The sequence below is a fragment of the Drosophila eugracilis genome, unplaced genomic scaffold (assembly GCF_018153835.1).
Source record: "Drosophila eugracilis isolate 14026-0451.02 unplaced genomic scaffold, ASM1815383v1 contig_2159, whole genome shotgun sequence".
Classification (NCBI taxonomy): domain Eukaryota; kingdom Metazoa; phylum Arthropoda; class Insecta; order Diptera; family Drosophilidae; genus Drosophila; species Drosophila eugracilis.
Window position 1 is genome coordinate 653,949 of NW_024573043.1, and position 125,908 is coordinate 779,856.

At 43.7% G+C, this 125,908-nt stretch overlaps 10 protein-coding genes across 11 annotated transcripts; 4 read left to right on the forward strand and 6 right to left on the reverse strand.

Moving 5' to 3' along the window:
• Nucleotides 1–6,833: 6,833 nt before the first annotated feature.
• LOC108115967 lies at nucleotides 6,834–7,293 on the reverse strand. The gene is made up of 2 exons (XM_017227603.2): nucleotides 7,158–7,293; nucleotides 6,834–7,093 (listed from the first exon to the last, which is right to left on the reverse strand). Exons 1-2 carry the CDS (start codon nucleotides 7,213–7,215, stop codon nucleotides 6,906–6,908), a joined length of 246 nt encoding a protein of 81 aa, XP_017083092.2. The 5' UTR covers nucleotides 7,216–7,293; the 3' UTR covers nucleotides 6,834–6,905.
• Nucleotides 7,294–25,970: 18,677 nt separating this feature from the next.
• Nucleotides 25,971–27,013, forward strand: LOC108115920. Its single transcript, XM_017227557.2, has 2 exons — nucleotides 25,971–26,226; nucleotides 26,294–27,013. Exons 1-2 carry the CDS (start codon nucleotides 25,971–25,973, stop codon nucleotides 26,899–26,901), a joined length of 864 nt encoding a protein of 287 aa, XP_017083046.2. The 3' UTR covers nucleotides 26,902–27,013.
• A 1,015-nt stretch (nucleotides 27,014–28,028) lies between these two features.
• Nucleotides 28,029–30,847, forward strand: LOC108115919. The gene is made up of 2 exons (XM_017227556.2): nucleotides 28,029–30,002; nucleotides 30,070–30,847. The coding sequence occupies exons 1-2, from the start codon at nucleotides 29,681–29,683 to the stop codon at nucleotides 30,699–30,701; spliced, it is 954 nt and encodes a 317-aa protein (XP_017083045.2). The 5' UTR covers nucleotides 28,029–29,680; the 3' UTR covers nucleotides 30,702–30,847.
• A 2,930-nt stretch (nucleotides 30,848–33,777) lies between these two features.
• On the forward strand, nucleotides 33,778–55,135 carry LOC108116010 (ABC transporter G family member 20). Its single transcript, XM_017227690.2, is given in 11 exon segments — nucleotides 33,778–34,254; nucleotides 49,339–49,545; nucleotides 51,447–51,963; nucleotides 52,028–52,176; nucleotides 52,343–52,484; nucleotides 52,544–52,825; nucleotides 53,103–53,228; nucleotides 53,230–53,552; nucleotides 53,627–53,687; nucleotides 53,747–54,078; nucleotides 54,139–55,135. Coding segments are annotated over 11 exon segments (2,421 nt in total). The 5' UTR covers nucleotides 33,778–34,147; the 3' UTR covers nucleotides 54,314–55,135.
• Nucleotides 55,136–55,505: 370 nt separating this feature from the next.
• LOC108116020 lies at nucleotides 55,506–94,304 on the forward strand. The gene is given in 31 exon segments (XM_017227707.2): nucleotides 55,506–55,670; nucleotides 55,936–56,193; nucleotides 56,248–56,464; nucleotides 56,526–56,655; nucleotides 59,736–60,404; nucleotides 60,816–61,406; nucleotides 65,048–65,362; nucleotides 65,419–66,095; nucleotides 66,097–66,345; nucleotides 67,996–68,790; nucleotides 69,775–70,362; nucleotides 70,481–70,664; nucleotides 73,457–73,728; nucleotides 74,157–74,657; nucleotides 75,111–75,268; nucleotides 75,364–75,985; nucleotides 77,983–78,675; nucleotides 79,320–79,487; nucleotides 79,601–79,890; nucleotides 80,269–80,350; nucleotides 80,491–81,375; nucleotides 81,456–81,643; nucleotides 83,521–83,769; nucleotides 84,715–85,060; nucleotides 85,305–85,442; nucleotides 85,561–85,823; nucleotides 87,131–87,305; nucleotides 88,441–88,687; nucleotides 92,026–92,294; nucleotides 93,121–93,557; nucleotides 93,621–94,304. Coding segments are annotated over 30 exon segments (10,698 nt in total). The 5' UTR covers nucleotides 55,506–55,596; the 3' UTR covers nucleotides 93,526–93,557; nucleotides 93,621–94,304.
• A 3,672-nt stretch (nucleotides 94,305–97,976) lies between these two features.
• LOC108115934 (allatostatin-A receptor) lies at nucleotides 97,977–105,761 on the reverse strand. 2 transcript variants are annotated; one of them, XM_017227570.2, is made up of 4 exons: nucleotides 104,427–105,761; nucleotides 101,701–101,979; nucleotides 101,444–101,602; nucleotides 97,977–98,604 (listed from the first exon to the last, which is right to left on the reverse strand). In XM_017227570.2, the coding sequence occupies exons 1-4, from the start codon at nucleotides 104,973–104,975 to the stop codon at nucleotides 98,509–98,511; spliced, it is 1,083 nt and encodes a 360-aa protein (XP_017083059.1). In that variant the 5' UTR covers nucleotides 104,976–105,761; the 3' UTR covers nucleotides 97,977–98,508. The 2 variants fall into 2 exon arrangements, with proteins under 2 accessions (XP_017083059.1, XP_017083060.1); XM_017227571.2 differs by lacking the exon at nucleotides 97,977–98,604 and adding an exon at nucleotides 99,404–99,573.
• A 4,234-nt stretch (nucleotides 105,762–109,995) lies between these two features.
• On the reverse strand, nucleotides 109,996–112,460 carry LOC108115954 (putative polypeptide N-acetylgalactosaminyltransferase 13). Its single transcript, XM_017227591.2, has 7 exons — nucleotides 112,301–112,460; nucleotides 112,092–112,237; nucleotides 111,861–112,036; nucleotides 111,342–111,805; nucleotides 111,049–111,218; nucleotides 110,716–110,895; nucleotides 109,996–110,540 (listed from the first exon to the last, which is right to left on the reverse strand). Exons 1-7 carry the CDS (start codon nucleotides 112,430–112,432, stop codon nucleotides 110,144–110,146), a joined length of 1,665 nt encoding a protein of 554 aa, XP_017083080.1. The 5' UTR covers nucleotides 112,433–112,460; the 3' UTR covers nucleotides 109,996–110,143.
• Nucleotides 112,461–116,330: 3,870 nt separating this feature from the next.
• Nucleotides 116,331–117,005, reverse strand: LOC108115918. Its single transcript, XM_017227555.2, has one exon. It carries the CDS (start codon nucleotides 117,003–117,005, stop codon nucleotides 116,331–116,333), a length of 675 nt encoding a protein of 224 aa, XP_017083044.2.
• A 601-nt stretch (nucleotides 117,006–117,606) lies between these two features.
• LOC108115966 (seminase-like) lies at nucleotides 117,607–118,473 on the reverse strand. The gene has a single exon (XM_017227602.2). It carries the CDS (start codon nucleotides 118,471–118,473, stop codon nucleotides 117,640–117,642), a length of 834 nt encoding a protein of 277 aa, XP_017083091.2. The 3' UTR covers nucleotides 117,607–117,639.
• A 184-nt stretch (nucleotides 118,474–118,657) lies between these two features.
• LOC108115917 (kallikrein 1-related peptidase b21) lies at nucleotides 118,658–119,758 on the reverse strand. The gene has a single exon (XM_017227553.2). The coding sequence runs from the start codon at nucleotides 119,756–119,758 to the stop codon at nucleotides 118,658–118,660; it is 1,101 nt and encodes a 366-aa protein (XP_017083042.1).
• Nucleotides 119,759–125,908: the final 6,150 nt, after the last annotated feature.

Sequence of the window (125,908 nt, forward strand, 5' to 3'; positions counted from 1 at the left end):
TGCCTAGAATGATTTGAAAATAATTCAGTTGGTTAGCATTTTTGCCTTTACATATTTTGCTCCTTTTTATCTGGAATTTCTGCACTCGAATTAATTTGATTCACTGGCGATAATCTTTGGCTTTAAAGTTGGCCATTAAATTTTCAATCATGATTTGGGCTCATAATAAGTCTTTGATAAATGCGGGGAATCCCTGGGGAAATGCTCCTTTTTGTCAGAAGGTGATGAAGACTAAAGTATTTGAACGCAGAAACTTCTCAAGGTTGCCTTTATAATCAATACTAGGAAAATACTTTAATAATTCTAGGAACTATTAATGGAAAACTATATTCAGCTTGACACATAAAACTATAGTCAAAGGGCTGCATTTCGGGGAAAACATTGCGACTTTTTGCCAAAAAAAAAGAAAATAAAAACGACAATTCCGACCCATTGTGCAGCTGTAAAACAATGCACGAATTTTCCTAGGAATTTTCTATGAGGTATTTGGGGATCAGGGTTGCTGCAAATTGTTGTGTGGCCAAAGAGCCGCATTTATTATCGTTTCGGACACATATATAAAACGTTTTAGCGCTTGTCGCTGCCACATGGCGCTTCCATTTCCTTGTTCATTTTCATTTGCAAATATTTATTTGTACATTTCCTTCTAGCACTATTTACCCACTTCCGTTGCACACACTGGCAAGCACACAGATACACAGACACACGGACACTGAGGGCTTTCATTTTCACTTGCCAGAAACTTGGCAAATTGCTGACCCAGAGACTCGAATACAGCTCTGCAGATGGGAGTGCAAAATGCGACGTTTTAGTTTTCATTTCGGTTTGGGCAAATGCCTCCCTGCATTTTGCTAAGACCTAGCCAAAATGCCAAGCCCTTCAGGCCATGTGGAAAAGGAGGCCAAAGCCAAAAAGCTGAACCGAAAGCGTTGGTTCTTATTAAATTCTTAAGAGGAGGCAACTGACTTTTGAATAACTTTTTATTGATGTCCCTCGTCTAAGAGGATCTGCCCGATGCGGCTGTCAGGAATCACCTGACTCGACGAGAGCTGCCAATTAAATGGAACTTAACGAGGCAATTGATTAATTGTCTTATGATTCTTAAGCCAGGCTGTTGAATTAAAGCAGCGGCGAAGCAGCCGGAAAGTCCTGCGGAGGTCAGGTCGCCAGGGAAATCAGCGGACAGTGTGTCCTGCGAATCCTGCCTGGAGCTGGAATCCCGACGCTGACATGCACATCATAAATGCTTAATGGCCGACACACACGCACTGCAACTGCAACTGCAAGTGCATCTGAATCTGAATCAGAATCAGAGTCTGCATCCTTCGCTGACATTCAACAGCAGTGCGATGCAAAAATTCGAATTGCTCGCAATCGGAGCGGATGTCAGGAATCGCATCGAGATAACTCCATGTGCATTGCGTGTCTGTTAAATTAATAAATAATTGCTCGTTCAATTTCCCGCTGGCTGTCCTCCATTTGCGCACTCCGTTCCGGCAGTTTGCCCGCCTGTCTGTCCGGCCTTCCTTTCTTCATCGGTGTCCGGCGAATTGCGAGATACAAGGCCGAGCCAATGGCTATGGCGTTTGCAATGGCAATGGGCCAATGGCTTTGCTTTTTCTATGCAGCTTTTTCGCGCACACCTGTCCGCAGTTGAGCCAGATTAATTGCCTATTTACCGCTCGCCGGACTCTCGTCTCTACCCGCCTCTATCCGCCCCTTGCCCTGAATAAAGTCCATCTGCTGCGTGGCTTTTCCTTTGTTTAATGATAAGCCGTGGCCGAAAATCTCTGACACTGACATGCTAATTAATAAATTATTTTGCAACAAATTAATTAGATCGTTGCGGCTGGTGAAAGTGATTGGTCATGTTGCGGCAAGTCGAAAAGAGCTGGAATTCGGAATTCGGAATTAATTGGAGCGACGGGGCGAAAGGTCTGCTGATTGATGGGTGTCTGAGGTGAGCTATTTTAAGTTTACATAGGATATTCGAAAGTAATTGATTCAATTATTGGAAATATGTAAATTTTATTTTGAAAGTATGAAGATTTCTTAACTCATTTAAAACTTAAAGATGGTAAGAAGCCCCATACACCTACTGATTTCTTATAATAGTTCAAGTTTGATGGCCTCGTTTCTCACTATTTTCGTGATTACCTGTTACCCATCCTTGGGCCTAGTTTTCTTGGCTTTTGTCCAGGCACGCACAGACCCCTGAGGCGTCGTCTGTCATCATTAAAATAATTTATCTTTCCTGAATCTAGTGCGTTGCTTTTTTGCTGACCCACATCTAATTTAATAATAAATATTTTAATTAAAGGAAAGTAATTATTGCCCAATGCTTTTATCGCATGCTCAAGCTTTTGAGTTAATTAAACTGTTTGTTGTTGATGTTTATACCCGTTACTCGTAGAGTAAAAGGGTATACTAGATTCGTTGAAAAGTATGTAACAGATAGAAGGAAGCGTTTCCGACCCTACAATAGCTCTATATATATTTTTGTGCTGCTAACGACCAATAATATCCACCCCTATCACTCGTTTTTCGATTTTGGGGAAACCAATTTTGGCCCAAATTTCGCATTTTTGATAAGGGGTACCATCATCAAAATTTTCAAAAATGGCCCAAAATTGAAGTTTCTCGGATTTGAATGCAAATCGATTGGGAATCATTGCAATCAAAATACGGGCCATACGAGGTATTGCATTCCATATTCGGACTATTTTTGGCTGTGCTATGGCTAAAAAACTGATTTTTTTTGTGTCCAAAATCACGTATACGTCTTTTAACAGCAGTGATTTCGGTTTTATTGCCGTTTGCTAGCTCTAACTTTGTCAAAACGAGCCGCATCGCCAAAACAATAACTGATTTATGCAGCTAACTACCGAAACTTAAGACCCCTATACTTGCTTTTACCATTATCATCAAAATTTTCAAAAATGGGCCAAAAATGAAGTTTCTCGGATTTGAATGCAAATCGATTGGAAATCATTGCAATCAAAATACGAGCCATACGAGGTATTGCATTCCATATTCGGACTATTTTTGGCTGTGCTATGGCTAAAAAACTGATTTTTTTGCGCCGAAAATCAAGTATACGTCTTTTAACAGCAGTGATTTCGGTTTTATTGCCGTTTGCTAGCTCTAACTTTGTCAAAACGAGCCGCATCGCCAAAACAATAACTGATTTATGCAGCTAACTACCGAAACTTAAGACCCCTATACTTGCTTTTACCATTATTGTTATGTTTTTTTGTTGCGAGCTCTGTTTTAAGGGCTAAAAAATTAGGAAACCGATTTTTAACAGAAATTTGCAATAGTATTTTCGGGTTTTTAGCTCTAGCTCGGTCAAAACAAGCCGCAGAGCCAAAAGAACGACTGTTTTGTACTGCTAACGACCAATACTAACCACCCCTATCACTCGTTTTTCGATTTTGGGGAAACCAATTTTGGCCCAAATTTCGCATTTTTGATAAGGGGTACCATCATCAAAATTTTCAAAAATGGGCCAAAAATGAAGTTTCTCGGATTTGAATGCAAATCGATTGGAAATCATTGCAATCAAAATACGAGCCATACGAGGTATTGCATTCCATATTCGGACTATTTTTGGCTGTGCTATGGCTAAAAAACTGATTTTTTTGCGCCGAAAATCAAGTATACGTCTTTTAACAGCAGTGATTTCGGTTTTATTGCCGTTTGCTAGCTCTAACTTTGTCAAAACGAGCCGCATCGCCAAAACAATAACTGATTTATGCAGCTAACTACCGAAACTTAAGACCCCTATACTTGCTTTTACCATTATTGTTATGTTTTTTTGGTGCGAGCTCTGTTTTAAGGGCTAAAAAATCAGGAAACTGGTTTTTAACAGAAATTTGCAATATTATCTTAGGGTTTTAAGCTCTAGATCGGTCAAAACAAGTCGTACAGCCAAAAGAACGACTGTTTTGTGCTGCTAACGACCAATACTAACCACCCCTATCACTCGTTTTTCGATTTTGGGGAAACCAATTTTGGCCCAAATTTCGCATTTTTGATAAGGGGTACCATCATCAAAATTTTCAAAAATGGCCCAAAAATGAAGTTTCTCGGATTTGAATGCAAATCGATTGGGAATCATTGCAATCAAAATACGAGCCATACGAGGTATTGCATTCCATATTCGGACTATTTTTGGCTGTGCTATGGCTAAAAAACTGATTTTTTGCGCCGAAAATCAAGTATACGTCTTTTAACAGCAGTGATTTCGGTTTTATTGCCGTTTGCTAGCTCTAACTTTGTCAAAACGAGCCGCATCGCCAAAACAATAACTGATTTATGCAGCTAACTACCGAAACTTAAGACCCCTATACTTGCTTTTACCATTATTGTTATGTTTTTTTGTTGCGAGCTCTGTTTTAAGGGCTAAAAAATTAGGAAACCGATTTTTAACAGAAATTTGCAATAGTATTTTCGGGTTTTTAGCTCTAGCTCGGTCAAAACAAGCCGCAGAGCCAAAAGAACGACTGTTTTTGTGCTGCTAACGACCAATACTAACCACCCCTATCACTCGTTTTTCGATTTTGGGAAACCAATTTTGGCCCAAATTTCGCATTTTTGATAAGGGTACCATCATCAAAATTTTCAAAAATGGGCCAAAAATGAAGTTTCTCGGATTTGAATGCAAATCGATTGGAAATCATTGCAATCAAAATACGAGCCATACGAGGTATTGCATTCCATATTCGGACTATTTTTGGCTGTGCTATGGCTAAAAAACTGATTTTTTTGCGCCGAAAATCAAGTATACTCGTATGTCTTTTAACAGCAGTGATTTCGGTTTTATTGTTTTTATTTTGTTTTTATTTGCTTTTGGTGAAATAGTTGTTAAAGTTTTATGACAGCCGCATAAAATATGAATTCCGTCTGCTTTCAATTACAAAAGCAGAGCAGAAAAAACAAAGCAATTTCTGTTTAAATATCGTTTATTACTTTGCGCTCAACCATTAATTAAGGGCAAATGCCGGGCGATTATTGCGTGCCAGGCGAGAGCAACCTGCCGCACCCGTGACCAAGCGACCGCCTGCCACCTGCCTCTTGGCCCTTTGCCCTCTGATCCTAGGATGCTTCCACCTTCCCCACCCCCTCCTCTTCGTATAAAAACCATCTGGCATCTTGGCGAAGGGCAAATGAATGCGGAGACAATTAATTGTTGCGCTGTGTGTTCAGTTCGCGCTTTCAACATTTCATCTGCAGTTGTCAGTTACTTTTGTCGTAAGCCTCAGTCCGTTCCTCTTCAGCGCCCTAACCCCTAACCCCTCTACCTCCACCCCGTCATCGTCATCATCATCATCCCACTGCAGCACGCTTATGATAAATGAGTTGTTTTCACAATGCGGTGGCAAAGTCCGCCGCCTTTGTGTGTGCAGCGAGCATTTAATCCTTTGGGCTTCAAGGCATTTCAAGCGGCCATTCATTTAGTTTCCATTCCCAATGCAGGAGCCACTTAGCGCGATACCCTCGGCTGTGGGCATAATGAGCACCCGGTCGCCAAAGCCCGTTTTCAGAAAGCATCCTGGACTGAAAGAAATTAGTAGGTTATAGCTTGTAAGGTTTGTCCTTCGATGGGATTATGGTATTGATATTTTATGTATTTAAATCAACGAAACTGACTGGAAACTAACAAACCTACAATTATTTTGGCATTCAATTAAGGAAGTAAATATATAAAGTAAGTTTATTTTTTTCCCATCATTTTATATTGATAAGAACAAATGTACATAAACTTAAGTTTTCCCTTTCGAACCAAGGTCTTACCTTTCTCAACCAGGCATAACTTTGGCCACAGCTTCTTCACTCAAACTTTAAACTACATATACATTTCTCCAAGTGTGGGTGGTTAGTCTGCCAGTGGCATAAATAGAGTCGCTTTAAAGCGATCCACAACCGAACAGGAAAAGTTTGCTCGGCCAAGTTCGCGCCCAATGCCCAAGTGGTGGGTGGCCGAATGGGAATGTTGCAACTAGCAAGTTGCATGTGCTGGCACATTCAGAGGAAAGTTTACCACTTCGGCTTTGGCCAGTTTGGAGCACACCTGGGTGCCGCATAAAGCACATGGCCATATATTTATTTAATACTGCAAATGCCAGCCCCTCAACTTTGCCGTGCACTTGGCCAATTAATGTGTCAAGGGCCTGCATACGATGATGATGGTCATGATCATGATGATGATGATGATGGGTGGGTTGGGAAAAGTGATTGGAACGATTCGAATATCCCACTGTGTGCATATTCGATTAACCAAATCCCGGCGGAAGCGCGTGCCACAACTTTTGTAATTTATTATTTTGCTTATTTTGTCAACAGAACTTACAAATCCCTGCCCCCGGACGAACAGAGTCCTGACAAGCCGCCGCAATGCGACCAAATCACATATAAATTATTGCGTCAAATTGAAGCTGCTGGCCGACCCGAAAGCCGATTTAAAACTTGACACACTGTGACAGATATACACATGTGTATTTATCGCACGCGGTCCAGGTCGAAATAGTATCGGAATCCAGCACATAAGCCGAGGGCATTAAATATTTTATTTTATTTTTTAACTCTGCTATGTTTTGCCCCCTCGAAAATCCTGAAAATAAGCTGGAAGTGTGTTCTCGCTCTCTATGGCATCCTGTCTATCGAATACGCATAGCAAATGTCTCCACAGGAGCCTTTTCAATCATAATGCTTGCTGAGTTGAGGCATGTTTTATGATAATTTTTGGAAAAGTTGCCTAGGATGATGGGAAAACAATGTTTTCAGCTGAAATCGAATTTAAAAATTCTAAAATTTGTCTTGCTTGCAGTTCCTTTTTTTTATTGATAAATTATTGAATTATAAGAGTTCCTGGATAATCGTAAATTTTGGGACATTACACACTACTACCAAGGAGGCAACAATTTAATGGGTGAAGGGGTACAGCCGCCAGCACGAGTCCAATGCACGACGAGTTCCGCATCGGTTTTCTGCTCGAGAAACTTCAATGGATTCTTCTTTGCAACAGGTTGCTCCCTTGGTTGTTGCTTGATGGCAACGCCACATTTACCTTTGGGATCCAATTTTGACTTGCCTACATGAAGTTTATATATATATTATTGTCTTTTTTCGTTGTTACAGTTTATAGAAGGACTTACGCAAACATGACTGCTTGGCTGGTTCAAATCCGTAGTTTTCAAGTACTCGACGAGGCATTTTGTTTAACCGAAATCAAGGCACATATACTTAACCAATATTTATACACTTTTACTACACAGTGCGTGTACTCAAAAGTGACACGTAAGTCGTAGCAAATCGTTTGCTGTGATACAAGCACGTGAATAATCCCTCAATTGTTGTGCGGATCATGACGCCTCTCTCCGTGGGCTGGGGATTGGGGATGTGGGTATACAACATATTACCCATCCGCAGTACTGTCATCGTTCCGCTGATAAATCTAAAGAGATTTGTTGCGCATCCATCAAAGTGAGCATTCTTATTATTCAAAGTACTTACACTTGCAAACGAACGTTTCGGGCAAGTGCGTGTCCTGGTGTCTTGGTGTCCTGGTGTCCTGTTTGCCTCCTGATTCTGATATGTTAAGGAGCAACAGTGGCAAAATCCAAGGAGCACAGATAAAAAGTAAGCGCCACAAATAGCACACTCACACACACAAAATCCATTAACTAAAGTGTCAATTTAGTGACAGAGATAAAACGTCACACGCACAAAGACTTGGACTTGGACACACGCACACATTGAAACACAAACAAACACACATATGTCCTTGTGGGGTGGCGAAGAAAAACTGAACGTAGGAGAATGAGAAAGACAGTGGGGGACAGGAGAATGTCAGTGGAACTGCCTTTCCAAGGCAAATAGCAGAGCACAATGAATGACAGCACTTTGTATTTTTCCACGTTTTTTTCCTCTGCACTTCCTTCCATTCGCCTTGCTCTGCTCCTTTGGCTGTTGCGTGCTTTCTTCTTTATTTGTTTGCTCATGTCAAAAGATCTTGGGATAAAGTTATCGTTATCGGTTTTTTTTTGGCATTGTCTGCATTTGCTTGGCTAGGTCAAATCACCTGTTACGTGTCACATTCTCTTGTCTCTTGGCTGCGTTACGCATACGCCGCATAGTCCGCCAGTCCCTTAATAAGCGATTGCAACTTCTGAATAGACAATGTCTTATCTGAGATGGCACAAAAAGTGGTAAGAAAATGTTGAAAAAAACATGACAGACACGGCGAATTGGATCCATTTTTTAATTCCCTATCTTAACTTCTAGTCTATATAGAGGCCTAGTTGAAAATGAAAATCCTTATAGGCAAAGCCAAACCCTATTTTGTGGAAAAGTGTATGTGGCCAAAGCCGATACACTCATGTTACAGGAAGCCGAAAAAGAGGTGCGAATACAGACCAAGACCGAAAAGTGAAATGCGCTCAAAGACAAACCACAAGTGAAAATTGTTTTTTGTTTTTATTTCTTTTTCTGGCACTGACGCGAGTCCTGGATCCTTTGGCGAATTGTCTTGCAGGCATTTCGTATGCGCCACGCAATACCGCAAAGCGGCACAAAGTGCAAGTCAATATAAGAGGCAGCGGATCGGGAAGGAGCTCTTCCTTTCAATCCATTGCCTGCCAATCGAGAGTGCGGTGCGTGCTCACAAAATTTCCAGAACTAAGCAAACGTCGGCACACACATAAGCAGGGCTCTGGAAATGTTTCGATGATGGCAAGGAGTGGCAAGCATTTGCTTTTATGCAAAGTACGGCAAATTGTATAAGCTGCATTGAAATTCAAGAGCAGACGCAGAACCACTGATAAATGACAAGCTCGTGCGAATGCAGCTTCATCTCGGCCACTCGAGCCATTTGCACCAGCAGGCAGCAAGGAGCTTGAATTGGAGACACCAGGAGTGCCATAACGATGCCACCATGCCTTGTGTGGCAGCAGAAATAGAAAAAGAAATACAACAGAAAAGAGATCAACGGCAACAGAGGCGTGTAAATTGAGAGGAATTGCCCGACACGTTTTAATTATTGGCCCGGCCGGGACAGCCCTTGGGGGGCGGAGCACTTCATTAGGCCTCTGGCGCGGCTCTAAGTAAGACATGCATATTTTTCATACTTTACAAAATCCACAAGCGGAGCGAGGCTCAATTATTCAAAACAGCTCCACAACCCGAACCCGAAAAAAAAGCTGAGAAAAAAAGTTAGGTAGTTAAGGACACGACTGAAAGATACCCTTTGAGGAAGTAAGGGTGCATATAATGATTAGTTTTAAATAAAATCTGTTTAATTTGTCTTTGTAAAATTATGTTTTATGGTTATGCAAATAGTGTGGTGTACACTGCCTTTGATATTTTTATATCTTCCGCCACAGTTAATACTAAATTATTAGTCTTACAAAGTTTAAGCCGCCTTACAGACCAGTTGGTATCTCTTTTATCTAAACTTAGCCGAATACAATACACCCTTTAGTCAACGATTAACGGGTATATAGAGTAGAGATAAGGGAGGTTGGGTGGCCTAGACACGGGTACTCCCTTACACGACATTGACTAATGTTGATATGTCGTCGTTTTTTGTTGTCGGTTTTTCCCAGCCTTGGCCTGATGGTTTATTTTTGATGTGTGTGCAGTTGAGCTTTGGCGACGTGCGTCTCCGGCGCTGAAGGACGCTCGGATGTTCGGATGCTGGAGTACCGGGGATACTGGGGATATTGGGGATACTCGGATTCTCGGATACGGGTATACTCGGGTGGTCGTCCCTTTTGTAGCAATTGCTGTCGTTGCTGCCAATTTGCTGCTGTGCGTTTTGTCCTGTGACAGGAAGCGTAGGCTTCTATTGCGCCTCTCCCTGTGTGGATGTGTCCTTCGAAAAGCAAAAGAGTGGGTGGGTGGGCACGTTCTGACGTGACACATGGTTGTAAAGGATTTTCTTTGATGATGTTATCGTTAATGGTGCATGGTCGCAGCTTAGCTCAACTCTTGGTTCAGTTCGGCTCGATTTCGCATCAGTTTCAGGCGAAGCTTCAGCTCCATCTTTGGCTCGACATTGGCAGATCGTTAGCGCTCCCAGTGAAGTTTTGGCAAACGTCTACTACATCTTGAATAATGATTCTGTTGATGTAACACACCGCCCATTTCAGATGGGAGAGCCAAGTCTTTAAAGGCGACCTAATTCATCCCACCGGATTGTATTCAAAACAAAACAACAAAGCAATACATTTTAATTAGCCACCCGGGCCCAAGGAGTCGGTGCTAATTCAACTGGCTGACCATTGCCAGGCAAATAAGCTTGGCGGCTTGTTGTTATGTCATGTTTTCGGTTGGCGGCGGCTTTGTCACAAGAGTGTCGTAGTTGTTATTGTTAATTACCTGGCGGTGGACGTGAGTGGGACCGGGATAAGAAGGCCTTGACGTTGCCTTCGTTGCCTGTTAACTCCTGTTGGCTCCCAGGAATGCTAATTAAAATTGAAGGGCCCAGACTGGGAGCAGCAGCAACAACAGTAGCAATTCTTGCCTGCTTATTTGCCCTGGCAAGTTATTTGGCTTAGCCCGAGATGGTCTTAATTCTCGAATAAACTGATTGCCAGCCCAACCAGATGGAACAGAATGCACTCAGCTTGGTCATAATGCAGCACTTAATGTCTTATTTAATTTAACCACACAACATAAATTCATCATGAAATGAGGCAGGAATTCAATTTCCGGCTGGAATGTGCACTCCGTGCCGGGCGTCTGCATTAAAATTCTTATTAAATGATATGCACTAGCCGCAGACATTTCCTTCTCCGGGGCCTTAACAACCATGTTTGGCCACAATAATGCAAAACACATGGCAACATAAATATCTTGGAACTGGTGGTGGTCCTGTCTCCTATCTCCTATCTCCTGCATTCGAGCTCCTAGCAGCTGGAAGCCACAAAAACCTATGTTGACCGCACATTAATTAACTTGAGGGGGGATTGGAGGCAAGGAGATATATTCGGCCAGAAGCTGGATGCCCAAAATATATAATACGTATACGCAACGTTTTCGTTTGGGGTGAGTTCGTGGGCATAAATCATTTTTGAATTGGCAGCAGCGCACCTCAAATTTGCAATGCAATCCATTACGAACTCTCGATAGGTGTAAACTTATTGGGTTGATGGCGTAATTTATATGCCCACCGTGGCACGCCCCTTCGCTGTTTTCCCAGCTAATTAGCCGAGGAAAAGCGAACGGGGGAAACAGTAGGTAAAAATAGGTTCGGCGAAAAACGGGTACAAAATTGTTACAACTGCAGTTTGGCTGTCTAGTCAATTAGCTCAAGCGTTCGGTTAATGTGAAACTTGGCTGGTTAAATGGAAATTGCAAGGCCTGTTCAGCAATTCGCAGTCGTGTTTAGCATTGCTGTCGTTGTAGTTGCTGTTGTTGTTGCTGTTGCAGTTGCATGTAGCCTAAACAAGCGGACTGCACAAATAACAATTTCGGTTTTACATTTTACATGCATGCATGAGGAAGGACCCCAGGGGGAGTTCCTTCATTATCCTTAGCGGGGAATATCGTAAGTGCAGCTCTTAAGGGTAGTTAAAGAGGTTTCTCTTTGCTGGTTTAGAACAGACGAAAGCTTTCTCTCTCTTATAAAAGAGAACTCCCTCGGATGGTTCGTATTTCGTGTCCTGTCGAACAAACCCGATTGCTAGGACAACGACAGTTCAGTTGCCTTTTGCCACTCAGCGGTTTGCTCTCGAGCGTTTACTAGGAAATTATGCCAGGACTTAATGCGTAAACTATGTAGTTTATTAGTTCGTCATGGCCCGTGGGCCAAGCGCAGATTCTGATTCAGATTCACCCTTGTGTAGTTTCAGCTGTTGCTAAACATCCATCTTGCCAGCTGCAGTTACACTTACAAACACACGCTCAGCTTCCCTGCTTGTAGATTCCCGAGATGAACTGATTTCATTCCGGACACGTGACAAAATGTTAGCACTAACCCCAATAGTTGCGCCACCCGCTGGCTGTTCGTTCTCTTGTTAAGTTTTATGATATTTTGCTTATAAATAATGAATGCATATCGCCGGGCTCCATGCTGGGACTCCTTTTTCGAGGACTCCCAGTAGTCGGTCGGTGTCTGCTGAGCAGGGGTCACGTTCATTGCAGACGTTTCACACCAATTACTCGCAATTTGCATACAACAGAACCGCATGCAAATGACACAATGCAAAGTTATCCACGTCCTGTTCCCGGTTACCAGTTCTCTGTTCCCTGTTCTTAGTTCCCTTCTCCCTGCCCTAGCCATTTGCATTGGCCATGCATCTCAAATGTAATCAACGAAAGCCGAAACCAAAGCAAACTTTGCTCCCTAACCGCCAACCAGGCAGCCAGTCAGTCTGACGTTGACTCTATTAAGTAATGAATTAAGATGCGAATCGAGATCAATTGTTCGAAAACGCCGCAGCGTCGAGTTTCGGGTGAGGATGGCTGCAAAAATGCATTCGGCAAATTGCAAAAGTTTCCACTTTTCATTGGTTTTGCATTGGAGTTTGAGAGACCGAGGTAAAGACAGAGAGAGAGAGAGAGAGGGAGAGTTCCGGTCGCACTTATAAATTAATGATTTCCCCCGAAAAACTTTCTGCCAGTGTCAGTTGTGTCGATTTGGCAGCAAAGGACTTTGACATAGCTCCTGGCAATCCACGCTGGCTTGCTGGATGGCCATGACAAGTAGTCAATGCCACAGTTCCTTGACTGCCGTCCAATGCTTAATGAGGTTTAATTGTGTCCCCGTTAGTCGCGTTTAATTAACAGCCGCATCATATGCACGGGGCGTATAAGTAACTTGTCTGGGGCCACCATGTCGTATGCGTGACGTGTCATTAGCCAACCTATAAATACCCATGGATGACATGGCCTAAAATTAATTTGTCGGGCTCCCACCGAACCGCCATGCCGCCATACCGGCGAATCGGTGTAAGTGGCGTTTCAATTTCACTTGAATTATTTATAAAGGCGAATCATTAATTGGCCAAGCCGGAACCATATGCGTGCAATGTCATAAGCCAAGGTTCAACAAGTGCCAAATGAAATTTGCCGACGATTTTGCTTGGCGTCGCCTTGTTTGCAAAATAAACATGCGAAAAAAATTGTTGTGCTGTAAACAAGCAGATAAGCCGTTGGTATAAAACCCCGCATACAACGCCAGTATATATAATTTAGAATGAAAATGGGAAATGGCATCGACAGGGGGATACTTATTAGGGAGGAGAGAGGAAGTTAGTCAGGTTGGGATTGGGCTTAAGAAGGGTAATCACAAGTAGTGTCTTGTAACTACAGCATACATTTATTTTATTTAATATTTTTCCTTTATTTTAGTAATGATACAAACCCAAACCAATCCCATATAACCCCCTATTGAACAGGGTATCTTTGGGGTCTCGGGATCATTTGCATACACGATATGGTGGAAAGGCTGGAAAAGAGGAGGAGCTGGTAGCTGGGTTGCTGTTTGCCGACGCAAAGTCGATTGTCGATATATACCAAATTGACGTTTAGTATAATAAATTGTATGCCATGCCTCACATTGTCCTCGTGACGCTTGTTTTGCTGGGGGATCCCGGGATCCCGGGCTGGATCTGGATGAGCTGAGAAGCAGTTGCCATTTCGTATTGTAAATTATATTAAATATGCAAGACAATGCTTTCATATAAATCCTCTAAATGAATTTCAAGCACGCAAACACACGCGCCACTGAGCACAGATACTCACACACACTGTGGCATGTGTATAAGTGGATACTCTTGTTGTGCCCCAACAAAAATACACAAAAAAAAAGAAGGAAAAAAAACAAGCAGATAGGGGACTGAGTCCTGAGACATTTGCCCCGCCGTTTTGCACGCGCGTCGCAAAAAACTTTCGAGCTGTTTATTGGAAATTAGTTAAAGCACCCCCCAGGATACAAGAAGTCCTGCGTGTCCCATTGCCCTGGGCTAGTTAAGCTGCTTCCGAGCTGCTCAGTGGCTTAATTTCTAGCGGGCTCGTAAATCTCGGCAAAATGCTGCAGACTGTTTAAAAATTACAAAACCCGATCACGTTCTGCAGCGAAGAAAGTTTCGACTTCCTATAAACACTTCAGATGCTTTGTATTGTGTCGTAAACGGAAACGGGAAACAATTGCATAAGCGCTTTTGGGTGAATAAAATGGAGGAGGAGGAGGAGGAGGAGAAGCTGTAGGGGATTCCTTGATGCCTCGATTGATGCGCTTAGCAGTTTGTGCGAAATGCACACGTCGCCAAGGTGAACCGCACTACACAAGGCGTATACTTAACCCCACCCGGCCCCCACTTAACCCCTTGGCTGGCACAGGCATTCCCATCGACTGGGCTTAACCCGACATGGCATGGCCCATTTGTTGCTGCTGCTCTTTGGCACGCTGTCGCTTTGAATGCTTTACGCTCGATTGAGTATTTATTTGATTTCTCATTTGTGTCTGCCAGTTGACTATTTTTTTTTTCATCTTCGCCTCTTCCCCCGAAGCATTTTCTCGACTTTTCTCTCCTTATTTCTTGGCTCCTTCGTGTCGCATTGCCTGGGGGCACAGACTCTTCCCTAACCCCGCCATGTTGTAATTCAAGTTCTGTGGCCAAAAGTTAGCCACAGTTGATTGGTTAGACAAGGCTTTTTGTTCCTGCGAACTTCGATGGCTGTTTCTGGCTTGTCTGGCGTATTTTTCAAGAATCGGACAGCAGCAGCAAGTTAATGAAACTTCTGCCATGTAGCCATGAAGCCCAGTAAACTGCATTAAAGGCACCGGGAATTGCAGAATCAGTGGGGTAAATTGTCGGTGGCATGTTTTCATTTTCCACCCGCAGTGCATTGTATTTTTTCCTCATATATTTTTCGTTCACGAAAGAGAGAGTGAGAATGGAATATATATGGCCTGCCATTTGTTGCTGTTGCCTGTGTTGTTCAATGCACTAAATATTTTTTCAGTTGATATAGTGAGCAATATTGCGCATACGCCACGTGGCCATAAAATACTCACCGAAAACGCCGACAAAACGCAGCTTCAGTTTCAGGTTCAGCTTCAGCACAGACAATGTAGCGCAGGCCAATCGATGTTGGTTAACAACTTTAGCATACTTTATGCTCCGCGGCAATATCGTTTAATCGGAACACGTGTCCCAACTGCCAATGGGAATGGCCATTGGGTAATTGCTATCGTCGCAAAAGAGAAAAGACCGCCATCAGATTATCTTGGCCATGGCCATCGCTCTTCATTCCGCGCTTCACTTTTCAGCTGAGTTTAATGTGCCTGTGCCGGCAGCTGAATTCAATTCACTTTGATTGGCAAGACGATTCCTTCTTCACTGCTCGACGATTTTAAGTGGCCCTAAAATCAGAAGATAGCGATAATTATGCCATGAAAGTTTGTCCCCATCTCGGCAGCTTATCTCTGTGAAAGTTCGCCCTGTTCCCGATCTGTCAACGGCTGAAGTTTGTCCACTAAAGCGATTGCTCCATCTCCCCCTCAGCCTGCACCAGCATGGCTTTTAATATTCTGGGGATCCGAGTCCGATCTGGCATATTAAAAAATGCCTTCTGCCAGGACAATGTGTCAGGATGGAAATGTGTGACAGTCAACATGCCACAACCTCCTGGCTCCTGTCATCTCCTGAGCGATGCTCACAGACGTGTCTACTGCGGCCAGCCATTGACGGTGATTTGCAGCAGTCACTCATCCGAAGGTTGAGTTAAAAGTCCATTTTATTTTGGGCCAGCCATGAGAAAAGGAATATGACCAACATTTCGGCTGCAAATTATAGATTCCGTTTTAAAAATGTTAATAAAAATGAAGCAGATTTTTTGTAAGCAATTAAAATGCCAGCATTTCAATTTGATAGAATTATAAAAGGCTTTCGGTTGCTGTTGCATTTTTTGCATCGTCCACAGAATAAAACATTTTTTCAGATTTAAAAATGCATTCGGCAGATTTACTGGTTGATTTCATCGAACCGGAATCTTTATTGCAAATATACAGCTGAGTTCAAAATAGTAGTATTTAGGTGACGATTAAGTGGATGTATCTTTTATCTTAACTTTAATAAGTTAGGTGATAAATTTACTTAGTAAAATAACTACTAACTTAAATAAGGCTTTTATTCTTTCCTTTACTCTCTACCCAACTTCCTCATACTACTTTTTACACATATGTAAATATATTTAACTCCTTTGACTGAGTTCATTGCCGATGTGTGTACAGCTGTTTCTGCTCATAGTTCTCATTAGACTAACATGGGTTTTTCGGCAAAGTTAGCGCTGGCAACGTAATCACACACAAAACCCCACAAATGTCAAACAAATCTGACAAATTACTCGAGGCGCAGCTGGATGGCACGCACAAATTTATATTTTACGTTTGACATGGAACTTGGGCGCCGAGTGCTGTGCCGAGGATCAGAAACGTTGTCATTTATTTGCGAGCAGCTTTCTTGCGGCAAACAATGCGAATGCAAATGAATGCTGGATGCAAATGAAATGCAATCAGTTTGTGTATTTTTCATATGCATATCTCGGCTTCTGCATCGACACTGAGCAAGCTAAATTACAAAAATTCCAGCCATTCCATTTGAGATTCCCAAGGAGCTTGGGCTCCGTCCAGTTCGAGCATTTGAATATTTAAATTCGATTAGAAGGAAGGCAGGCAGGTCTTCACTCCATTGTCGAATGTCCAAAGTCTGATGTCCTTGTGTCCAGTGTTTCTGGGAGATCCTTGTTCCTTGTGGCAGCTACACGTGTGTGCATTACCTTTTAGCATCGGCGCCTCTGGGGCATTGCTACGATTTGGTAATCTGCTTTCGAACTCAAGCTCCATCTTCCCGGATGCCAATCGACTTTTTGGGGTTGCCTTCTGCCTTTGCCATTGCTGTTGCTGTTGCTGTTGCTTTTGCTTTGAGTGAGCCCTGAATACAATAAAATGTTCGTTTACTGCGTACAATCAACAAATACTTTTCAATATTTAACTTGCACATTTGCGGATTTCCGCCCCAGAAAGGCGTGGCACACATCCATAGTCCCTGGATCGACTTGGCCTGCCGAGTTGTTTAACTTGTGTGCCGAAAAAGGAAAACCCTTTGAAACTCGGTTGAGTGGCTCTCATAAATTTCAGACCAGCCCCCGGAGTACGCCCCTTCTATTTACACTCGCCATATAATTTGGCTCCGGCTCCGAATTTATGCGCCATGTGCCACGAGTCGTTTTTCTTGGTGCTCCTAACTACCAATTTGTTGTCATAATTCATTGACGAAATTATTAGGAGACCGGCAATCGTTTTGAATTTAATTGGCACTCTCCGCAAAAGTGGTAAAACATTTGGTCAATCGCCCGATTTCAGTTATTCGGGCTCTTGTTAACTTTTTGCTTACATCAACAGCTGGCCCGAGGGTTACGTTACGTAAGCTTCATAAGTGGCCTTTATCTAGCTAGCAAGCTTTGGCAAAAAACAAAAAAAAGAACAGAGAGAAAGGAATATTGCTTGTTTAATCCGACAAACAGTTACCAAACTTTAGCATAGAAGTCGACGCCCTGAAGCAGTTTTCGAAAAATTTCCCCCATCTGTGGCTTTGCCCCTACCGAGTCCTCCTGCAGCTGTAGTTTTAAATGCTTTAGCAGTTTCGAGTCTCGTTCCAAATTCGGATCACAAAGACACAATGGAATACTTGGCTCAACTTTTTCGCGATAAGCATTTGCATCTATCTCTAGTCGTGCTTCAGTCCCACTTGCAGATGAAATTAGCTGCAGTTTGGCAGGGAAAACTTTCAATTTTTCATTCTGGCACAAAGCTTTGAGATCCGAGTAGCTCTTGCAGCTGAATATTTGAGCTATTAGCGAGCAGAGTGAGACAATGCCGGCCCGGCTAAACAATGTGCATCTATTTTTCCCTAGTTTTTCATAAATTATTCACGACAAAAGGACTTTCCAGCTACTGCAGCAATAAATGCAAAATAGTTGAGCATGTTTTATTGCATTCAGCTGAAAAGATGGCATGGCATGCAAAACAACGTGGGCCATAACAGACATTCGGCACAGGAAAGACTCGGATTCCTGTTGTTTTCACCAGTTTTTCTTTTGTCCATTCACAAATGCATCTTAAACTAGGTGAGTGGGTAATTTCTTAGACATTTCACCATGATAAAGAATTTGAATCTTTTAAAAAACATCTCATTATGGGATATAATGATGTTGATGTAATCATAAATATTTATCAAACTATAAAATAAAAATTCAAACTTTATAAAATTTATTTTTCCCATCGTACTTAGCAAGGAAATCATATCCAGTTGGCTTTACCCCCTAGAGTTTTCCGAGTGCGGTAATCCATTAACAGCAAATAGAAGCTCATTCTGGGCGCTTATCTCCCCAAATGAGTGCATTCATGGACTCACCCACAGGCAGGGCACACATGCTGCCAGTCTCACCTTTTCCAGGTGCATAATGACCGCAATAATGGATGCTGCGTCTCCGTTCAACCAGTTTGGGTCTTTTGGGTATGCACTTATGCTTGGCCCACTTTCCCCATTTCCCCCTTTGCGTTTTTTTTCTGTTGATTCTCGCTTTAGTTTCGTTGGCTTTGGTGTTTTTGCCACAAGTGGGTTAAGTGATTTTCAGCTCAATTAAAATGGCTGGAAAAGTCGAGCGGCCAATGGGGCGTATGAGCGCTCTTACCGCTGACCGGCAAACAAGGCTCTGTCATATTAACTCGACACTCCTGCCAGGACACAGAGCCAGGACAAGCTGACAGCCTGTCAACCGTAAAACACTAAAGGCCACTTGCGGGTCGTTGCTGCTGTTCAGTCGACTCTAGGCGACTCGACTCGACTCGAGTCTCTCTTTGCAAACTTGAGCGTGAATTGCTACTAAATTGCAACATCACAGTTAACTGCTCTAAACTTACGTGACATAATTATGCGTTTGACTAAGGAGTACCAACAACAGCAAGCTGGGCTAAAGGCGAGGGGAAGGAAAGAGAAGAGGGTATCCAGAGGCAGGGGGGCAGGCATATGGCCACCAAGGAGTGTCTGTGCTATAAGCGTGTGTGAGGTTGTTTACACAATTACTACGAAATGCATGCACCACGCAGAACGTGCAGACAGCAGACAAACACAGCAACATGCACGCAGAGAAAATAGTTTAAATATTAGTAAGAAATATAACTTTAATTATAGGGTAATCAGTCGCTTTTAGCTATGATTAAGCTTGCAAGAATTGTTGCATACTTTTTGGGATGTAATCTTAATGGTCTGGTTAATAATGTCAGGCTCAGTCAATTTTTGAGGTAAAATTCTTTAATATTTCATTATTTTTTTTCCATGTACAGGAAATAAACAGCAGTAGCGGCCCCTCAGTTCGTGCCTGGCTACATTTACATAAGAGTGCGCTTATGGCCCCCTAAAAACCCCCCTTTTCCGCACCAAACTCACACATTCACAGCTGTTTGCCAGCGGAAGATGCTTAATGAGCAGGCACACACTCGGCGCCATAAAACAGATTTTTATTGTGCTAGAATTAACTTTGCAGCACGCACACAACCAGACAGGCAGGCTCTCGTACTCGCTCAGAGGGACAGACAGCTGGCGATTTCAATGAAGTGGGCCAAAACATTTGGCTGGCCAAAAATCACTTCAAGGTCGCTAAATGGAATTCCCTGGCATGTCATAATGCCACTGATGTCTGTGTAAGCCATCTCATTGAATTAGTGTAGGTGTGTAGGCTGGGTGGCTGGCTTGTGGGTGCCACCGATTTGGGCATAGGTCGCATAGCTCCATGCCATGCCATGCCATTCCATTCCCCCCTAGAACCACCCAACCATTGACATTCGACACATACCAGGCATTAGGCTGCCAGTTGGCTGGATGTGGGATTCGGGATTCAGGATTTTGGCTGCTGAATGCTGGATTCGGGATACTTGTACTCGTACTTGGATTGGGCAGAGTCGAAAGCATTTTGATTAACGACATTGTGCACTAATGTCAAAAGTCATTCAATCAGCTCGTGCCGAGAGTAAAGCAAAGTCGACCCGAACCTAACTGAACTGAACTGAAGTGAAGGGAAAAAGAGAAAGGAGAAAGCTCGAATCCAGTTAGACGATGCTTCATTCATGGCTCCGTTGGCATTGTATTTTACGTTGACAGTATCGATTGATCATTGGCACGTGATTGAATTCAATTTGATGAAATACTTTAGCCAATATGTCGAGGCGTTGCGCAAATTTTTAACGATGTGGATTTTTATTTTGTTATTTTGTTATTTTGTCGCACTGAATGAGCCGGATGAACAGAGAAATAATAAAAACGTTCTAAATAGATGATGATGTTCGGTTTTAATGGTTGACACTTCCCAACCATGATGACATTATAATAAAGCCCTGACGTTGGATGACAAATGTGTTTGCGCAGCCCAATGGCTTATACGAGTACATATGCACCATCCCCTGCTCATCGAAAGTTATGCGGCACATTAGCATTCCTTCCGGCCGATCCATTCCAATTAGAGTTTGTTCTCGTTACGCATCGATGGGCGCATTCGATTTAATCATTGTCCTGGCCAGAACTCAACTTTTGGGGCTCTGTCTCATTTGGACTCAGCGCATTCGGCAAATCAGCGAAAATGTGCTGCCATTGCAAACTAAAAACCAATGGCCACATCCAGCCACCCATCAGCCACCAACCCACACCACCAAAAACCATCTGCCCATCTGAAATGTTCCATGCAAATCAATTAAAATGGACCAAGCGCTCGATTCTGACCAAAAGTTGACAGCCAGCAAAGCAAAATCCGCTTAAAATGTTGTTGCTTCTACTGCTGATGCTGATGCTGCTGCTGCTGCTGCTGTTGCTGTTGGAAACAACAAACAGCCAACAGCCAACAAACAGACAAATGGATATTATCTTTTTATCTCCTGGGTTTGCCATTATTGTAACTGTTGTTCTTCTTGCTTTTTAGTTGTTGTTGCAAATGGGGCAAAGCTTTTAGAGGAGCAACAGCCGATGGCTAAAAGTACGGATGCGGATGGTTTGGGAGCTCAACTCAGCTCTCAGTTTGAGTTGAGCTTCTCCGGGAGCTGTTAAAAATGCCTTAACTTGCGCAGACAGCGAAAGGGAAGTTTTATGTGAAAGCAACGTGGCGTATACGTAATGTGCTTAAGCCTCGAAATTTAATTTGATTTTCCAATTAAACCAGCGCCAGCTTCACGAGTCAAAATGTGTAAAAGTGTGTAAACCGGTGCAGTTTCGCGTCTACACACAAACACGCACACACCCACACCCACATACAACATAATGGCACACAAACACAGATATATACTTTATATATAAATGTGTACAAAAATATGCAATTCTTAATTGAAAATTGATTTCGCCTGGAAGGCAGGCAGCCTCAAGTGCAAATTGCTTCATTTGTATGCAATTTGCGGGTTTGCCTGTGCGTTTCGGCTTTTGGGTTGCTTCGGTTTGGTTTTTGGTCGTCAGTCGTTGGTTGTTGGCTGTTGGATGTTGGCTGCAACTGCATTTACGGTCTGTTTGTGTGGAACATTTTTCTCGGATCGGATGGGATCCGTGTGCCGTTGCCACAGAAGTTGCTCTTACCTGGCAGCTGTTTGCTTTGGAGTCTCGGCCATTTAATTTAATGCATTATTTAACGCAAACAATTTGGGCTCAGCAGACCGACATCGACACCGATGCCGATGCCGATACCGATACTGATGCCAATGCCGAAACCAATACTGATACCGATCCAATCCATCTGCCAAACTGGCCAAACTAATGCCCAACGACATGGCCTAATTCGTGACATGGCATGTGACCCTCGATTTGGCCATAATATCAATCATTGCATACATTAAGGCGCATCCGCTGATTGCACGCCAGGTTGTGGGCATTCGGTCTCCGAATTACGTATTATTATTATTGTTATTATGGCCAGTGACATGAGATGAGACCAGCAACCGCATGACAGGACCGTCCCAACCCACCCACCGGCCTTCTCCAATTTCCAACCTCCATCCATACTTGATAAGCAGTTAAATGAGCGATGGCTGTGCATATGGAATCAACCGAGGCTGTGTTGACGTGGGGATTAACATGTTGCGGCTTGTCGCATGTAATTTATTCAAGCAACATGTCGGGAGTTTACCAATGGACCCATGGACCACAAAATATGTTAATTAAGAAGCCAAAGTTAATCGATTTGCGGGCCAGCATGTTGATAGCTCCTGTGGCTGGCTTTAATGTTTGTTTTCGGGTTGGTTAAAACCAACTGTGGCCGATAGCATTGACTTGGCTTGTCCGCCAGATTCCATATTTGCTGGCACTGAAACGCGGCTTATCGCAGTCAAAGCAAACTCCGGCATTCCCCTTTGCTTTTGAGCAAAAAAAAAAAGAAAGAAGCAATGGAACACACAGATGCATCTATCCATCTATCTGTCCAGTAAAAACAGAAACTAAAACTGAGAGCACACAAATGACCAGTAGATAGATGAAGCATTTTCCCTTTGGCCTTTACAATTGTTGCAATGCAACCGAGATTGCAGAAATAGCAAAAAAGAAACAGAATTAAAAACATTTTTACCAGTTACAGTTGCTGCCACCGGAAATTCACTAATTCAAAGATGGAGTCCGTTGCTGCAAACTTTAACTTGCACTGTTTCCGTTTCCTCTGCTACTGACCCTGCTGCCTGGCTGCCAGCCCACTTGCCTGCCCTTCCTGCTACAGTTTTCCGCCTCCTCAGCTTTTTTCTGAGGGTGTAGGAGGGAAGTGGGGCATGGACCTTCTCAGCTGGATTTTCCTTTCTTTCGAGCGATTGCTGTGCCATTTCTTTCGTGCTACTTGGGGAGCTTTTAATGTTTTATGCCTGATTGAGTTCTGCTTTCGGGTTTTGGCAGACTTTTGTTCTGTTTGCCTTCGCTGGACATTTCTATGAGATTTCCGCCTTTGTGGCTTATGTTTTGAGCATTTCTGTTATTAAACTTACAGCCACTTCAACTGGCTTTGTGCTCCCGGCCGTTGCTAAGTAATGAGATCGATTCTCTTTATTTTTCATTATTTCTCCCGCCTCCCTTTGTTTTGTTTTCCCTCGCCCACTTTTTAATTGTTGTTCTACAGGGTTTGATGAATTGGAATTCATAGATGGTTGGCGTTGGGCTTTGGTTCGTTTGCATCGCAATGGTTATTGATTTCGGGGACTTTGGCCAATAGAATATAACAATTTGAGTGGGGTGGCCAGTTTATTATATTATGGGAAAAGAAATAACTTTAACGATAAAATGTATTAAATTACATTTGGATTGCATTTTTGCCTGCAACGAAATATGATTTTCCAACTTCATTTTCCTTGACCATGTTATGTCAGTGATTAATCCATTGTTTTGGCCGGACACAGCTGCCTTACGGGCTCAACATTCCTGTTTAAGGGCGCGTTGCATGTGAGCAAACCGTGTACTCAATTAGTCATTACTTTAGTCGGCTGCTATGTATCTAATTGATGTATTTGCCCGGCAACGTTTTGTTTCAGACCAGTCCCGACTTCCTTTCACCCAACTCCCTGCCCCATTCCTGGTCTACTCATTGTGCTGTGCTAAATAAATAAAGCAATTTGTAACTGAGTCACGTAAATTGTAATCTGGCAAATAAATTGATTTGTTTGTTAAAATCGCTGCAAGCCAGCACGAAACTGTACCGACTGTCAGGCTTTCCTGCTGCTTTGATGGAACCGGAACCGTAGCATCCAACATTCAACATCCAACCAGCCCACCTATCCCACCAACTATCTGAAAAATATCGATATCCATTACGGACTGGCTGTCAGCCTGTATTGTTTTGCCGTTTTGCTTAAAGAGGCCATGGCAAAGGAAACTGGAAAGGGGATCTCTGGGAAACCCGAAAAAGAAAACAAGCCACACAGAGCTCAATGGTGCTTTGTTTGTTGTCCTGGCTGAGGTCCTGGATCTGCCAGAGGCATGTTTTCCTAGCCCTTTCCCCAGCTGGCAGATTGAATTGTATGCCTTTCGACACCTGAGACACTTTGGCATGGGATCAAAGCCGGAATGGTGTCTAAATTATTAACCGGATTGCAATGCAATTAATTTAATTTATGACTGTTAATTCGTTGCATTCCATTTACAAGCGTTTATCTTATTATTACTGCTGATGTTACTTCAACATGTGGCTCCAGCATAAGGACGGTAAATTATTCAATGCAAAATGCCTCAGCCGGGCAAATATTTGTCTATCTGGGCCTGCCAAAATGAAATTTATCTCGAGGAATTTGATTTTAATATTAAACAGGTCTGGCTGCCAGGATGCCATGATGGTAGACACATAGACCCATACACTCGCCATCCCGGAGGCATATGCAAAGGCGGTCTGCCAGGTTGGCAAAGCCCAACTATTCGAGCTTACTTTCCGATGCGAACTTTTTGGTTTTGCACTGCTTGAACCAAGCCGTCTGTCTGCCTGTGGCTTGGACTCTGATTTACAAGCGTAAAATAGCAGTGGCATAAAATATTTAACTATTTTGTATCGACCGTCTGGTGGATCTCTGGCTCCTCCGTCGCTTCCGACTCCGAGTTCAGTTCACCGGACTGCCAGTTTGTTTTTGCGGCTGCTCTGAGGATGAGGCTTCATTTTTGCGGGGTCGGTGGCTTTTCCGCAGCATTCCCGCCTAATCCATTCCATCGTATGTGTGTGTGTGTGTTTATTTTCATTTTTAATGACTTGTTTTTGTTGGCAGTGTATTGAAATATTCGCCACTTAAAGCCACAACGCCATCATATAATTGCTTAAATATCCACGTTAACAATGCCGGGCAAAAAGTCCCTCTGTCCGACGCATTTATTAAATTTTCATTAAAATTTATAGTTGCCTCACTGTGGCTTGGGCGCCCATAAATCAGCAAATTAATATTAGGTTGCGGCAATGCCGACGGAAGGTCGGCTAGCCATTGTGCCTAACACGTGGATAAGCATAATTCATGTTTGCCATTGGGTGGGGATCCCGTCTCTCTCGTCCTTGTCCTCGTCCTCGTCCTCGTCCCTGTAAAATTTTGTGACACATTCGAAAATATTTCGTCCAAATATGCGGCACCCTGGCATGTGACAAATTGAATGTACAGCATTTTCCCCATACCATTTAAAGTCGAGAGTGCACTTTAAAGATGGGCCAGCTTCTCATCCATTAGGTCCTTTCTGCTAACGGTATCGGTTTGGTCATGGCTGCCGGCTGGCTTTTGATGACGGGTCCTTCGACCCATGTCCTCTGCCCAGAGACTCTGCACTCTGGCTGCCATGTAACGTGCAAATAACAAATAAATGGCCAACTAAAACCAACATCAATCAGGTCATGTTTATGCGGGCGTGCTGCGACGAGTTTGCCCGTTTCTCTGACTCGGAGCGGTGATGCAGTTGAAAGTGGCAGTAGAACGCAGTATACAGTAGCTAGTTTGGGTTAATGACAGAATGTAAGTCAGTAAGTAATAGCCAAGTGAAGATCAAATATTTGCCTCAAATGTATGAATCACCATTATTTTACGCGAGATGAGAACACAAAAGTTGCCTAAAAGATGAGTGAATCTATTTGAAAATAATAAAATTTTAATAAGGAACTTCTGATTGTGTCCCGAGCTAGTAGCTTAAATAAAATAAGCTAGAAAGATAACAATAATCGCAGTTAGTTTAATATCTTCCGTCGGTGCAGCGGATCTTATTTCTATCCGTTTTTCTTCGAAGCTTCAGTTCTTCTGTTTATATCAAACTGTGAAGATGTGGCCGATTATATTTTGGGCTTGCGTAGTTCTCGCGTCAACTCTCTATTATGTTACCCAAAGCGGTACAGTTTGTGGTTGTCCAGCAGGGAAAGGTGATCCCTTAAACAATCTCCTACTTGGCCAAATAGGGCATACACTCGAAAGTATTATAAGCCCCGATGAGGAAAGATTAATGCTCTGCGAGACCAATACGTTTAGGACCACTTGTCAGGAAGATGGCACATATTACCCACCGTTGCCTAGTTCCGCCTGTGTAGATAACCTTTCGCCGTTAGTTTGGACTACCGATGACCCCAGCTGTCCACATACTATGTACATTGTTGGGTATTTGGTGGATAATTTGAAAATAGAGCTCTATCGAAGTTGCTACGACGCAGCCACAATGACAGCTTATTTTTCCATAAACACGTATTACCCAATCAACTCGAGTAAGTTGACATCAGACACTTAATGCAAGTCAATATTTATTTAAGAATTTGGTATCCCAAAATACAGGAGCCGATCGACCGCTGACGGGTTTCTACCGCGATGGGCTGATCTCTTCTGAAGATGCAGCCTCCTTTGAGAGGGCCAATATTTATGATCGGTTTGAAGCTCTTTTGGGACCGGGACAGCAGTATATACCTTCGCCCCAAAGTTCTTCCTTCGACAGAGGACATCTGACACCCTCCGCAGACTTTGTCAGCGCTAGGGATATGCAGCAGACAAACAGGTACTTGAACGCGTTTCCCCAACACTTCCGCATCAATCGGGGCACTTGGAGGACAGTAGAAAACTGGGTTCGTCGATTGGACGATACCGTTAGAGTCCTCACCGGTGTCTTAGGTATTCTAGAACTGAACAACAGGTATCAACAGCCGACTCCAATTTACCTAGCACAGGGCAGAAATCCAGTTCCCAGGTGGGTCTACAAAATTGTTCACAGCGAAAAGCAGGAAATGACGTACGTGATTTTGACATCCAACAATGGATGGGAAACCGAAAGACCAGACCCATCATCGGTCTGCCAAGAGGTTCCCTGCCCTCCAACTTTAAATTTAAAAGGGTTCGGATTCACCTTCTGCTGTGAGCCACAGGACTTTATTTCAAGGATATTCAGATAAATTCTGAGAATGATCATGAAAATATTTAGTTTTGTTTTTTTGTTTTATTAACAAGGTTTTTGGATGAAAATGTGTAAAATATATGGAATATATGAGAAATCTATATACCTGATTTTCTTTCAGTCTTCTCCCATATTCTCTGCCCAGAGACACTTCACTCTGCGCAGTTTGCGCGCTTCACTGACTCAGAGCTGAACTGCAGAATATAGTTAGTAAGCAATGCCCAAGTGGATGAAAAGAAGAGCGAGGATGAAATATTTGTCTATAAGTTAGCATGAGATAAGAACACAAACATTTGCGTCGTACAAAATTATACAAAATGGGAAAGATTTATATAGGGTTTTCTCTTGGACGGAGCGGTATATATAAAGACGGTTCTCTTCGTGTGCTCAGTTTTACTTTTTATTTCAAACTGTGAAGTTCTGATCTTGTTCGGCGTACGTATCTCTCTAGCTACCTATTGGGTAACCGTAATCCTTAAAGCTTATCCGTAGGCTGTTCAAAAATGAAAGGTGCATTTCCCCTGATTGCCCCCACCGGTGACAGTCGCGATCTGCTAAACATTCATGGAGATAGATCGTCCTCCTCCCAAGAAGATGTCATAATTTACCCACCGCTGCCCAATGACAACTGCATGGATTACTATTTGCCATTCTTGAAATCTGTCAATGATCCCAGTTGTCCAAAAACGATGTTTGTAGTTGGTTATAAAATGGGAAACTTAGAAGTAGAGCTCTATCGAACCTGCTACGACCCAGAAACAATGACAGCAGATTTCACCATTCACACTGTTAACCCAACTAGTTCGAGTAAGTTTACTGCCGTCATTGAGGGAAAATAAAGACTGATTTCGAAACATTAAATCCCCAAAATAAAGGATCCGATCGTCCACAGACGAGTTTCAACCGTGATGGGTTGATTTCTTCTCAAGATGCAGCCTCCTTTCAGCAGACCAATGTTTATGAACAGTTTGAAGCTCTTTTGGGACCGGGACAACAGTATATAGCTTCTCCGCAGAGTTCTTCCTTCGACAGAGGACACCTGACACCTTCGGCAGACTTCAGCAACCCTAGGAATAGGGAGCAGACAAACAGATACATAAACGTTTTTCCCTAACACTACCGCATCAATCGGAGCAATTGGAGAACCGTAGAAAATTGGGTTCGTCAATTAAACGACACCGTTAGAGTCCGAACAGGTGTATTAGGTATTCTGGAACTGAACAACAGGGATCAACAGCCAACGCAGATATATCTGGCGGAAGGTGGAATTCCAGTTCCCAGGTGGGTCTACAAAATTGTTCACAGTATCACAAAAAAAAAGATGTACGTGATTCTGACATCCAATAATGGATGGGAAACCGAAAGACCAGATCCATCATCGGTCTGTCGAGAGGTTGATTGCCCGGAAACCTTAAAGCTTAGAGGGTCAGGACATACCTTCTGCTGTGAAGCGAAAGACTTCATTGAAAGGAATATCGCAAGTCGGTATGATGAACTCTGAAAATGATCAACACGGAGATATTAATTAACATCGTTATGATGTATTAATATTTTTTGTAAAAGTTTTCTAATATTCTAATTAAGATTTTTGGTTCAACTAACAAAGTTTTTGGTTTGAAATATTATGAGCCAGCTGGATTTTAATAATGGGCCTCATGTCCTCTGTCCAGATACTCTAACTCTGGCTGCCATGTAACAAATAACAAACAAATGCCTAACAAAAATCAACATCAAACAGGTCATTTATATGCAGACGTGCTGTCCGATGCAGTTAAAAGTGACTGTAGAACGCAGTAGAGAGCAGCTAACGTGGGTTAGTGAGTGAGTAATACCCAAGTGAATGAAACGAAGAGTAAAGAGCAAATATTTGTCACAAAAGTGTAAAGATTATACTCCGCGAGGAGAGATGAGAGCAGTGCAATTTTAATTTTTGAGATGCTACGACTCTCTGGTAATGCGTTTTTCTCAGCACTTCAGTGAATTGATTAAACATTGATAGTACAATCAACATTTTTAAACAGTCGCATTATCACTGAGAGCAATACCTAAACAAAATACTGAGCTACATTTAATACACTTTAACGCTAATATTAATCACCTTACTATTAGTCATGGTGTGCGATAATTTTGCACGAGATAAGAAAATAACAAAGAAACGATATAGTCCAGTTCCTCGACTATAAGATACCCTTTTGTGGCTTATCTAATTTTCAAATAATCATTTTGCTAGAAAAAATCGAGTCAGTGAAAACATGAGGAAAACATGTTTAATAACTGATGATAAACCTCACAGTTTTCCGCGGCTATTGATCCTTTTCAAGAATATCAAACTTTATAGAGTCGGAAAAAATTCCTTCTACATTTCTACATACTTTCCAGCGAATACAATACACCCTTTTCCTCTAGGAGTAACGGGAATACAAATTTAAAAGGTCAGTTAACTAGAAATTAATAAAATTAAAGAACGAAAGTTGTATAAAGAATATATCGGAGAAGGGATGCTTCTTCCATATTTTCGCGACAGCACAGTCGTCACGTACGATCGTTTTGACTCATCAAGCTCAACTGACTACATCATTCCCTCTCTTGTGTTATATGTACTTACTCGTATGCCTCGGCTGCCGTGCTTTTCGCTCAATATCATCTACCAAAAGAAAAGAGTGTAATTCCCCGAATTCAGAATGCCACTGAAAATGTTCTCGCCGACGAATACTATAGAATACCTAAAGAGATAACAATTATCGCTATTATTCAGTGCTTTCTGTGCAGGCGAACTTATGTCTAGCCAGTTTTCTTCAATTCCTCAGTTCCACTGCTTGTATCAACCTGTGAAGATGTGGAGGAATATATTTTGGTTAGTCGTACTTGTCGCGCTGGATGCCACATTTTTCCTACAATCGCCTGATTCCACTTCCAAATGTGGGGGTGGCAGCACTACGCCATTCCTTAAGACTGTCGATGATCCAAATTGTCCGCATGTTATGTACATTGTTGGGTTAATAGTGGGTGACAAGGAAATTGAGATTTTTCGAAGCTGCTACGACCCGAAAACAATGACAGCTTATTACTCCATCAGTCCATATATCCCAACCAATTCAAGTAAGTTGACATTCGTCACTAAATGCAAGACAATACCTATTTAAGTACTTCATATCCCAAATCACAGGAGCCGATCGTCCTCAGACGGAGTTCTTCCGTGATGGGTTGATTTCCGCTGCAGATGCAGCCTCCTTCCAGCGGGCTAATATCTATAATCAGTTTGAAGCTCTTTTGGGGCCTGGTCAGCAGTATATACCTTCGCCCCAAAGCTCTTCATTCGACAGAGGACACCTGACACCCTCCGCAGACTTCTCCGACCCTAGGGTTATGGAGCAAACAAACAGGTACATAAACGCTTTTCCCCAACACTACCGCATCAATCGAAGCAATTGGAGGACCATAGAAAATTGGGTTCGTCAATTCGAAGATACCGTGAGCATCCTTACCGGTGTATTAGGTATTCTGGAACTGAACAATATGGATCAACAGCCGACTCCAATTTACCTAGCAGAGGGCAAAAATCCAGTTCCCAAATGGGTCTACAAAATTGTTCACAGCGAAAAACAGGAAATGACGTACGTGATTATGACATCCAATAATGGATGGGCAACCGAAAGACCAGACGCATCAGAGTTCTGTAAAGAGATTCCCTGCCCTCCATCTTTAATCCTAAAGGGGTTCGGATTCACCATCTGCTGTGAGCCACAGGACTTTATTGATAGGAATCTCCCAAACTATTCGGATAAATTCGAAAAATGATAATGATAATAGCAGTTGATGATAGCATTGGCTTTTTTGGTTAAACTCACTTGGTTTTGGGATATTGTGCCATATCGGAAGAATAATTGTTTTAAAGTTAAATGAAGATAGATTAAATGTATTTAAAAAAGTTGTACAGAATTAAATCATAAGCACTTTCCGTACATTTTTGAGAGAATTGTGTTTCTGTTATATTTTTTGTGATAACATAAGCATCACAAAGTATGCTATAATGTTTGGTACACCTTGTAGTTCTATTGACAGCCACATAGATGACGCTCATCTACTGATTTCAATTCTCAATAGAGGGCGGTAAGCGTAAGCTGGCGCCACCTATTTTGCAAGCGAGTACACTATATATTCGATAAAGAGAAACAGAAGAGGGCGACTGAATAAGCAATACAAGCAAGGTGAGACAAATATATATTGTGTGGGCGCGCTTTTCAAATAAGGGAAATTTATTTTTAAAGTGAAAAAAAAAACAAAAAACATTCAGAAAATGTGTATATATTTAGAAGTTTTCATAAATTTGAAAGTTAAATTTACAGCTTGGAGAGTCGCAAATGATAATAAAGTTTTGGAAATAAACTAAATTGGGATTTCACTAATTTGATAAATATAATAAAATATTTATTGGCTATGAAAAACAACAGTGGACACATAATTTCTTCGCACCTCATTCACACTTTAAGCCATTTGAAGTTGCTGACAAATAGGCATATTAACTTGGTTTTTAAGTGGTCGTAAACTATCGGATCGTTTAGATGAAACTTCCTGTCCATGGCCAACTACCACAATGGCTCCTGCTATTGGCCAATTTACTTATTGGCTTACTCTACATACTTCAGCGGTGGCTGGTTGCTGGTGCCCGTTGACCATGTTTGATATCTACACGCATTTTAGCCGTCTGTTGAAAATTTATTCAACTAATTTCATGCTCTTGGAAAAGCGATTTTCCCGTGGAACTATGTTTTCCCGACTTCCGTCAAGGCGGCTCCGCCAAGCCGGTCGCCCAGTCGACGAGTTGGCTTATGTAACTGAGTTTGCAAATTGCAGTTTTACTTCTTTGGCGGTTTGGCATTTGTTCGGCATCGCCATCGCCATAGTCATAGCCGCAGCCTACTCGTTGCTCATACGCCGTGTGTACGGTAGTCGATGGAAATCTAGTGTCGGCAGTGTTCGGCATTGTGCAACTTGTGACACAAATTCTTTGGCGCAGTCGGTGGCGGTTTTGTAATTTTGGTTATTTACCCGGCATCGACGGGAAAGGCAAGCCGACCGACCAACCGCCTTTATTGAATCACCGAGCTGGAGGTACTCTCGTAATTATCAAATGCAGTTTTACCCATTTACAGCCGCGGCTGCAAGCCAAAAAATAAACAAAAACAAATTCGAATTCAAAACCGCCAGCGAAACGATATCAAAAGGCAAGGGTAAAAAAGTGTGCTTTAAACTTTCTTTTTATGCGCCACTTTTAGCATTCATTTCTTTGGCCAAACATTCGTAGTTTCTTCGATTGTTAGCCGCTTCATTGATTTTTTTCATTCGTCGTACTTGTTGCAATTTAACGACGCCCGCCGATGAGGTAACCCATCCTCCGATACTTTCGGCGAGTGGAAGAGCACATGGCCAAGAGAGCAGCTCACCGGCTTCCATTTGCATTTTGGGAAATGCTATGACAGTTTTTCGGCCATTTGCATACCAATTGGGCCTATTGAAAACGGCCCTAAATATTTAGATAAGCTTTTATTTAAGTCGCGGCTATTTAGTCTGTGCTGCAATTTGCGCAAGGCTCTACCTCTACCGCTTTCACTGACCCCGCCGAACTAGCCGTAAACTCGGAAATCTCAAGTTCGACTTTTGATCAGGGAAATTGCTTTGTTTTGATTTGATTTTGATGCATTTGATTGGTTTTAGTGCCTGGCTAATGCAGCGTGAAATTCCATTGTGATTTTAAATGAAGATCTCAAAATATGGCCTCGACTAAAGTAAGCTATTTTCTAATTTGATCTCTGTCACGTTAAAGTGAAATGTGTGAATTATACAAGTTTTATGTAGAGAAGAAGTTTTCACCGACTCACCGCACCGACTCGCTTTAGTTTCGCTTTTTATTAGCGCTACTAATTAAATTTCGTTTTTATATGTAGTACAAAACTAAATGTATTTTTACTGCCATAAAGATACCTTTTCGTTGATGGGTAAATGGCCACAACTTTATAATCGTCTTTAAAGTTCATCACTCTGTGCTGTGTAGTTCATAGTTTTTGTGGCGCGTAACGCGACAGTAAGAGGTGGTTATTCGGGAGCCATAAGGCGCTTAGGGGGACTCTTAACGGCATCGTGTAATAACTTAATTAAGTCGCAAAAAGTGCCGTGAAAAATGGTTAAATGAAGCCCAGTGGGCGTAGCCGAAGTTACCAGAAAATATGCTTTTCGTATGGCTATAAATAAGCTTATTAGTAAGAGGTTTTCTAAGATTTGTTGATTAATGTCTTGGGAAATTTTCAAGGAGGAAGTATAGGTTGGTTTTCAGGGTAATAATCTAAAATTTTTTTGGTTTTATAAGGAAATGTCTGTTTGTTTAATACGCTTAGTATAGTATATAAAATTAAACAACTTATTTGGCCAATTACTCCTCTAATTGAACAGATTTACATTCCCTCTACAAGTTCGTTGGCTTGGAGTGTTCGATTTTTCGATTTTTGCTGCCCCATGTGCATGACCAAAACCATGCATGTTTATCTATAAAAAAAAACTATATTAGCGCCGAATAAAATACAATCTCTCTCGCTCACGATCGCAGGCCCCTCTCAGTCCAACCAACTCTCGTCAGCTCTCTTGTTTTGCAGCTTTTGTCGCATTTCGGCAGCTCTTGCGCCTGATGCGCGCGTCTTGAGGTTTCAGTTTCGTTCACGACTCCGGCGCGTTAGGCAGCAGCAAAAGTATCAGCAGGCAAAGCTAAAGCCACAGCTGTAGACACAAAAAACGATATCACTTTGTGCTCTTTTATTACGTGTACCTTTAAAAAAAAGAAGAGTTTAGTTATAAATCAAATTACGTGTTTTTGTAGCCCGTTGTTGTCGCCGCGCCCTCGCTTTTGTCGTTTGCGTCCACGTTGTAGACCAAAAACCAGAAAACAGCTGTTACAAGACAAAGCTAAGCTAAAAGGCAAGAAAACGATCGCTCGCTCGCGCCTAATATGAAGTCTTAGTTCGTTGCCTAAGTCTTTTGTTTTGTGCGGAGGCGCACGCGAATTTCTGTGTGAGAAACAGATCGGTGTTTGTGCATGTGCCTGTGTGTGTGTGTCTGTAAGCAGAAACAAATCGAAATAAACAAGACTATTTACTGGCATCTGCGGCAGGGAAACCAGTTGTGCAACTGCTATTCGCATAATCCATTGAACCATTGACCAGAGCCCAGTGCAACCCTTTCGGAAACCACAGAAAATGGCCCCGAAGAAAGAGGCAACCTTGAGCCAACAGCAGCCACAGCAGCCCATAATGGACCTGGAAAGGATAAAGCGTCACTTCAGCTGGTCGGACCCCAGTGCCATGTGAGTCACAGGCGTTACATCTGCCTTAACATTCGTCTTAATGGTCCATAAAGTAGTCGTTAATACGACGCCGAAACGGAACTATACTAATCATCATCTTAAGTTCGTTGCCGAAGTCTTTCGATCGTTGTCGGACTTCACATTTTCCCCAGGCCAAAACATAACAAGAAATAGTGTTTAATTTCGAGGCCGCAGCTCAAGAACTTTTGGTTTTCGATTCGATCGAATAGAGTTGTGTTTTATTGCTTTGTTTTAAGCTTCGATTTAGCACATTGCATAATAAACGCGCACGTGTTGTCTGTCATTTATTTCTGGAACAACGAATCGAAAAACATATTTATCAGCGAGATTTGCCGATCAATGAATAATTAAGTGAGCTAAAAGAAAGAGAAAGATGCCGCATACAATCGCATTCATTATTAAAGCAGCTCGAAGTTGAGCATTTGAAATCCGAACGTGAATGACACTTCGATAGGGACCCTCGACATATGGAGTTCGGTGCATTGCCCAAGGCTTACAAGATGGTGGCCGGGTGAAATGCAAATTTAGACAACTCATTGGGAGCTGATCATTATCTTAGGAGCCGGGGAATTCGTAAGCGCAGCTTGTCGCCGCCGTCGTGCAAATACCCAATTTTTTCAGTTCGTAATAGTCTGCGCAAATTCCACGTCATGCTTATTAAGCGCTGGGCTTTAATTGCATTTATTCACATGCTAAGCAACTTCAGCCTGAGCCCAGCTGCTGACGAGTGAAATTCGCAATTATATAAATACGTGGTAAAGTAACAAATTCATAACAAGTTATGCCATATAGCCAGCGATGAGCTAGTGAACGCTTTAGTGGAAGGCTTATAAATAGAACCCAGGGTCGCTGCCTATAGGGCAATGGTATATTATACTCGTAGAAGAAACTGCTTAGCCTCAGTCGTTAACGGCTGGCTGGCTTTCAGCACTTAGCATTTAATTCAACTAATTGCAAATTTCAATAATTTCCCTAACAAATCCGCACAATAAACGGCAAACAAATGAGTTTTCGTACAAATTAACGTTCATCATCGTCGGCAACTCGGTGATTTCTGCCAGCCGAGTGGTTTGTGGCACATCCGGCAATCGGTCGATTTCGCACGATGTGTGAAAAATTATTTTGCCATAATTCAATACAATTTCAGGTACAAGGGAGGTGTGTATCGGCTTTATGTAAATATCGTACAAAATTGGTCATTCATTTATGCTGAGTCTCTTCTTTCGTTTGAATTTGGAATGACATAATTTCGGCAAGACATGCGATGCTAAACAGAGGCGTACCTCGTGTTAAAGCCACACCCATTTTTAGCTAGTAAATAGATTGTATTGTGTACTAAGTCAAATGGGCAGATCAAATTGGTAGTTATTTTTCGATTTAAAAGAGCTGAAAAGAAGATTCTTCTTCCCTTAACAAACTTTTTAATTAACTTAGGAAACCCCGTAGCAAATGACGCCCCTGTATCGCTTATTATGTCAAAAATATAAACATATTATTAGCATCCAAATTCAGCTTTAGGTCGGGTCTATAACCGCTGTATCGATGGTCAAAATGAGTTTGTTTGTTGCTTTTAACGGTTTTTCTCTTTTGCTGGCCTTCATTATACAATATCCACCTTACGATCGGCTACGTCACTTCCGCATGAACTAGTTCAGTTGTGAGTGGCATCGAGGTATTGGGAAATCACTCCGGATTCGTTACTGTCAACATGTTTTAGTCATACCCGTCGCTCCTGGCGTGCCGTTAATTGTTGTTATTGACTACTGTGGGCGATGATTTGCAACCCAAGCACGCCCTCATAAAGAATACAGGCGACTGACCACACCGCTTAAAACAGTTTTAGCACGCGCTCAGCTTTAAATTCTAATTGCTGAAAATAAAATTGAAATTCTGAAACCCATAAGCCATAAACGAGAGCTATCTGTCCATCTGCGCAATTACTTTATGGTATAATAAAGAAAACGATTTGTTTCTGCTGCCTTTTAAGTCATAAAGAGGATGATCTATTCTACCTAAACTTGAGCTTACATAAATAAAAATAAGCAATTTATTTTCACTTTAAATTTAACAAAAAGCTTGGTAAACGAATCGAACTGTGTTGGCTAGTGTTAAAAGCTTTCCCTACAGCTTTCGGGTCTTTCATAGCTGGCAGGTTCATATAGCTTTGCTATTAACTTGGCTTATAAAAGTTAAAGCTTTTTATCCAATACACCATCAAAGCTAGCTGATATAAAACACAATTTCAAGCTTGTAAAAGCTTTTTGATAATTCAAAAAACCGTCAACGCGCTTATTAAGTGACATTAGCCAAGTCAAAAATAAACATAAGCTCAATAACCATTTGATTGCCCAGTCAGACGATTATAACTACTGAATCTGAGAATTTATAAGCTTGTTAATCTCCGGTAATAGGCTCCAAAGGTCGAAAAGCAAAATCATTATAATAGTTTGCCCCCCAAAACTATCTTTGCTAGAACATTAGTAAACATTTTCTTTATGTTCTGTAGGAAAATTTTGAGAGAGAACATCTATGTTGAACTTTAAGTCTAGCCATTAAGGTACATTATGCTTAATTTCTATCCCACTCAGAGACAGACGTTTGCCCTGGAAGGCCACAGATCTTAAAGGAAATCACCAAGTCATCTTAATTAAAAGATAAACGCCTGTCATAGGAACTGACAATTGAAGATTTATTTCCGCAGTGTGCAAGTGTCACTGGCTTTTGCTTTCCTGAGTAACCTACCACCTTTGCTTAACTAAAGAACTTACTTCTGAATTAAAAAAATGTGACTTAAATTTAAATGAATATCAGCCATATCACGTATTCTTAAGGTAATTGTTCTGAATAAAGTCTGTCACATAAATTTCCCTCAATTCTTAGGGCCTTTGTGTGGCATTCTCTTTTCTACGGAACAATGACGTCGTTTGGGCCCTGTTTTCTGTTGTCTGAACTTTTGTCAATAGCTGTGAGGTACTTTCACCCCTTTTGGCCGCGTTGCAAGAAGTCATATGCATTGTCTTAGAGCCACTATTTCAGCGTATTTGCTCATGGCATTAACAACATTTTGGCCAGCCTGCTAATTGGGCTCAAATGTGGCCGGACTGACGGACAGCAAAAATATTGCACAATGCGGCCAATCAACTTGGCAAAAATCTGACTCAAATGCCGTGCATTGTGTGCCAAAAGTTTTCCCCCGATAATTATAGACACATAGATACTTGTATATATCCAAAATGTTGAGCTAAGCCCAGTCCCAAATCGCCCGACCAGCTTTCGGTTTCCATTTGATTTGCCTTTATGTGGCTCGTTTCTTTTGCCCATTTGCCAGTTTACAAAAGACCTTGACACATTTGGGGCGTGTGTTTCTTTTTGATAGCTTTGACCAAAATCTTCAAAAGTTATTCAAGCAAAAGACGAGACGAGTCGAGCGAGATTCACTTTACTGACCAGCTTCTTGTTTTTGTGGCTGGAAGTGGATTACAAAGTCAATTACAGCCGAGGCTAAGAAAAACCAATGGACCATTTGCGTTTGCCATTTCGTAGATCTTTGTTTATGGTCCGGCCACAGCCTCTAATTGTAATTAATTAAGCTGTTGCATTAGAGCCTCTTTTGCATGTGGCCGCTCGAAAATAAAACAAAGTAGTCTCAAGTCTCAACTCCAAGTTGCAGGGATTGCATAATATTTGGCAAATCGCGAAAGAAACCACTTTTGAGTGCTGAAAAGCTTTGCGGCAGCTGGAGCTTTCCACTCCATTGCTCTGGCCTGCAGTGAGCGAAACTAGATGGTGGTTTTCAGGTTGAGAAAAATAAAGTAATCATTTGGTAATCATATATGTAAGGTGCTTAAAGACAGGAAGGTTGGCTTCATTTTGGTATTTTAATTAATTAATTGCTTAGTTTGGCTATTAAAATTATCTTCAGCTGCGCTGCGAAGGTAAAGAGCTTCTCTCTTGGACATCCGCATAACATTAGTGTTAATATTTAAGTTTTGTAAAGCAACTTTAAAAGTTGTAAAAGCGTATACCTATATAACTTACAGAATCTTTTTAGAATCCTATCCAATAAAGACATATTTTTAATCACATCTTCTTTAATTTAATCTCCTGTGAATCACTCTTCTTAAGCAGGGTATTAGGACACAGTCGATCTGAGCGAACGAGAAACGGGTTTCCAGCGAAAGGGAAATTTTATCGTTAAGTGCAATCCGTTTTATGAGCCCGAAATGGCCGCCGCCGTCGTCTCGTGGCTGGATGCAATTAATTTAAAGCCAGGCTGGAGCTTCTGCAGTCCGTCTGGAATTCAGCCTCTTCCCAAGCAAACTTCCTCCTCAGCGCAACGACGACCTTGTGCCCATTTTCACAGAAGCATAAAAAAAAGCAGAGAGATAAACCAAGAAGAGAGGGGAAGGAAAGAAGAAACTATAGCTGAAATGGACTGTGTGAATGGGGAACTAAGACTGGGAATGGAGGGCTATATAAACGCGATGAAGTAAACAATACGAAAATGTAGATTTGAAATGTGCACATCGCCAGACAAAAGGCCAAAATTGTAAGTGAAGCTGTCGAGAGTTATATTGATGCCATGGCAAAACGTTTGTCAACCAATTTCTTCAATAGTTTTATGGCCATTTTCGCAGTTACCATTTGTTGTTGTTCTCGTTTTTCCATGCCGAAGTCAACAAACTTGCCCAAGGTGTTGTTGTAGCTGGCGCAGCATGACTGGCCGAAATAAAAGTGAGACAAAACCATAAAACAAAGAAAGACACAAAATCAAGTTAGAAAATTGCAAGCTTAGTTTTGGATCTGAGATTTCGGTTTTATGGGTGGGCGTTACCCATTAGTTGAAACTAAAACAGCACTTACGAAATTTCCAGCTTACAAGAGCCAAGATATTGAAGGCTATTTACATGGCTTTAGAGGGCTTCAACTGCACAAATTAGTACACCATGACCTGGCAGTTTACTTATTATTAAATTAGCTGGAAACCAGATGACGATGATGAGCAGAGCAGGGCAGAGTGAATCATAAACGATATACGACTATTGCCACATACGATACCCACTTAATGATAAACGAGTAGCTGAACGAGGAGCTGAGGAACGGAGTTTTCAGGGCTCATTAGCACGTTGCCTGTCGTACGAGTTTGTATTCCTAAAACCATGTCAAGTGCGACAGCGACGCATTTCGTATGTTTATTTCTTGATATCCCCGTCGGAATTGCTTGTTTTTCAACTACAATTATGTCCATTGCACTGACAACGAGGATGTTTACAGGCCCATCACTCAGCTGCGAAATCGCTTTTATGCGATTCATTAAATCTCACTGCCCGCTCCACTTGGCGTATGAGTAATGTGCAAGGGAAAAAAATCATACCGCTTATTAAATACCGATTTGGGAGCTAGATAAGTCGTTGTTTTAGGTCTCGGGAATGCATGACGGGCAGATATTATAATGTATAGCAGGCGACCTTGTCAATTAATTGCCGTTTAATAGCAAAAGAAAAAAATGTAAAACGCCATACAGTCCCAAATCCAAGTTGCTATTGTCCGGCTGTCCATTGACCACATTGACCATTGACCACCTGCTTAAGATGTTCGAGCGCGATTTGTTACAACACCTGATTTGATGGCACTTTTGGCCAGAAACACCCACAGCGCTAAGTTGGCTGTGCATTTTCAATGTCAGCATTGCGCAAAACTGGACAGTTTGGTCTGTTTTGGATTTTTGTCTTTCTTGTGTGCTGGCTGCTTCGTTTTCTTCGTTTTTCCCAAATACACAAACGCCCTTAGTCACGCCCTTAACGCCGGCTTGTTAATTTTTTTTCTTCTATTTTTTTCTGTTTTTTCTTTCTTGGATGACATTGAAATTGTGCAATAGGCAAACAACGAATTTTTATTATAGACATGTTTATTGATTTTGCGGCTTGGGTGCCTGTCCATCACTCAGCTGCCCAAAAGCATTCTTTGGCATAGCAATTATAGTAATTAAGGCATTTAATTTCGCCTTGAGCAGCTGCAAAAAACTCTATTTCTCCCTGGCCCATTTGATCTATTAGCGCTGAACTTTGCTCCAGTTGGATTGTTGACGGTGGATTGCTAGTTACTTATGTAAAGAAAAAGCAGTGGCAATCCTAATTAAAAAGTGACCGGGAATTTTATTGGAATTGCGATTGCAATTACGGCCAAATGAAGCCATTAACCGATCTAAAAGAGAGCAGCAGTGAATGGGTGAGCGGCCCGGGCCGTTGGGCTTTTGCAATTCTGGCTGAGGAAGAAGATAGCGCCAAGGTCGATGGCGGATTGCATAAGCCGCCGTTTTTAAACCGCTTCAACGTCACAACGACGACGTAAAAAACCAAAAAAACCCCAAAAACCGGGGCCCTTTTCCAGACACTTTTTCCCTCCGCCGCGAAGGTGAACTGCCGCCAGGAGCGAAGCCAACAAACCTTGCCACTCGTTCACTTGTTTTGCTAGACGCGTCGCGCTCATTCGCGGCAAAGTTGCCAAGTTGCCACCAAACCGCTCAAAAGTGAGTGGCTTTTTGAGTGGGCATTTCGGCACAGGTGCTTTGCGGCTTGCTTTGACTTGGGCTGTTCAGTTGAGTTTCTGGCAGTCAGACAGTCGCAGGTCCATCGTCTAGACGCGTTTAAAGTCGCGCTTGAAACGCACGTGCAAAAGTGCAATCGCCGTCCGCTCGCTTACCGCTCTTGCTCTCCCTCTCTCTCTCTCTCTCTGTCGCTATATAGCTTCATTGCTCGTCCGCTGCCTCTATCTCTGTCTCTACCATTGACAAAGTGTAAAGTGCAAAGCCAGCAGCGGCGACGTCGACGTAGCGCCAGCGTCTCAGCATCAGCTCAGTTGAGCTCAGGCCGCCTTTTGGCCAACGACTCGAAGTCAGTCTTGGTCGAACCTTTCAACGCAACGCAAGTGCTCCGGTTATCCGCTCATTCGGTCCGCTCGTCGTTAACTGTGTGAACCCCCGTCCAACGTCGAACGTTGATCGGCGATCAAGATCCCCAGCGATCGCGTTCGTGTCCTAAGTCTTTCGTTTGGCGAGAAGTGGATTACAAAGCGAAACCAGCGAAACGACTGAAATTGTGTGCAAATATTATCGTATCGTATTTGCCCCCACCCCAACCCTCGAACTAGAACGGGCATTGTAAGTGTAAATTTGCTCATCAAACAAAATGGGACTTTTTTGGAATTTGCCGAGCTTGAATGGCCTGAGTTTGCCGACACATCGACACACGTTTCAGGAAATCGCCCAAAAGGCACACACCATGATATTTAAGCAAACAACAGCTTATTCTTTACAAAAACAAATGGCTGCTTTGCCGCTTTGTCGTCAATTACTTTGTTCGCGAACTGCCAGCACAGCCCCGCCCCGCACCGCACCATCATCATCATAATCATCATCATCGAGATCCACATCATCAATAACAAAGTGGAAGCCTCCGCCTCGCGTTTCCTTTACCCCCTTGCAAAATGTTCCAACGCGTGTGCTCCGCGCTTGGCATACAAATAATGGGCGGAGTGGGCTGACATCGTCGTCATCGTCCCCGCAAAACGTTGTTAGAATATACCCACTCCGGTATTACCAATCCGATCCAAAGGCGACTCGACTCCATCATGATATTGCTACACTTTTTGCCAGTGATGGATGTGAATTGCATAAAAAATATGTGGATAATGTGGCCATAATTTCGGTCATTAACTGCATTTCACATCGCCCCGATGTGTCATTCATGCAGCCATTGCACATGGATATTATCGCCATAGCACTTACCTTAATTTCCTTTTTTATTGATCGCTGGAATATTACCTGATTTTTCATTACGCCAGTCTGTGGAACTTTTTATCCATTCTAGACCCAGACTTCCAGCACTTTCCTTGGGTAGTAAAAAACACGTTTCTGACCTACGACTCCTATAACTATTAAGCTAAAAGCCCTGCGCTATTCTGCTTATCTGAGATCAGCACTTTCAGGTAGATCCGCCCTGTGGGAGCAAACAAAGTACCGACTTTAAGTGAACGCCCACCACCGAAACGCGAAGAGGTCAACAGCAATTGGAGAGCAGTTAGCCAGTTTTTTGTTGGTCGTACAGCTCAGTTTACTTTGGGCATTAGCAAATTGCAATTCGAGCAAAGTTCAGCGCAATTAAGTGCTGTGACTTTTTGCATTTTGCATTCTCATTGCACAAGCTGAAAAGCATCATAATAATAACAATTATATCTTACAATAAACTGCATTCATCGTCGTATTTTGTGCACCCAGAGACCTTCGGCGAAGGCCCTGAAATTAGTTGTCAAGGCTTTCAGCCCCTCTCGCCGCATGTGCATTTCCGAACTGTGCAGCATTTAAAGTTTAAACTTGAACTGGTATTTTGGACTTGGGTTTTTTGTTCGTTAATTTTTCCAGTATCCGTCTTTCTTTCTTTCGGTCTGTGTCTGTGAGCTTTTTTTTTGGGGCCTCTTATTCTCTGTGTTTATCACGTCGCGGCTATGCCTCGAGCAGAGTTCAAGGTGCCTCCAATCCAATCCACTCGGCAACAGAGCCACACTGCTGTATCTAGAGTTACTAGAGGTATAGGCATTATTAAGCCATAAAACGGTGCGACATTTAATTAATACCAAGGCAGTGGATAGAGGCTTATATAAATAGCCGCCAGAATACGAGAAAATTCGCTAGCAATCGGATCCGCTCCGATATGATTATGGGGATTGTTAAACTAATTGCGAACAATTTGCATTGCTCTAATCGATTTTAAACGAACGGGTAATGCTAACCCCTTAACCCACCTCTCGATGATTGCCCTAAGCTGCATAACCAATGGAATTAGTCTTAAACTATACTTAATTCTATGCTATGTCCGATGGCGCTGGTCACTTAATAACCGATCAGCAGACCCTAATTGCTCAATAAAGTCAGATGTTAAGATTGTTAACAGCCAGGCTAAAGATTTAATCACTTCGAAAGATCATCATATTGATTTCTCAATTGGCCTTAAAGTTTAAGACCTTTTCAGGAGAATTTATAATTCCGGCATTATAAATTCAAAAAGGTTAAAACATTCCATGACAAAGTCAACACTTGTCGGGGTTCACGTGACCCCGGTTGAACTCCTGGTTGTCTGGACTCGATTGTGCAACTGCGGTAAACACACACAACAATTGAGAAAATTAAATATTAATTACGGCAATCGGACATTCTCTTTCGGGTTTCGATTTTTCGCAGGAATCGGTCTCCAGACTGGTTTTAGTTTTAGTAGAGCAACAACAGCCAACCGATACACGCCAGCAGTGAATTGATTAGGTACGGCTTAGGTTAGTTTAACTTTGCCAGCCATCTGGATTATCTAACACCTTGGCTTGGTCAGTGCGAGGGTGAGTGCTCGACTATTTATTTTTGGGCACGAGCCGGAGGCTCAGCTCAGAAAAGTCTAAATACCTGTTGCAGAACCAGTTGCGAACTGCGACTACCGCTCGACTGGTTTGGTTTGCCATTTGCAGAAATGACCAACAGCCCGCCTCGAAGAAGTTGCAGAAGTGGCTGCCACAGTCACGAAACTGTGTCGCACACCGGTGCACCGAAAAGCCAACTAACAGACATACAAACGTGCCAGAAATTATGTCATCGGAAAAGCCAGTCGAAGAAAATGAAAACTGGCCACCAGAGATCGAAAGTGAAGAGTGGTGGCTAGCTACCCATCGGGGAGATATACCAAGGCAGTTCTTATTAGTTTCGAGGCCGAATTAATGCCCACTTGCTTAATGCCACACACGTATTCCGATTCCCATTCCCATTAAGCCTTAAGTTTTAATTATGGTTTTTCCTGTCTGCAGCTGCTGAAAAGTCGTTCAGCGGTTGCATTGAGATTGCCCCATTGAAATTTAAATTGTATATGAATAAATTCATCCAAGCATTGTCTGCAGCTGGCTAAATGCTTAAATGCTTTCATGCTCAACTGGCCAGCCGATTGGGCAACTTTTTTTGGGTTCTCACTTAGCACATTCGATGACGCAGTCGTTAGCGTTTAGATGAAACTTTCCACTGCACCGGAAATTCACGGAAAGATATTGCATGCCAGCTAGTTTTGACCTTGGCAATATGGCAACGCACTTGGCATGCAAACTAGGCATCAGCGAATCGGAATCGCAAATGTTATTAAGAACTCGCCTGTTGTTGTTTTGCTTTCAAAGCTAAAAACTAAAAACTTCAGTGCCTAACACATCTTGAAGTGGCTCCGAAAACAAATGAATTCCAATGTCAAATGCGTACATTGCTTTCGGGCTCTCAATTATTATTATTATTTTTATTACTACTTCAGTTGTTATTGCGGTGAACTAAACGGCTTTTGGCCCGTTCGCCTATCGCATATCGAATGGCCGCTCCGTTCAAGAAACATTCACAGTTGTACGTTGATAGTATAATGCTGCAGTCATAGGCAGTGACTCAGCAGTAAGTGCTGTGATCCCAACAACAGAGGTAAACACCGCAAGGTGTTGATTGTATAATCTCTCAAAACGGAGGAATTCGATTCACCGATTATTTTGATACTTTCCGAGTGATCTAGAAGCTGGCTTATTTGGCAATTCGCTTACAGGCTTTTCCCCTTTAAATTCTAAGCTTCTTATGGAGTAAAATCATTGATAAATTTCATCAGCCATCATCACCTGCCATGACTTGGCCAAATTCCTGCCAACGTGACGCATACGCAATGCTGGGAACTCAGGTGAAAGACACAAAAGCCGGCGAAGAGAAACAAAAAGACAAGCTCGGCAAAGTCCAGGTCTCCAGGCAGTGCATAAATCAAACAACAATTTACGCTCAAACATGATTATTATTTATACATTTCAGCAATGTGTGCCAGAAACACATAAAAAAAAGCACAGATACACAGCCTCTCAACCACTTGGGCATTGCAAAAGATTGGCCCGGCAGCCAAAGTAAAAGTAAACGCTTAACAAAGTAACTAGCATTTAGACAAAGGCAAATAAAAACAAGAAATAGGCAAAACCAACAAAACAACACCCACGAGCAGCGGCAACATAGCGGCAGCAGCAGCAGCAGCACCAAGTCCAGCCAAAAAACTAAAAACAATTCAAACAAAATGCTGATATCAACGTAAGTAAATTCGTGGGTAAACGTGCAGAGATTACGGCCATAAATTGCAATCAAGGCGCGAAACAAACGCAATCATTTCGGTTTATTTTCTCTGTTTTGACCCACTGATGTTGACCCACTTGTTGTGGTGGCAAGTCAATCGAACATCAGTCACTGGGCTTGCGAGCTGGGAGTTCGGCGGGGGCTTTGTCTTCCAGTTTCCTGCTGTCAACGCCCGATCTCGACTTCAACACTTGTCGATCCATTAACATTGCATAATCCGTGTTGCCTTTGATTTGACTTTTCCAGCGCTTCACCCTTTTTGTGTGTCGTTTTTTTCCCGCTTTTGGCCATATTTTTTTCTGTTGCTTTTTTTCGCCGCTTTTGCATATTTGCCAGAGCTAGGCTGGTGCGAAAAATGCGACCGCATTTCTCAGCGGGGCGAACAAGTTTGTAATTATGTCAAATACCAAAAGGCTCATTGCATAATCCCCAGCCATCGCGAATTCGTCTTCTTTTTGGCTTTAAATCCACTTCATGTGCAGATGAAACATTGTCTGGGTATCTCCCATCGATGATTTCAAGCACTCGCCGGCCTGTAAATCATGGGAGTTTCGCTGATTTATTTGGCAAATGACAGGTCTGTCATTTCAATGGCTTCCTCCTTGGCTCAAGAATAGAAGCACTTAATTAAATGCGCGACCAAAAAGAAAAACGAAGCGAATACAGCAAATGGCAATTACACGACATTTGCATCTTCCGCGTGTGGCAGCTACTTGTATGGAAATGGCTTGGCTAAGAGGTGTTTTGCCTGTCAATAATGCCCGGTCTGGCCAGGAATTCCCCATTCTGGTAGTCTGGAGAATCAAGAACCAATTGGGGATCGGCGTACTTAGCATTCAGCATTCGTTCAGCCGCCATCGATGCGTGACAGACTCCAGCTCAACGGAGCCAGGAACAATTTGAGACCACTTATCATGCCTCTCCCTTGGCTGATTACAGACCATTAGCCGGCTCGATCATCAATGAAATAGCAGCACAAATAACAGCCTCTTTCAGCTGTTATATAAGATAGCAGATTCTCTAGAAAGATGAATCCTCTTTCCTATTTAAATGTTCAATATGCATTTGCTGTGCTATTTAAAAATGTTATTAAAAAATCATAAAATTGATCGTCATAACTCTCTGTATATTTAGCAGAGCCCATCTTGGGATGACCTCACTGTCGTCTCGGTGGGAGTCACTCTGCCCTTTGCCTCTCCCTATACGGCTTTATTTCCAACTATTCGACACGATAATTACACATTCTAAAGTTCGCATTTAACACAGTGAGCAAAGGGCGGCTAGGAGAATGTGTCAGTTATGGCAGAGTAGGGCAGTTAAGATTATTGATGGTTTCTGGTTAAGGGGAAATGACGAGTGTTGGTTGGCCCACTGAAATGTGTTTTTCAAATAGCTTTTTTCCGCCTTTAACTCAATGTGTGTTGACTAACCCTACCCCATTCTCACGCTCCGTCATCGGAGGACAGGGCGCGTCTCTAAAGAGAAATCAACTCAAAAAAAGTCCCAAAAAATATATACATGTGGACCCGTGCTGGGCACATCGTTGCATGCATAAATAGCGCTCTAATAGTTAATTAAATTATCAATAAGCATTCACAAACACAAACACCATCGACGGGCCAAAATCTTCAAGCCATAAATGTCAAGCACAAAAGTGAAGAGAAGAGGAAAAAATGTCGGCTTGTTGTCATTATAAAAAACTACCTGGTCTGACCTTGTCCATTGTTGACTGCCGCGCACACACAGCGACGCACCGATTTACGCAACCTGCGAGTGTTGGTTGTTGTCTGTTGGCTATTGGCATTTTGGCTGTGACTAACTCCAATCCAACCACCGTACGCAAATCGAAAGACTCAGGCAACGAACTTGAAACACATTTCGTCAACCGGCCAGCTGAAATTGCAGCATGGCTTTTCTGAGTGCGTTTCATATTCGAATTCGTATTCAGAATTCGTGCGGCCCAGCCCCAAATGTTGTCAGCGCATTATGCTAATATTTGATAGGCCGCATAATATAGCCACTTAATTTGCCCTGTAAACTCTGGTATTCGAGGATGTTTGCTCGCCACTCCACTACCATTGGGCAACCCGATCCCAACCCATCTCACCATCTCGTGCCTTATAATAAATGCAAATATTTACGCCCGATCCAATATTTATATTAACGAGAAGTAACGCAATCGATTAGCAAAAACTTGAGACGGCCAAAAAACCGTAGCCAAATCGTTTTCGAAAGCGACACCAATGGAGGGGGGGCAAAGAAAAAACAAAACATCGTCAATCGAATGCGCTCAATCAGTGACCTTGAACTAGTTTCCCCCTCCAGCATGTTTTTATATATTTTTGGTCTGTTTGTCTCGCTTCTCGTTTGCTGGTATGACTTGCTCGTTTGCCGTCGCTAATGATATGAAAACCGAAAACCCAAAAAAAACACACACAAAATAAATAGCTCGCAGTCAAAATATGTTAAAAAGGTGCGAATGTGATTAATTGCAGGCAATTATGAACTTTCTTTTCCCGGCTAACAGTGCAGCTAAAGCTAACCTTGACCCAAAATTGGCAAAGCTTTCGACTGTTTACACGTTTTGCGAGCCATGCAGAAACTGCATGGGAAATTGCATAATGCATATGCGAATGCAAATGAAAACTGCAAAGTGCGGCTTGCATATTTGCTCAATGGCCGACCAACTTGGTACCTGATGGATGGCTGTTGGGCAATCGTGCAGACCTGAAACCAAAACCAGACTTGGCCAACGACTTCGCGCATTCACTTCGACTTCAGCTTTAACTTTGGCTTTAACTCTTAGCTTTAGCTGGACTCCAACTTTTCGGCCGACCAAGTGGCCAAAAACACGCGTTGCCTCAAGAGACTTCGTCGAGTGCTCCGAGTGCCCAACTATAAATATTGAAATGAAAAGTGTTGCCAAGCTTGTCCATTGTGTTTGCTGGCCCGCTCTGTTTTATGCTTTTTTGCAATGTGTGTGCCGCTGACATAGTTTCGATGCTGAGCCGAGCCATTGAAGCATGCCCCATACCCATACCCATACCCATACCCATAACACACATTCGAAAGCGGGTTCAGATGCAAATCGTTATGCAAATTGTTGTATGCGACAGCAGGAAGCTGCGAATGGCTGACAAATTAAAATAGTATAAAATATTCTATCATATAAACGGAACCAGTTTCGTCGTGTTAACGCTTTTTACAATGTATGATTAATTACTACACAGTTTTCCCTTTTAAATATGCGGTCTTTAGGGAGGAGTTGACAAAAATAGATTTTATAAGAATGTTAATGAAAAAATGTAAGCCATTATTAGGGCATTTAAAATTGTTTTAATAAATGAAATAATTATAAGGGGTTTCATTAACAAGCCACTTGCTTTATTTTAATTCCTAGAAAGGCTATAAAATTATTGTTAATTTCATGATTTATCTCAGTAGCACAAATAAACAAAGTGATCTGTATATTTTACTGCTCAATAACAGCCCGTATTTAAAATGCAGATTTTATATCCGATTTATTCACTGAAATTGCTGGCTCATTGCTTACTCTGAGGTAGCTCAGCCTTTTCTGTTATTTTATTCATTTCAAATATGCCAGACTTTATTGAATAAGTCAATTAAAAAGATTCTTAATAAGTCAGTTAATGATTTTATAGCCTTAATAACAGCTTTTTAGAAAGTAAATACCACTTTAAGTTTTACTGTTTTGGGTGGTTATTGATTTATTATAGGCTTTTAGAGTTAATTGACACTTTTATTCGATTTTTATATGACAGTTTTAAGCCTAATAAATCTTGTGATATTTTAATAATTTGATTTATTAATATAAATTATATATTTTAGCCATTCAAAAATCGTAAACTAACTTCTATTTCCTGATCTCCTTTCAGCATTTCCCCCGACTCCACGATGGCAACCACAAACAACGATGGCGGCACACAGTCCAATGCCGTGGCAGCATGGGGAGCTCCGGCCACTGGACCGAGGAACACACAGGCCGCCGTATCCGTGCGGCATGCCTTCAAAGCCTATGGCAAGAAGAAGAACGCCAACCAGGTGCTGAACAACCTGAACATGACCGTGCCCAAGGGAACAATGTGAGTGAGAGTGAATGCTGGGGAGTTTCAATCACAATCACAATCAATAAAAGTGAAATGTTGACAGCTCAATTTAGCGAGTTCATAAAAAATAGAAACGGCGAAAGTAATTAGCACCTAAAGCTAGATGAACTCGAATTCGAAACTAGCACTGCTGGGCAATGCTAAGCGATTTCCTTGTGTCGGCGATTTTATTGCCTGGCACCTATCCTATACGATCCGATTCGATCTCCGATCTCGTCTATATCAGAGGTCACTTGGTTACGCTTGCGTCTAATTGCTGCTATTATACGCGGACTAACCGGTTTAGTCTATTCGACTATCTTGCAATTGAAACGGCATTTTTGCATGATAATTCTAGACGGCTAACGAGGGTCGTTAGGAAAGTTTGCCGCAACTCGGATATGGGATATTAGATCTTGGAGGTGATCCCAATTAAGCCGCTTCCCTGACTGACGTCAATGACGCTAACGTAGCCACACGTCTTGGCCATTAATCCCGTAATCCATTCGTATGCCAGCCACTGAGGTTGTTTGCGTTATTCTCAAAATAAAACCAATATGCTCGGCTATATTGATCGATTATCGCTGGAAAAGATTGCAAATGGCTGGAAAACGATATTTATGTTTGTTTGGAGACCCCAACTCATCTATCTCCATCTCTGTCGCGGCACATGTGCTTAATTGCAAACCCCCTTGCCCCTCCGAAGACCCCTTGTCTGGCTCATGAAATTTTTGGCAAACATTTAGAGGCCATAAAAATCAAATCGTAAATAAATTTTTTTTTCTGCGCTGCCTTTGGCATTGGCTATGGCCTGAGCCGAGGTATTATTAAATTTTGTTTGTTTCTGTTTCTGGTTTTTTATTTTGGCATTCTGAGTGATTTATTCAGCGAATTAATGCTGTGTCGTAACGGATTTTTATTTTATTCTCCGCCGACTATGCAGCAGTCTTGACCCAGTTAACAGCTTGGTTCGTTCAGCTTTTTGACCTAGGTCAGGTCGCTTAGTTAGTCACTTTTTTTTGATTTGGTTTTTGAGGCGAGTCAACGAACTGCTTTTGGGCTCTCAAAGTCAGTGCATTAACGATTTAAGCCAATTAAAGGCTGGCCAACTTCCAGACAGACACTCCTCTATATCCCCAGAGGCCAAATTATCAGATTTTGTCTCGTTTAATTCGTTAAATGGCGCAGCGTGCTAATTATAATAATAGATCCAATAAGAGGCCAAAACGTGCGACCTACGTGCCGCAATATTTTGTCAAAGGCCGAAGACAAAAACGAAAACAGACGACAAGCTACCAAGTTCATCATGATTATGATGATTATGATGATGTTGATAATAATGGGAGACTGGCCCCTTCCAAAATGGGGCGGAGTCGCATTTTGATAGCCGCCTGCGAAGAGACTCGCTGGCATTTCTTACATTTCAAGGTGAACATTTCGAAATAATTCAACTTGAACTGCTGGAATTAACATTGACATCGCCACCGACATGCCATGTTTTTATGTGTTTACCCAGTTCAGTTACTATATATATATATATATACTCATATGAGGGGACAGTTTTTTGCTAACTTGGCCAAATGTTTTTCCCTCTTTCTGCTTGCTTTTCATTAAATTTCTACCTCTCTGTCATGGTTGGCTTCTTAACCTTTGTGACCCCCTGAAACGTTAAAAAAGAGAGAGAAAAGTAACATTGTTGTTAACCTACAATGTTAATCAAAGTTCTTACAAAGTTGACTAAAAATAATATTCTATATTTTGCAACTTTTTATATCTCTTTATATATCTTTCATTATCACAAGTTAAATAAGATTTATTAGAGATAAAAATATTAAAACTGAGCTCTCAAATAAATCCTTCAAAATTTCTAATAAATAACATTTTTATTCATTCCCCAGTTATGGTCTCCTCGGAGCCTCCGGCTGTGGCAAGACCACCCTGCTGTCCTGCATTGTGGGCCGTCGTTACATGGACGCCGGAGAGATCTTTGTGCTGGGCGGCAAGCCGGGCACTCGAGGATCGGGTGTTCCCGGAAAACGCGTGGGTTACATGCCACAGGAGATCGCCCTTTACGGAGAGTTCTCCATTCAAGAGACTATGATGTATTTCGGCTGGATCTTCGGCATGGAAACCAAGGAGATCTTGGAGCGTCTACAGTTCCTGCTCAACTTCCTAGATCTGCCGTCAGAAAAGCGTTTAGTTAAGAATCTTAGTGGTGGCCAGCAGCGCCGTGTGAGCTTTGCCGTCGCCCTGATGCACGATCCTGAATTGCTGATTCTGGATGAGCCTACAGTGGGAGTGGATCCCCTGCTGCGTCAGAGCATCTGGAATCATCTGGTGCACATCACCAAGGCAGGTCAAAAGACAGTCATCATTACCACACATTACATTGAAGAGGCGCGACAGGCGCATACGGTAAGGGATTCAGAATTTAATTTATTAAAATAATATTTAAAATTAATTCATTTAATACTTTTAGATTGGTCTAATGCGATCGGGTCACCTGCTGGCCGAGGAGTCTCCCAGCGTCCTGCTCTCCATTTACAAGTGCATCAGCCTAGAGGAGGTGTTCCTCAAGCTGTCCCGCATCCAGAGCCAAAAGGGTGATGTGACCCATGTGAACTTCAGGTAAGGATCTACGACTAGCATGCACCACGTGGCTAACCAGACGACAAACACTCTAATCAACACTCTGAACTCTCCACTCTCCACTCTGACTCTTCTCCATCCGACACTCGCATGCTCGCAATCTGTGTTCCACCCTCCATCTGTTTGTTGGTTTTTTCGGGATTAGTAACAACATCTCGTTGCACGCCATGGCCTTTGGCAGCAAGATGGACAAGCCTAGTTCCAGTCAGGAGGGCGGCGTTGTGGGCCTCAACTTCCACCAGAGCAAGGAGGTGCTCATCAACGACAGCAATGGCTCTATCTACACGGTTCGTTTTAATTTCCCCTTTATGATGTCCCAGCTTATTTACTATGTTTTTTTGGACAGCTCAATCAGGAACCGTATAGTCCGCCTCCGTCGAGGCGAAACAACAATCCCAATGACGAGGAGAGCTGCCAGGACTGCTATTCCAACCTGTGCAAGATCACCTCTAAGGGCAAGATCCGCGCCCTGCTCACCAAGAACATGCTGCGCATGTGGCGTAATGTGGGCGTGATGCTGTTCATCTTCGCCTTGCCTGTCATGCAGGTTATCCTTTTCTGTCTGGCCATCGGACGCGATCCTCAGGGCCTCAACCTGGCCATAGTCAATGGAGAGATGAACGACACGGTAAGGGTAAGACACACAATTATACACACTTTTACTTAGGAGCACTTTTGAAGAATGTTTCTAGTCCTTAGAATTTCTTTGATTAAATTAAAAGATAAACAAATTGTTATTTTCTTTCTTAATATCGTCATATCCGATTAAACCACTTTAAATTTGGGAAGTAAAAGCCATAAAACAAAGACTAAAAACTTAATTATGACTAAACATAATGGACAATCAAGCACAAATACTTACTATAACTTAAAATTAAGAGTAACTCACCTGTTATTACCTTTAGGAAAACTGCTATTGGGAAGACGGCTGCCACTTCAAGAACCTGGGATGTCGCTATCTAAGTCATTTGAATACGAGCGTGGTTAAAACATATTATGAGGACCTGGATGAAGCCAAAGAAGCCGTGAGAAAAGGGCACAGCCTGGGGAGCGGTGTACATCAGCGAGAACTTCACGGACGCCTTCATTGCCCGAGCCAATCTGGGACGTGATTCCGACGACGAAACCATCGACTCTTCCGAGGTTAAGGTCTGGCTGGACATGTCTAATCAGCAAATCGGCGTCATGCTCAATCGGGATATCCAGCTGGCCTTCAGGGACTTCGCCATGGGACTGCTAGGCCAGTGCGGCAGCAATCCGAAATTGGGCGACGTACCCATTCAGTTCAGGGATCCCATCTACGGCACCATGAATCCATCGTTCACCGATTTCGTGGCACCTGGCGTGATCTTGACGTAGGTTTCAAAGCCATTTATTTTATGGGAGTGTCATTAATGTTGTTTTGTTTTTTTCGTTATATTTTTAATAGCATTGTATTCTTCTTGGCTGTCGCTTTGACGTCATCGGCCCTGATCATTGAGCGTACTGAGGTAAGTCACGGAATCATAACTCAATTTCGGAATATTTAATAGCAAACACTTCCTTTCAGGGCTTACTGGATCGCTCCTGGGTGGCTGGCGTCTCACCTTTCGAGATCCTCTTCTCGCACGTTATCACCCAGTTTGTGGTGATGTGTGGACAGACTACCCTGGTGCTCATCTTCATGTTGGTGGTATTCGGAGTTACCAATAATGGCGATCTCTTCTGGGTGATCGTATTGACCCTGCTGCAGGGAATGTGCGGAATGTGCTTTGGCTTCCTCATCTCATCGGTGTGCGAGCTGGAGAGGAATGCTATCCAGCTGGCGCTGGGCTCCTTCTATCCCACCCTGCTGCTGTCTGGCGTGATCTGGCCAATTGAGGGCATGCCCGTGGTCCTGAGGTGAGTTCTTGAGGGGATAATCTATGTAGAAATGAAAATAATAATTTGCATATCCCTCAGATACATATCACTGTGCCTGCCATTAACGCTGGCCACCTCTTCACTGCGCTCCATCCTCACACGTGGCTGGGCGATACTGGAGTCCGATGTGTACATCGGCTATGTAAGCACTCTGTCCTGGATCGTGGGATTCCTGGTGCTGACGCTTCTCGTGCTGCGGGCCAAACGCGGCTAGGACCTTCAGATATTACGCTATTTTTAGATGCCTACTTTAGATCACGATTAGTCGTCCTAGTTAGATTACCCCCTACTTCGGCTCTAATTCGTACCCGCTTCCAAGTCTCACTTCTCCCTCGTATCTGCCCAAAATGTCATAAATTATTTAAGCACATTCGCAGCTTTCCTTAGCTTTCTACTCTGCACTCGTTTTTCCCTAGGCTAAGTTTTGCACATTTCGTAGTTTAAAGCGTAAGGTTTAGGTACACCTAAATGAATTGTTGTAAATATTTTGTGTCACGAATTCAGTGATCTGTTGCTCTAGATGTCCATTATTTGCAACCTCTGTACGCTGTACTCTGTACTCGACCTTTTCTCCATTCCGAAACGGGCAATTTATTACGCATACAAACAACAAATAACTAATTTTATATATTTTTCAATGGACTGTGATTGTTTTTTCTACATAATTCACGCGAATACACGTAGGGCAAGCCTAAACAAAAAAAAAAAAAAAAAAAAGAAAAGAAAACACAATGAAAAGCGAACAAAAACAATGGTGGGTTTTGTTAATAACATTAAGTAGCTTAAAGCATTTTTTGTATGGGTTTAAGTTTTTTAAGGTAAAACATAATTAAATACAATAATGTACACTACCCTAAAGAGTATGTGAAGAAATATATTTCAGGAAATATTATGCGCTGAGCATAAGTATTTCGCAACGAACAAAGCAAAAGACAATGAACAACGAACAAGTGAAGAAACGTTCTTATTTAAGTAAATCATTAACTATGTGAACGCAGTTATGTATAAATAAAAATAAAACGTAAATAAAAATAAACTCTTGCTGTTTTAATTGAATAGAAATATTTCTCTCTTAATTTGAATGAATTAAAATGTTTGATATCGATAACATTTGCGCCAAGATTAACTGTTACTGTTAGCTAACATCAGCATAACATTGCAGAAAAACAGGTGATTTTTGTAATAGAGATGCACAAATCTGTGATTTGAAATCTCTCAGAGGCCGAAAAAAGCATTTAACAATTTTTCGCAGATTATTTATTTTATATTTTAGAACTAATTTTAATGGTTTTAAACGTACAAAATCACGGTTCGTTAAATTGTTTTGATAGTCTTAGTCTGATAATATTATTTTTATCGTTATCGATGGTACGTTTCAGCACCTTCACCCTCTGGTAACACTGGTGTTGCAGCTGATAAAAATAATAACAAAAGTGCAATGTTTTCCTGTGCTTTTGTTTTCAAATAGCGTTTATTGTCGTTATTTTAGACATAAAAATGGACAAATCCAGGTCCAGTGTCAACGACAAGTTTGTCGGCTTTGTAGAACAACTGCGGAATACGGAATGCAGGTGGGAATAAACCTTTATTTGTTTGTTTTCGGTTGCATCGAATGTTTTGGGGAGGGGACCGGCAACAGTTTGTTGCTCATTACGGAACAATAATGATTCAAATCGAATGTAAAGGTGATATCTGCAGAGTTCAATACCCTGCAGGTGATATACCCAAAAGATGAAGTTCTTAAACCCATGCATTTAACATTAAACAATAAGCGCATCCGTTATGACGTCATGCCACATACCTATACTTATTATTAATTACCTGAAATTCCCTTAGTCAAAAGCAGAAAATCAACTGCTTCCAGCAGATTGCCGAGTGCATCATGTCGCCTTCGCTGGCGGGGCACATAAACTATGCAGCACACTGTGGCACAGCCACGAATGTCCTGCTGCTCTTCTGCGAGGATGTGGATTCCGTGGTCAGGATGAGTGCGGAGGAGAACCTCAACAAGATCCTGCGGGCACTGGAAAAAACTCGGGTTAGCCGTATACTTATGGACTTGTACGGTGAGATCAAACGGAATGGTAATCAAAGGTAAGCTATCAAGTATTCTGAAATTCTATATCCTAAAACATTTTTCCTTTATAGATCCTTGAGGATTTGTTTGAATCTGTTCTCGTACTATGCCCCACAAGTAAAGGAGAAACACATTAAGTGGTACGCCGTAAGATTGCTGCAATGCATTACCACTATTTCCCAGCGCAAGGAGACACTGCTTCAGGAAACTCTCTGCGACTTTGTCAAACACTTTGGTCGGTACATACAACAGGGCCTTAGCGACAGTGAATCTTGCAAACTCTTCGAGGTATTAACAATCCTTATTATGCATTACATGGACTTACTAAGTTCCTTGTTGGGTTTTGCAGACTTTTCTAGACAATATTAGCTCCGATTGTGCCGTGAAGCGTCGCTGCTCAGCCCAAAATTGCATCAGTCTGATTGAGCATGCACGAAATAGGAGCCTCATGGCCAGACATGGAGTCAGCAAAGTGATGGGTAAGCACCAGCATAGAACGGAAATGAAGCGCCTGATGGGAATGCGAAAATTGTATTTGTTAGAGAGCAGCATCTGTAATGGATAGCCGAGCTCCTTAATTGTTCGTGAATATCAGGGATACATAGAAATAAGATGCCAAAGTAGTACGTGATCAGCAACAGATTTATATATTGACTGTGAGAGAACTTTATTTAATACTGTTGAAAGTTTTTTTGTTTATGTTTAGCCATTATTTTAAAAAGATAAAACTAGTTTTTCAAATATTTTTTAAAGTTATACCCACTAAAGATTTCTCAAACAGGCCAAACAAAAACTGTGAAACACAATTATTCTTTCAAAAAATGTTACCAGTTGAACCTCCTTTAATCTGAAACATCGCGTGCACTCATAAAAGCCGTTATTGTTCGTCCAGATTTGCGTAAACTAATCCACAATTCGGTGTTATTGCTGTTAGTTATTTAACGCATTTTCACTGCGAGCACGTCCAGCAGAACGCTCTTTATATTCTCATCAATAATGAAAGTGGTGTTTAAAAAGCGTGTAACGGCCAAATAGTAAGCCTCGCATAGATCTGCATATATATTGTTGGGCTCGTTGCTCGCGCTCGCCCTCGTTCCGTTAGTAAAAAATATTTTTAATATTCTAAAAAGCCGCAAATCCATGAAAAATACCTTACCAAAATATAAAGCCATCGAACTGCGAGGTACGTGAGCGGGGGAAAGATGGTTTTTCGGGTTTTATTCAAACTCGCATTGTGAATGCAATCACAGCCATGGGTTTGTTTGTCTGTGGTAATGGGTGGTGGGTGAGGGTGATGGTGGCACAATAAAAGTAACTAGACAGTTGATATAAATTATATTTCTACATTGCTGTTGGTTACCTCGCGCAATCGATGGACGAGCCATCGAATATATATAGTATATGTATGGTTTTTTGAGATTTGTTTTGATTTTAGACAACGATAGCGGGCAGTTTTTATTTTAGCATTTGCTGACTGGCGGACTGCAGCAATAACTGCAGCGGCAAAAACAAAAGTCATGGCAACGTGAGCCATGTGAAAATGCTTAAAAATTGCAAGCACAAATCATTTTTTATTGAATTTTCATGAAAATATTATTGGCAAACGTCGACCAAGAGGTAAATGCACCTTAGTTACAGTTTCCATTGCTTTTTTATGAGCCCTGCACTGCCCTGTACTGCAAAATGCATTAAATCGACGCCCAACAAAGTTTTTAAATAAACCTCAGCTCAGGGCTTTTGCAAACAATTAAAGTGAGATGCCTGGCTAGAAAAACTAATTCATTTTCTCGGATTACTTTTTGCGATTCATCATATATGGCAGTCTAAATTTTGACCTTACCTAAGTTCATATAAATTAAGCTTCGACTTGACTTTACCTTTGCTCTTTTCTTGTCCAAATGTTTACCTTCAAATCAACTCCTTCAGCTCCTGGGCCCTGCTGCTGGCCCGACTGCTCCTTCCCCTGCCGCACACTGGTCTTCTATTCCTGTGTCAACTTTATGCCACTTCTCGGCAAAGGCACAATGCCAGGCAACTCTTCAGCGCATCCTTATACAGTCTGGCGCCTCTTTTTATGGGCACCCATCATAGCGGCAGTACTTGGGCTGCCTGTTTCCAGGCATCCTACTGGCATCCTCCTGGCATGCCCCAACAAACAGACACAAAGTACGGCCCTAGTCCTTAGTCTCCTCAGACCTCAGAGCTCAGAGCTGGGTTCCTAGACCTCAGGCCCGCCCTCGCCATCTCCGTTTGTTTGTCTCCGCCCGTAGACGAAATGAAATTTATGCACTTGGACACTTCCATGCAATAATTCATGCGAAATTGAATCAGATATTCATTCCTGTGCAGCTTTAAAGCGGATAATCAACGTTGTAAACAAATGCCAGCCGAACGAGGCCAGCAAAGCCAACAGCTGCAAAGGGCGCATGCAAAATTTATGATGCCAAGCTAAACAAAAAGTGAAAATTATTTTTCATGTCAACTGTGGCAGCATAACAATCCAAATGACCAATTCATTCTCTCAAATAGCTGCTGATCTCTTTGAAAGTGCCGTCTAAGGGTCCAGCTGGTTGAGTATATCTAAGAAATCATTTTCACTTTGACTTCATGTTGGATTTGAACAAAATTAATTCTGACTTTCATTAATAATTATTATTCTAGTTAAATGTTTAACTTAAAGTATACCATGTAGTTCTTGAACAATGAACTCACAAGGACAAGCCTTTCTGTTGCAAATGCTAGGGATTCAGAGTTCAAGATTATTTTGTGACATTCTCTCGAGTCTCCAATAAGTAGACCTCAAACTGAACACCTTTCGTGAGGCTATTAATTGCAGTCTTTAAACGTGCCCAGCATGAAGCCGCCCTCTCGCCCATTTCGGCCTCGCCAATTTCGCAGAAAGTTCTTGCGGCTTCTGCCGCAATTAATTGATACACATGGAAACAGGCCGCAAGTTGCGCTCGGCAAAGTCACTTGGCTGCCATGAGGGCCATGTAAAAAGTTTCTCCGGCGAGAAGTGTTTTCAATTTTGCGCCCCAAAGGAAGAAAATGAAAACTAATTGAGTAACAAACTTCCAACATGGCGTTTTGTGATTGGTGGCGTATACGTAATGAAACGACAAATAAGCAGAGACAACAAGAGCAAGAACTGCGGGAGGTCGAGCATTCGCAGTCTCCAGCCCAGTCTCAGTGGGTGGGTGCATGTGTGCGAAGTCTATAAATATCAGATGGAAAGTTTTCAACGAGATAAATTTAATTGGAGGCAATTTGTTGCAAAACATATGAGGGAAAAGTTGCCAAGAACACGAAAGAAGTATGAACTGCAATTGGCCGGCCAAACGCAAAAGGAAATGGAAGTGGGTAAAGGTATAGCAATGGGTATCCCGATATTGCTATCGGTTTCTGGTGCTCGCTTATTGCTTATTGAGCAAATTGGAATTGCCAGCGCACGCTGCGCAAAAAGTTTGAAGAGCGTTTTTAATTTGTATCAACAGCGGCCATAAGTTTCTCTCCATTAACTAACTTATCCTTGTGTTTTTTTCTCATACTCTTCCTGCAGAACTCTTGCTGACGGATCAGCAAGCGAGCAGCGTGCTGGGAGCCCTGGGGCTGTTGCGCCTCCTATTGCCGCAACTCATACGCGGCTACAGCGCCGATAGCCACGAGGATTCCGAGTCCTTGGCCGGCAAGAAACAGCAACAGCAGCAGACAACGACCTCCGACTGCCGGCAAATTATTGAAATTTATGATTATTGTTTGCACCTGCTGAGCACGCAGCACACCGCGAATCACGCCATCATAAATGCCACCCTGGAGGTCATCAACGGCATACTCCAGGCCCTGGACACCCCATCCGATGGCCAATGTAGCCAGAGTCTGGGCCAAAGTTTGCGCCAACTGTTGTGCAATCAACAACTGCAGCACAATGAGTATTTGCGGCGAAGGAAATCATTAAAGAATCAAATATTCCAATTGAAAAATTACGAAGTGGCGACAAGTCAACAGCAGCGCGAGGATGAGGATGACGATAAACTGGCGGTTGGGGCCAGTGCAATGCAAATGAAAAAGAATTCAAATGCAAAACTGCAGCAGGCGAAGTGTCAACAGCAGCAACATCAGCAGCAGCAGCGGCAGCAACAACAGCAACTCGAGGTTGACAACAGCTCGCTGGGAATTAATGCCGGGGAAGATGCCACGACCGAGGCTCCAAGTTCCGTCGCTGATGAAGGTATGGCAAATAAGGCAGAATGCAAGTCGAGATGGTTTGCGGGTTTGGGTGTGTGTTTGCGGGCAGTCATGTGGAAATGTGACATGCTGACAGAGGATCAGAGGTACTCGGGGGGCAGTAGGAAGGACGGGCTGACAGGCAAACGGGCAGACAGACGAACGGAACCAACAGACAGACCATGCCGAAATCAAGAAAATTGAGCAATTGCACAGGCTGATGGAGACACCCACACACAATGCACATATGAAAATTATTAGTGCATGCTTTTAGGCGGCGGCACATGCAGGAACGAGGTCAGGCCAAATTTGCATTTGCATTTGCCGCCAGCGGAATCCAGCACAAATATTTACACAAATTGTAAGGCTAACCCACACTCATGCCCACACTCATTCCCCTTTTTGTACTTTCCAGGGGGAAACGCAACGAAGCAGCGCTGCCACATTAGGAATGCCGCACGCAGCATCAGCGAATGCGTTGCCTCGGATGAGGACAGGCAGGGGCAAGGACACCAGCAGCGGCAGGGCGAGGATGACGATGGCATGGGGGATGGGGAGGAGGATGATGATGACGACATGGAGCTGCTGAGTGCCGAGTGTGATGACTTTACAACCCTGTCGCAACTAAATGAACAACAACAGACGCTGTCAGCGGCATTGCAATTGCCCGCAACAACAGCAGCAACAGCAACAGCAGCATCGCAGGACGATAAACTGATTGATGCTGATGCCGATGTCGGGGGGCTGCCTAAACCGCAGCATCAGTCATCTCTCCAGAATCTGCTCGCCGGCAGCGATGACAAATCCCAGCATTTGAGTGACATCGACAATGAATCTTTCAACAGCATCGATTTCGAAGCCGAAATCACAATTGCCGGCAGCAAAGAGCAGCAGCAGCAGCAACAACAGCAACAACAACATCCTCCGGCGGATGATTCGGTGGAATCCGGCGATGCAACAGCTATTGGCACATTCTTCAACAATCTGCTGTCGCATTCCAATGCAGGTAAGCCCGCCATAACTATGACTATTTCCCGTACAAATATTTCATTAGCAAAGTTCAAAGTCAGCGAAGCAAGTTCAAAACTATTTCCATTCGATGTTATTGCATTTCACGGTCTACCGCAGTCCCCACCAAATTCTATTTTCCTCACTCTTTTGATTTTTGTTTTCTCACGCCAAACAATTCCGCATTTATTTGCTATATTTGGGCGAAATTCGATGGCATTATTTGCATAATTGCGGCAGCATTGCAGACGTGACTCGCAGGCAACTCGTCCTCGATTGCCAATTGCACTTGCGATTTAATGAAGCGTAATTGTTGCCGCTGCATCTCGCAACTCTCCACGGCAGTCAAGCGCAGTAGGCAGTTCGTGCACAAGATTCGTCCTCTGAGGATGGGAATTACCATTTGTCCTTATAGCTAAACATTTTGATCTTAAAAGATCATTTAATTCATTTGAAAGACTGTCATTGAATTCATTTGAAAGATTTTAAATGCAAGATTTCCTTATCACAGTCTTATTCTTAATATTCCAATCTCAGAGGTTTAGTTTTTAGTTTTTTCCCGTGCACCTAAGATGCATCTTTTCGTTAGCTTTTGTCTTCTCAACTAACATGACTGCGAAGGCATGGGCGAACAAAGTTTTTTTAATGCTGTTTGCTGACATTTCATTGCGTATTGATTGCCCTGTCCTTGATATAATTTATTTTAATATTTAAATTGCTCGAATGCTCAACTTGCTGAAATCGACTCACAGTAACGAGCGCAAGCCAAGTGCATATAAGTGTGCCACACTTTTCCCCTGACCTATAAACGTAAAGGAGAAGAAGAAAGAGTGGCAGAGTGGCAGAGTGGCAGACATGATGCCAGACCCATGTCCTGTCGTTAGTTAGTGCGCGGGGGTGGAGGCTAGTAATAAACAAAGGAAATGTACTGCACTGAGCCGGAAGTACTAATTAAGCGAATGAGTTGTGGGCGGAGCAGAGTGGTACTGGAAAGGGAGGAATAAAGACAACTGCTTGGGCGGAGGAGCAGAAGGGGTGCGTATAAAAACCCACATCTACTTGACGTAAATGTTAGGCTTAAATCCGGCATTTCTTGTGCGCCAGTTTGTACATACATATGTATGTGTAAGTTTTGTGCGAGGGATGCGGATTAAGCTTGAAACATGGCAATGCATTTGCGCTGTGCGATGGCCCCAAAACTCTCCGCCTGCCAACCTCATTGCTGGTTTTCTTGTGCCGCCACTGCCACTTGGCCAAAGCATCACACTGCAAGTTGGCAACAAAGTGGTTAAGACAAATGGGTTACGTGATAAAATGCGGTTACTCAAATTGCATGTATGCAAGCTTACATGTTGTGTCACAGTATACGTGTGTGTTGTACAATGTGTGTGTTTTTGGCGGGGGTGTGCATGTGTGTAGAGTGTGTGTGTTGTGTGTACGGGTTTATTTAGCATTGCCAGGAACAGTCAGCCAAAACGAGAGGAGCCAGCCATCAGTTGCTGCACTTTGCCTGCTCCGCGTTTAGCTGTTTTTATTTTCGTCCTTTCCATCGCCTGCTGTTGCTGTTGTTGTTGTTGTTGTTATTCCTGAGCCGTATTAGTTGTTTTTGCTTTTGTGCACTTATGCGCTATCAGCCTTTTTGCGCTGCCTTGCTCGTCCGTCCGTCCGCGGTAGTTATTGCCGGTTGTTTGTTTTTTCTTTTTTTTATAAATATGTACATACTCGTATATCTGGGGCTTTATATATGGTGTATGGATATGTGTTGCCACAGCCACAGCCACAGCCGCTCGTCTTTATCTGCATCAGAGCCCCGACGATTAGTATACTCTGGCAAGGACTCCAGGGACAAACTCTTGTCACTTGATCTATTCATAGGAATTAAGTGTTTTCCTAAAAGTAATTAAGGGAAATTCATAACTTTTACATATTATTGGTATGTGATGGTAGGGTACTAAAAGTATTTAAAAAAAAATGTATATATATATTATCTTGTAAAACGAATGTTAACAAATTTATAGTTAAAACCTAGTAAGTATTTCAATAATTAAACATTTTTCAACAGGAAAAAATTGGGAATTAATTCCTTATAGTATCTCCGGCTAAGTTTAGACCCGACATCTTACCCTATTTTCATAAAAAATTTTTTACGACTGTTGGTCTTGCCTGTCCTTTGTTTTTCTCAGAACCTCTCGTTGCATCCACATATGTAACTTGAGCTGTAAAAAACATTTACATGTGTGCTGGCAAGGAGAGAGAGAGTTTGCCCGTCTGGAGGATGGTGGGGGCATAAAGTAGCAGCCATGAGACCCTCTCCCCGCGGTTTTCCCGACCAGAGCCCGCGTTTCCTACGCGGTTTTCATTGTCGCCTAGTTTGGGGTTTTGTTCCCTTCTTTGCTTATACGCTTCAAAGTTTTATTTGCCATTTTTGTGTGTTGTTCCTTTTTTTCCATTGCTGTTTGCATTTTCAACGTGATTTTATAATAAAAAAGAAAACACTCGACCGAAGTTGCGCGGAGCTGCTGTCGTTTTCACTTTTATGGAGGCGAAACTATTAAAGCATAAAATGGCAGCCAAACCTCCGGCACAACCCCAAACATAATTACTGGCGAGTGTATGAGCATGAAAGTTCCATAAAAACTGCATGCAGGGCTCCCTGATTTCGGGGCACTTTTATGAGCAACCAGCTTTCGCTAATTTGAGGGAATGCCAATGTAATTCAGATGGTAAAGCGGGTTCGGATTATAGGATTACTTGTTAATTTAAGGATGTAACTTAGCTTTTTAAATATTTTAAAATAGAGGACATCAAGATTAAATCTCAGACTAGCATTTGCTGGATACCAAATTCATATTTTATGAAAGATCGCAAAGGATCTGCTTTTGGTTATCTAATTTAGCTGCTACCCTAGACTTTTCGTTGGTTAAATTTAAAAGAAGTAAACTTTTTTGAATACTTGCAACCAATTTGTGGGACTACCACTACCAGTTCAAGGATAAACTAGTAAAACACTGATCAGCCTTCCTATGTACTCTTAGTTTATCTCCCCCGAACAATACATGCGAGCACTTGGACCATAAAGTGCTCTGCTGCTTCTGTTGGCCGCAGTCGTGGATTCGTGGTTGCTCTAATTTTTACAGCACTTGCATGCGGCCGGAACATCCATTAGAACAATAACAAAAAACAACAACTGGGAAAGCCACAACAAGTGCATCTAAAAGATGCAGCCATTTTTAACCCACTTAAGTGGTCAGTGGGGGGAAGCGAGTGGCTGCACTATACTCGTACTTTCCATGAAATTGAAGTTTTCAATTAATTTTCAATACAAGATGGAGAGCCGGCAAGTTTTTCCCGCGGCGGCAAGCTAATAGAACAACATAAAAAGTAGCTAAAGAAAATAGTTTTAGCGGTTTTACCCACACAGACACACACATACTTACATAGAAAACCACCACCCGGATCCTTGCATTTTCCTTTGGCCTCATGGCTCACAAAGTTTGCCACGATAGACGAATGTGCCGGGTAATTGGCCGTCTGGAGTGGCCGCAAATTAGCCAACGCCATTGCTGGCATTAGTGTCAAACCAAGTTATCTGCTAGACCTTCGACGGGGCGCACTAACTCGGGGCTTTTGTGCTTCCAGCTTCGGAGTCGGTCAGTAAGCTGTTTCGTCAATCAAGCGGCTCTAAATCCACGCCCTCCAAGTCGGCTCCCGCCGACAAATCGGATGCCATCTCGACGGCCTCGCTCACGCTTTCACTCAGCTCCTTGGCCAGCAGCAGCAACATGGAGCCGCCAGAACGCCAGCCCTCGATTGCGGAGACGCCCACGCCCGTGGAGGACTCTTGCTCTATCACCGCCTCCCACACGGCATCCACAGCCCTCATGATGGATGCCCCGGCCGTGGAAGTGGCAGCCTCTAAGCCCGAAACACCGCAGTTACGAAGCACGCCCAACGGTAAGTCGCTGGCTGTCGCACCTAGGAGACACTAATTAGAAGCTTTATCTCCGCAGCTAATCCCTTTCTAGTGGAGAACTCGCCGCTCCGGCAGACAGTTGTCGGTCGTGCCCTGATCACCGTGAAAATTGGCAGCATCATGGAGCAGTCTTTGGTGTACTACACAGCTCGTTTGGTGGCAGCTAGGTTCCTGCTCAGTGGACAGGCGGCGGGATTACAGTCGGATAGCATAAGCAGAGTTTCCATCAAGAGTCTATCCCTGGCTGTGATTTCCCAATGTGTCCGATTGGCACCAAGAGTTCTCCAACTCAGCCTGGAGATCAGCGATCAGGAACTGCAGCTGCTGGAGGAGGCCAACTCACAGGTTGTCAGTGGCGACAGTACTCAGGTGTCCAGTCCCCAGAGCAGCGACAATTCTCAGGTGGGTGGAGAGAAGCCTTCGATGGACAGTAGCCTTATTCAGCCGGAGCTGGAGGACAACCTGCTACTGCTGGACATCAAGGATGATCACTTTGGCCCCAGCACCTGTCCGGCTTACTTGCAACAGCCGACACCAACTCTAAGTCGCAGTGCAGATGCTTCGATTCTGTTACTTGGAGGCACTTCATCATCGCAGGCTATCAAGAAATCAGCAAACGAAGAGAAACTCTCAAAATCCGATATCATTGGCAGTTCATTTCAGCCCACGGTGGCAAGTGAGGATGTGCCTCCTTTGAGTCTGCCACCTCGTCCACCCGAAGCGCACAAAATCTACACGCAGCCGTGCAGGTGTGGTTGGATCAACGCCTGCCTCTGGGAATCTCTCAGCTAAAGGATGTCAGGCCATTTCTGATGTCTTGCTTTTCCATGACCACTGCGATCCCATCTTGCGAGGTGGAGTCCAGCAGGTTGTGGGCTACTTCTTACAATCCAGCGGAGCTGGTCTGATTCTGGAACTGCAGCGTAATCTCGGTCTGCAACACTTGCTGGCCATTTTGTTGAAGGTAAGTGCGTCGCTAATCCAGAACACGATATTCGCACAAAGCGTTTCGTAGCCACAGGCACTACGATGAAAGTTCCTTTAATGGGTACCTCCCATCCCACGGTACCCAGTTAATGGTAAGCCACATTACATGTATGCTAACCCGCTTTGTATATCTGGCGCTATATCTTTGTCATAGAACGCCCACTTGCAGTCCCTCTCCTATTCTCCGTGTTACTCCATTTTCTTCCCCTGCGTTTGCATAACGAATACGCCACGTAGAACGACGACTATTTGTTTTACCCTGCGAGAGGTATAGAGAATTTGGTTAGAAGGTTCGTTTTGGCTTAAAGCTTTATTATGCTGTGCACTTTTGGTTAGGAAAACCTTAATTGAGAAAATAGAATTTTAAGTTTTTTTCTTCCTAATACATAGGAATTGTAGAATTTTACTGGGAAATTCTTTATTCCGAGAGCATTCCATCTTCGCCTGTGCTGGATTATTATGTGTCAGTGGCGTAGTTCACCCACTTTTTTTCCCCACTGCACAAACATTCTATATCTATAAATATGTGCCCCCACCTTTTCGCTGTACTTTTTTCTATGTTAAACCATCAAGCTAACATATTTTAACACATGCAGGCAAACACACACGGACACGGACACGTGTCCATATCAATGGCTGCTGCCTTTTGAATATTTTCCAGCTCCGGCCACCAACTCGAGCCAGTTGCAGTTGGAGCTTAGCCGGCGGCATTTTGTGTGGTTGGTTGTTTTTCATTTGAAAATAAGAAAGAAAATTCTTATCGTCTTCGCAATGTGCAAGTGCAAATGCCCCTAAAGGGAACAGCGCGCATCCGTTGCCATCTTACTTTCTACCCTCCCAACTCACGCCCTACCCTTCCGGTATGCAGAATGTGCGCATAAGTTGCACATTGATTTCTGTCTGGGGATTGGCCGTGGCAGTAAGTTGGGGTTCCGATGCGGGGCTGGTTTCTTATTGAATTCAATAATTTAGTGGCCAGCACCGAACATTTAAATTGCTGCTGGCTGCTGGCCTCCCCAAAAGTGCAATTTGATTATGCAATGTTGTTGCACCGAGATGCACGCGAAGATGGGGAAGGATGGGAAGTGGGAATGTAAATGAGAATGAGAATGGGACGCAGAACGTGCTAGCTGAAAATCACATTAGATGCCTGCTACATAATGGCTGCAAATCCGTCTCAATGGCACTTGCCAGCATACCAAAATTGAAGCCAAAACGAGATAGAGCTTGGGATTGGGACTGGGTCTGGGGCTGGGGCTGGGACTGAAAAGCGGGAAGATCTTCCCTGGAGCAGGCCATCCCCGGGCCAAAGGCAAAGCAACTTTGATAACAATAGCCCTTTGGCCGGGTCTGCAGCTAGGAAAAGCTTGTTAGAGATTCGTTAAAAATGCACACACTCTCAGATGGATGCCCGGATGGTGGGCAGGAGAGGGAAATGGGGAAGGAAAGGATGCCTGAGAGCTGGCCACTGTGTGATTGTGGAAAACTTTTTGCTTGTGCAAACAATAAAACACAAATTCGCTTAGCCAACGTCTCGTTTTGGCCGTGGCCGTCTTATGCCTGTTCTTGAGATCCTGTATAAAGAAATTTAGCCGAAAAACTTTTTGCTCTCCCCCACTTATTGCAGGGCTTTGAGGATGAGATCCACACAGTGGTTATACAAGCGTTGAATGCATTCGATAAGATATTTCCGCATGTGGTGTCCAAATATTTGACAGAGCCGCCATGTCATTATCATGCTCATCAGCAGCAGCAGGAGCAGAAGGAGCAGCAGCAACAGCAGGACCAGAACCTGGAGCTAGAGCAGGACCTGCAACGACATTCAAGTGGACAACAAAAGCGTCCGGGCCAGGCGCAAACATTTGGCCAACAAACTTTTGCAAAGGACCAGGATAATGCCTTAAGCAGTCAACGGCAGCAACAAAGGCGCCCTAACGATGCCGGGACATGTGCCAAGTCCTCGGCCACTGATAATGATGAGCTACTGGCTGCTCTTTTGAATGATTTCCAATTGCAATCGACTGGCATGCAGCAGCAGCAGCAGCAACAGCAGGACCAAAGGAGTAGCAGCCACGGTTGGCCAACTACTGGCCAGTTGGGTAATGAGACCGATCTCGATCCCAAACTGGAACCTTACTGTGTGTTTGCCATCTCACCCAAATTGCTCTTGAGCAAACTCCGGCTCTGCCATCACAATAAATATTGGCTGGTCCAGAATAAATACGCCGAAGTTATTTCGAATTTAAATTACGTGCTGCTGCGGTCGTACTACGCAAATTTTCGTTGTGGCATCGACAACAAAAACAGCGGCGCCAAGGAGCAGGACTCGAAGCGGCCGCCGAAGGATGGTCGTAGTAATGCCTGCTGCGATTCTGGACGGGATGCGGATGGAGAGGGCGAGGACATTGTCTGCACTTATGAGGTAAGCAGCTAAATCGTCTTATTACAGTCGGGCCCGCTGGCAGTCCACAATCCACCGCCGCTGCCGCTGCTCGCCAGCTTGTTTATTGTGCAGATTATTTTACGAGTGTGTTTTCGCCCAACTCTACGGAGCATCCAAGGCAATTCGAGTGCCGGGGTGCTCCTCTGACAACTCTTATTGAACATTTGTGCACTCAAGTGTGTGGCCGGGCTCTTTGTGCATTCTGCAGGAGACTGTGGAGCGCATCCTGCCGCATGCCGCATGCCGAATGCCGAATACCGAATGACGTACTAACGGACCGACTGACATCCTTACGAACTCACTGACTGACTGGCTGACAGGCGAAGCTCAGAGCTTCGGGGTTTTTGTGGCGCTCGCACATATATTTGTTTATTTATTATTTTGACAAAGCTAAGCAATTTACTAAATGGCACTGAGAGGGAAAACGTACATCAGCTCGAGAGTCGGCAAACAATTGAGCCAAAAGACGATTGACGGATCAAACTGAATACCAAGAAAATGTAATAGCATGAAAAGAGCTTAACTGGTGTGCCTATTCTGCCATCTATTGATGGTGCCTAGAATTTCGTATTCCAGTCGTAGTTGCAATTATGGTTGACTGTGTTTTCCCAAAGTTCAAAACTTGGAATCACGAATTTTTTGATGGCGGTTCACTTAGAAAAATTGCAACTATAAATTATAAATTGAGGGTTTAAAGGCAGATCATAAGATTTAAGGTTTGCTAAATCACGAAAAATACATTCTTTGGTGATTCCAACTTATCTTTATAAAAGGTAAAGATTAGTTTTAGATTCAATGACAGTTAAATATTCTTCAGTGTTGCACCTTTCGGGACAAATCGACTAGGCAAACCGCATCTGCACGGGCATTCGAAACTGCCAAACTGCATAATGAAAACTTGGCTCACTTTTTGATTTACAACGTGCCGTCAACTGACTCAAAAACACTTTGCTCCCCTTGCAGGCACAGTTTCTGGCTGAACTTTTACATCTGCTCGGCGACGATGATGCGCGGGTGCGGGAGCACGCCGCCTGCTGTCTTTGCCGCTTTATAATGCAAACGGCGCGCCAGGATCCGTCTTCTGAGAAGGATGAAGTCGTAGGAAGAGGAGGTGGAGGCAGCGAAATCGAAGGCAATGGAAATGGCAACGTCAACGTGGAAACTCAACAAACTAATTTCAATTTGCTGTGGGATTTTTTCGACTATCGCATATTTGGCAGCATGTCCGTGACGTTGCGTAATTTATTCCGGGCCAGTTCGACGATTGTGCCGCCTCTGGCTGAGTTGGATGCAATGGCCACCGCCGTCTCAGCCTGTCCGGACTCTGGCAGCTCCTCAGTATCGGCATCTGCCTCATCCGGATCCATAGCGACAGTCTCTGCGGCGTCGGCCTACTTCGAAGCAAGTTACGGCATCGGAATCGCCGAGGGGCATGTTTTTGCTCTGGCAACGGCATCGCAACGTCAAATCGCGCAGGAGGAAAAAGTTTTGGCCAAAGTTTTGTATCGCTTGACAAATAAATTGATGACGCTGAATGATAAAAATGTGCAGGTAAATATTTGTGTTTGCCAATCGAACTGAACCAAATCGAATAGCATCGATCTGGTAGACCAGACCAGACCAAACCACACCGAAACACATCCCGTCTCATCCTGTTTTCCCTTTACAGTTTGGCATAATTTACGCGTTGCGCCTCCTGCTGAGGCACTTCAATTTCGTGGACTATCAACAGGCCTGGCTGGAATTCAATTTCGTTGAAATTTGCATTAGCTATGCCTACTACAACAATGCAACAGCTGCGGACCTCAGCTGCCAGAACGATTTGATTGATGTGATGGGCAAATTAATGGCAGGTGAGTGGGCGCCCAGATCGGTGAAGGGGTTACTCGGTTATTTCCTTGCTGGTCCAAGCCACAGCCATGCCCATTTTAACAGAAATTCACATTCATATACCGCATTAATTCATGGCTGGCTGGCGTGGCTGATGATTTCTCTTGCTCGCTCGAATGCCTTCCCGATATTTCCGATATTTATTGGATTTATTCGAATGGGCCAGGGACGATGGTCGATGGTCGATGCTTTGTGGCTCGTTTGGCTAATTTAATTTAAATGGAATTACAAAAACAGTAATTTTTAGTCTCAGACTGCATATTTAATTGCATTATGCTGTAATGAATGCTGTGGCAACGTTTGCATAAATCATTTTAATTAATTGTTTGTCATTAAATAGATTTGCATAAATATTTTCATGCTGCGGTGTAAGTGACTGGGCGCAGTCTATTTTTTTAGCTGTTATTATTATTTTTAAATTTAATCAAGAAAAACGGGAAATTAGCATAAATGGTTTTAAATTTCCGTTGTACTAAAAGTATATTTAGCTACCAAAAAATATTACAACTAAAAAAGGGGCTATAACAGTTCCTAGATTGGTCGAATATAAAATACACTTTTAGGAATTTCATTACATGAATTAATTATTCAATTGATGAGGCAAATAATGTTCCCACAGGCTTGTGACAGGCAGCTTTATAGCCGCTGTAATAGACTTTTGTTCCAATAGTGAAAATAGGCGACAATTTAAATCACAAAACAAAAACTTCCGACTGGCTCACATTTTCCCACACTGCAGTAGCTGAGCGTTTTTAATTTAATAATTTGTGAACAGCATCATTAACAAAGTGCATCTAAAAAATACCAGCAACTGTGGCAACATCAACAACAGTAATGCAGATAGTGCACTAATAAACATTTCAATTCAATTTACGAAATGTTTACAGCACACAACAGCAACAGCAACAAAAAACAGCAAACAGAAAACCAAACTTCAACTCAATTTCATTAGTGCATTTCACAACCGCCAAACCCATCCACCGTTCAGCAGATCGGTCGACGTGCATTAGGATGCTATATATTTTAGGGACATTAAGGGATGAAGGGTGGGTGGTGCAGGCTCTATATTATTTATCATGCCAGCCGCGTATTTGCTACGCGCTAATGTAATCCACCATAATCAAAAAGTAATTAAATTATTAATAAACCATTAAATGTTAAACAATTTTTGTGTCAGTGGCGCCGGCTGCTTTTGTCCCTACAACCCCACCTATCTGGTTTGCACCTAAAATTTGCATTTGCATTTGTGCCGCTCACATAAATTGCACATTCAACAATTTAATATTTAAGCCGCGTGTACTTATGGTGTCCGTGTGTCCATGTGTCCGGTTGCCTATCTGGACATCGATTTGAAAACAGAATCGCCAAATGTTTTCCGACACTCTCCCGTGCGCTTCATGATAAGTTTTGACAGTTGCCAAAATGTATGCAAATAGTTTCCAATTCATGCCCGGAACCAAAACAAACAGCCAACGAAAATCCTTTAATTGTGGCCTATGTAAATTCACAGTTCACCGTTGGCTTAAAGCCACTGAACCACCTGATGTTGCGGGCAGATATGGAGGATATCTAGGTCGTGGTGCATAGATTCTTTCTGGTATTTTATTAAACCTTTACAAATATCTAATATTTGTCTATAGTTTGTAAACATATTTTCCTAGAAATATTTCATTCACATAACTTGTTCATCGAACAAGAAATTCAAAACCTTTCACCTCACTGACTGTAAGCCCCCAATGCATATTACATAAAGTAGCTTAATTCTCTAATTTCATATGAATTTTCAAAATGATTAAGTTAGATAAATGGCATGAGCGAATGAAATGTACTTGTCCATAAAGCAATTCTGAAGTTTTCACAAATAATAAATGAATTTTAAGAGCCTTAGGGAATCATTTATCACAATTGTCCGTGTACGAATGGAGTTGTTATATCGTGCGGTTTAATTCATCTACTTACCTATCGTGAGCAGTGAAAATGCACTCCAGCTTGCCGTGAAATAATCGAACATTGCCCTGGCGCCAAACGGTAAAATGGGAAAAAATAACTGAAATGTGCGATAAATAAATATAAATTGGTAACGGAAGAATGGCGGCGTCTCATTGCGATTGGGTGTGTGTGTGTGTGTGTGCAATTTTCAATTAATTAGTAAATGTAATGCAAACGGCGATCCGGGGCCGCCAGGCATAACCACTTGCCCATCGTCGTCCCCGAAGGGGTTCTTTAAATGGCTCCCTTAACACTTAATTTTTATAAATATTTATGCGCATACAATTTAATTTATTTGTAAATAATAATTTTTTGCATTTGCATTTCCTTTTGCGAGTACCAAATACAAATTTATATTGCTTATTGCCGCTGAATGCTGCATTGTTGACACATAAATTGAAATGTTGCATGCCTCGCACACACACACACACACGCATACTCGCACACATTAATTAACGCTGATAAATCATAGCATACTTTGAAGCGTTTTCCGCTTGTTACCTATGCAATTTTTGTTTTAATTTCACATTATTTTACCACCTTCAGTACATACATACAGTTGTACATATTAAGGTGGATATTGCCATGGCAATCCCATTGAATCGTGCATTTTTCAATTGCAAATCCATTAATGCGTTTTTCATTTTGTGAGCTGCAATTACGCCGCATTTGTATAATTTAAAGAGCTCGTTTGCATTTTAACACAATTAGCCCGGGCGGGATCACTTAATTTGCCATTAATAAGCCCCACAACCCATCATTGCAGGTGCCATGTTGAGCTCAGGTGTCCCAAATGCCGCCCACCTGGACTTTCTGCTGCGTCACAGTGTCAAGATGCTGAATATCTACTATCACCTGGTCACCAATCAACGCCCGCCCACTGCTGCCCATTCCGGCGGCAGCTCCAAGCCGCCGAAGAGTGAGCTTTTCACCCGCGAACCGCCAGCGGCATCCCTGCAGGCCCTGGGTTACTTTGCCGGCGATTACGTTTACATGAAACTTTACAACATTTTAAGAGGTGCTAATGACAGCTACAAGGTAAGTCAGGCCACGGACTCGCAGATTCAGAGCGAGCAACCGCCATTAAGTCGCTGGTGTGGCGCCGAAATGGCAAAAGTTGCGCGGCACGTGCACTGAGATTTTCCAGCATCGCAGCATTCAGCATCCCCAGATCTAGCACGAGATGGAGTTCTCCTCAAGATGCACGTACAGCGCAATGCGCCGTTTTATATGCAACACTTTCTACCGCTGCCACTGCCGCAGCAATGGCAATGAGTTGTAAAAATTCAACCCGCGACGAAATGCAACCAACGTAGCATCCTCACTTGACTTTTGCCACTCGCAGCTCAAACAGAAAACTTCTTCGCACGGAGTAACTTAATGTGCGGGTTGCATTAGGTTGCCACCATCTACTCCTCCCTCCCCCTGCTAAGCAACTCTTTTCTATCTGTTTTTTCACTCCCCAGATAACCATAAATCACGAGTCCGGCAGCTTATTAATTTGTCTCCTGAAAACCTGCCTCAACGCATTGAGCATTAGTCTGGAGGGCATGGCGACTACCTCGTCCCCGGAGCTTAAATTAATCGAAGAAATACTCCACTATTTGACCAAGCTCATAAATTATGCACCCGCCGAGTGCGTTGCATGTCTGCGGCAACTGTTGAAATATTTATTCGCCCAAAATTATGCCAGCCAAGTGGTACTGCAACCATCGGCCATCGGTGGAATTGGCCACCATGCCGCCTTCATACGTCCCTACTTTAGGGCCAAGGGCAGGGGTCACGGCGCCGGCTCCACATTGTTGCCAACAATAAATTCAAAACCAGAGGAGGCTACCATTGATACTGCCCCACTCCAGGCGCTGGGCATGCTCTTTGTGCAGGGCCTGCAGCCGGCCACTCCGCCGGCGGGTGACTGTGCCCGGCTTATAAAGCTATTCGAGCCGCTGGTCATATACTGTCTGACGGTGAGTACACTCAAAGAAACTTATTTTCTATATGTATTTAAGCGAAAAACCTAGTTAAATGCGAAAGTTTAGTGTTTAAAACAAAGAGAAAATAACATTTAAAGGCTATTATCAAAAACAGTTTGTACTCCAATTTAATTTCCTTACCTGGAATAAAAAATAACTTAAAATATATTCCAATTTTTCCCACTGTAGAAAAGCAAGGGTGGCCAGCAATGGCTAATTAATTTTAGTTGTAGCCAATTTGTTTGATTAAAAATGCACAGACACGAATAGCAACCATCCTGGGGAGCAGTCCTTAATCTGTTACGTGTGTGAGTGTGTGACTGTGCATGTGGGTGGGTTCAGAGTGCAACCATTGATATATTATTAATGGCAAAAATTTGCCGAGCACTAGTATTCCAGCAGGTACATGCTATACCCCATCTCTTGTTTTCCCCTACCCCCTTTCAGCTCTTCATGAAATCCAATGCCCTGATCCAGGCACCCATATTGAAGCTGCTCTCCCAACTGCTGGAGCTGAATGTTACCTACAGTATACTGGACTCCAAGAATGTTATCTTCGACCAGATTCTAAGCAACATGGATCTGATTGAAAGCGGGATTGATAGGTAAGTAGAGCTACAGAAAGAAATGTGAAAAGTTAAATAAATATAACAGTCTTATTACTTAATTTAAAACCTATAACTATTATCTATCCTTCCAGAAACGCTTTCATCATTGTCCCACCCATGTTAAGATTTCTGGTGCAGCTGACCCACAAGAGCGACCGGCAGCTGATCACCATACCCAAGATCATCAGCATCACCAACAATCTCCTAGCCAACGGATTAGTGCGCGATGTGGCTTTGCTGGCTCTGAAGACCCTCAGCTACGAGCTATTCTTTATGCACAGTCAGCTGGAGGAGGCGCTGGACACCGAGGGCCATAGCTCAGGTCGAACGGCGTGCCAGAGTCCTTTGAGTGCGGCGCCCACGCCGGAAACCAGAGAGGCCTTGCTGGCGCAACGACGCGAACTCGACACCCAACGGGAAGTGGTGCTGGGCATGCTGGAGAAATTCATCGAGGCACGACCGAGTCAACAGGTCCTGGCCCTCCTTTTACTTTTCGAGCGGAGTGTACAGCAACTGGACACGCCGCCGTATCGCAGTGCCCAGGATGCGGACGCGGTGTACGGGACACTGTGCCGTGGCCTATTTTCGCGCCAGTGGCGATTGAACTCCGTTGGAGATCTGCGGCTGCTGGAGAGCTGCTTCCGCAACAATGGCAACCATGTGCTGGCCGACAGCAAGGGATTCCTGCAGCTGCTGCAGCTTTTCATCGAGCAGGTGGGTTAAATATGCAGTGGCCTAAAACTTGACAAAGCACTCAGCCAATTCACAGCTGCCCGTCAGTGCCTCAATTACGGCGTACATTAAGACTCCGGCAGATCCACTGTCTGCCGTTTCCGTCCACTATCCGCAATTTCTCTCTCGATTGAACTCATAAATATGCGAAAAGCCTGCTTAAATATACAAGCCCACACACACTTGGAGGCGTCAGGAAATTTGTAATATTTATGAATGCAGACAGAAACTTAAAATCCGGTCCCGACATGCAAATGAACATTGAGCTGTCTATCAGCCGACGGTTTGGCAAGTTGCCAATGCAAATGACATATGAATGTCCTGAGTAGGTGTCATCGGGCGTGCCTGGCATCCACTTAATAATATAATTGAAGTAATGCCACAAATTACAACACTCTCAGTTTGGCAACGATGGCCGTGCGACTTAACTGGTACTTAGGGCCAACGCCTGCAATTGCATAAATTGAACTCGATGACATTAAATTGCCGTGCGGCAGATGTTCGATGTTCGATGTTCCTAAGATGACAGGCGATTGCTGGCGATGGCTCATCAGTTTATATTCACAACTCCTGCTTCCATCAAAGAATGTTTCGAATTTGAGTCTTCTTAAAGGCAATATATACCCTATATAGTTATATACAAAAGAGTTATCCAAACACCTGTAGGCCATTGGCGACCCTCAGAAGCTCATCAACGATTTGTCATTGCCGCTGCTGCCGGTCTGTCCGTTCAACCCTTGCCATTTACATACACACGAATGCACTTAGTTGCAGTTACGGGGCAATTTTTTATTTCGCTTTGGTGTTGCTGTTGCTGTTGCTGTTGCCACTACTGTTGCTGATCCATGTGGCGCTGTAGTTAATGTGCCACATGTCGTATACGTGACATTTTTAATACCTACGCTTCAACGCCGCACATTTTCAACTATTAATGCGCATTTAAGCTACACATGCATTAACTGTCGGGTCTGCCTGCCATGCAGCTTGTGCCTTTAGGGCCAGCCACGCCCCCCCCGGCAGCCACCCATGTCGCCCATACCAACCCTCCACCATAGACCAGTCAACCGTTATGCTACAGTTAAAACCAACTTAATTACACAGTCTCACTAGCACAGCTGGGCGTGTGTTGGTTCTACGGGTGCTCAGGGTACTCTCGGTACTCCGGGCTCTTCGGGTTCTCGGGGTATTCGAGTCGAGTACTTGTCGTAGGCAGTCAATTGCATGTGAAGACTCCACTCGACTCCCGTGCATCCACGTGTCTAATGGCTTTGACCGCCGGTCACCAACCAACTTTCGCCCATCCTCCTCAATCGCTTGTATTAATGGCGACCTGACACTTTACTGCCGACGGCGATTCAACTTCATTTACCTTGCAAGTTATGCGCACAGCTTAAAAACTTTAACTAATTATCGTTTATTTAATTTGGACATGTATAAGAGTTGAAAAAGATGAGTTGGGTAGGGAAATTAACAGAATTTAACGCAGTCTCTGCCGCTCAGGTGGCATGAGTAATTAAGTTTGGACTTCCCGCCTCTCCTATTTGCCAGGGTGTTTATATGTGGGATGCTGGCGATGGATGCTGGGATGCAGGTGACTAGTTTATGACGGCAGTATTTTAATTGAAATTGAAATTGCACCGCAACTTAAATAACATTCTGCGTGTAAACATTGACTCGAGAAGAAACGCGAGGTATTTCGAAAAAAAGCTCATTTAAAATGTTGTACGCCACAGCAAGCGGGTCCGGGTCCGAGTCGCAAATGGAATTGCATTCGCCACATGTGCAGGATGGGTCTACGTTCTAATTACTGCCGGAAAATATGTTGATGTTGGCACTGGCAACTTTGTCACACAAATTTATGCAAAGTTTCACACTTTACTGCACTGGCGGTCAACAACGAAAGGAGTCATCAGCCAACGAACTTACATCTTTTTTTACTTTTCCCCTTATTTATTTTTCTTTCCCCATTTTTGTTGCAGGGCGTCGGCAACTTTGGTGATTTAGCTCTGGCCATGGTTATGCTGGGCAACGTAATCCTTAAAACCGAGGAAATTTATCTAGTGAATCACATAAAACTTTATTTGAAAAATAATCCAATGGCCGAGCGTCGTCTGCAGGCCTTGCAGCCCAGCTGGGCATCGGCAGCTCCTCACTGGCAGGACGAGGCACCATCGACGTCTTCGGCAGCGGCAGCTGCCAGAGCGGCCGCCTCAGCCTCTTCCGCCGGACGATCGACCATCAGCGAAATTAACTATTTCGCCAAAGTTCTCAGCGAGAAGCTGCTCGCCTGTATGGATGTCCTCCTGGACTTGGATCCCGGCTCATCTTGCTCCTCCTCCGTGGGCCATGCCTACTGTAAGCTGGCCGGGCGTTTCGTGGACGCCCTGCACAACGTCTGCTGCCGCTCGCGTCACAAGGATGCACTTCAATCAGTTTTCCGTTTGGTTTTGGCCGAGTCTGAATTTCTCTGCAAATACTATGGCCTGCTGTTGATGAGTGCCGCAGGCCAAGGGGGATCCGGCTCACTGGATGCCGTGTTACTGGCCTGCCTGAGGTTGGTCCTGGCCATGCGGCTGGAGGAGCCGGTGGCCCTCATGGAACACGCCGCCCAGCTGCCGCTGAAACGAAACTTGCAGCGAGCCTTGCTACGGGAAGTTTGTCGTGCAAATGTGGTAAGTAAAGTGAAAGAAAAATCGATTTGAAAATTATAAATTATTAACTAGGTAATTATGTAATCAAAACCAATTTAGGGGCATTATTTTTTCAATCTTTTGACAAGTTACAGATACAAAATCTTTTAAGTTTCCAACTCAAAAACTTCAAGAACCTGGAAAGTTTTTTTTTACTAAGACGATTTATAAGTTCGCGAGTTTGTCTGTTTAGCCTGTTTGGCTATTTATTTTCCCAGTGTAGCTAAGTAAAGAGAGGACGGCGGAGTAATGGCAAATCAGACACATTAGTTTAATTTGAATTTGGCAGACGACAGCGTTGCCGGGCCGCCAGCCGCCTGCCTCCCAGGCCCCCGGATGCCCAAACCATATACGACAATGCGAATTTTTCCAGCTGACAGTTGTCGCACTCGCAATTTTGCGGTTCACCGCATCGGGTTTTTGGTTTCGGCTTTCGGTTCAGTGTCCCGCCGGCGTCAGTGAGCCTTTAAACGGTTGGCTTACTTTAAGCACAGTTCATTGGCGGGCATAATTTTAAATGATTGCCACTCGAACATGCGCCACTTGTTGGCTAATGGCAAAATCCCAATTCCCAATTCCCATTCTTGTGAACCCGTGAACAAATCACGATTGTCCACTAATTGCAGGGCTGCGATTGGAGTGCGCAACAAGTGCGCCGCTTGTTCGACGGAAGGTATCTGAATTTCCTAATTGCTGACCACTTGGAATTCCTCGGCGAGCTATGCCAAGAGCGTCCCGAGTGCGGCTCATTACTGCAGGTGGCCTTGTTCCGGAATGCCCATCGATTGAGTAGGGTAAGTTGCCAAAGACTTTTGCATAACAAAGCCCAGCTGCCTAGCTTTTGTGTAAGCGCGTAATTTCATCCGCCCTGTTGTCGTCCTCGTTCCCTTCTTTTACAACCCGCCAGCAATCCATTCGCATCGTCCTTCGACTATTGGGACGTCTTTGTGAGTCCGCTGAACGGCAGGCCTCTGGAGACGCTGGCAGCGATGGGGATCCCACACTGCAAGCCCTGCAACTCCTTAGCCGTCTGCATCAGTTGCACGAAGGACAACGTTCGCTGCAGCTGCCTATGGAACGGTTGGCCCGTCGACTGAGCGCTCAGAGCAGCCCAGCCGCCAGGAACGTCATCTACGAACGGCTGGTCGAGGGAGATCTGGCAGGCGGAGAGGACCAAGACGCCCTGCGAACCCTGCTGTAAGTAATACCCCTGCAATTATTTATCCGAGGCAATGGCAATTTATATTCAGTTGATTACATTGCTGCACATTGGGGTGGGTCAGTGACTATCAATTTCTGGTCTTTTAATAATAATATCAATAAAAAGTATCAGGAATAGAATCAAATAATGAAGAAAGTTAAGAAATCATTGAATTCCTTCAATGAAAACAATATAAAATTCCACCCTTGTCGGTATTTAACGAATTGAAAGTACGACCCACCCTCGCGAAGTGGTTTCCCTTCCTTGCCAACGAGTACACACTGAAAGCAAACCGAAGAGTACTCCAAGTTCGGATCAGCAGACTCTCATTATCCTTGATGCTTTTATTTATGTTTCATTGCTCCGCATCGCAGTCTGAAGGACTTGGAGTGCCGCCAGGACAATGAGACTGCAACGCCGTCGCGCATAATTGATGAGAGCTGGCTCTTTGCGCAGGTAAATGGGACAAGCACTCGGCCATTATGGCACTGCCACAGCTAATTTGTTGTTCTTTTCCTCCTCCTTCTTACTGCCACTTCACCCACCATCCTCTATCCCTTTGACAACATTTTTCCAACGCCATCACCCGCCCGCAGCTAATCAAATTCGCCACCCAACATGCGGATGCTCCGCAGCAGCAAAAGCAGCTTATGCTACTGCTCCTGGAGATCCAATCGGAGCCAAAGCTGCACCGCCTGCTCCGAAGTTTGGGACCAGAACAGGAGGCCAGGCTGTTGCGCCACGCCATCGCTGGTTCCCTGGCTGCCATGATGTCCTCCTTCCGGCAAAAGTGCATCCAACATGCACCACACATCAACTACATGCAACCGCCGCCGCTGGCTCGTGTATCCTGCTCCTTGCTCCTGGCAAAGGTGGCTTCCACTGAGGCCACACAACAGCAGTCACCACCGAGCGGAGAGCAATTGGATGTGGCCCGGGCGGTGGCCACGCTGATGGCCGGCATTCGGAATGTGGAGCAAACAGCACTCATCTATATCGATGCCCGGCTGATGGAGAAGTTCGTGGCTGAACACCTGCTGCGCCCCGAGCATCAGCCGCAGTTGCTGGCCTACCTTGGATGGCTGGCCGGTGCGGCCAAACAGATTTTGGTCAAGCCAACACGACAGGAGTCGGAACAAGACGCCTTGGGCGTGCTGCTGGCCACCGTTGATGCACTTTTGCAACAACCACGCATCTGGAGGGAGCTTAATGCCAGTTTGGATTCGGCTCTGCGATGTGAACTGCTCGATCTACTGGACTCGGTGGCCCGTTGCATTCTGCAGGACACCATTTTCTATCGCAAGCACCGCCCGGACAGAAACAAGGCCAAGGGACCGGCACCGCAGGCGATTTTCCTGGCCAAATTGATTGAAACGCAAATTGAAATCGAGTCCCTGGACAGCGGCAGGGTCTTGGCAGGCACAGAGGATGCCCGACTGCAGTTCGCAGGGCAGGAGCTGGCCCGGTTCCAAGTGGCATTGGTAAGTGACATTCGCCTGGTCATTTGTCAGTCCGACCCAGGAGCACTTTCCATTTTCTTTCCTCTTCTTTTCACCCCAAGTCGCTGGTTGCCTCCATTGGCATCTCGTTACTGCGAACGCACCAGTTTTATGCCTACGCGGTCACTCCCCACGAGCTCATCCAGCAGCCAGAGGAGCAGCAGCAGAAGCAACAGGCCGATGGCAAGTTGCCCTCCATTCCTGTGGACAGCCTGAGCGATGTGGATATCCTGCGCCAATTTGTCAAGAGGTGAGTGTGAGTCTGCCTGAAATATGGAGGGTGAAAATTTAAAAATAAGATAGCTCGTTTTCGGAAAGGATAAAGGGTAAGTAACGACAATTATTAACAAAATACCGAAACAGATTATAGGTCATTATTATAGGTTATCCCCTTATGATAGCTACCGTTTTAATATTGGCCAATATGGTATGAAATCAAGTGCTATGCAACCTGCTAATTAAATCCACTTTCGGATCTCACCTTAAGCCAGTCAAGTTGGTTGTCCGTCACCTGGGCCGTAGGCTCCATTGTCCGGCTGGTCAACTGTCGCTTCCCCTTATCAATCGGCCAGGCTCTGTTGCATTGTCCTGGCTGTTGGTGTGGCTATTGCTGTTGGTGTCGCTGCTGTCGTTGTCATTGTGTCGGACAACAACATCCAGATCCAGAGCGGTAGCAACAACAAAGTTGCTGACAATGCCCTGACAGCGTTGACGAGCGCATGGCAGCTACATGGAGCGATGATGAGGATGGCAACGACAACAACGACGACGGCTAAACCGCAACTGGAAACATCAACATCCTGTTGTTCTATTACAAACACAAGCACAAATCCAAATTCAAACATCCAAACATGCACACATATGTAGGAGTGCGGGCCGTAAGACTTCATTGTCATCGTCATTGTCCTTGGCTTGTTTGCCTCGTCCTTGTCACTTGACAGGCTCCCCAAGCCGTTATAGCTATTGCTCCATTGTTTCGATGGCAGTCGTCATCATTACGCTGTCAGCTGAAAGCCAAAAGCTGAATCGTCATCAGCCAGGAATTGGGCGGAATAATTGTACACGGCTAGATGTCTCTGGCAGTGGTTGTTGGCTGTTGGTTGTCCGGAGCCTAAAACTTGACTTCCTTCTGCGACCTCCCCCTAAAAAGCATGCATACTTGCACTCCGCTCGCACTTTGTCGCCCCAAAAACCGGCAAGCCAATCCAGTTCTGGCTGTTCTGGCTTTTGGCCGACCGACAAGAGCACAAACATCAAAACCACATCAGCAGGGGAAACTGGGGGGGGAAACAGCGGAGTCACTTCAGCGGCAGCGAGGAAAGCTGCGAGGATGATAACGACAAAATCCCCAAAGGGCTGACGGAGCGGAACATCAACAACTCTATTAGACGAAACTCTGCGCAGGATCAGTATGAGCATCAGCATCAGCATCACTAGCATAGACATGCATGCATTTTGGCCAGGAGTAGCAGAGGCAGGGTTGGGGGATAAAAGCTGGCTAAAAGACACAGCACAGCAGGAAGAGCCGCCGTCGAGGCAGCGAGCGATATAAACAAATTATGAGCAGCAAAGTGAGATAAATGCATGTGTGCGTGTTGCAGATGGCTGGCAACAAAAGGCACGTCATGCCAGGATGCGGATGCGGATGCGGACGGCTGCCTTTGCTCCAGAAACATTGTTGCTAATTGCACAGAAACCACCACGATGCACAGCAGCACCCCGGGCTCCATTACGAAAGGGATGTTGGCTGGTGGAATGAAGCTGCCACTGCCGCTTCACCGACTGCCTAAAGTAATCGAAGACTAATTGACATTTTAGGCCAGCTCACATTTTACTATATAATCGTATATATATATATATATATATAGTAGATGGAAAATATGTATATGCTCGCATGTACGAGGATATTGCATATTTTAAATATTTGAAGAGGCCAGGACTAATTGAATTAAAATTTCAAGCATTGGCTGAAAACATTTTATGCAGAAATTTCCAATTTTCAATTAATTACTTACAAACACACACACACACTCACAAATACTCCTATACAGACGCACAGCAGCCGGCTGTCGGTAATTAAATTGACACTCATAGCCACTCTGGATTCTTGATTTTCTCTGATTCCAGGCTCTCCATCTTTGGCTACACCACCCGCCAGCAATTCGAGGAGTACTTCATGACGTTCCTACTGCTGATCAATAAGGTGTACGATGAGCACATGGTCGATCAGCAGGAGCAGTTCCAGATCAAGCAGGTCTGCCTGCAGGCCATCCTCGAACTTTTAATGACGTACAAAACTTTTCCCATTGTGGGCCAGGCCAATGGACAGTTCCATCACACGACTCGCTGGCAGCGCATCACTTGTGACAGCATTAGGTGAGTTCCCGTTTGTTTCGCTCTTGGGTTCGGGCACAAATTTATGAAAATTAAAATTCACACACAGAGCACAGCAGTGGGTAAAGTTTTTAATGTGTAAATGGCAAAAAGTACAAATTAAATGCGAACGACACTGAACGGCAAAAGTTGAGTCTGTGAATGAGCGTGTACGTACGAGTATATCCTGATTTTTGTGCTATGGCACATTTTATATCGTTCCCCATTACGAAAAAATCCTTCAACTTTAAATGCACAACTAATTTGTTAACATGGGAGCGGCCAAAAACAATTTGGTAAACAAGTTTTCGGATGCTTTTACAATGTCTGCGTTTTTAATTAAAAGCGACAAAAAGTCTTTGTCGATGGGACCACGAATATTGCATATATATATATATATGTTATATGACTATATGGCATGGCGTGACGTGAGCACATGAATTATGAAAATAATTTTAAAAGTTAACGAGTGCCAAACTCTTTTTTCATGTCTCCTGGTCGTCGACGCGATTCAATTGCCTGGAACGGAACGTCCAAAAATCTGAAAAACTAGGGTTGAGAGCCAGCAAGCTGAAGCTGAAATATCAAAAACTCTGTTGACAACCCCCAGGAAATTTGGGAAATACATATTTTCCGTATTAGCTGGCCAGCAATGGCTCTTTTATACGAGTATCTGGCGAGATTAAATGTGTGTGTGTGCTGTTGGCTTTTCTGGGTAACACGAAACTCTGACAAATCCTTGTCGCCCGATGTTGACTTTATAAATTAGTTTTTAATTACAAGCAAATAGTTTTTACTTGCCATTCCGGCTGCTCTGTCAACAGTGCGTATGCGCCATTTAATCGATACAAGTTGGCAGCAATAACGTTTACTTTATCGCCACCGACAACCCGACATTTTCCCACACATCCATCAGTTTTAAAACCTACAAATATGTATACTTTTCAGCCTAAAGAAACTGCACAAGGTGCAATTGCTGGTGGATGCATGCAATGTCTTCTATCAGCCCAATCTAGAGCGGCAGCTGAACCACGACAATGTGATTGGCACACGCACCTTTGCGGCCAATCAGTATGATCTCAATTTCAGCTGGGCCCAAATGGAGGCCCAGGCTGCGGTGGGCGTGGGCCTATCCGGCGGGGAGCAGTCAAACGCGGCGGACATTAAGCAGTCCAGCGATGCGGATGTGCCCGACATGGCAATGCGCAACTATCGCCATTTTACGCAGCTGTCGGGAATTGACTTTCGCAGCAGCACGCAGCTGGTCTTTGACGTACTGCAGCAGATGATCGAGGTAAGTCCTGTCAAACTTTTGCGGCAGTCACGTCCTGTGCATTGCCAGCATTCGCACATAGCACATCGCATACTGGCCATTCGATGGGTTTTAATTTGATTATGCCAGCCGTTTTGCGGGCACTACAGTGCAGCAGGCTACTGCGATTTTAGGGCGATCCTTGGGGGTTCTGAGCTGGCAGTGATTTAATTTGCAGCTGCAACTTGCCATAACTCTTTTGCCATTTCGCTCCATACTCTGACAGCTGAATCACATCCTGGTGCTGCCCAATTTGGTAAAGTTTTGCGAGATCTGCGAGAGTCGGGACCACATCAAATGGATTAAGGAGCGATGTCTCAAGCTCCAAGAGCATGTGGCCATGGACGATACTATTTCGCATCAGGTGAGTCTGGATACACGTTAAGAAATAACTATAAGGTCACCTCTTTGTACCTGTTTCTCTTCAGTTTCCACCCTGGCATTCTATTGTTTTCACTGCTAATGTTCTTTGTACTTTGCAGCATATAATCTACTTACTGTGCCGCAGCCAGGCCCTCCTGATCCCCAGCCTGGGTGAGCTGCAAGTCCTGTGCTCCTTGATTGGCAACGTCTACTTGAAGAGCACGCACAGCTTCATACGCATCGCCACGTTGCAGGGGCTGCTCTGTCTGCTGGAATGCTGCAGCAAGACCAATACGACAATGGGACGGCTCAGCGAAGAGCTGGCATTGTTGCGAGCCCTAATTGTGGGCTACATCAATCGTCATGGCATCATTGATGAGAGGTGAGTCCGGGGTCTGTCCATGGAGGATATGGAAGTTGGAAAGTGGGAAGTGGGAAGTGGGAAGTAGGAAGCCGAAACCGGATTCTGTTCTCCATAATTTGCCTCTCTGCGCAATTAACAGCCCCTCTCATCCATCGGGTTCGTTGGTATTATCGGTCTGTTTGCACTACCCTCGGATTGAATTGAAAGTGGAACTTACTCGAAAGTCGAAAGCCATACCTAGTACCTGGTAGCATCTTGAATGGAAACTCATCAAATCGGTTGGTGGGGTTTCCCCATGACTCCAAACTCCTGCGGCTGCTCCTGGCATGTCTATATCTGTGCCACAGATCCACTCACTAATGGCAAAAGTTCTCATTTCGCATTAGTTACCTTGGCTCATCGGCATCTGGGCTCTGTGGTCTGATGTTCTGCTGTTGCTGCTTCTGCCTTTGCCACTGTTGAATCCACCTGGCCGCCACCCCTTTTTGTTTAGGGTGTTATCAAAAACTTTTCAAGGACTGCGCCGGAAGCATTCGAGCCCCTCCTCTCTGGGTAAAGGATATGCCGGCAGAGGAAGTTGCCATAACTCGACAACGTGCAGAACATCGATGAACCATGGCCATTGAAACTTTGCCGCTGCTCTCGATAGATTTTCCAAAGTCAAACCCAGCCTCTGATCAATGGAGGAGCCATGGTGTTGTTAGCGTTTACGTTGCATTTGCTTGTTTATGCTCGCCAGTAAGTTCTAATTATTGGCTGAGCAGCTGCCTCCTCGTTCGCGGCTTTTGATGGAATTTCATAGACTTCACCTCAACCGCGCTTAAGTTTGTTTTTGTCTTTTGACAAGTTTTGGGGAAGCTGCGCCAAAACTTAAGCTTTAACTAGGGCTGTGGCAACCTTGAAGGAAATAACTCGAATTTTACGTTTTGGCTTTGAAGTGCAAACAACTTTTATTGCGCATACGCAGCGTATGCGTAACCAATATGCCAAAACCTCAGCGAAAATTGCACCAACAGCAGCAGCAACACTGGTCATAAAATCAATGGATGGCCCTGGATTTGGGAGGCACGACCACGGCAACTAATCAGCGAGCAGCCGGAGCTCACACCACTGGCTCGCCCGAACTAATTATTTTGTAATTTTACGCGCGAAAAGCAATAAGGGAGTGGGAGCTGGCAGTTTTGGCCATTGGCCACGGGCCACGGGAATCGGCGGATGCAATTCTGCGGTCGTCAGACTTCTAATTAATTTAGATGGAAACATGCCGAGAACAGCAGCAGCTATCCTTTTTGCAATCACTAAACATTTCTGGGTTATCTTTACAGCCCGCTGCCATTTAGCGTGGAGCACACGAAGCTGGTCTGGACGCTCAATTACAGCCTGATCGAGTGGACATCGAAATTCGTGCCGCAATGTCATCTCTTGTCAAATACAATCATTGCGGCCAACAAATTCCTGAAGACGACCGCCAACGAGGAGCTGTATCTCTGCGTTCTGCATGTGAGTACGAGTACCAACTAGAAGTAAGAGATGGATAGGAGCAGCATGGAAGGACTTTAGCATGCCACTTAAATGGTTGTCAGCCTTGTCTAGCCGCCATCAGGCCACTTACTAACTGTCAGCCGACTAGCGGGCCAACAAATCTGACTGCCATTGACCGGGGTAAACGTTCCCCAGCCGGTCTGGTGTGGCTTAGCCGGGGCAGCCCACGTTTCGCTTAATTGGTTTTTTGATTGACAATTTTCAAACGGCAACGGAACTGTCAGGCGGCTAGCAGAGCCGGCGAACCTTGAACAGAAAAAGCTACGCGGACGAACCACAACCAGTGCTGTCATAACTGACGGAAGAGTAACCAACAAAACGAATGGCAAGAGGTGCAACAGCCAAATGTTTATTGGCTCGCTTGCGAATCACACATGGCCGGGAGGGAGTTGGTCTATTGGAGCCCGTTTCCAAATTGAGCGTAATGAAAAAGAGTAGAGCATTTTGTTTTAAACGGTGTGTCTGTCTGCTATATAAAGAAATTCCTCAGTTGGCGAACGTAATTTGCCACCATTTAATATAGAGTTGAGATTTTAATTGCAGTTTACGAGTATATGGCGAGCGGCAAGTAATTAAAAACTGTTTTTGCCCCGCATACTTCCGGGCGTCGTTCGGACGAAAATTAAATTCGACTTTTTAAGCAATTTATGAAATTTGCACGCAATTCAATTGTTTCATTTTGTTGCTTTTACTGTTGCTGTTGGTGCTGATGCTGATGTTGCTGTTGCTTTTGCCAGCAATGATGTCCTTGTTGTTGGCACTGCCTTTTGCTTTGATGGCCGCACTCGGGATCCGAATCGGCATCGGAATCAGCATCATCATCATCATGAGCGGCGGAGAAAGCGGGAGAAAGCGCAATGGCGCGCAGCGACAACAGCGGCCATAACAATAACAATTTGCCACTCAATTAGCGTGGCCATTACTGAAAAACCCACTTAAGTATGCAATGATAAAAATTCAAAAGCGAATCGAGAGCCGCCGCATTGCTATTTCTATGAGCTGTTGTTCGCCGCTCCTCCTTTTCTTTCCCTACATATATACTATAGATATATATTGCCTATTGTATTTATTTATCTTTTTTTGTCATTGCCAGGGCCTGGAGCGCATGGTGGTCAATGGCGGAGTGCCGTCTCCTGGTAGCCAGCCTATTGGAAAAGACTCCGCAGTCGGAGAACCCGGAACCGGAGTTGCAGGAGCAGGATCCGAGGCGGGAGCTGGTGCCGTGGTCACACCGCAGATGCGACATAAAATTGAAAAACTTGCACTCGAATTGCTGAAAATGGAAAATGAGAAATTTTCGATTCCGGCATTGAAATTGCTTTTGTCCTGCATGTATGTGGGTGAGTATTCGAGGGCTTGTGCTTGCTTTCCAAAAGGAAAATAACAAAATAACAAAAATAATACCAAGATCAAATAGGGGAGCAAATTGAGGGAAATCGAGTGGGGTGGCAGTGGTGGAAGGGGATGCAGAAATATTTTGTAATTTCATTTAATGCCGCATGGGCCGCGAACGGGTTTCTGTTGTTATAAGAAAATTGAACAAAGGGCAAGTGCGTTTTGGGTGAAGGGAAATGGCGAGCCGAAATTCCCAATTTCAAATAAGAGAGAACAGTGAACAATTTTAAAGGGGTGGCATTAGTCTGCAGGACACTCTGGCCAAGTGAACTTTATTCTCTTTACGCGCCCAATATCCTTTATTTGGCTGATGCCACGTCCGATTTCCTGTGTTCCATGTCCACTGTCCGATTTTAAATGCGCTCGCTGGAATGGCCATGGCGCACTTTGTGTGTTTGCGGGTCAACAGTTTGGCGCTGATCATTATGGCCATGAATGCATCGGTATTGGCCAGTGCCAGTGCCATAGCGAGTGTGTGTGCCCTTGCCAGGGAAAGGCTAATTGCTGTCGCCGGCCAACACTCCACCGACTGTTGCTCCTGATTCGGCTGCTGCTCGACGCGTATCTCTGCTGTCTCTGCTGGCCAACAATTATCCCTGTTGCTGTTATTAGCGCAATTCCAGGACAATTATTATCGTTTCAACTGTCGCACACACACACGCTCCTGTCATGCGCTCATTTGGCTTGTGCTAAAATGTTAGTTCAGTGGTTTTCGGGAGCACCAGTTCAGCTTTTCGCATAAATAGGTCCCTGTTTAAGCCAGAAAAGCCAAGACCATTTGCATAAGGTACTCATAACATCAATGTTTATCTGCAAGACTTCAAAAATCTCTAAAGAGCACTTCAATGTTTTAAAAAGGTCAAGAAATTAGATCTTACAAATGTTGAAAGTCGTTAGAAAATACGACACTTCATCTACGCTTCTGAATTGGAAAAAGTTTTGTAGGACACCTGAGAATATCCAAAGCTAAAACCCTTTACCAATAAAAGTTCAAGATTAGAATGCAGCTTATTCAACATGGGCTTTCATTCTTGTTTAGTTCATTAGCTGGCTCTCTTGTTTAAAGGTACATGGGTGACTATGGCCATGGAAATCGTTTCGATGCGGGTCAATCGTAATCCGCTCAGTCTCGTTTCATTTAACATCCGAAGCCAATCGATTCCCTTACTCCTCCAGCACCATCTCTTCTCGTACTCTAACGAGAAAAAATAACAGCCGTCAACCATTTTAAGGCTAGCAGCAAAAAAAAAGGAAGAAATATAGAACATTTGCTTAGGTTTTTTCATACGCTGGCTTTGGGTTGTGCTCTCTCCTCGAACTGATGCCCATTCAACCTGCTGTGCGTGGAAACTTAGCACAGCTTTCGACTGGGCCACTCCTGGCCAGAAATTATGCAAGTCGCTCCACAAATATGTCGAAGAATGCCAACGGCGGTATGCATATGTAGGTGGTAGATGGTAGATGGTTCTGGTAGTAGTGGTTGTGAAATTGGAAGCAGATCGTTGCGTATTTGCCTTGCACTTTGTCAGTGCGCAGGATTGCCGACTGCTGAGTCCCTTTTGCCATGGCCACAGCACGCAAATCCTTTGAGAAACGTCAATGTTTGTGTAGCAGCCCATTCGCGATGCTTACTTCTGCCGCTAAATGGCGGCGAATGCCTCGATTTTGGGTCCTGCCACCGCCCCCGCAACACAAACACACACAAACACAAATCTCGAATATGGCAGCCAGGCAGGATCCTGGCTTGGGACCCGGTACCGAAAGCATCCTAGCGGAAGTTGGCCATTGCTGGGCACGCTTTTTTGCCGCCTACACTTTTTCCGCCTGCTTGCTTGCTTTTTTAAAGCGTTGTGGAGTCCACGCGAAAAATAAACAAAAGACCGCGTCGCCGAAGATAATACAGGTTGCCCTGCCTCACACAAAAAAAAAGAGAACCGTGGAGAGTAAAGGCTTACAAAAAAGGAGCGGAACGGCAAAACAGGGAAAGTCGCAAAAAAACGTATATATATTTGCCCTCAAAGTTGCAAAACGCAATAATAAATATTTGCGGCAATATTGGTCACCCAGTTGGTGGAAAATTCTCGTAAGGGAAAACGACAGCAAACCCTTTGTATAGAGAACAGCCTTCAAATAGGATAAATATGATTATAAATGGTTGATTCTTTTCCATTTTGTTGGTTTACTTAAATGTTTTAAATGACAGAAAAACTGAGTTTTATATAATTTAAACTTAGCTAGATATTTAACCACAGATTAATGTCAGAATATGTAAATGGTTTGAAATTATTTGCATTATTAACCGCTTTTATTATAGATTTACCAAAGTTTCCCACTGGTTTCACTGTTGTTTTTATAGTAAATACATTTTTTTTTCGCAGCACGCCCTTGCTTAAACGAATTTTAGAGTTTGTTAGGTTTTTTCGTACGTTTTTTTCGTGCATTGCCTGCGGCATTCGTGGCGCGCATAATTGTGGCCAGGCGCCTGGCTCCTTGCCCCATAGACCGCTTGGCCGCCCCCACGGTCACTTGGCCATACTTCATCCCCGTTCAAAGCCTGCAACAACAATGCCTAAATTGGCAACAGCCAGCCAAACAAGCTGCCCGCAGGCCAACAGCCACGACCAACAATGTTAAGCTGCAAAACAAAGGCTAAAGCCAAAGTTGGCGGCGCGGCCAGAAGGCGGCGGATGAGTTGGGTTTGGGTTAAGGATGGCTCTGGGCGAGGAGGGCAAGGTGGCTAGGTGGATCAGGTACCGCTCCACCTCGCATTGTAAATAATTCGATGCCGCTAAACCACACTAAGCAGCACACAGGCTGTGGCTTTCAGCGGTCTCTGGCCGCCATCATTTTTCACCTGAAAGCTAAAGGAACGCACATTTATTTTTGGTGACCTTCCCCGGCTGCGGGCTTAATCGAACAACTCTAATCTATGGCTCTGTGTGTGGCCAGCCCTGCTGCTCAGCTTCTGGTTTCGCTTTTTGTTTAGTTTTCAATTTGATGCTTTGGTCAGGAGAGAAAGTTTTTGGCAAAAAGCGGAAGGTTTCTCAAAAAAAAATCCATAAAATTTAAATGCAAATTTATGGGTGTGTGTTCTGGGGAATCAAAGGGAATAGAGCGGCAAGGGGGCAGTGACAGCACTGGCGTGTGAAGGACCCCGGAGCATGTGAATAATGGCCATTGGCATTTGGCTTGAAGGCTGCTTTGTTAATTAGAAAGTTTCACTTTCTTTCCATTTTCTGCAGTCTGTGGGTGACTTACACTTTTGCCTTACTCTTTCTCTTAGGTTCGGCTACGCAGTTGGAGAACACAGAGCTGTCGAATGGCATTGTCCAGGATGACCCGGAGATAATCGCCCAGCAAAACGATAAAGTCGATATACTTTTGCATTGTATTAAATCATCGACTCGAGATGCCGCCTGGATTTATGGACAAGTGCTGTGCCAAATTATTCGTGATTTAGTGCCACCGAATGAAATATTGACGAAGGTCATAAAGGAGTTTCTGGCCATAAATCAACCGCACGGCGATGTTATTGCCATGATTGTATATCAGGTGAGTGTTGGCCAAAGATCTAGTAAAGGTAAAGACGCTGGCCATTCGTGCGTGGCACCTACTAGCCCACATACATATACACAGATTCCTTAGGGTTCATTTTACGAGTCCAGATCCAAGACCTCGTCCTTGCCTGGAGACCGGAACGGAATGGGGCCATTGCAGCGCTAATGTTTGCCCTGGCCACAAGTCGAAAGGGTAAAATACTCGCCGCCATCTGCCAACTTCCCACTCCTGGTCACTCCTCCCTCCCACACTTACACACATGTGTGTGTGCGTGTGCGTCTGTGGAATTTTTGGCAGCTTGAAAATTAATGGAATTCATGGCTACAGCTTGGCCCCTGTCCAGTGTTCAGTGGCCAGTGGGCAGGTGTGCGAGGACGAGTATGTGGGTCAATGCGAATAGCCTCCAACTGAGTCGACGACTGCGACTGCGACCACTGTGGTGCCATAAAATTTTTTCATTAGGTTCAAGGTTAGCCAGTGGGTGCGTGTGCATGGAAATTAATAAAAGCAAGCTCGGCACTCGCCATGGGAGTGGACCTGGGGATCCTTGGGATCCCGGAGCGGCACAATTTGCACTGTCATTTGCAGGGCCGGATTCCCAGGCTGCGGAATTTCATTAGCCAACTTTCTGCCACAAAGTATGCTGCTGCCGCTACTGCTGCTGCTGCTGCTGTCGACTTTTGTGGCCCCTGAGAAAGCACCTTTCGAGCAGCACAATAAAATTTAATTTCCGTATTGTCGGCTTGGCTTTTATTTAAGCATTTCGTTCCAGCTCTTAACCCGCTCTTCAATCTCCAATCTGCTTCTCTCTCTCCCGCAGGTATTTCGGTCTGCCATCGACTCGTCGTACCTGCAGATGCTTCAGGACTGGCTGATCTGCACCCTGCCAACGTTCCTGGCCCAGCCGGAGCAGCAGGGTGTCTGGGGTCTCAGCGTCATCTTTTTATCCGCCTCCATAAATCTGCATTTGATTAAACTATTTCCGCTGGTTCTCGGCATCGGTGCAACCAGCTCGGTGGCAGCGGCGACAGCGGCAACAACCGAGGCGCAGGCACAAGCTCCAGCGGCGGCCCGAAAATTGGGTCAACACGAAATTGCATTGTTCGTGACAGCTGCACAAGATTTCCATGCGAAATTGAGTGGCGAGCAGCGGCAGCGTTTCCGCGAGGCCTTTACCAGCTTCGAGCGGAGTCAAGTCTATGGCCGGATGTTGCAGAGCCTCTGAGGCAACGCCATGCTATAGGATACGATACCATGGTAATCATGGGTGTTCTGCCCTCGGGGTCCAGTTATTTATCTTTCGTTTAATTCCAATCGCAGTAAAGAAAAAATCCAACGGATACGGATTTGGCAGCGGCTAAACTTGCCCCAAAAGACAAGCGCAAGCGTGAATAACTAATTGCCCCGAGCCGCGGATAAAGTTTAAGCGGATGTCCCTCTTCTGCGCGTTTGTACTTCTTCGTCTTGAAGTTCCAGGCCCCAGCGAGTGGAAAGTTTTTTAATAGTTGGCGAATACAAAATTAATTTATGCTTTACATTATGTGTAACTAATATTTAAATTATTGCAAACGAATGTTCACCCCGGCACCTCTTGCACTTCCTAATCTGGCCAAAAGTTTAACGAGGCCACCAGCGAGCGACCCGCAATTAATTCCTGCGGCTTTCGACAAGGACCATGGACCAAGAACAAAACACCAAACACCAAGGACCCAACATCCAACAGCCAGGACACGGAAATTATGTTCTTGTCAGTTTTTGGGTAAAGTTTATCATTTATTTATTATGACGCTGCTTGCTCGGGCGAAGAAATAGAACCTGGCCAAAGGACGCTAGTGGGCATTAGTATGCGCCTTAACCAATTGCTGGCTAATTCCTAATCAAAATTACTTAAAAATTCCATTATGCAAGAGACCCTTTATCCCCTCCTTCTTTGCGTACTCCAATTGTAATCAAAATAATAATAACCATATTGTTTAACCAAATAAAATCACAAGTTGAAACGAGTTTGGAAGTTTGTCGTGATCTGGCGATCGGATGATCTAAGGGGGGGAAATGGAAATGGGATGTTTGATTTTTAAAATGCATAAAAGCTGAGCCAACTACTTTGCCAACTAACCGAGAAATTCGTTTTTTGGATTACTCAACTATATGCAAATCGGTTCGAACTTTTGCGCTTTTACCTGCTTGCTGGCACATGTAACGTGGCTCCTGAGCGTTTTCTTCGTTTTACCGTCTTAACAACGAAGCGCATTAAAGTTGACAAAATGTTTCTTCCACAAACTATCGTCGAAGTGCTGGACTGAAAAAAAAAAGTTTAACTAACCGGGGCTTACTTGAATTTGAGATGACCTGGAAAGGAGGTAAGACATGGGTTTCTTTTGCGTTATTAAAATATAAGTGCTTAGAATTTGCTAACTTTCGAACTCATTTTTGCTTAATTTGATTCTTATTAGGGATATATTCTTTATAGAGTCTTATTTGAGTCTACAACATCCAAGATCATCATACCCCACCTACAGGGTATAGAAATCCTCTCAGTGCGTTATCGTTTTGCCGCCTGCGTGTGTTTGTGTACCGAAATTGACAGATAAACTTTCGTTTCGACTGTGTGTGTGTGTTGGTGTCTGATTGTGCGTGCGACAAGGAAGGAAGATGGCTTTTGTGTTCATGCAAAGCTTGCCGGAAATTTGCCAGTTCAACGCGAAACGACAAAAAGCCGGTGAAAAATATAAAAAAAAAAAACGGAAAAGGAAAAGGAAGAGAAAGGAAGTTGCAGCACACACACCGAAATGAACTGCAAAGCTGTTCAAAGTTGTTTTTCTGTTTTGGCGCGACCGCATTATGCAATCGAGCACGCCCACCCTGCTACACACACACACACCACCACACAGCTAGTGCCATCTCGCTCTGGCACTCTGATTCAGTGTCAAGACAATGTGGCTATTGTCGCCATTATGCCGCACGCCAAGAGGCAATTTGGCCAATGCCTTGGCCATAAACTGCAACATTTGGGCTATCAGCATTTGGTTACGCTTCATTTGGCCAAAGAACCGTAGTGGCTAAGTCTTCCCTTCATCCCCTTTCCTGCTATCTACTAAACATTCCCCCTCTTTCCTCTTCCCAGCGGATTAGCAGCGTGTGACTGACCGGAAATCAGGTGGGCATGTTGAGTAGCCGACCCGTTGGCCGCCATGACCTACGCTCTAAAAGCCAGCGACTCGAATGCCTAAAAGCAGACTACGTGGGTGGTGTTCAACTTCCATTTGTTCCATTTCTCTCTTTGCTGCTGTTAACTTTTAATTCACCACGTTTCGGAGTCGCTCTCTTTGCCTGCATTCTCTTAGCTGACCTAAGCCGCTCTCTAACTTTCTCTTCTTCACAAGACTAGGTCAGTAGTGTAACAGTCTCGATTCCATTCCGTTCCCCAAACACACGCCCACAAGTAACGGTAACTGTTCGACATTCAGGATATACCGCAATTTCTTAATACCGAGATGGCTTTAAGCTGAAAGGGGGGAAGAGAGAGGGAGAGAGAGGCTGGCAGCGACAACTGTTACACTCACAGTTATGATTATTGTTATTATGATAATGTCAGCAGCATAAGCAGTCCACCCTGTTGTTGCTGTTGTTGTCATTCTATTCGGCTTTGGCGTTATTGTTTGGCTATTTTCTCGGTGGGGAAATGACTTATCCTTCAGGCTAAAGGCAGTTTTAGGAAAGCACTGGGAGAAAAAATTATACCACATAGGAAAAACAATTGTTTAAGAAATATATATTATTCTCGATTGCCTTAGCAGGATGTAATTTGACACAATACCCAAACCTTATCTTGGATATTCTTTGCTTAATATTTCTTTAAACCTGTAAGTTTTTTGTTCAGTGCACCAACAAGGAAACAAAAGTTTAGCCAGCGAAGCGTGCAAGTTTATGGCGCCAATAGTTGCCCAGCCCTATTTTGCCGACTTTCATCCATGAGCCTGGCCCCTCTTCTTCCGAATCGATCCATTGATTTTCCCGCCTCATTTGCAAGGACACCTGGGCCCGGTACTCCTTGTTGCTCATTTGAAATTTTGATTACGTCGGCAAGGCGCCGAAGAGGAACCTGTCAGCGACTGATACGCATTAATTACGTTACCTGGTGTAAAAAGCGACGCCTTCACGATAGACGGGGCCGCTTATTAAAATTGAATAAATTATGCAAAAGTGCGAGTGGCTCGGCAGCAGCACGGAAAACGGAGCCAATACTCGTACGCCTGTACGTAGTACATACAGATATATAAGCCTGGATCCACAAGATGGACACCGCATAATTAATTCCGGTCAGTCGCCAGCGGAGAGCGAAATGCAATCAGCATCTTAAGCTGCCAAAGTCAGGACCTCGCTTGCCTCACAGGACCTCCAAGAGGTGAGCACAGCTCATGTCATTTAGCGATGTCAGCCAGTGGCGCTCGCTGGATTTTATCAAGAGTTGAAGGTTATCAATAGTTTTTTTTTTATGAAAGTGCGGAACTCGAGACCTATTGGGTGGAAATCAAATCAAAATTATGATATTTGTCAAAAAATAATATTTTTTTTGAATTTTTGATGAAAAAAATTAAAAATTAAAAATTATGTTATAACTCAAAAGTAAGCCTATTGCAAAAACTTTAAATACCTATCTTTTTTAAACATTTTTCCAAAATAATTTTTTTTTTTCAAATTTCACATTTTTAATATCACTTCACATATTCTTGTAAAAATGGGTCAACAAATAAATTTATTAGGTTTGAATTGAATTTTATTAGAAATTTTACGGCGAGTTCAACGAGGTATGACATTCTATGTTATTCTATGTTATTTTATTCTATTTTCAGTTATGGAATAAATTTATTTATTTATATATTTTTTTAAAAAATGAGATGCATATAAATTATTTAATATTTTGTGTTGCCGACTTGCTAAAAATTCGCTGCTCATCATTATTTTTAGCTGTTAAATAAAAATTTAATTTTAAGCAAATTTTTGAATTTTTGATAACGTTTTTTTGCAAAAATTCGAAAAAACTTAAAGTTTTTAGGCTTGAATGCAGTTCAACTGGAAATTCAATTACGAGCTCAGCGACATATGACATTCCACATTCTGACAATATTTACAAAAAATATAAATAGATTTAGAGGTAAATTCAAGTATGTAAAGTATTTTCTATATTAACTATATTTGACGTAGGTACTTACTGCTGTTGATTGTATTAACCAAAAAAGGATAACATTTTTACAGACCATTCTTTATCTGTTTCACTATTTATGACATCACTGGCTGTCTTGGGCTTTTGCGTGCCATTCAGAAGTCAAAAGCCAGTACATCAAGCGCTCGACAACCAAAACCTACTTCCGGTGGATGGGGCCCAAGAATAAATGAATGCCTGAGTGGCTGTGCAAATGAATACGATTTCGAGTGATTGCACAAATGCAGCAGACAGCCACCGCGGATGATATCGATGGCATCGCGAATATTCGAGAAGTATTTCAATTTCATGTTTCACGCACCACTAAATGCCCATTTAAATGCCAGCAGCCGAATTTGCATACATTTCTGCGTTTGGCAATAGTTCGGGCAATTGCCCCATGAGCCCCGAGCTGACAACTGACTATTTTGTTAACTCCATTCAGGGCAAATCAAATAGGCAAAGTGATGTGCTGCTTGTTTGTTAATTTTTTAATGGTTTACACAAATAACAAACTGTGATAACATCGTCAACAATATGGCTTACACCAAGGGGAGCTTGTAAAGCATTATATTCCGATAAGCATTATCTATATAACAATTACAATGATACTCTTTTAAAACTGCGTTAACACTGGCAAACAATTTGGCTTACAGCAAGGGAATTTGTAATAGGTATAATCCTTAGTCCTCTTAAAATCATTTTATTACGATAAGTATTATCATTACTATAATAATCTCTATGTACTATTATATAGCAAAGTAATAGACAATCATTAATGACTAGTTTATAGTTCTATATTCTATTTTATGTACAAAGTTCTTATATTTAAATCTAGCCATTCGAAGAACATCACTTCAGTCCTTTGGTCCATTGGTCATGTGATTCCCTGTCAAGAACATTTGCATTTGTCCTTTCTGTCTACTCTCGGAGATTCGCTCGTAATGAAGGTTAATCATATGGCTCTGCCTTCGAAATTCCTCGCTTCCTTTTAGTAAATTATCCTTAGAGCCCTGTGGTGGAGGTCCTGGCACAGGACGTCTTCCGTGGCGGCGGCAAATCAGATGTGTAGTTCTGATATCGAGACGAGCAGTTAATGGCCTGCAGGAACAGAAGGAGAGAGGAAGTGATGGAAAATTGGCAGAATTTAACGCTAAAAATACATAAAGTACTGATGGCCCAGTGAATTCACAGTTCGGCCACAATATTTGATTAATGATGTGTTTTGATGCAGAGTCACTTCTGTGGCATTTCGGACGACGGGGATGTCGATGGGTGGCAATGGTTGGCTTTGGGAAATGGGGCGAAAGCTATTCCCTTGTCAAGGCCTCTGGCTGCGATTGTTGCCGTCGCTTTGCATTTGAATGATTAGATTTGATTCAATATTCAATTATTAAAGTGGTTTGAGGTGTTGAAATGCCGGCAGACAAGCAGCGAATGGCCCAGTTGCCTGGCAACCAACCGACTGAACTGTGAGCTGGGAGCTGGGACTAGATTGGATCCCAATCCCGATTTTAGGAGTGAGAGTTTGCATATAAATGATTTATGAATTTGCGCTTTGATTGAACTGCCTGAAATTGTTGATTAGTGCCTCGTCACAGAGCAACTCCATCCGTAGGCATCCATACTCTGGGGAAATAAATTACGGCCTTTGAACCGCCGGCAGTTACGGTCTTTGGCTTCCTAGGTGCGCTGTGCACTCACATTGTCTGTGTTCTCCTCATTATTCGATTATGTCAAATGGACAACAGCAGAAAGCTTTTAAAGCAGGTATTTAGCTATGCCTTTGCCACTTATATATTCACAAAACAATGTTTAATTAAAAGTGTAGTAATATTCAGAAGGATTTGAAGAAACATGCATAAGTTTTTGTTGTTGAAAAAAATTAAAAAATTAAAAAAAAGTGTGCCAAGCAGTTCTTAGTGCTGAAGGAGATTATTATTATTTTTAAAATTAAGAATATAAACCAAGATTTACTCCTCCTTACTATGATTTTTAATAGGTAGTTTTCTCAGAACTCACATCCTGATGCGACGTTGTCCACATGTTAAGCCTCTTGGATGGCAAGCTCTTTGGGCAAGATGAGGATTCATGAGATCAGGGTTAAGGCGTGAAATGGGAGAAAGCAATAGAGAAATCGACGAAATCAGCACGTGAATAAATGCTGGCCTAATACAAGGGCCAATCAGATGGCCAATTAATCAGATTGACATATTCCCAACCACGTGGTATCCGGAAATTAAAAAACAAAGGCATTCCAAACACGCTCGGGCCGAAAACGGAAACAATAGCGTAAAAACCAAACAAACAACGGGCACAGCAATTTAATTAACGTAATTAATCTAATTTAATGACTTGACAAACACATCAATTAGCGAAAGGCAAAACCAAGACAGAGAGAGACCAGCTTCGGCATCAGCATCAGTTTAAGTCCAGGAACACAATTTATATGCAAAGTGCCAAAAGCTTGGCCCAAAACACCGAGGAGGACCCACGCACCGCAACGGGAAAACAAATTAAAATATTAAAATTAAGCCACAAAATGATTGAAAGGAAATGTACGGTGAAAGCAGGACTCCTCGCCGATCGATGAGTACAAAGTCTTTGGCTGCTTTTCTCCTGCTGTTTTTCCTTGAGCCGTTTGTGTCTGTTTGTCCCTAAAGTAATTAAAAGTAAGTAAAGCAAAATCACCCCCGCTGCGAGGGCGGTCAGCGGTGGGCGTGGCTGTCCAGTGATTTGCGTCCCGCAACGTTTTTTTGTGTTTATGCAAATGGCCGCTGACCAAAAGAATTAATGCGTCCCGAAAGTGAGTTGAATCGGAATGAGCCACGTCGGAGCACAGAGTCCAAAAACTGCGGGCCTCCTGTCAGCCGTCTGTTTTCACTTCGTGGGCGGGACACCGACGGATGTCAACGACCGTCAATGATTTTGCAGGGTAAATGGGGGGTGGGGAATACTATAAAAAGACCAGCCCCGAAAAAATGTAAAGCCTGTAATTTCCCATTGTCTCAATGCGTTGCTAATTTGAGCATATCTTTAAATAGCCAACAGAATTTAAAGCCCAATTATTGTGCAATTTCATGGAAAATTGTAGAATTCAAGAGAATAGAATTTCCCTGGCAATGCCTATGTAAGCAACTTCGATGCACTTCATTAAATTGACAAGACAAAAGATTTCCACACATTCAATAATGGAAAATATCTGCTTCATAGCCAAGGGCCAGAAGGGGTTGCAGGAGGGCTCTTTGTGTTAATGCCCAGCAGCTGCAAATCGTCTATGTTGGCTTTAAAAATAGAGATATGAAGATGATGATCCAGTTTGATGTGCCATCTCGGCTGCCTGGCCAGAAATTGTTCTGTAAACTCAACATATTTATATTGAAAATATAAATTTTGATGCTGATGCTGCGAGTGAAGCCAAAGATCAGCCCACGCGGCGTATACGCGTTTTTCGCACTTAACTCATTAAAACTCTTGCCCGAGGCCCATCGAAATTTAATGGGGAAACACGCGCAGAGGTTTTTTTTCAATGGATAGATTTGGCTTTCTTCTGTCCATTATAATGGTAAATTATTTAATTGCATTTCAGATTTTTGATTTGAAAACATTCGCTCATTTAAAATCTCATTAGGAATGGAAATGAATATGGAAATGCGATGGAGCGTATTTGAATGTTTATAGATCGGAAAATTAAAACAAATATACATACACTTAGCTATAAGGCAGGGCTTTGTTGTTTGTCAGTCAATAAATCAATACATATGGCCCACTTAAAAATTATGACAAATAAAAGTTGGCATCAAATGAAATGCAAGCGAAAACAATGCTGGGAAAGCGACATCGCTTGCCGAGGAATCATCGATATATTGACCGAGCACTCAGATGTCGCCCATTGGAGGACCCTTCATCTCGCCACTCGATGGCACCCACACCCACTCACCTTGTAGAAGGCCTTCCGGAAATTCTCGGAGAGGAAGGCATAGAGCAGGGGATTGATGCAGGAGCTGGTGTATGCCAAAGTCTGAGCGGCGACCTGAATGATAAGTTTGATGAGGGTATCCGTTGTGAGAATTTCCAATGACTTGAGCAGCAGGATAAGCTGTCCAAAGAAATATAAGAAAGAATATTACGTTTTTAAGTCATATAACTAGTTCCTGAACTTTTGTCAAGTAATACTTGATCACCTTGGAAACTCACCTGGATGGGCAGCCATAGCGAGGCAAAAGCAATGACCACCACTACGACGAGGCGGGTGACACGCTTGCGACCTCGCTGCGACTCCTTAGACATGCGAACGCCAGTGCCCTGACGCCATAGCCGCATGATCATGCGCATGTACAGCCCGCTGATGATCATCAAGGGCAGAAGGTAAGAGGTGATGAAGAAGATGACATGGTAGGATTTCTCGGTGACGTAGTCGTTCGGCTTGAACGTGCACATTCCATAGGTGATGTTCTTCTTGACATCGTGGTCCACCTGCGGAAATCGATGATGGGGGAATGAAAAAGGGTGTGGGAATCGAATATTGCGCATACGTCATGTTGCCAGTGACAGTTGCATGGCAGCAAAGCAACGTCAGACGGCCAAAAGCCAGACATCGTAAATAAAACTAAACTGTCATACGAATAGTTCGGACGTCGACAACTAACTCGTAATCTCACTCTGTCTCTCTGTCGCTGACATTTGGCTGACAAATTGTTCAGGCGGAGTTTTGGATTTTGGAAAAGGATGGTAAATGGGAAACGGGGAAACGGGGAAATGGGGCTATTGGCTAGACGAGACTGGGGTGCTGACGCTTAGGAGGGTCATAAACTGCCTGGCCTATCGTAAAAATATTTGCAGGCTTTTGTTTACATTTTTGTTTACAATTGCCGCCTCTTCGCCGCGCTCTTTGTCGATCGATCGAATGCGTGTGGAAAATCGTATTTAAAAAATCTTCCCGTTAATGCCACGAAAACGTTTGTTTATTACCCGCCCTTGTTTTCGTTACACTGAACGCAAGTTTAGTTGGGCCACAAATTGAGTTGAAAATTCGAATCTGCGCAGCTTCGAGTGGCCGAGGTTAAATCAATGGCCAGACCCTCCGCTGATTTATGGTTTAATTTGACCGGCTTGTTGTGGATTTCCACAAAACCCGAAAGACTTAATAGAATTGACAAGCCATTAATGCTTTGCCCACAGCCGAGTGGAAATCAGCCAAACAGCTGTCAATCAATGCCATGACCTGGAGATCGCATATCTAGTTACGCAGTCGGACATATGTGCCTTTATGATTATTAGTTATCGATTTCCAATAAAAAGATAATGGCACACGCTCGCAGAGGGCCCTTCTCATTACCAGTATGTGTATGGTATATGTGCTTGGTGGTGGCCAATGTAATATGGAAATAATTAATAGCAAACTGTTAATTAACATGTTGATCAAACATGACTTAATTATGCCTTTTTATCGCCCTTTTCTTTGTATTTGCACACGCACACACACACACACACACACACACCAGATAACAAAGCAAAGCACACATATGAGCATTCAATTTGGGCCGGCCTGTATTTTTCCAGCTTAATCCTTAGACAAAGCAAACACATAAACAAACAATAATGCGACCCATTGGAGCTGCCTCTCCCTCTCTCCCCAAAGTAAACAACAGAACCAACACAACCGAAACAGAAAAAATGAAATAACGAAGCGTGAAATGCCATTTAATAAAATATTAGGTTACAAAAACAACACCGAGAGCAACAGTGGGCCATTGCCATCTCGTAGATAAAATAGCTCATCGTCGATGTGACGATGGGACTCGTTTAATTAACCGCGACTCTTTCGCTTTTGGCCAAGGAAAAGGGAAAAGTCAGTGGCACAAATAAAAAGTTGGTCGTGTGTGATGCGAAATTCGCTTTATTGGCGGTGGAAAATCATTGGGGAAATGCCCCCAGGCCAGTTGGTGATGTCAACAGGAAAATAACCTCAGTCCGTCAAAGTTGTAGTTGATACTAAATAATGATGAAATCTGATAGTTAATTACATTAACTTAAAGTTCATAAATATTTTGTGCTTGTTCATACTTCTCTACCAAATGAGGGAATTTTCTGCTTAAACATTTAGCGCAGATTATCTAAGCTGATGTCTAGACTATCTTTTATCAGAAAAAAACACTCAAGCCCATATAGCCCGCTGATCTTATGAAAACAATTCAGATCTTGCCCGATTATTCTGCAATTAAATTGCTTCTCGCACTTTTCGCATCGATCATAAAAGCTCAGAGTCAAAGTCCAAAAGAAGACCCACCAAGGTCGCCACCCGCGAAGACATTTATCATACGCAGTGTGCGCCCGAAGTTTGCAAGTGCAAAGTTTCCATAATGACCACTTGTTACGACTTACGACTGGCCATGATTTACGTGCTTCTGGATCAACAGTTGAATTTACATGAAAATTTGAGTTGAAATTTTGCAAGTGGGCAGATAGCAAGACCGCCAGTTGGCAAGTGTTTCTCGCTGGCTATCTGGTCTATAATTAAAAATTTATGAATTCAAAATAGCAAATTAGTAACAAAAACAAATCGGGCGCCGCGCATCTAGCAAATTTTTATAATATAAACACAAAACAGAAAACAAGATAAAAAGGGGAAACTTTAATAGGGGGCATATAGTAAAACCAAATGATTTGTATCAGGATCAGTCGATCCAATCGGGCGGTAGAGGGGTCTTCTACACCTTTTGGATTACGATCTCGAACCGAGGCAGACCATCTATGTAGCCATATATCTATCTATAAGAACCGAGCAGCATTGACGTGCAGCGTGAGGAATCTAACGAGGTGACGATGATGGAAAGCAATAAATTTGCCTGTACCGTGTTCTTCACAGCAGATTTAGGCACAGCAGGCCCACTCCTCCCACTTCCATTCCCACTCTTACTTACCACCACATCGTGGGTTAAGGCTACCGGCACCGAAATGATCAGCACCACGATCCACAAAGTCACGATGGCAATCAGGGTGATGTTCTCTGTTCTCATCATGCGCGATCTAATGGGATGGACCACCGCCAGGAAACGGTCGATGGACATTAGGACCAGCGTGTAGATCGAGGCAAAGGCCGTCACCACAATCAAGTACTGGACACTCCGGCACCAGAAGCGTCCATATGGCCAATAGTAGACCATGTAATCGGTGGCCGTAAACGGAATGCAGAGGATCACGAACAAAAGATCTGCGGCGGCCAGGTTAACGATCATCAAGTTGGTGGTGGAACGCATGTTCTTGTTAAAGACCACCACCAGAATGACCAGCAGATTGCCCAAGAGTCCCGTGATGGCTATGACGCCGAAGAGGAAAATCACTATCCAAGGCAGAGTACCTCTGATGGCCACCCACTCCTCATCGGTGAAGAAGGAGGTCATGTTCTCATCATTCCTTGTAGAATTGACGACCAGGTCGACCACCATTGTTGAGTTATCCATGTTTTCCATGCTTTTTTTTTATTTTATAACTTTCCGGATCACTTTGTAATGGCAATTGGTAGATTCACTTGATTGTCACGGCACATTTTCAATTTTGGGCTCTGTTTTTTGTTCACAGTTCATCGAACTCAAATAACAAATTTCCAATTAGGAGATTTCCACAAAGCAGCCGCCACAGAAATTCAATTATCATGCTCAATACGACGACCGTGGAGCTGGAGCCCTCAAAACCGTAATGCATACGCCGTGTGGAACCGAAGCCGGACCGGAATTGTAACACAACGTTGCGGGTGGGAAAAGCAATTTGGCCACTGCCCGATAACGGTAATTGTAGCCAGGTAAGAGGTAAGACAACAATAAAAGGACAGCACACAAGGACCGATAGACAGAACGGTAGATGGGCGAGTTCAAAGGTAAAGGTAAGGGCACGTGCAAATCGACGCCGACGCCACCAAACTGAGCCGTGTGTCACACCCTGTCGACAAGGACAAGAAGGAGACCAGGATATCCTCGAATCCTCGAGAACCACGTCGCTGCACCTACACCATAAATTCAATATGATGTCTTTCTTTTCGCTCCGTTCGCTTCGCTTCTGTTTACGTTTCTCGGGCTTTTTTATTGACAAACGAATGGCATAAATTTTTGGGGCTATATAGCCATAACCAACAAAACACCCGTTTCTGCCGCTCCCGTTGATTGTTTCGCCGAGGAACCGCCTGTACAGAATTTTTTTTCTTTTTTGATTTTATACTAGTATTTTTGGCCAATTTGAAAATCCACACTGCACGCGTTCGTATCCAGCGCCCAACTGATTGCTGGTTGAGCTTGTTGAGGAATACTTCGATGCCTCAGTGGCGGCGGCGGCGGCAAACGCCAGCAGCGACGCCAGCCATCCCAGCAAGAATAATGGCAACAATAGCAACAACCAGCGGCGCTGGTTTTTGTGCGTCTGAATGTGTAGAAGCTTGGGTGGCCGCCGGTGCCGTTGCCTCCTATGCCTCCTCCGCCATTCCAACCATCTCCTCCTCGACATTCCCCATCAGCTGGCTGGAATGTTTGCTCTTGTTGCTCCAACTGTTGGCCCAGTTGAATGGGCAAGGCGCTACAGCAATTGTCGGGGCAATCACTACTTGTTCTGGGTCTCCGCCCGCTGGCTTCCATTGTCCTGCACAGCTGGATGTCCTGGCTGGGCGATGTCGTCAGCCTCGTCGGCTGCACAGCTGGCGTCGCTGCTCTGCCGCGTTTAGTACTTTGCTTAATTTCTCTGATTAACTGTCGGCAGAGGTGGACAAAACAAAAAAAAAGTGGCACGCGCCCATGTACATGCCCCTCAGTTATGCACTAAAAGAAAATGAATGATAAACCATTTTAAAATTTTGATTTGTTTAAAAAATATATGATTAAATGTTTCTAAAGATAATAACTACAAGGAAGTGTTTTTTATTTAATCATTTGTATTACTCCCGCCATTTTTCATATGTATTATAAGCATTTTAAGGCCACCTATTTTTATCTGTGTAAGGAAGATCAAATCCACTGGGCTTACGGCTTACACCTTTGGTCGCCGGGGACGGCTTGTCACAACATTATATAACCGCAGCCGGCAGCTATCTGAGCCTGGTCCCGGCCTGGGTTAAATCCTCGCCTCATTTACATGCTTTTTATTGCCGCTGCCAACGCAATACTCACCTGTCACCGCCAGACGCCGACGTCGACGGCGTCGTCGTTCTACGCCAGCTTCTGCGTCAACGGCAGCTGTGGCCTCCATCAAATCTGCGGCGGGCTGTCGCTCGGCATTCCGGGCTGATGTGGGCCCATGGCTCACTGCACCCCTGACGAGGACGTCGCCGACCTGATGAGATTAAATGCGAATTAAGCACCATGAACAACAACAGCGGCTAAAAAAAATAAACCAAGAAATCGCCCGGCGACAATGGCCAAGGCAAACAGCAAAAGGCACTGGCGGAATTATGTTTATTTAATGTGCAGTACTGCGGATTTAATGAAGTCTTTAATTCTTAATGCACCTTCATTGCCTATTTAAAAGGCCAACAATGGCGGAAAATTGCTTGATTTTTTCGAGGGAAAATGGGGGCGTCCGTTCTTTAAATTTCGTTGCATACTTTGCGGCTATCTGTAAAAATGAACCGGAAATTGTATTTTATATTTGGTGGATTTCGATTCTGTAAACTATTCCTGTACGAATCTAATAAATTTTAGCATTTCAGCTCACATATTTACATTTTTCTAAAATAAAAGGCACCATCATTTTAGTCCCCCAACCACCTACATGAATACCCATCACCTTGAACCATAACTTCTGCAGCGTTTTAACAAAAATGGAAAGCATTATTCCTGGCGCACACTTAAATTAGCATCTAAATAAATGACTGCCAGACATGAGAGCTGGGAACCTTCACATCCACACACTCTCCAAAATTCCGTTCGGTCTCTTGGTCTCGCTCAGCATTTTCCCTTTTTCCACGCCAGAAGCAACAATTTCTGTGATGTCAGAAAACTTTCGACGTGATTGAAATGCTTTTTAATTTTTCATCAAAATCATTTCATTGCGTCAAAATTGTTTGGGTGCTCCTGGGCGGCATGATAATCCGCATCGCACACACAAAGCTCAAACACACACAGTCACTCACGGGGATTGAAGGACCCATCTTGCAGGGACACCGAGCTTAACCTTTTTCGTGTGCTGCGATGGATTGGTTCATTTTTGGCATAATCATGCGATAGGGATTACAAGTCTCTGCCAGGGACGTGAACTTTTCGGTGTCGTTAAAGAAACTACAGTGGGTGGGGCAGGGTGGCAAAGGTTGGATATAAATAGGATTGGATTTGAACTCAGAGATCAATCAACACGTTTAATTGATCCAACACATTCAGAATATCTAAAATAACGAAAAATATATATACATTTTTAGGTGACCTGTAATATTGCACCACTGTTCGTTCACCGAAGTCAACCTGTGACAAAAATGATGGATTATCGCTTTTTGCGCTAACGTTCACATGTTTTTATTTACTTGTATATATCCCGGGCCGAAAACCTGACCCTTTTTTCGGCAGCTGCCGGGGGAATTAATAAATGTAAATCCGCCTGAGAGTGCCCAAAAAAGGAGGCAACGGCGATGCTTAAGCCACACAAAAGACCACACTAATCGCTTTTTTCTCTGTTTTTGGTCTGGTGGGCGCAACGCTTGGGATTTGGATTGGAAATGGCTGGGTTTGGGCTTTTTGGGGTCGATGGCGGTCCGGCGACACAACTTTTACACAGCTTTCGCTATTTAATCATTCAAATTGACTTTTTTCCTGCCTGATGGACGTTAATTTTGAAATCCTTTTTTAAACGCTGCCCGGCAGCGGTTATTCCGCAACTTCGCTCTACGCTCGCGGCTTATAAGTTTTTTAGCCTTCGCTCATTTCGCTTTTTTTTTAGCCCGCTTTTCGCGAATTTCCTATCCTTTTTGTTTTTCCGCTGGCGCACTTAGAATGCGCTGAGTTTGCATTTGGCTTTCATTTTACCATTTCACCGACCGCCATTCTTCTAGCTTCCCCAGTCCTTTTTTAGTTTTTTAATCAAGATGTTTTAAATGCGGCCACGCCAGTGAATGATGGATTCCATTTTCTCCTTTTTTCCGTTCTTTTTTATTCTTTTGGCCCGCCCCCAACAAAGTAAACAGAAAGTTGGTTGCTGGGTTCGGCAAAGATTTATGCAGATAATAAAATGAGTCTTCAAATGAATAATCAAGTTTTGCATGGCTGGCTGATGGTACCGCTCATAATTAAGGTCCGTCCTTGAGCGCCACAGTGCCCAGTGCCCAGTCCGGTTCACTCGATGATAAAGCAGCTTTTTCGAAAAGCAACCAGCTTTTTTGAAAAGGCAATACAAATTTGGCGTATCCAAGTCAAGGACTGCAGCATTTTAACCAAATGACGAAGGCTTCTTAAAGTGGCAAGGCAATTTAGCCAGGACGTATTACCTGGACAAACTTTATAGAAAATTAAATTTTCTAGTGCTTCGCCGTTTTATTACCGGCAGTCCACCGGGGACGAAAGACGCCGCTTTATTGTTACTTGCATTTCAGGTGCAGGACAATAAAATGTCGCGAGCGGGCGGCCATAACTTTCCGGAAACTAGAAGAGCCAAACCCGATGCCAAAGCAACTGCAACTTGTTAGACTTCCTGTTACCCCAACCACCGTCACCACCGCCAAAGTCCGTCTGTCCTCTTTTTTGTTTTTATTAACTTCCGTGAAAAATGCGATTTTTACGCGCAGCTGCAGATGGCGAGCGGCGGCCATTGTGAGGGAAATATTGCAGTCGCAGAACTGTCAGCCCTGTGGACACACTTGTTGCCATTGTTGAGATACAAAATTAACTTTTACGCTTTATTACCGCAAGAATGGTGAAACAAAACAAATCTTAAGTTGCAACTGCACTTTCGAAATTCTCCGGCAGCATCCACACCATGAACTTCTGTTTTATGTTGCTGCCACTGGCGCTGCTGCTCCTCCTGCTGCTGTTTCTGTTTTATTTGGTCTTGTTTCCGGAGTCGCCGCTTTTTGTCGCCGGCATCCGGAGGCCATCAAAATTGCCGGAAGCGCGAGCCGGGCAGTCAGTGGCATTGTCATCAACTCAATTACATTTGCGACTGAACTGACTCCTTGCAGCCGGGCTTTTGTTCGCTGACTGATGACAGGGCCTCCTAAACAAGCCGCACAATACGCGCGGCGTCGTTGGCTTTTATCTGGGCACGCCCCCCTTCTGCCAGCCCCCAGGACCATTGTGTCCTGTCTCCTGTGTGACGGATGCGACAGGAAGCGCTGCGAGTCTTGATAGTCGGACTCCGCCAACAAAGGCTGCAAAAACAGCCAGAAAAAAAGGCAGCAAGGAGTCGGGCCCATCGGAGCACCTTTCCGTATATCTATGGCGCCATAATTTACTGTTTCCCTTCAGCCGCCGCTTGTGTAATCTATGACCATGTTGCTCCGGCAGCGGAAATGTTTCACAGAGATTAGCACAACATGTCAGCATTTTGATTTACCTGCATGCCAAGAGATTTACCCCACAAACTCAACCGAACTCAGCCGCAGGAGCTAAGAGGCTCAGACTCATCGAATCAGTTCGGCGGGCATCAGGTATCAGGTGGGTATCATTAGCCAAGTTTATGTTTGCCTCTCCATTTCCAATGCAAATTGAAACGACTGCGATGCCGCATTCGAACGGCAAGTGCTCATCTCCAATCGGTCCTTCAGCGGATTATCCAGGCACATGTGCGTCTCGGCGTGAAGGAGTTGAGTGCCGAGGCGCATCCATCGCTGTGACTTCCTTGTGCTCTCATTCCTGCCACAAGGCTCTAATATTATCTGACTCCTGAAACCCACTCCCAGACAGTATTCCCGCTGGTTGGCCAGTTGTCCACTGTTGCCCAACATGCTCCACTGGGTGATGTCGCCGCGGTAGCAGTTCGCCAGGATCAAGTGGGTGTCATTTTGTGTGGCATGCAGACAGCGATCCTCATTCCGCAGCGTTCCCGTGGCAGACAACTCGTCAAAGTGCATCCTGCGAGTTGATTGAGGGTTAGTTATTTTTAAATTAATAATAGCTCAGATAACTGACTACACAGAGAGAAATTGTTGGTTATAAGAAATATTTACAGATACCAAAAATATCTGGGAAACTTTGGGATTTATCCAAATTCACACTCTATCATCATATTTGTGTTCAGTGTACTGACCTTAGTTCGGAACTGACATGCCGCAGATACCATTCAAAGGGATGGCACTGAAGCTCCCTTCTCAACTTCTGCATCTCATCGTAGGTGTGATCCAATGGAATTCGCCTGGCCGCCGGCCTCAGTGCGTAGAACATATTTTTATACTCGTCCAGCCAGGACTCGGCTATGATTTTTGAGTTACTGAGGATGGAGGAAAGGAGAAAGAATGGAGAGTTCAATCAGCATGTGATTGGAATGTTTATATTAAACGGACCGAACGCTGTGCTGAAATAAATTGAAAAATACCAGAGGCGGTGCGACCATTTCACACCTAATCCCCGACCTCGGACTCACTGCAGATAGGTTTCCTGGGCCGAGCTCAACTCCTGGTCGAATTGCGGTGGGAAGTCAAAGGCGTGGCGTCGGCGGAAGATGTGTCCGATTCGACTGCAGGGCACGATCTCAATTTGTCCACCGCAAAGCCACAATTTAATGGCCAGCTCGATGGACTCGCCGCCCCAGATCTGCAAGGGATAAAAGTGAACAACTGGGGCACTGAAGGAATTCGCTTGGAAATGTGACAAAGGAGAACACCATTGGACACTACCAATTAGAGCTCTTGACACTGGCTAATTAGGTTTTCTCACCTTCAGAAACGAATTGAAGCTGCCCAGCTTAAGGAACCATTCGCGTGACATCATCAGGACGCCGCCAGCGAAGACAGGACTTTGGTAGGGCATCTCTGGGTGCTCGTGGTTAGCCAGCTGTCGTTTTAGCCAATGGAAGTGCAAGGACCAGTCAAATCCGCCCTTCAGCAACTCACTGCCCTTCCGGTAACTCAGGGTGGTCGGGTCAATGGGGTCAAGTAGTGGACTAACTGCTAGATGCGGATTGAGTGCCAGTCGCTCTAATAGGGGCTCTAGCCAGCCCTCGTTTACCTCGCAGTGGCTGTCCAGGAAGAGCACATAATATCCGCTGGCCAAAGAGGCTCCCCTGTTGCGTGACCAAATCAGGCCCATGCGCCTCGGATTTCGGCGTAAGATGAGCCCCAGGTGATCCCTTGCCCAGAACACACTGCCCATCCATCGCTTGAGGTCATCCAGAAGGGTCACTGTTAATGGAGTAATAAGTGCGAAACTAATAGGTGGTTGGGTTCAACGGCCTACCATCCTCACTGCCATCATCCAGAATGATTAGCTCATGTAGATAGTCCTCCGGTGTGCGAATCAGCAGGGAAACTATCGTCCTCAGGAGCATCGAACGCGCTTCGTTGTGGAAACTGATCACCACACTTAGATTGGATTCAAAGGGGGGTGGAAGGTTGTAAGGCTGGGTTATGCAACTAAAAATAAATCAATTTAATACAATGAACTTTAAAGAAAGTTTTATTTTCTTACCGGTAATGCCTTGTGGTTGGCAATTTACGTACAACTCCCAAACTGTCACTCAAGCTAAGATTGTACTGGTAAAGGTCACGTGGTCTTTCTGGAGTATGAGAGATAAACTCACGATAATCCAGATGGTGATCACTACTCTTGTTGAGCTGAAGGACAAACTCTACTGAGGTGACTTATATTTAGTAACATATTTTATGTAACTAACTCACTTCACTGGCTGGCAGGTCATTATAGCCCCATTCACTGATACATAGAAACACAAATAATAAATTACATATAAAAAAGACAAAGATATAGAAAACACGACGGCGTGGCCGACAAAACTGTCTTCCGGAGAACATCACAAAACGGCGAGTAACTGAAATGATTCCAACTCCGATTCCGCATGGCGTTCCAAGTGGTCACAAGTCGGGCCGAAAAGCGTAACTAAATCGCTGAGATTGGAACTTCACGCCCTCAGACTTATAGCCTCAGTTCAGCCGCCTTTCATATTATCACCTCACCTCCAAATGGAAAAGTTTGTTTCTATATTAAATTTCTATCAGCTCTTTTTACTTAGCTGGCTCTTTGATTGTGTCGTCACATGCAGAATGCCCTATTCGTGACTCGCCCGCCGCCATATCATCGCTGTATGTCACACTTGTCAGTGATAAATGTTCGATAAGTTTGGCAAATATTTGTGTGCAGCTCGCAAGGTGTTAATTGCAGCCAACGGAACTATCTATTACCCATGAGCTGTCAGCTTTTTGGAGTGTCTAAGGGGTTGAGGAGGGGCTACGAACAGGTGAGGTGAACAGGTGAGCAAAAAGCATGTTATCGATGGTATTCCATTCATAGCCCTTAACGCAATTCGCTATCAAACATTCACAAGTTTTTATCCACTGGATTGTGATTGAATGTTATTGATAAGCCAGAAACTATTTCGAAAATGTATTTGTAAAAGTAGCAAAAAATAAAAATAAAATCAACAAAAACGGCGCTTATTAAATAATTGGAATTCAAAGCGCCCTCATTTGTTTAAATTACTTTCGCATTATAATTGCATTATTTACTTTGTGTGAACAAGCGTGGAAATATTTTGCAATTCATATTTTGCCCAAGCAATTAATTGAGTGTAATGATTTGCACAATTTTCCACCCACTCATTATATACGTTTTTGATTCATTTTCCTTTCATTTTCGCCCGCCCAGGGAACATAATTGCTGTTGGTTCGCATTTCGGTAACATAATATTATGATGGACTTGCAAATATAGACTATTTCCTATGTCAATCAGTTCATGGCAAATAAATTGGCGAGATCTGGACCGGAGTGAATTAAATTGGCTACCAAATGGCCGGCGAGATTCGCTCGTGGCTCACTCGCATATTGGCATCGACTTTTTATGGCCTTTTGTTGCTGCCATAAATATTTCAAAGGCCAGCGTCGCGTCGGTTACCAGGCACATCCACATTCACATCCTATGGTAAAAAAAAAAAAATGGAGATGGTTACAACTGCTCATACACACACACACTCGCCAGACACCATTGTCCATATTGGTTAGTGTCCGAGTTTGTTGCCGGGAAAGGATACCCTACCCATGCCCCGAATCCTTCTGTGCGATGTGATTTTATTTAAAATTGTTAGGCAAAGCGGAAGTAACTCATTCAGTTAGCAACAAAATCAGGCGCCATGCCTGGGCCAAATTGGAGTGTGACTTCCGCATTGCATTAGGGTTATACTTAGTTGTTAGGTCCTTGGTCTGTCGTCCTTCGTTCTGTTCTGTGGCTGCTGCCCAGTTGCTGATTGACTTACGTGCCTCTCGTTTTCCTCTTCGCTCTCGGTTTGCCGTGTTTTTTTCTAGCTCATCCCGGTTTTTACGTGCACCGGAAATGCATTTTTCCAGTCACGTCTCCAACGACCAGACAAGTGTGCAGACAGGACAGACGCCATGGGCCAACAGCAAAAGCACGAGCAGGAGCTCAACCTGAAGCTGTAGCTCCAATTCCAGCTGGTGCCAGGTAAGACATACGCCCCCACTGAGTGGCAGCGACGTCCAAGGATTCTTTTGTTTTCGGTTGCCATTGGCGTGGGAATTTATTAAGCCGGGCGTGATCTATGCGCTCAAGCTCGAGCGAATTAAAGTGCTTTGTAATGAATGCACAGGGCCAACGGGGGTGCCTCCGGAGATGCCAACCAGGACACCCTCAGGACAACTAATTGTATGCCGGATCGCGTGTGCAGCTTAGCAATTAAGTGGCGCGGCCAATTCAAGGGCAGCCAAGAAAAAACCAAATTCGATATTCAATATGTTTTCAATTTGCCGTTTTTTCTCTCGTTCTCATCTACATCTTTGCGCTTCCTATCAAAGGCAATCGCAAAAGGCCGTAAAACAAATAAAAATAAAACGAAATTATGCCAATAAATGAATTATAAGGCGCACGCACAACGCGGCGTATACGCAACGCTAGTCAAAGGGAATGGGCGACAATGCCTAAGTGGCATGTAAATGTGTGTCAGCGGCGTCTATGTTGTGTGACAGTATTAGTGTATGTGTGAGTAAGTGTGTGGCCATGATTATTATAAGGACACTCTTACACACACACACACACACACACTCGTTCCCCCCTCTTTTGGCTGTGTGCGTTATGATAATGTTAATAGCCCGGCACAGGCTTCTAAAATTTTATTAGCAAGCGGCTTATGGAACTTTGAAAATAATAACAAAAAACCAGCAAGGAGTGCCCCTGCTCACCCCCTCACGCTTACTTCTCTCTCCCTCTTTGGCGCTGGGTCCTGTTAGCTATAAAGAATATTGAGGAAATTGCTTTCTTTGCACTCGAAATGCTCGACCGACCAGGCCGCTTAGCAGGGTGCACTCATTTCGAAATTGTTGCGTATTATCGTAAAATTTTACGCACACCCACACAAGCATGCACAGTCGACGGCCAAGGACGTGCGCACACATACAAATGCGTTTCGATGCAGAGAGAGAAATTTGGGGAAATATTTAACTTCAAATGAGTCAATTAAGTTAACTTACTTAGCTCAAGAATCCTTGAATTACACATTAGAAAGATACATTTTTAAATTTTAGTATATAGAACTATCAAGTATTTCCTTTCAGTGCATCGTATCATTTTTACGCTTAGCATTGTTTGAGCTCTCAGTTCTCCCTCGAGCAGACGACCGCATTTCTCTTGTCAAACATTTCCATATCCAGCTGCAGCCACATATTCGTTTAGAAGTGCGTGTGAGTCGGTGGAAAATATTTGCAAAAAAACAGCCTAACAAAACAAAAGATGGCGAGGCGCAAATTGTTTGTTGTGCCCCATTTTTATGAACTGCGGTGGCGCCCTTGAATTATTTAGTTTAATTTGCCAAAGTGCTTTTACCATAAAGTGATATGCGGCTAATTTGCAAGGACCTCGTTCTCTGGAAGCAGGAGACAAGTCGACAAATCGCAGCCAGAGAGATCAAAAAGCAAAATCAAAAAAGCAAACAGAACACATGGACGGAAATATAATTTCAATGATTTTCCATTTCAATATCGAGAGTGGGGGAGCTTGGGCCGTTGGAGAGAAAACCATTTTAATGATGTTTACACAGTTTGTCAACATCCAATGTATCCCAGTCTCAGTCACCCCCCTCCGTTCGGCACATTATGTGCCTTATGGCGATTGACTAGAACTTTTCACTATGCCCGACGGAGTACTTTAGTTGATGACATTATCGCTGCAATACAAAAGGTTTTTTTGCCACTGCCACTTCATCTCAGTGTTTGTACAGTTTCTTCTCATTCATTCGGCTGTTTGGCTGGGTTTTTTGTCAATGAGACACTGAGCCAAAGGACTTCCCCCGGCAAATATTGCTAAGCGTCTGCGCGTTTAATGGCTCTTCTTGGGCAACTTTGATTTGGCCGTGCCAGCGGTGTAGGAAAGAAATTTTTCATTAATTTGATTGAACCTCAGCCAGTCGAACGGAAATGAGGCAGAACAATTTAATGTCATATTTGTAGCACACAAAAAAATTGTTTTCATTTGATCTTCCTAGGTCTGAACTTGGTTCGGCAATCATTTAATTTGAAAGAAACAAATTGCAGCAATAAATAAGGCGATTATGATATTATTCCCAAAATAAACTTGTCCAGTGTGGTACGTAGCTACCATTTAATGAGAACTTCCAGGAAGTATATACATGCCTTTCCAAGCCCACTTCAAATAAAAGTTTATTTTATTAACAAACTTGACATATTTATTTAATAACTTTTCAGCAGTCTAACAAAGATGTCCGTATTGCCATCGATTTGACAATTGTGTGCCAGGATATTAATGCCGCAGAAAGAGTTTCGCCACACGAAGGGCATTCCGAAATTTTTAACACATCCATTGGTGACCATCTTGTTCCTAAGGCAGACGGTGTCATTGCCTATGATGAAGCCATCGGGATCATTGATTTCACGCCGGCATTCCAAAGTTGACGACTGTGGCGTCAACATTTTCTGCAGTTCCCGCCCATCCGAGTTCCAACTCCAATGCTCTACCATATCGGTAACCGGAGGACGTTCTCTGCAAATGGGTGGCAAATTGGAATACTTTTCCCCTAGTTCGGTGCTTAATTCGATCAGGATTAGCAGATCACTCGCTTCTTCGGCTGCGAAATGTTCGGACATAGTGATGTTCTTTATGGTGTTAATGGAATTATCCGAAAATAGTAGATCGATGTGATCCGTAAGATGATCTGGCTTGCAATACCCCGCTGTTAGCACCTGTTGCCGATTCACAATGAGGCCGGTACAGATGAGTTTGCCTTGACTAATCATTCGCACCAGGTACTCCTCCAGTCGCGGAGAAGGAGCGGCGAAGTCAGTCAAAATAAGTCGGACGTGGCTAATGCACAGCAAAGTCAGAGAATAGATACGTATATTCCACATGGCCGTATTTAAAACTAAGATTAAACTTCTAAAAAAGGGCCTTATGAATGCCTTTGATTCGACTCGCTTATTATTCTTTTTTATTAATTATTTATGCTTGTCAATATAGTAAATAAGGAATTGTACATTTTAACCAGCAAAGTAATTCAAACTTTTTTAGTAAGTGGAAATCCTAAGTCCTGCTGGTACCGATGTCATCATCCGTGACTATTCGCGTAGTGACTGGGTCTGTAGCCGAAGTGTGGTCGCCAGTCGCCCAGCTTATACCGCATTTTGTGATGTTTCACACCATGAGAAGATTGTTGGAGTTGGTCCACTAGAAGCCACAGAGCCATAAGCAAAAATATACCCAGTTTAAACATGACTAAATTTCAAACTAACTTTTCATACCAAATGCCTTGTCTTATTATAGTGCTATGAAACGTATTTGTAAAATTATCTTCGCTTATTTAGGTAATTTTGTACGGCCTTTACTTATGCGACATGCCTGTATGTTACAAATTGGAGAAACATAAATTTAAAGAAATTTTAGTTATGAAAAAAAGAACATTTTTGTTCAATTTATTACAATATTGTATCTTCAATGTGGGAGTTCTTGATGATATCCATGCCAACTATTGAGAACTCGAGAGCATCATATACCCTGTATATACAAATCGACCCCTGTGAAGGTGGGACAATTATGACCCGCCACATTGATGCCGCAGATCCTTCCGTCGTGAATCAGAGGATTGCCAATGGCTGGCTGGCAAGTTGACGTATACTTCGTATTCTTCACACAGATCGTAGTGCTGGTGACAACAAGAGATTCGGGATCCTTCATGCGATGACGGCACTCCTGTGTTGGCAGAACGTAAGTTATCTGCGAGTGAATACTGTGGCGTTGTCTTATCCAAAGAGGCAGCTCGATGGGCTCGTATACTTCAAGTTCAGCATCACACAGCCTCACAGTGTCGTCTTTTACACTGGAATTTGTTGGGGGTTTCTTAAGTTCGATAACAATAAGCATGGGATCTGCACCCTTCAGAAAGGTCTTGTTGAGAAACACCTTTTCCCCGTGGATGATTTCATCATCGAACATCTTCATCGTCACCACAAAATTTGTGTCATCTTCGAAACAGGTTCTCGTGGTAATCACTAGCTTCTCGGAAATCACTGTCCCCATGCAGATGTACCTGTTTTTCTGGTAGATGCGAACCATCAGCTCATGCAGCAGCACTCTTTTATCAGAATTGGTCAACCTGACCATGGGCTCCTTGGAGTTTCCTAACTGCACCTCAGAATCTGTTTCATTATGTTCCTTCGCCTTCGCAGTACGATGTCTCTTGTAATCCATCTGGGTCCTTGGATTGTGCTGAGGCTTATAAGTGTCCAACATATAGCGATGGAAATGGGTATTCCTCGATTCTGACTGGATTGCCAGGGCAGCCAGTAGCAGGATTTGGAATAAACAGATTGGACGCAGCATCGTGACTCAAAGAAGTCTTCGGAAATGAACTGATAGTATATGTACTGGTCTATTAAGTTATTAAAATCAATTGGAAATGTCTAAAATGGATTTTCAACGCTTTTAACTGAGGCATTAACACGTTTATATTTAGTTCCTTGGACAATTTTAAAAATGTTTTAAGAGTTTTTCTTTAAAAAAAAAACTAATAGTAATCGGGAATCATAATAGCGTGGTGCTCATTTGAAGCCCTTCCATCATCATCAGGTCCGCCGTTCAGAGGATCATCGAATTGGATTTCACGTACATGATCACCAACATAAATATTAGGCTTCTTGTCGGCCAAAGACTGTATCAGAGGTGTTAAAGTAGTTGGAAGCGACTCATTGAAGGGACCGGAGGCCGTGAAAGCCCTCAGAGCATCGGTAGCCGTCTGGATGAAGGGTATGACGACCCTAATTGGTATGTATATATCCATGTTGGTGGAGTCGTCGTCCTCATCGCAGTGCTCGCCATAGATATTAATACCCACCAGTTTGTCATCGACAACCAATGGATCTCCGGGTCGGGTGCTGCAGGTGGTCTTCTTTGAGTGTCGCTTGTTCCGCACGCAGAAAAAGTTCTGCTCAAAAACGGACACGTGGAAGAGCTCCTTAAGGCTATAGTAAACTTTACAGCGATCAAAGTCAAGGACCCGAGTTTTATAGTGTCTGATCTGGTAGTTAGGTGGGCCGACATAGGCCATCTTAACGTCGTCCCCCACATGGGGCCTTTTTCGGTTAAGGGGGATATATCGGAACGTGTCCCGTTCGAGTTTTTGGGCCAGGGCGAGGAGTGCCACATGGTTGGCTAATGACTCGTCCTTGTTCACCGGCATGAAGAATGCTATCAGCATATGAGGAGACTTACCCGGGGTGAACTCAATGCCTGTAAGAATAGACATGCGCTTCGCTGTGAATTCATAAGCCGCGTCGGTTCCAGGCGGAGTGAAGCAGTGCGAGGAGGTGATGACCATTCTGCGGGAGATCATGGCACCTGAACAAATAACAGATCCTCTGTTCAGGACGTGCACATAGTAGCTCAAGTCCCTCTCCGCACTGAAGGGAGACACACTGCGGGATTTTACTGGTGGCGGTTTGTCCCGCTCTTCCAGAGCCTCTCGATTGTAGTCCACGTGGTCTTTGGAACTATGTCCTCGATTGTAATAGGTGGGTCGATGGTAGTTCTCGGAGTACTTCTTTATCCACATGGCGGCATTGTAGTCGATTACAAGGACCAGCAAAATGCATGTGATTAGGAGGCGCATGTTGAAAAGAAACTGGCATTAAGCAGGGCAACTGATCAGCTTTCACCATGCCAGAAATGGTTTTCTTATAGCTAAGTTAATTAGTTTCAGTCTAAGTGAATATGAAAAGAAATGCACTTGGAAAAATTTAGTGAAATTAAGTTGGAAGAATTCACTTTCATACTTTCTTTCAGATTTATTCTTTGAATACAAAAATAAAAAGTTCTCCATTGTTTGGTTCATACTTCGAGGAATAGGATCTCATTTTCTCAGTGTATGTGTACCTGCAGAAATATTAATTAAAAATTTAGATGAAAGCCAATCGGCAGACTCATCTAGCACTTTTTCTCTCTCTCTCTCTCTCTCTCTAATTCCCAGCATGTCCTTTATTTGGCGTGTCTGTCATTGTTTTGGCATTTGCACTTTTTTTAAGTCTACTTTTGAGCGCGCCGAAAGCGTATGAAGGAGTAGAAGATATTGCCGGTATTCCAGCGATGAAGGAGTATGTGTGCTGGAGTGCGGCTGCACATTGAATTATAAACCAGGCATCAATGGCCGTCATTTAACTCTTGCCTTTTGCCGCCATCGAGGCAGACAGCTGAGTGGACCGTCCTGACAACGGCAGACGACATTGTGCCGGACATGAAAGGCTGGAAGGAAAAGGCACTGGTACGGGTATATCAGCAAGATGGCTGCAAAAAAAGCGGCGTACAACGAAGGACATAGATAATTAATTTGCTTTGATTACAGTTGTCTGGTGGAGGAGCATTTTGCCCTCCCCCACCACATCTGGTGAAAGGGAAAAAACTGATTCAGAATCAGGCTTCGGCTCTGAAGTGGACTGACTGGCAGACGGAAATTGAAGTGTTTGTAATGTATGCACCGCCTGCGGCAAGAAAACGGATGAGCCAAAGGCATTTCCAGCTAGGAACTCTCGCTCCCTTCTTCTGGCGTCGACAGCAAAAAGTGACAGCCATGTCGGCAGGCTCGACGGCGTCGAGTGCGTCTAATTGATGGGCAGCCAAAGGCTTTTCCATGCAAATATATAGTTCAGGCAGGCAGGCCAGGATCTGGATTTCCGGAGGCCGGTAGGCTGGCAAGGAGAATAAGGAACAGCTGCCGGGTCGGGTTCGCTCATCAATTATTTAAAATATGTTACACTTGGCACATAACTTCACTGACAAACATGTGTTTGCCGGGATGTAAGCCGATCCAACCGGCCATAATAGCTGGTCATTATGTTTATGGGCCGACGCCAAGGGAGCAGGACGAAAGGGGACAACAGCCCACCTGACTCTGGGAAAAAAAGGACATTCAACGGCCTTGTCGAAATTTATGCGTACGTGCCCGGCTGAAAAACGTGGACGACGACAAGCAACCTCGGGTCATTTATTATTAGCTGTAAAATGCGTGCTGGATCTGGTTTGCTTCCGCCTTCAGTTTGGATTTCAGTGCTTCTACGAGCTCTCTGGTATCTAATAAATAATCTCCATTTGCAAGTTGGAGGGGTGCTAAATCTGAAACAAAACTCCACTTGCGATTTGATAAGGATGGTGTGAAAATAATCATTTTTTATTTACTCCTTGGCAGTTTTAGAATGAAAAATGTAGTTCAAAAGTTCTCATTTTTTAAAAGAAACTATTTTGGGCTTAATTACTATGTGGCTTAGCATAGCTTTAACAGGAATTTCTGATCAAGGATCTTTTCGGGGATCACATCAAAATCCAGATCAAAGGGGTAGCTTTCCCTAAGGGAGCCATTTATGTTTTATGCGAACGCTGTCGACGGCAAATTAAATGTCACTCACACGCCATGTAAGCCGAGCAAAGATTTTACAGCTCATTATGCAGCATGACGCAATGAAAAACACAGAAGGGGGCGATGCAGGGGTCAGGGGGTTGAGCTTATTTGAATTTACAAGTTGCCAACGACTAATGGCAAATTCAATTTCGAGCAGGGAACACTTTAAAAGCAATCAAAGGCAGTTGCCTTCCCGGTGGATCTGCTCTCCAGATGGATCTCTCTGTATGGGATTTGGCTGCAGGGTCAGCTCTGCGAGTACATTTGTCTTGTGCTGTTTTGGAGATGGACACGGCAAAAGGGAGCATCGAATGCAATGGACACGAACAGCCGCCGGCTAGCTAAAAACTGGAGCAGGAACGCAAAAAGGAACAAGAGCAGGAGCAGAGGCAAGAGCAAGGGCTAAAGGAAGAGCCATCTCGGCGGTGGCGGCTTCGTCTTTGATTGCGCTGGCTCTCCGCCTGTCTTCTACTCAAGCACAGTTCGTTGCACATTTGAACATACCCTCAGAAAATAAATGCAAATTTAGCCATGGCAAATACACACACACACATACTCGCACTGGCTGTGGAACACATTGGCCATAGACAAGGACTACTGCTCCTTGTGTTGAAGCCGCTGCACATTTCCCGAACGCCAAAGCGCTGCTCCATTTTGCCCCATTTTGCTCCTCCGCCCTGCTCTTTCAACATATTTGTATAAATTTTCGATTTTCTGCTTCAATAGTCTGCCGGAGTTCTATAGCTGCTACTGCAGCTCGCTCCTCTTCACTTTGTTTATGTCTCAAGAATTCAATATTTTTTCAAACTATTTCTGCTGTTTTTCTCGCACTTGCTTTGTTGTTCTGCTCGGTTCTGGTGATTCGATATATACAGCATTACTACCAAAGGATTGAGGGCAGACAGACAAAAACACCTACACTGCTCTCTGATAATCCCGGGACACCTTTAAGCTCTACACATATCTCGTACCTTTACCTGTTCGATTTGAGCTGCGGCACAAGCTCTAGAATTTACTTTTCACTCTCACATTTTATATGCTCATTAAATTTTATTGCATTGCTTCTATATCCTTGTAGTAGTTCCAGGTCCTTCACAGCACGCAGAACTCGTTTTGTTTTGGCATGTACGTGCTTAAACGCTGCCTGCTGCCGTTTGCTACTTAATGGCTAATTAGTGGTATAATTTACACCTTAATGACTCTACAACAATGCCCAGGCAGCTCAGCCTGGGAGCAGGAGCTGCTCCAGCCAAGAAGCCACAACCATGAGCACAGGGAGCTACTGCTACTGCTGCTGCTGCTGAGGAGCTATCTAGTTTAATCCCAGCACCTTGTAGGCCACACCATCCCTGCCTCTCTGCCTCCATCCCCTTGCCACATTTTATCGCTCGGCTCATATGTATGTGCTTTGCTTTATGTGCAAATCAGCGTCCATTAATAAAGACAGCTAGCGAAACGTTACGCATACGCCGCGTTGCATTAATCACAGCAAACGATACGTTGTCCTGGGCCGCAGCGTGTTAATTTCATCGCAAATGCCTTTTCCAGTATGGAAATTTATGTATGCCATTTTAGACAGTTTGATTTATTACCCCCAGCGCTCGGAAGTGAATCGAGTTTTGGTGAATTTATTTCACGGCTTTAATCCAGCAAGAGGAAATCCCTGAAAATAATATGCCTAGTAAATCAATTTATTAGTAGCTCTTCCGTTTTACCTAAAATAATCGTTAAAGCAACTACAAAATTGAAAAGTTGTGAAAACCCGCAAAGTACAATTACTTTTCAATATTTCTAGCCAGGCAAATTGATTGACTTGCATGCAAGGCGAGGCGAAAAATATGTTGTCACGCACTCTGAAATTATTCAAAATGACACACAGCTCACACAATGTGTGTGCACCTGACAAAGTCGACCCAATGCCAAAGCGAGCTCCGCAGGTGGCAATGCAATTTGCAAATTGCCATAAAGCTGCAATTGTGTCAAATATTTTAATGCAATAAGGGTCACAGCACGATAGCTACATGCATTCGCATTCACATCCACATTCACTCTTTCAAAGACCACACTAATGGCAGCGCCACGCTGCGTATACGCAATGCGTCAGCAATGACATCAGCAGTCGCCGTTTCAGATAAATTCACATTAAAGTCGTCTTGCTATCGAATAGCTTATCGCCAGGGCAATTCCGCTGAAAAGATCAATTACGAACGGGCATAAATCCGTTTAGAACCACAAAATCTAAGCGGCAACCCTCTAAATAAAATCATTCGAAATAACTAAGGCAACCAGCCGCCAGCCATTCAATTTTTATTCTCTATTTTTTTATTTATAGCTCTGGCTGCGGGGTCCTTAAACCAAAACTCCAAATATATTTTTGGCCACAGCAGCAACGCCGGCAATGCAGAGCGACGAGGACAATCGGCAGCGCGTTAAAAAACAAGCGAAAATATTACAACATTTTAATAGCGAAAATGAAGATTTATTGCCCACGACGACGACAGCGACGAATGACGACGCCAAAATGCGACGAAAAAAAAAAAGGAAACTGGGAGCTCAACTAAAAAGCGCGTTTAAAACAAAAGTAAAACAAAGAGCCACTGACCAGCGAAATCGGAAGCAGTAAATGCTGGAAATCATTCAAGTAATCGACTAGGAAAGGCTATATAAACATGCGTTCAATTTGGTAATAGTTGGTAGGGAGTCGGCCAGTATTGTGACTCTTTAAGGGATTTGATGGAGTATTTTATCAGATTCAAAGCTATATAGTTAACTAAGTCTGTGTTCTGGACTTGTTTTATTATTATTTTAAAGTAGTTTTTAAAAATTATACATTTTAAACTACTTTTATAGGTTTAATAGAGATTTTTTTGCATATACCTTTTAGCCGTATTTCAAAGTTATTTTATAAGATTTCATTATTTGAGAAAAAATAATTGCTTGATTACTGCAAACTCATCTACCTTTTATAGTTTAAAATGTCCTGGGTATCTCGATGTGGAAAAAAGTGCAAAGTGTAAAAATCGCTGCCGCGTCACGTCACGTCAGCCGCATGATAGACCAGTCAGGGAGTTGACCGCTCCGACCAGTGGGCGTGTCCAGTCGGGAACTCCTGGCTCCCGTCTCTCCTGACTGCCAACTTTCGTTTCCCGATTCCCTTATCGCGGCCATAGTTGCCGCCATTCTTGTTGCTGTTGCTGCTGTTGCTGCTGCTGCTGCTGCTGCTGTTGGTGCCACCGACGTTGCTCCTGTGCCTTCTGTTGTTGCTGCCACTACTGTCTGAGCCTAGCGCACGTCGCAGTTTGTTAGCTGCATGCCAAACCGTCCCAAAAGCGTCGCCATTGTTTGCTCGCCCACTGTGCACACACAACTGGGCGTGTCCAATCAAAATATGCAAATGTTTTATCCGTAAAACGTCGCTTTGATGGAATTTCGGCACATTTCCCTCTCGCACACTCGGTTGCTCCAGCTGCTGTTGTTGTTTGCTTTGGTTTGGCTTGGCCGCGTTTGCCTTGTTTTGGTTGTTTCGGATTTTTCCTATTTTTTTCGTTCTGCTAAGAGGGGGTATTTTTTCCAAAGAGGGGGAGGGAAAAGCGTAGGTCTAGTAGACCCCTCCGACAAATTAGCAGTAGTTTGCCGGGCCCGGCTGACGGGCACACGTCAATCAGCGAGCGGGCCACGTTGCCTGATTTATATGCATAAATTTTCGCGTGCGGTTTCAGCCAGTTTACTGGCGCTTTAATTTAATGTTGCCAACATTTGCGCGTCATTTTTGGTCAACCGTTTTTCAATAGTCATTGCCGGTAATGGGGGCGTGGCATCTGGCAGAGTTGGCAGGCTGATGATGAGCTGACTGCCGGGTTCTGTTGTGCTGAAATGTAAAATCTGAAAGCTCATTATGGCAGCAATGGGTGTGTGGTTTTTTGGAAGGGGGCGTGGCTAGTTGCCTTGCGGGTAATGAATTTATGATATTACTGGTCGGGCCAATAGTTCGACAATAATCCATAGCATACTTTTGAGGGTCCCATCAAGAATTTTCAGCCTTTGGCTTCTCATTTGGTAGTTACATGTGTGGTTTTCGTGTTGACGGCCCAGTATTGTAGCTTATTAAGCCACTGATTGCACTTATGAGACAGTGCTGCCAACAATTGTATAGTTCTCTTGAATATAGGGTAATATAAATAATATTTATTGGCAAATAATATTACCAATTTGTTTTAATTAATACTTAAAATATCTTTCTTTGAAGTAAAATACCGATTTTACCATTTAAAAGACATCAAATAGGTTACCTAACATCACTGTTCAGCATTCTCAGATTTCATATCCCGTCGACAAACCCTCGGGTCCAGAGCAAAAACTATAACAATATCG

What these genes read in the sequence shown, in the direction of transcription:
- LOC108115967 (XM_017227603.2), bottom strand. Translation starts at nt 7,215, where the DNA reads ATGCCTCGTCGAGTACTTGAAAACTACGGATTTGAACCAGCCAAGCAG. An exon ending in AGCCAAGCAGTCATGTTTGC is followed by an intron (nt 7,094 to 7,157) that starts GTAAGTCCTTCT and finishes AACTTCATGTAG; the next exon opens with GCAAGTCAAAATTGGATCCC.
- LOC108115966 (XM_017227602.2), bottom strand. Translation starts at nt 118,473, where the DNA reads ATGCTGCGTCCAATCTGTTTATTCCAAATCCTGCTACTGGCTGCCCTG.
- LOC108115918 (XM_017227555.2), bottom strand. Translation starts at nt 117,005, where the DNA reads ATGTGGAATATACGTATCTATTCTCTGACTTTGCTGTGCATTAGCCAC.
- LOC108115954 (XM_017227591.2), bottom strand. Translation starts at nt 112,432, where the DNA reads ATGTTCTCCGGAAGACAGTTTTGTCGGCCACGCCGTCGTGTTTTCTAT. An exon ending in CCAACCACAAGGCATTACCG is followed by an intron (nt 112,037 to 112,091) that starts GTAAGAAAATAA and finishes ATTTATTTTTAG; the next exon opens with TTGCATAACCCAGCCTTACA. An exon ending in GCCCAGGAAACCTATCTGCA is followed by an intron (nt 110,896 to 111,048) that starts GTGAGTCCGAGG and finishes CTCCATCCTCAG; the next exon opens with TAACTCAAAAATCATAGCCG.
- LOC108115920 (XM_017227557.2), top strand. Translation starts at nt 25,971, where the DNA reads ATGCTCTGCGAGACCAATACGTTTAGGACCACTTGTCAGGAAGATGGC. An exon ending in GTATTACCCAATCAACTCGA is followed by an intron (nt 26,227 to 26,293) that starts GTAAGTTGACAT and finishes CCCAAAATACAG; the next exon opens with GAGCCGATCGACCGCTGACG.
- LOC108115917 (XM_017227553.2), bottom strand. Translation starts at nt 119,758, where the DNA reads ATGCGCCTCCTAATCACATGCATTTTGCTGGTCCTTGTAATCGACTAC.
- LOC108115919 (XM_017227556.2), top strand. Translation starts at nt 29,681, where the DNA reads ATGTCTAGCCAGTTTTCTTCAATTCCTCAGTTCCACTGCTTGTATCAA. An exon ending in ATATATCCCAACCAATTCAA is followed by an intron (nt 30,003 to 30,069) that starts GTAAGTTGACAT and finishes CCCAAATCACAG; the next exon opens with GAGCCGATCGTCCTCAGACG.
- LOC108115934 (XM_017227570.2), bottom strand. Translation starts at nt 104,975, where the DNA reads ATGGAAAACATGGATAACTCAACAATGGTGGTCGACCTGGTCGTCAAT. An exon ending in CGCTATGGCTGCCCATCCAG is followed by an intron (nt 101,603 to 101,700) that starts GTGAGTTTCCAA and finishes TTCTTTGGACAG; the next exon opens with CTTATCCTGCTGCTCAAGTC. An exon ending in TCCGGAAGGCCTTCTACAAG is followed by an intron (nt 98,605 to 101,443) that starts GTGAGTGGGTGT and finishes CTGTTCCTGCAG; the next exon opens with GCCATTAACTGCTCGTCTCG.